The 139,487-nt window shown below is 43.3% G+C and overlaps 7 protein-coding genes and 3 pseudogenes across 7 annotated transcripts; 5 read left to right on the top strand and 5 right to left on the bottom strand.

Moving 5' to 3' along the window:
* Positions 1-3,511: 3,511 nt before the first annotated feature.
* On the bottom strand, positions 3,512-11,407 carry LOC137091154 (alpha-2-macroglobulin-P-like). Its single transcript, XM_067455341.1, has 35 exons — positions 11,237-11,407; positions 10,882-11,065; positions 10,634-10,790; positions 10,468-10,520; positions 10,349-10,369; positions 10,061-10,226; positions 9,891-9,975; positions 9,707-9,821; positions 9,512-9,632; positions 9,324-9,433; positions 9,084-9,254; positions 8,777-9,004; positions 8,112-8,324; positions 7,883-8,032; positions 7,592-7,661; positions 7,499-7,554; positions 7,335-7,410; positions 7,064-7,181; positions 6,756-6,981; positions 6,546-6,669; positions 6,354-6,475; positions 6,221-6,272; positions 6,055-6,138; positions 5,788-5,964; positions 5,589-5,664; positions 5,339-5,495; positions 5,197-5,271; positions 4,964-5,126; positions 4,704-4,888; positions 4,415-4,636; positions 4,228-4,349; positions 4,034-4,115; positions 3,865-3,948; positions 3,687-3,792; positions 3,512-3,606 (listed from the first exon to the last, which is right to left on the bottom strand). The coding sequence occupies exons 1-35, from the start codon at positions 11,314-11,316 to the stop codon at positions 3,524-3,526; spliced, it is 4,314 nt and encodes a 1,437-aa protein (XP_067311442.1). The 5' UTR covers positions 11,317-11,407; the 3' UTR covers positions 3,512-3,523.
* Positions 11,408-13,596: 2,189 nt separating this feature from the next.
* LOC137090923 (alpha-2-macroglobulin-like protein 1) lies at positions 13,597-21,745 on the top strand. The gene is made up of 34 exons (XM_067454927.1): positions 13,597-13,787; positions 13,878-14,061; positions 14,131-14,287; positions 14,410-14,462; positions 14,616-14,636; positions 14,744-14,909; positions 14,991-15,075; positions 15,148-15,274; positions 15,351-15,471; positions 15,546-15,655; positions 15,725-15,895; positions 15,979-16,203; positions 16,275-16,487; positions 16,568-16,717; positions 17,118-17,243; positions 17,316-17,409; positions 17,493-17,631; positions 17,728-17,953; positions 18,036-18,159; positions 18,228-18,349; positions 18,437-18,488; positions 18,588-18,671; positions 18,763-18,939; positions 19,138-19,213; positions 19,287-19,443; positions 19,516-19,590; positions 19,664-19,826; positions 20,392-20,576; positions 20,644-20,865; positions 20,940-21,061; positions 21,150-21,231; positions 21,316-21,399; positions 21,477-21,582; positions 21,663-21,745. The coding sequence occupies exons 1-34, from the start codon at positions 13,705-13,707 to the stop codon at positions 21,701-21,703; spliced, it is 4,323 nt and encodes a 1,440-aa protein (XP_067311028.1). The 5' UTR covers positions 13,597-13,704; the 3' UTR covers positions 21,704-21,745.
* Positions 21,746-25,703: 3,958 nt separating this feature from the next.
* LOC137048403 (alpha-2-macroglobulin-P-like) lies at positions 25,704-33,585 on the bottom strand. Its single transcript, XM_067426554.1, has 34 exons — positions 33,417-33,585; positions 33,062-33,245; positions 32,812-32,968; positions 32,646-32,698; positions 32,527-32,547; positions 32,239-32,404; positions 32,069-32,153; positions 31,885-31,999; positions 31,690-31,810; positions 31,502-31,611; positions 31,262-31,432; positions 30,956-31,183; positions 30,291-30,503; positions 30,062-30,211; positions 29,679-29,840; positions 29,515-29,590; positions 29,244-29,361; positions 28,936-29,161; positions 28,726-28,849; positions 28,534-28,655; positions 28,401-28,452; positions 28,235-28,318; positions 27,968-28,144; positions 27,769-27,844; positions 27,519-27,675; positions 27,377-27,451; positions 27,144-27,306; positions 26,884-27,068; positions 26,595-26,816; positions 26,408-26,529; positions 26,214-26,295; positions 26,045-26,128; positions 25,867-25,972; positions 25,704-25,786 (listed from the first exon to the last, which is right to left on the bottom strand). The coding sequence occupies exons 1-34, from the start codon at positions 33,494-33,496 to the stop codon at positions 25,704-25,706; spliced, it is 4,350 nt and encodes a 1,449-aa protein (XP_067282655.1). The 5' UTR covers positions 33,497-33,585.
* A 3,022-nt stretch (positions 33,586-36,607) lies between these two features.
* On the top strand, positions 36,608-44,747 carry LOC137090905 (alpha-2-macroglobulin-like protein 1). Its single transcript, XM_067454907.1, has 34 exons — positions 36,608-36,796; positions 36,887-37,070; positions 37,140-37,296; positions 37,419-37,471; positions 37,625-37,645; positions 37,753-37,918; positions 38,000-38,084; positions 38,157-38,283; positions 38,360-38,480; positions 38,555-38,664; positions 38,734-38,904; positions 38,988-39,212; positions 39,284-39,496; positions 39,577-39,726; positions 40,120-40,245; positions 40,318-40,411; positions 40,495-40,633; positions 40,730-40,955; positions 41,038-41,161; positions 41,230-41,351; positions 41,439-41,490; positions 41,590-41,673; positions 41,765-41,941; positions 42,140-42,215; positions 42,289-42,445; positions 42,518-42,592; positions 42,666-42,828; positions 43,394-43,578; positions 43,646-43,867; positions 43,942-44,063; positions 44,152-44,233; positions 44,318-44,401; positions 44,479-44,584; positions 44,665-44,747. The coding sequence occupies exons 1-34, from the start codon at positions 36,714-36,716 to the stop codon at positions 44,703-44,705; spliced, it is 4,323 nt and encodes a 1,440-aa protein (XP_067311008.1). The 5' UTR covers positions 36,608-36,713; the 3' UTR covers positions 44,706-44,747.
* A 3,907-nt stretch (positions 44,748-48,654) lies between these two features.
* On the bottom strand, positions 48,655-56,546 carry LOC137090889 (alpha-2-macroglobulin-P-like; annotated as a pseudogene).
* A 2,996-nt stretch (positions 56,547-59,542) lies between these two features.
* On the top strand, positions 59,543-67,695 carry LOC137090932 (alpha-2-macroglobulin-like protein 1). Its single transcript, XM_067454937.1, has 34 exons — positions 59,543-59,746; positions 59,837-60,020; positions 60,090-60,246; positions 60,369-60,421; positions 60,575-60,595; positions 60,703-60,868; positions 60,950-61,034; positions 61,107-61,233; positions 61,310-61,430; positions 61,505-61,614; positions 61,684-61,854; positions 61,938-62,162; positions 62,234-62,446; positions 62,527-62,676; positions 63,070-63,195; positions 63,268-63,361; positions 63,445-63,583; positions 63,680-63,905; positions 63,988-64,111; positions 64,180-64,301; positions 64,389-64,440; positions 64,540-64,623; positions 64,715-64,891; positions 65,090-65,165; positions 65,239-65,395; positions 65,466-65,540; positions 65,614-65,776; positions 66,342-66,526; positions 66,594-66,815; positions 66,890-67,011; positions 67,100-67,181; positions 67,266-67,349; positions 67,427-67,532; positions 67,613-67,695. The coding sequence occupies exons 1-34, from the start codon at positions 59,664-59,666 to the stop codon at positions 67,651-67,653; spliced, it is 4,323 nt and encodes a 1,440-aa protein (XP_067311038.1). The 5' UTR covers positions 59,543-59,663; the 3' UTR covers positions 67,654-67,695.
* Positions 67,696-71,656: 3,961 nt separating this feature from the next.
* Positions 71,657-101,596, bottom strand: LOC137048399 (uncharacterized). Its single transcript, XM_067426539.1, is given in 73 exon segments — positions 71,657-71,751; positions 71,832-71,937; positions 72,010-72,093; positions 72,179-72,260; positions 72,373-72,494; positions 72,560-72,781; positions 72,849-73,033; positions 73,109-73,271; positions 73,342-73,416; positions 73,484-73,640; positions 73,734-73,809; positions 73,941-74,117; positions 74,208-74,291; positions 74,374-74,425; positions 74,507-74,628; positions 74,699-74,822; positions 74,909-75,134; positions 75,217-75,334; positions 75,525-75,600; positions 75,689-75,850; positions 76,060-76,209; positions 76,289-76,501; positions 76,955-77,182; positions 77,262-77,432; positions 77,502-77,611; positions 77,694-77,814; positions 77,889-78,003; positions 78,073-78,157; positions 78,243-78,408; positions 78,537-78,557; positions 78,656-78,708; positions 78,822-78,978; positions 79,071-79,254; positions 79,426-79,514; positions 84,738-84,938; positions 85,446-85,539; positions 86,073-86,306; positions 86,610-86,747; positions 93,554-93,593; positions 93,674-93,779; positions 93,857-93,940; positions 94,025-94,106; positions 94,195-94,316; positions 94,391-94,612; positions 94,680-94,864; positions 95,430-95,592; positions 95,666-95,740; positions 95,813-95,969; positions 96,043-96,118; positions 96,317-96,493; positions 96,585-96,668; positions 96,768-96,819; positions 96,907-97,028; positions 97,097-97,220; positions 97,303-97,354; positions 97,356-97,454; positions 97,551-97,689; positions 97,773-97,866; positions 97,939-98,064; positions 98,460-98,609; positions 98,690-98,902; positions 98,974-99,198; positions 99,282-99,452; positions 99,522-99,631; positions 99,706-99,826; positions 99,903-100,029; positions 100,102-100,186; positions 100,268-100,433; positions 100,541-100,561; positions 100,715-100,767; positions 100,890-101,046; positions 101,116-101,299; positions 101,390-101,596. Coding segments are annotated over 73 exon segments (9,273 nt in total). The 5' UTR covers positions 101,473-101,596; the 3' UTR covers positions 71,657-71,668.
* LOC137090882 (alpha-2-macroglobulin-P-like) lies at positions 81,751-89,590 on the top strand (annotated as a pseudogene).
* Positions 101,597-104,586: 2,990 nt separating the features above from the next.
* Positions 104,587-112,484, top strand: LOC137090869 (alpha-2-macroglobulin-P-like). Its single transcript, XM_067454848.1, has 34 exons — positions 104,587-104,759; positions 104,931-105,114; positions 105,207-105,363; positions 105,477-105,529; positions 105,628-105,648; positions 105,771-105,936; positions 106,022-106,106; positions 106,176-106,290; positions 106,365-106,485; positions 106,564-106,673; positions 106,743-106,913; positions 106,993-107,220; positions 107,673-107,885; positions 107,965-108,114; positions 108,336-108,497; positions 108,586-108,661; positions 108,815-108,932; positions 109,015-109,240; positions 109,327-109,450; positions 109,521-109,642; positions 109,724-109,775; positions 109,858-109,941; positions 110,032-110,208; positions 110,332-110,407; positions 110,501-110,657; positions 110,725-110,799; positions 110,870-111,032; positions 111,108-111,292; positions 111,360-111,581; positions 111,647-111,768; positions 111,881-111,962; positions 112,048-112,131; positions 112,204-112,309; positions 112,390-112,484. Exons 1-34 carry the CDS (start codon positions 104,680-104,682, stop codon positions 112,470-112,472), a joined length of 4,350 nt encoding a protein of 1,449 aa, XP_067310949.1. The 5' UTR covers positions 104,587-104,679; the 3' UTR covers positions 112,473-112,484.
* A 3,961-nt stretch (positions 112,485-116,445) lies between these two features.
* Positions 116,446-124,739, bottom strand: LOC137090895 (alpha-2-macroglobulin-like protein 1; annotated as a pseudogene).
* Positions 124,740-139,487: the final 14,748 nt, after the last annotated feature.

The following is a 139,487-nucleotide window of genomic DNA, read 5'->3' as shown; positions in this document are numbered from 1 at the left end:
CTTGTGCAAAAGTTCACTTAATTCAGTCATTTAAAAACAAATATATTGAATCAACTCATTACATGCAAAGTGAGAGATTTCAAGCCTTTTTGTTACCGCTTACAAAAAGCCCAAATTCAAACTCTCAGAATATTGAGACAAGGTTCTGTATCGTAGGCTCACCTGCAAAGGGTTCCTGAGCCTTTGAATGGTCTCTCAGTCTGGTTCAGTACGATCCACAATCATGGGGTAGACTGCTGACCTGACAGTTGTGCATAAAACCATTATTCACACCCACCACAAGGCAGGAAAGACTCAAAAGGGAATGGCAACTGAAGTTGGATGTTCTCAAAGTGCTGTATCAAAGCACATTAATAATAGAAAGTTAAGTGGAAGAAAAAGGTGCTCAAGCAGCAGGGATGACCAAAGTCTGGAGAGGATTGTCAGGAAAAGGCCATTCAAATGTGTGGGGCAGCCATCTACCAGGACATTTTAGAGTGCTTCCACACTGCCTAAAGTACCAAAACCTGGTTCAATGATCTACTGTGCTTGATTGGCCAGCAGGAGAAAGATGAGAGCCAGGAGACCGAACAGTGCAGGCGAGCTGAAGGCTGCTATTGAAGCATCCTGGTCTTCATAACTGAATTTTATTCTGAGATTTTTAATTAGGAGTTTCCATAAGCTATAAGCCATGCTCATCTAAATGACAGCAAATAAAAGGCTTGAAATGTTTCACTTTGCTGGTAATGAGTCTATATAATATACACGTTTCACCTTTTATAATTAAAACGGTTGTAAAAAAGGTGATAAATAGATCCCAATCTGCCTCATTTTAAATTCGGGTACCCCGGTCTGAGATGGAGCAGGTTCGCAATGTCTCCTGGACCTTACAAGTGAGCTCCTCTAGGGGACGTTACATTTGCCCTGCAGGGCCTCCCCTTTCCCGAGTCCGCTTCTTTACACTGTCTGCTACCACAAGCAGAATGAAGCAAAGCACACTGCTCTCCTTTTTCAATCTCTTCTAGTCAGACAGCCCTAACCAAAAATAATAATCAACAGATGTATAGAAAATTTAAGTATACAGAAAATAACATGATGATATATAGATAAAATAACCAAAGATAAGAACAAAGGTGAACTAAAACAGTTATAAAAAGAATACACAATATGATGCAGAGATAAAATAAGGTGCAATCAGTCAGACGTACAGTGGCACAGCGCTCACTCAGTGTTTTGAGTCTGGATTTCAATGGGGCTACTGTTGGAAGCTGGTTTCCAACTGCGGCTCCCATAATAGCTAAAAGTAGACTCCGCTTACTTTGAGTGAACTCTTGGTATTTCTAACTGACTTGATCCCGATGGACGAGTGATCTGTTGGGTTTGTATTTAATCAGCATATCTGCAATGTATTGAGGTCCTAGGTCATGGGGTGATTTAGAAACAAGTAATAGCACTTTAAAATCAGTCCTAGATGTAACTGGAAGCCAGTGTAAAGACCTGAGGACTGGTGTGATATGGTCATATTTTCTGGTTCTGCTCAGAATCCTGGCAGCAGCGTTCTTTATGAGCTGCAGCTATCTAATGGTCTTTTTGGGAAGGCCGGTGAGAAGGCCATTACAATAGTCCACCCTGCTGGTGATGAAAGCATGAACCAGTTTCTCTAAGTCTTGCCTGGAAACAAAGCATCCAATTCTTGCAATATTTTTCAGATGATACTATGCTGATTTACTTATTGCTTTGACATAACTACTGAAACTCATGACTACTGGGTGTCGTCAGCATAGCTTTGGTATGCAATTTTGTTTATTTTGTATTATTTGGCTCAGTGGCAGCATATGCAGGTTGAATAGGAGTGGTGCAGGAATTGACCCTTGTGGGACTCCGCATGTCATTGATGTCCACTCAGACTTATGGTCGCCTATACTCACATAATAACCTCTCCCTTCTAAGTATGACCTGAACCATTTGAGGACCATCCCCGGAAGCCCGACCCAGTTTTCCAGGCTGTCAAGAAGTATGTTGTGGTCAACAGTGTCGAATGCAGCACGGAGGTCGAGTAGTACCAGAATTGATGTTTTGCCTGTATCAGTATTTAACCGAATATCATTTATAATCTTTATGAGCACTGTCTCTGTGCTGTGATGCGGATAAAACCAGATTGAAAATTGTCGAGCTTAAGGATTTGTTCAGCTGACTGAAAACAATGAGAAAACTCTAGCATTTCATTTAACCCTTTCCTCTCTGGTGTATTTATTGCAAAAAACGAGTTGAGAAAATGAATCTTGTTTTAGCTTTCAAGTGATGCATAGTTTGTGATAGCTGATTGAATAGTTTGTATAAAAAGTAGAGACACGCCCACTTGCGTCAACCTCCCCGCCCACGATCCGGTTGAGGTTAACTGGTTAAAGAACTCAAATAAACCACATATTGTCACAGACAGTCGTGGTTTTCTAGCTTCATATTAGAGATTCCCTGAACATGTCATCATATTACTTCTGAGGCATGTGAGACACTTCCAATCAAGGATGAAGGAAACGAGTGTTTAGTGTCCAACATTTTAAACTTAGCCCATCTTCCCGGTTTTTAATTGTTTTAAATTTCCTATTAAATTGATCCTAAAGCCAAACATATGCCGTTGCTACAACAGACAAGAATGAAAAAGACATGCCCTAGAATGAAAAAGACACTCAGCATCTTGAAGGGCCGATTCCAACCATATTCCTGCAAGTAGTGATTTTATCCACTTCTTGACTGTCAAACCCATTTCTGATTAAATTGAAAGTTTCTTACCAAGACAACATTCCAATGATATCCCGTGTTGTCTAGATCGAACGCAAGATGCTAGTATTGGAAACTTGCACAACAGTTTGTCAAATGAGAACGGTTAATATTTCCCGCCAGTGTTGTCATAAAATACAACAGTAGAGACCCATGTCGATCCCTTTTGATGGATCGAAATCCAAATTAGCCTACATGTCATGCTTAGAGCGCTCACTCAATCCTTGTCGCTAACGACACCTTCTCCACCATTGAGAACTGAAGCATGTTTATTTGCAGCAGGTGAGTAGTAAACATGACACTGACTATTTTGAGTGGCTTCTACATCACTTTGTTTGGCTAAATAAAGCAACTTTTAAATCAGTACTCTACTGTCAAACTGTAACGTTACTGTACAAACAACATATTTACACACTACCCAGTTCAGTTTGCGATTCAAAGTCAAGCTATCATTGCCATGACAGATGGTATAGATGTGTTAGCTGTGCAGTGAAACCACCAATCAGAGCAGAACTCTGCATTAATAGTCACGGCCCTTCCAAATAAGGCAAAAACAGAGCATTACATCCTAGCGTTGTAGATGGACCTGCAACACCGTATCTGGACAATTTGACCTTAAATTAGCCACATACCCTCTATTTAGATATCAGAACAATTTGAAGTATTGTTTCAAATCATTCTAGGGCACCTTTAAAACCATGTAACCATGCATAAATCTTTAGACAATTTGACTGCACATGAGGCAACAAAGACGGATTGTATAAAATCATTTATTTGAGTCATGTCTTGCAGCCAGTACAGAGTCAAATCGCGGACAGGGTGACGTGTAGGTGGTCTCAAACGCATCACCTGAAAGAGGAACATGAAGTGAGCTTGATCAATTTCAGACAATTCAGCCAGAGCAAAGCACGATTAGGATGAAAGCGTACTTGGCTGATAGTAGTCATAAATGTTGATGACTGCTGGCTTGAGATTTTTCACTGCAAGAACCTGTTTCAGCCGAAGAGTGTAGCTCATGGGGACTCCTTTGGGAACCTACGAGACAGAAAGGATGAACAGTATTCGAAGATGGCAGCTAGTGAATATACCCAGTGTACAAGGTCTCACCTCTTTCAGATACACTAGGACATGATCATCATCAGCATCAACCCGCTCCACTAGCGGCGCAAACGACTGGGGTGGAGATCCAAGCTGAGGGCAAATCCATAGTTTACAGACAGACAATTATTTGAAGGAGCTTCTAGCATCTTGGGACTAAATCATCTTGAACACAAACCGGTGACGTATCTGCAGTGAAGCCTGACAGGAGCTTAATGTCCACGATAACCATGTTAGTGCTTGCTTTTACGCCGTTGTATCTGAATGTGTAATGGGGGAAATAAGTGGTTTAGTCAACAGATCAACACAGCTACCTTTTGCAGGAGTCAAACAAGAGCTGGTTTCAGGAAACCAAGCCAAAGATATCCTTACGTCACTGTGAAGTTCAACTTGAGATTGGCTCCAAGCCGTTGGCAGTCTCCCTTAACCGCCGCTTCAACACTCAGTGTCCTGGTGACTTTAACGGGTGTTGGGATGTTGTAGAAACATGCAATCTATAGTACGGAGAGCTTTTTAAGAAATCGGATTTGCACAAGACACAGGAGGTGAAGATACAGACCTGCACAGACACACAGTTGGATCCTGAGGCTTTAACACTATATTTGCCAGGAACGTTCTTCAGCGGTTTCTCCTGATACAGCAGCCTGTTGTCCCGATTCACGGTGAAACTATAAGAGTCTCCTCCTACCACTGACGACTGTACAGTAACGGTGCTGGAGCCGTCCAAACTAAACACTTGAGCAGCGTACACAGACAGGGCATGAAGAGCCACCACAGTGTCCTGAAAACAAGCACCAGATTAAAAACCCCACTCAATGAGCGTGCTCATGTTTGGTAGTCAGAGGCACCTGGGTCGAGGAGAAGCCTCCATAGGGATTCTGCTGGGTCACCAGCCAGTTGACAATGCGGTTAGCATAGCCCAGATTAGCCGTCGTGAGAGGCTGAACAGCGAGAACCGCTAGCAGCACGTAAGCGCTGATCTCAACCGCCAGAGTATCACCAGATGTCGTCTGGGACCAATGGAGCTTAGTGCCTTAGGAGGAGATGGAGGGGAGAAAGTTGATGGCAAAGGCGATAACCAATATCAAGAGGCTGGTGTAAATGTCACCTTCAGAAATGGCAAGGTTGTCCAAGGTAGTTAAAAGCTGAGATCGAGTGGTGGTCTCTCCAGCTAGACTGAAGGTGTAGGCCAGCAGAGCCGTGGCATAAGTGTTTCCCAGGTTCCCAATGACAGGCCTCAAGCAGGACAGAGCGTTGATAATGACGGGATCCTGAAATCAAAGCAAGCGTCAGACAGCAAGGTCACCTGCAAGGAACACATACAACTACGAGATGTTTTACCGTGGCAGGGACGCCTAATTCAAGCAATGATGCCACAACGTAGCCAGTCATGGTCACGTGGTCACCAACTCCCCCCTAAAAAACAAAAGATTTAGAACATACCAAGTCTATTGGTTAGAGCATTAAGAAACGTATAAGGCACCTTCATGTCACTGTGGTACAGAGTTCCCTGTTGCATGAAACAGCCATCTGAACGCTGCTTGCTGATCAACCAATCCTTTGCACTCTGCAGGACATTTGGATCAATGAAGACGAATTGCCTCGCTAGACCAAAAGACCTCAGGACAAAGGCAGTCAACCTGGCCGTGAAGAAGGTTGTGACAACCTGAACTTAAACCGAAAGTGCCATAACAGCTTATACACTCACAACAGTAGAACAGGAAGCAGCTCACCATGTATTGGATTCATCATAACCAAAGGTGCTGTATGAACCATCCTCGTGTCTGTAGTTCAGTTGTCCTTGATATCCTGATTAGGTCAAAAGCCACATGCAAATTGGTCAGGCAGTCTGATAGTCTAAGGGGAAGAGCAGGACTAAACCTTCTTGACATTTAGGCTCATACACATTTAAAGTGGATTGGTCGTCCATACCGATTTGAAGGTAGCCTGTGGCAGTCTCTCGAATGGCTGCGGTGAGTTGCCCAGTGACCTTCAGGTACAGCAGGACGTAAATATTGGGAGCAAGAATGATCATATTCTGTTCTCCACAGCCAGAAGGCATCTGTAACAACCCATCTAGATTCTTCAGTGCACGACCCATTATATCCCCTACAAGAGGAGAAGCATAAAGCCCACATCAGAATTAGCATTATTCAGCCAAACATAATGCATCACTTTCTACTCCATGAAATGCTTTACCAAGGACTGAAACGGAGCATCTGGCTGATCCCTCAATTACATTGCTCGGAAAAGTCACAGTCACGTCTTCAGAAAGAACGTTTCCTGTAGACCGAACAAAGGATCAGCGTTGAACACTAGGCAAATGTTTGGCTGTACAGGGAGAAATCATTGAGTGCAAACAAACCCTTTGGACACAGTAACCAACTCTGGGTGTTTGTCCTTTCAACTCCTCCAGGCTATAAAAAGCAATAAAACACCACGTCAGTAAAGCAGAATGAGTTCCATGATCAAATGCCTGAAGGCCGTTTTACACTTACCAGGACAAGTAGACTTCGAGTGACAACGTCAATGCGTCCTCTTGACGGCACGGTCACGGCCTCAGTGCCACATCGAGTCCGGGATGGCTCAGCTGAAGCATTGACCGTCACATTGACCGTTCCTGTGGTCACAGACAGGAAGTGAGCAACACAGTTCACTTCAAATTTAGAAACAGACGGTACAAAACTGACCGAGAACAGAAGCTGAGAGAACCCATTTGAAGGTCTTTCTCCCATTGGCACAAAGACAGGATGAGTACGGATCAGGATATTCTGTAAGAGTGAAGTTTGTGGATGAAGCTGGAGTCACTTTAACCTGCCAATGAAACGGAGCACATGAAGCAAAGATGGGACCTTCTCTATACATATCCATTATATAAAGGTAAATAAACCATGACAGACCATGATACACTTGGACAGATAGCTGAAGACCGTGGCCTTCAGATCAAAAGACTCCCCACGGACTATGGAGTACGGCAGGGAGAGCTCCAGGAAGAAGGGCTGGAAGACCGTCAGCAAAGCAGGAGGAGCCAGACCGAAACCTATTGAGGACAGGCAGAATGCCTCAGTCTCCCATGTGGTGATGGTGTCAGGAACAGTGAGAGCAACTTGTGTGGATCCAGTGGCTCTGAAGGACAGCCGAAGAGAAATAATGGGAATTAGGGAGTTTACTAATACGTACTCTAGAAGGAACGAGATCCTCCACTAACCCCACTTGAGCAAGCTGCCAGAACCACGTTTCTGGAAAGTAAGTCCTGATGGTCACATCAGAAGAGGAAGCGTCGCCTCCAGCACTTTCTGCTTCCAGAGGACCACGAAGATTCACCACTGAAAGGGACAAGCAATTTTACACCCATTTACTCCACGCACGCTTAGTACATTAGAATAGTTAGTCTGCAGACTATGCCAATATATAGAATAACTGCATTTATGGTTAAACACCCCACACAATTGGCTGTGATTCTCACTCAAATAACCTACTGTCTGGAAAGCGGGACAACAGCCGGCACGGAGGGGCTCGTACAGCAAGATTTGTTGCGATCTTCATTCCCAGGCTCTGTAATAGTAACAGTAGATTCAAAACAATTCAGAGTCATTGACTTCAAGTCTTATTCAGTGACTACGTGGTCATGAATGTTTTCTACCTTGAATGCTGTGTAGGCTTGATTTGTAGGAACAGTGTAGGGAGGATAAATCCGCCCTACAGCAACCTCAACAGCTCGACGGGGGTCGAAAACCAAAACATGGTTCATCCTCAACGCTGTACGGGTAACCTGATAGTGAGCGCACTGGGAGCAAGTCAAACACCTGGGACCATGAAACAATTGCTTTCTGTTATTGCACTAAAGGCATTTTTGGCAGGTTATGTTCAGAGTTTATAATGTAAGGCGTTAAAGGTACAACACTGCTATAATCATAACAGCCCTATAACAGCATGGGTTTGTCTAATTGACTCGTCAGCATTACGCAAATTGTAAAGCTGAACCGTCAATCAAGCTCAAGGATTAAGAGCAACTGCACATGGATACCATTTCAGCACTCAGGCGTCTTCCTGGCTCCAAGATCCGGACGCTCTGATCTACAGCACTAAGGCCACACAGAGATCCTGCTTGAGCAGAGACCGTCAAAACATTTCCCTCAGCAGGAACGGCTGTAGCAGGAGAGAACTGTAGAGACACCTGAAACAAGTACAAACACGCTGTAGGGTACATCACCATTCCCCACATAAAGCCAAAAGGATGCTAGTGCACATCATACCTGGTTTTGGAAACACCTTTCTGTCTCAAGAGACACAGTAGCTGCAACTACATTCTCACTGGGAAGAACGCAGTAGACCAGAATCTGCACTGCTGGAGCCATAGCGACACTGACAGACAGTTGGAACGACACAGAGCCACTCGTGACGGTATCAGAAGCGCTCACTTTGACTGTCTGAAATCCATGGAGGACAATCACTCCTCTGGACAGGACCTGACAAGAGACAAACAGGTACATGACCCCTTACACAGCACCACCTCAAAAAAAACAACAATTACTATTTTGAAATTAAACAGCTTTAAGTCCAAGTATTACATATTGGGTGAATACAGAGATCGGAATAGCTGTTTGAAACATTTAAACACGGTTCAATAGTTCCAGTTTGCTTCGCTTGAGGGTCACCAGGGATAAGAGTGACCCTGGGAATTGCAATGCGCTGCTCGTGCATGTTAGGTTTGTTTACAGCAGGGTGCGTTCCTTTGACGCAGCAAACAGCGGTATTGCGCACGTTAAATTGTTGAGGGGTAAAGTACCGTTTCAGCCGAAGAGTTCTAAAAATCAGAAGTCATAAGTCACAGGACTTTGAAGTGCCCACAATAACAATATCATGCCGGTTAGTTATCGTATTATAACGGCAAAGCTAACCACAACTGATGTGCACTCACCATATAGACGATATCAGCGCTGTAGTCACCAGTCTCTCCAACAAAAGAATACTTCACCGTCACTGGAAACACAGCACCACATTTGAGCGGCTGCTCGAGCTTCACTATAGCCAGTTCACTAAATGATGGGCTCTCAGGAGAAGCGGTTCGGAGAAGTCGAACAACCCTTGTATCTGTAGTGAAGTATGGGGATTTGTAACCATAACCAACCACTGGAGTCACACTCACCTGGGGAAACAGTGAATGGAATTGGTTTCTTGCAAGAGTGAGTGGTCTACAGTCACAAAATATAAAGAGCAAATTGTACCACCAGATTGAGATCAGCTTTAGGAAGATTGGCAGTGTTGAGGGAGATCGTGGCCAGTCCGTTCTGGTTTGTGGTCAGATTCAGCAGCAGTTTGTTTGGCCAGCTGGTAGCATCCAGGAGATACACAGCTTTACTTGCAATTGGGGTCCCATCGAAACGAGACACGGATATCTGGTAGAAATGACCAAGGTTAGGAAGGGGAACCAATTTAAAGGCTTCTGCAACCAGGGAGACATTTACCTTTCCATTAATTGTTAATCCAGGTTCAAAATAATCTGGGAGGTCCACAAAGGCGACCTTGCCAACTTCAAATGTAATGGACACCATTGCAGATTTTGACACCACTACATCTGGAAAGCGAGAAAACAAATAAATAAAGTCAACTCCCTCCATACACAGCCATTGGTTCAGATCAGCCAATAGCTCACCTGTTCCCTCCTCAGTGACGGTCACATTTACAAGTAGTGTGTCTTGCATATAATTTTCAAGCGCATTGCCAAAAAACACTGATGTGTCGACAACAAGGACAGCACAGCCTGTAGCATTCATCTGGTAGCAGAACAAAGGAGGTCAAATTAAAGACAAGCAGAAGAAAACCCTCCATTGTAAGGCAGGAGTCAAACCTGTGCAGTTTTATTCAGGCAACGGCGGGTAACGCCAGGCACCGCAACATATGAAAATGGCTCACGGCACACTTCCACCAGCACTTGACCAGGTACAGGTTGGCCATACGTGTATCTGGGAAACGTCACAAGTAACATCAAGAATTGACCATCCGCAAGATAAGAAAATACAAGCCTTACTCACTTGGCACAAGCCTCAACTTTCAGTCCCACAGCGGCAACGCTGTACGTCTGTGGGGTGTTTACGGTAACGTCAAACTTGGGCAAAACTAAAGCAGGAAACAAACTTGCCCAGATTAGGAGCCCAGATCTGTCGTTGAACTGCTGTTGTACATTATAGGAACAAGGACTTACCGTATTTTTTCACCTCAAAAACATGGGAGATCATTCGGTCACCAATAAAAGCCGTTATTGTATACATCCCTATCTGAGCCTCTGGGTTTAACTTGTGAGAAAGCTGCAAGATCCACCCCGTTGAGGAAACGTTTGTCCACTGGCCAATCCGGTTATTACGATTGTCCTATTAAAACAACTAACAGATCAGAGGAAAAAAAAAAACTACAAAAAAAAGAAAAGAAAAAGACACCCATTCAAGAAAAACATCAGCTCCGTTCAAAGACTTGCACTGGAGCAAATTCTTACCTCCACTGCCACCAGATTGTACTGAAAGACACAAATACAGGAATATTAGGCATTCAAGAGAATGACGCAGTAGTCAAACGGTGCACATAATTTGCCGTTTGATTTTGGTCAGGCCTTACCATCTGATCAAGAGGCACAAGTTTGGCATCCATGGTGACAACTCTGAAATTCACTGCAAAAACAGCAATGAACGCTCACATAAGTAGCATAATACCGATGATCAGAACTTGTGTAACTGGATTCTCTACAGCTCTAATATTCAACCATGGGTCATGCACTGCTCACCCGTTTGTCCTGGATTGTAGATGGGTTTGTCTGTTTGGATGAAGGTCAAAGGCATGTAACGTCTGAACATGACTTTCCTCTCTTCGGTCGCTCTGAAGACACTCCCTTGAACTTCCACCTTCAGCTTCTGCACAGATTCTCCAACTACTCGAGGAGCCTGCAGAGAAACTCAGTTAACACACAACAAACCAGACAAGGGAGAGAAAAAAAAAAAAAAAAAAAAAAAAAGACGTCGCATGACAACAGACCTGGAAACTAAAGCAGCGATGAAATGGCTTAGAAGAAACCTGCTGCACAAGTTGAGTCGTGCCGTTTTTGTCATCGAGCAGAGAAACGGTCATCGTGAGACTCTCTTGTGGTTTCAGAAGACTTGCACACAATTTGGCATCAGATCCAGACTCAGTCACTGCAGGGAACATCACCATAAATAATCTGTGAAAACATGAGGAAAAAGAAAAAAGGAAAGGGAATCAGTTGTCGGATTTGGTTGGGGACTTGTGGAAAAACCACAGACATTGCAACACTGGTCTGCCATCAGAAAGCCTTGGTTTCCCATCATAACATTAGGCCACTTCCATTCACTTCAAAGCCCATGGTACTTACGGCCTTTTCTGACCATGAACAGCAAAGAGGAAAAGGGCTAAGATAAGCCCTTTCCAAACACAAATCTCCCTCACAGCCATGAAGAGGTATCATCCAAGACCACACAGAAGTCTTTCAAAAACCTGCACCACTATTCTACAGCTTAACTCTGAATCATCTGCACTCATGGCAGCATTATTGAAAGGCTCTTAATAATTGGGATCAGGTCTATTTAGCACTCACAGGCAATCAGGCCCTATTTAGGGCGGAGCCCCGGTAATTAGTCACACCAGGGTTGCCAAAGTGACATGTAACCTACAGGTATATGTAAACTAACGGATAATGTTTTGAATCGTACTATGATCAAATTATTAATATCTAAACACCCAAAAGGGAATACCTATTCCATGTATTTGTACAATATAGATAGATAGATAGATAGATAGATAGATAGATAGATAGATAGATAGATAGATAGATAGATAGATAGATAGATAGATAGATAGATAGATAGATAGATAGATAGATAGATAGATAGATAGATAGATAGATAGATAACGGATTGTAAGTACAACCTTCTTATCAATTCTCAAAAAAAGTTTATTCTTTCTATCAAATCTTCAGAAAGATTATTTCTCTGGCCACGGAGAATATCTTCCTGTTCTATTAGAGTATTTATTAACCCAGTCAACACGTGAGATCATGCTATGATCACAGTGCCATCACACCATTGTCATACGGTGACACTCACAGTGAGAGTAACATGTGAATTCAAAATGTTGAGCAGGTTGAGAGGAGGCGACTCAAATATCAATCTCCGGGGGGCATTCTACTTCCTGTTCCTCAACACTATCACTGTAATATCACAATGGTCTACAGAAGCTCTTATTAAGAATTAACAGAGGATTAGATGTTGATGTTGTAGTAGTTTGTTATCATTATGGAGATCAGTGTTTGCTTTAGTTGGCCCCTTGACCTTTTAACATTATATTATCTCTGGCTGCTGTGTGACACTTTTGTTATGGCAAGGAAAGCCAAAAGGGAAAGCATCCAGGTGATGTTGGTTTGTTATTGATGATATCAACATAATCATCATCTGGATTCAGTATGCAGTCTTTGTGAGGGGTTATTCATTTTAACAGATTGAATAATATTTGCGCTGTGATCGTGGCATGAGCTTCAGCAGTTTCATAATCATTTATGAAGGATTTTAAATGCATAAGATAAAACCTGTGAGCTACTTTTGAGCTACTTTGTCATTCAGACACAAATAGACATCAAGAATCAACGTATGAATCTCAACATTGGTGACAATCAAAAGCTTCATGCGGCAATGCATGCTGGGTATTTTGAGCAGTGAGTTCACTTTGACCTCACATTGAGACCATAGTATGAACACACAGTGAGAGGGCTGTGAGGATACACTTTTAGATCACTGAGGCCCTGTCCCAAAATTAAAAAAAAATCATCTGCTGGAACAGTAGCAGAAGGTTGGTGGTAGTAGTAGAAGTCACCCAATGGGCAATGAACAAGTTGAAAGGTTCAACAGGATGCTCTTGTCCAAGAAAGTCCATGGTGTTGAGCTTAGGTTCCTGATTTATAAAGGGATGTTTGCGCAGGTTCTGGCGTACGCATGGTTTTATAAATCTTTTAGGATGAAATCTACGCAAAGTTTTATAAATGAGACCCCTGAACTTGATGCGAGCAGCGAGTGGTAGCCAATGCAGAGGCGAGTCGGCAATATGAAATGAGGATCATGCCATTTTGGCAATATGGAGGTGTTCAATATTTTAAAGACTATTTGATTGGTCTGAACAGTTTCTGCTCGGGCAAAATTACTCCTCAACGGATCGAGTCCAGACCGAATTGCCCTACCTCAAATGTTGTGGCTGCAGCTGGCATCCAGTCTAGTTCAACCCACTAATGAGATGTATATCTACTACCTCTCACAGTCTCGCTTTAATTTTTTCTGTTAAAAATCAAAGCTGGCGCTACTGGGAATAAGGGCTATACTAACCAACCGCAGAAACATACGTCACAGCAGTCTCAGGACAGCGGCTCCAATAAATATTGGGAAAATCCCTTAAAAGTGGCTTCAAACCACACTGATTGACTTTTATTACACTGCAGTTTGAAGAAGAAAATACCAAATTTGCACATTGTTGATCTTGAAGCGCACGATAGACATACATAACATTAGAAACTTGATTTTCACCCCAGGGGGTCTTTAAACACTCGAGGAATGAATCTCGTTGACTTAACTGATTAACCACCACCTGCAATTCACTTTCGCCTCCCTCAATATGTTTCTATTGCCTGATGATAAAGTGTGCTGATGATTAAAAGTGTTTAAATATCACTGCCATTGTCAGCGGCGATGATTGAGAGAAGCTACTGAGCAGTAAACAGCAGTAGAGCTTAACAGAAGTTCTGCAAAGGTTTCTGAAAGAGCCGATTGATAGTCGTTTGGTGTTGGATGATTGCTCTTAATGGCTGTGAGGGAGAGTTGTGTTTGGAGAGGGCTCATTTTAGCTCTCTTCATTTTTGCTGTTGCTGGACAGACATCTGGACCGTGAGTATCATTTAAATGTTTGAAGTGAAGGGGTTTGTAAAAAAACAAAAACCTTGTACAAATGCTTAATTGTATCTTATTTTTCCACAGGTTCTTCATGGTCACGTTTCCTGCAGTGATTGAGTCAGGCTCTGATGCCAAATTATGTGTAACACTTCTGAAAGCCCAAGAGAGTCTCACGATGACGGTTTCTCTGCTTGATGACAAGAACAGGACGACTCAACTTGTGCAGCAGGTTTCTTCTTTGCCGTTTCACCGCTGCTTTAATTTCCAGGTCTGTTATCATGAGACATGTGGCTTTTTCTAGTGTGGCTTGTTGTATATCAACTGAGTTTCTCTACAGGCTCCTCGAGTAGATGGAGAATCTGTGCAGAAGCTGAAGGTGGATGTTCAAGGGAGGGCCTTCAGAGCGACCGAAGAGAGGAAGGTCATGTTCAGACGCTACCTGAATTTGACCTTCATCCAAACAGACAAACCCATCTACAATCCAGGACAAACGGGTGAGCAGTTCGTGACCCTTGGTTAAATTATAAGGGCTGTAGACAGTCCCTTACGGTACAAGTTCTGATCCTCTTCAAATGCATGCTGCAAATCATTTGAGTGTTTATTGCTGTTTTTGCAGTGAATTTCAGAGTTGTCACCATGGATCCCAAATTTGTACCTTTTGATCAGATGGTAAGGCCTTACCATGAACAAACTGTAAATTTAATGTAGGTTATTTTTCCGTGCCCTGACTTCGGTTTCAGTTGTGCATGTTTCACTAATGACTTTGCTGCCTCAATGCTTGTGCTTTTAAATGCCTGATATTCCTGTCTTTGTGTCTTGCAGTACAATCTGGTGGTGGTGGAGGTGAGGATATGCTCCAGTGCAAGTCTTTGAATGGAGCTGAAGCGTTGTTGGTTTTTTTGGTTACCTGTTTGTAGTGTTTCCCTCTGAGCTGTTAATTGTTTTAATAGGACAATAATAATAACCGGATTGCTCAGTGGACAAATGTTTCCTCAACGGGGTCGATCTTGCAACTCTCTCATGAGTTAAACCCAGAGGCTCAGACAGGGATGTATACACTAAAGGCTTTTATTGGTGACCGACTGAGCTCCCAAGCTTTTGAGGTGAAAAAATATGGTAAGTCGTTGTTCCTATAATGTACAGCAGTTCAATGATATATCTGAGGTCGTGATCTAAAGCATCTCTTTTCTGATTTAGTTTTGCCCAAATTTGATGTGACCCTAAACGTACCACAGATGTACAGTGTTGGAGATGTGGGACTGACCGTTCAGGCTTGTGCCAAGTGAGTGAGGCTTATGTTCTCTTGTTTTGTGGTTGGTCAGTTCTTGATCCTGCTCCTTGTGCGGTTTCCCAGATACACATATGGCCAACCTGTTCCTGGTCAAGCATTGCTGGAAGTGTGCCGTGATCCCTTTCCATATGCTGTTCTGAATGATGTGGCTCCTGATGTGACACGTCGGTGTCTGAATAAAACCGCAAAGGTGTGACTGCTGCCTTAGTGCTGAGGGTTTGTCTGCTTGTGCTTGCCTTTAATATGAATTTCTCTCCTGCTACCAGATGAATGCTACGGGCTGTGCCTCTCTTACTGTCGACACATCAGTGTTTTTCAACACCAAGTTTGAAAATGAGATGCAAGATCTCTTTCTTGTAAATGTGACCGTCACTGAGGAGGGAACAGGTGAGCTATTGGCTGAGCTGAACCAACAGCACATGCTTGAATTGGATGGCTTGATTTATTTGTTCCCTGTCCAGATGTTGTGATGTCAAAGTCTGCAACCGTGTCCATTACATTTGAAGTCGGCAAGGTCACGTTTGTGGACCTCCCGGATTATTTTGAACCCGGATCAGTGATTAATGGAAAGGCAAGTAAAAGTTTATCCCTGGTCACAGAAGCCTTTAAATTGGTTCCTAACCTTGATCGTTCCCAACAGATATCGGCGTCTCGTTTCAATGGGACTCCAATTGCGAACAAAGCAGTGTATCTCCTGGATGGTAACAGCTGGCCAAACAAACGGCTGCTGAATCTGACCACAAACCAGAATGGGCTGGTCATGTTCTCCCTCAAGACTGCTGATCTTCCAAAAGCTGATCTCAATCTGGTGGTACGATTTGCTCTTTATATTTTGTGACATGAAGATATCTCTCTCTCTCTTGCAAGAAACTGATTCCGTTCATTGTTCCCCAGGCAAGTGCGACTCCAGAGGTTGTTTATAATTACAAATCACCATACTTCACTACAGATTCGAGGGTTGTTCAACTTTCCGGACCTACTTCTGACAGCCCATCACTTAGTGAACTGACTATAGTGAAACTCGAGCAGCCGCTCAAATGTGGGGCTGTGTTTCCAGTGACCGTGAAGTATTCTTTTGTTGGAGAGACTGGCGACTACAGCGCTGACATAATCTATATGGTGAGTGGACATTTAATTTGTGCTGGTCTGTTTGCTCAGCACCTTGTATCCATCTGTGTGTCTTCTGTCAGGTCTTGTCCAGGGGAGTGATCGTCCTCCATGGATTTCAGACGGTCAAAGCGAGGGCTTCTGATACAGTCACGAGCGGCTCGGTGTCGTTCCAACTGTCTGTCAGTGTCGCTATGGCTCCAGCAGTGCAGATTCTGGTCTACTGCGTTCTGCCCAGTGGTGATGTAGCTGCAGCTAGTGTGTTGTTTGATACTGAAATGTGTTTCCAAAACCAGGTATGATGTGCACTAGCATCTGTTTGGCTTATGCGGGGGATGGTGACATGCCCTACATGACATGTTGGTCCTTTTTTCAGGTGTCTCTACAGTTTTCTCCGGCTACGGCTGTTCCTGCTGAGGGAAATGTTCTGACTGTCTCTGCTCAAGCAGGATCTCTGTGTGGCCTTAGTGCTGTAGATCAGAGCGTCCGGATCTTGGAGCCAGGAAGACGTCTGAGTGCTGAAATGGTATCATTTTTAACAAACTTAAAGGATCCTTTTTTTCTTTTAGGCTGTAATAATTTATCAGTTCATTAAAGTTGTGTTTAGTGCAACAAGTCACTGGTTCAAAGCATCTGCCGAATTAATGAATGTAGAGCTATCAAATGTGACTGAAGGTGGTCTGCTGGAAGCTCTGCTCTACTTTTTAAAGTTAAATGGATTTCTTACAAAAACCTTTAATTTGCTTCAGATGGACTTCATTAACCCCCTGGAGCCATGAGGTTTACTTTTCTAATGGCAGGATGCTTAACTTTACTCATAGACATGCTGTCATTTAACTCTGCTCAACTAATGTTTACTAGATTAATGTGGTTAAATGATCCATGTGCTTTATTCCCCCCCCCCCCCCCCCACCCCCTGTTCTCAGGTGTTCAACTTGCTCCCAGTGCGACTGCAATCAGATTATCCATATGAAGTTGAGGATGAACAGGAGTGTCTGAATGTTCGAGCCCGTCGAGCTGTTCCTACAGAACAAGCCTACGAAACCTTCAGGGTAGAAAGTTTATCATTTACTAAATCCTCCTTAATTTTTCAAACATCTTATGTTTGTTTCTTCATTTGGAAGAATGCGGGGATGAAGGTTGCAACAAATTTGCCTATCAGAGCACCTCAGTGTCTGACGTACAGAGGCCTGGACTATTATCGCAACTTCCCTAAGGGTATGTCTGTTACTTTGACTCTTGCTCTGGAAATTGCTACATGACTTGCAGATTCAGTTGCTATAAACCCAATTGTCCTGCAGTGTGGTTTCACGGGTTCCCTGAACCCATAATGGCTGCTGCTCTTCCATTAGAAGAAAGTGAGGGCGACACATCCTCTTTTGATGTGACCGTTAGAACTTACTTTCCAGAAACGTGGATCTGGCAGCTTGCTCAAGTGGGGTTGGTGTGGCTTCTTTTGTTCCATCTCTAAAGCTCGCTGCCCACAATATTTACTTCTCATTCCCATTATTTCACTCTTTTTCTGCTATCCTTCAGAGCCACTGGATCCACACAAATTCCCATCACTGTTCCTGACACCATCACCACATGGGAGACTGAGGCGTTCTGCCTGTCCTCCAAAGGTTTCGGTCTGGCTCCTCCTGCTCTGCTGACGGTCTTCCAGCCCTTCTTCCTGGAGCTCTCCCTGCCGTACTCCATCGTCCGTGGGGAGTCTTTTGATCTGAAGGCCACTGTCTTCAGCTATCTGTCCAAGTGCATCATGGTCTGTCATGCTTTATTTTCCTTTATATAATGGCTCTGTATAGAAGGTCCCGTCTTTGCTCCATGTGCCGTTTCATTGGCAGGTTAAAGTGACTCCAGCTTACTCCACAAACTTTACTCTTAAAGAATATCCTGAGCCGTACACATCCTGTCTTTGTGGCAATGGGAGAAAGACCTTCAAATGGGCTCTCTCAGCTTCTGTTCTCGGTCAGTTTTGGACTGTTTCTGAATTTGAAGTGAATGTGGCGTTGCTCACTTCCTGTCTGTCACCACAGGAACTGTCAACGTGACGGTCAATGCTTCAGCTGAGCCATCCCGGACTCGATGTGGCACTGAGGCCGTGACCGTGCCGACGAGAGGCCGCATTGATGTAGTTACTCGAAGTCTACTTGTCCTGGTAAGTGTTAACCAGCCTTCTGGAGTTTGCTCATGGAGCTCATTCTGCTTTACTGACGTGCTTTTATTGCCTTTTTTTTTTTTAAAGCCTGAAGGCGTTGAAAGGACAAACACCCAGAGTTGGTTACTGTGTCCAAAGGGTTTGTTTGCACTCCATTAATGGCCCAATACATTTCTCCCTGCACAGCCAAAAACATTAGCCTTGTGCTTAATGCCGATCCATTTTGTTTGGTCTGCAGGAAACGTTCTTTCTGAAGATGTGACTCTGACTCTTCCAACAAACGTGATTCCGGGATCAGCCAGATGCTCAGTTTCAGTCCTTGGTAAAGCATTTCTAGTAGTAGAAACTGGCAGGTGGTGATTTGCAGAATCAGTTAGATTTTGATGTGGGTTTTATGTCTCCCCTTTTTGTAGGGGATATAATGGGTCGTGCGCTGAATAATCTAGATGGGTTAATACAGATGCCATCTGGCTGTGGAGAACAGAATATGATCATTCTTGCTCCCAATATTTACATCCTGCTGTACCTGAAGGTCACGGGGCAACTCACCGCAGCCATTCGAGAGACCGCCACGGGCTACCTTCAAATCGGTATGGCTGAACGGATCCATTAAAGAGAACTCAAATTCATAATGGAAAACTTTTTGCAGGGCTCCCATTTCCCTGACATAAAGGCTTTCCAAAACGTATGATAGTTTGAGGTGATGGATAGGTAGCCCCCACCCTGGTTGTCAATCATTGCTTGAGACCCTTCCTGACTAATTTCCATGTGGTTTTTGACCTGAACAGGATACCAAGGACAACTGAACTACAGGCACAGTGATGGCTCGTACAGCACTTTTGGCTATGATGCATCCAATACATGGTGAGTTTCATGCTATTGTGGTTTTTATGTAACTTGCGTCACCAGCAGTTTAACAGGCTTCCTCCATGGCCAGGTTGACCGCCTTTGTCATGAGGTGTTTTGGTTTGGCAACGCAATTTGTTTTCATCGATCCGAATGTCCTTCAGAGTGCAAAGGGCTGGCTAATAAGCCAGCAGGGTTCTAATGGCTGTTTCGTGCAACAGGGAACTTTGTACCACAATGACATGAAGGTACATCAATGGTTATCAAATGGACCGTAAACCATAAGCTCTGTCTGAGGCTTTTTTTTTGGTGTCTTTTAGGGTGGAGTTGGTGATAACGTCACCATGACCGCCTACATCGTCGCATCTCTTCTTGAACTAGGCGTCCCTGTCACAGTAAAAACCCTTTCAGTAGTTGTATGAGCTCCTTGCTGTTCTGGCTGATGTCTGAGATCTGCTTCGCTTTCAGGATCCCATCATTACCAACGCTCTGTCCTGCTTGAGGCCTGTTGTTGGGAACCTGGGAAACACTTATGCCACGGCTCTGCTGGCCTACACCTTCAGTCTAGCTGGAGAGACCACCACTCGATCACAGCTTTTAACTGCCTTGAACAACCTTGCCATTTCTGAAGGTGAAATTCACCAGCATCTTGAGTGGTGTGTATAGTCTTAAGCATTGCCTCGAATGTCAACTTTCTTAGTAGAAAGGACTTTGGTAAAGGTAGGAGTTTTGTATAAACACAGAGCAATAGGTTGACATGCGCAAAGCCTTTATGAAGGTTAAGTGTATTCTGTACTTTGGTTGCACAAGGTTTAAGCTGCAAACGACACTTTCAATGTGAACATTTCACACACAATTTGCTATACAAATATATCATTGCTCAGTGCAGTTTGCATTTAATACTTGTACATTGGCTATGGCAGTTTCCACACTTCATTAAGTAGCAAATCAGTATCATAAAATTTATGAAGGATCATGACACTGAAGAATGGAGCAAGCTCCCTTTTCGTTGGCCATTTGATGACAAACCCCATTTGAACACTCAAAAAATGGAATAAAATCTTGCACTATTGTTCAAACGGTTGACCCCAATATAAGAACTGTTTCACCTTATAACTGACACTGTCGTTTTTCTCCTTGAATGGGTTTATGTTTGCGGTTCTTTGCCGTTGACTTTCTCCCCGCCATCTCTTCAGGTGCTAAGCTCCACTGGTCTCAGACGACATCTGGTGATACTCTGGCGGTGGAGATCAGCGCGTATGTGCTGCTAGCGGTTCTCGCTGTTCAGCCTCTCACGACGGCTAATCTGGGCTATGCTAACCGCATTGTCAACTGGCTGGTGACCCAGCAGAATCCCTATGGAGGCTTCTCCTCCACCCAGGTGCCTCTGACTAGCAAATATGAGCACAATCATTGAGTGGAGTTTTTAATCTGGTGCTCGTTTTCAGGACACGGTGGTGGCTCTTCATGCTCTGTCTGTGTACGCTGCTCAAGTCTTCAGCTTGGACGGCTCAAGCACCGTTGCCGTACAGTCCTCAGTGGTAGGAGGAGACTCTTATAGCTTCACTGTGAATCGGGACAACAGGCTACTGTATCAGGAGAAGCTGCTGAAGAACGTTCCTGGCAAATATACTGTTAAAGCTTCAGGATCCACTTGTGTGTCTGTGCAGGTCTGTATCTTCAGCTCCTTTTACACTTTCTGTTGCACGCATCAAAAGCCTACCGTGCTTTCTTTGTATTCTAGGTTGCATGTTTCTACAACATCCCAACACCCATTAAAGATACCAAAACACTGAGCGTTGACGCAAAGGTGACCGGAGACTGCCGACCGCTTGGCGCCAATCTCCTGTTGAACTTCACGGTGAAGTAAGAAAGGCTTTGACTTCATCCTGAAACCAGTTTATGTCTCTGACAAGAGGAACCGCTTGATCCTGTTGACTAAATTCGTTTTCAGATACAATGGAGCAAAATCATCTACTAACATGGTTCTAGTGGACATTAAACTCCTGTCGGGCTTCACGGCTGATGCATCACTGGTACGCAAGACTTTGCAAATCCTGAGATGCTTGAGGCTCTTTCAGATGTAATTGTGTCTGTAAACATTGGTCTCTTCCCCTCAGCTTGGATCTCCACCGGAGTCGTTTGCTCCGCTAGTGGTGCGGGTTGATTCTGAAGAGGATCATGTCCTAATTTATCTGAAAGAGGTGAGACTGGGTATAATCACTAGCTGCCACATTGTCCAATGCTGTTTGTGCTGCTGTTCATCCTTTCTGTCTCGCAGGTTCCCAAAGGTGTCCCCAAGACTTACACTCTTCAGCTGAAACAGGTTCTTGCAGTGAAAAATCTCAAGCCAGCGGTCATCAACATTTATGACTACTATCAGACAAGTATGCTTTCATCCTAATCAAGCTCTGCTCTGGCTGAATTCACTGAACTTGATCCAGCTCACTTCATGTTCCTCTTTCAGGTGATTCGTTTGAGACCACCTACACATCTCCTTGTCCATGACACTGCTATAGGACGTGACTCAAAATAAATGATTTTATGCAATCACTTGTTTGCCTTTTGTTTAACATGACGAGTGTTGCAGGTCACTGTTGTTATAGAAGTGGTTTCCTAAACTGAACATCTAACTTTGGTTAAGACTAGTAACGATATGCTTGAAGCAAACTCTTCAGGGGTGAGAAATGCCAGAACAACTCCTAATGTCTTCACGGTCCTTGAGATGAGGGTGTTTCAGAAGGAAGACTGGCCTTCCCACCTGATTATAACCTCACTGGCTTTTCCCTGCCCAAACTGTATCCTGAACCCATGTCACCATTCAATCCGACACCCCCTAATCTGTCAAAGTATGACAGGAAGGTGCAAGTCACCTTGATTTATAGTGCTCTTTACAATATACAGGTGAAATTTGACTCTTGTGCAAAAGTTCACTTAATTCAGTCATTTAAAAACAAATATATTGAATCAACTCATTACATGCAAAGTGAGAGATTTCAAGCCTTTTTGTTACCGCTTACAAAAAGCCCAAATTCAAACTCTCAGAATATTGAGACAAGGTTCTGTATCGTAGGCTCACCTGCAAAGGGTTCCTGAGCCTTTGAATGGTCTCTCAGTCTGGTTCAGTACGATCCACAATCATGGGGTAGACTGCTGACCTGACAGTTGTGCATAAAACCATTATTCACACCCACCACAAGGCAGGAAAGACTCAAAAGGGAATGGCAACTGAAGTTGGATGTTCTCAAAGTGCTGTATCAAAGCACATTAATAATAGAAAGTTAAGTGGAAGAAAAAGGTGCTCAAGCAGCAGGGATGACCAAAGTCTGGAGAGGATTGTCAGGAAAAGGCCATTCAAATGTGTGGGGCAGCCATCTACCAGGACATTTTAGAGTGCTTCCACACTGCCTAAAGTACCAAAACCTGGTTCAATGGTCTACGGTGCTTGATTGGCCAGCAGGAGAAAGATGAGAGCCATGAGACCGAACAGTGCAGGCGAGCTGAAGGCTGCTATTGAAGCATCCTGGTCTTCATAACTGAATTTTATTCTGAGATTTTTAATTAGGAGTTTCCATAAGCTATAAGCCATGCTCATCTAAATGACAGCAAATAAAAGGCTTGAAATGTTTCACTTTGCTGGTAATGAGTCTATATAATATACACGTTTCACCTTTTATAATTAAAACAGTTGTAAAAAAGGTGATGAATAGATCCCAATCTGCCTCATTTTAAATTCGGGTACCCCGGTCTGAGATGGAGCAGGTTCGCAATGTCTCCTCGCAATGGAGCAGGTTCGCAATGTCTCCTGGACCTTACAAGTGAGCTCCTGTAGGGGACGTTACATTTGCCCTGCAGGGCCTCCCCTTTCCTGAGTCCGCTTCTTTACACTGTCTGCTACCACAAGCAGAATGAAGCAAAGCACACTGCTCTCCTTTTTCAATCTCTTCTAGTCAGACAGCCCTAACCAAAAATAATAATCAACAGATGTATAGAAAATTTAAGTATACAGAAAATAACATGATGATATATAGATAAAATAACCAAAGATAAGAACAAAGGTGAACTAAAACAGTTATAAAAAGAATACACAATATGATGCAGAGATAAAATAAGGTGCAATCAGTCAGACGTACAGTGGCACAGCGCTCACTCAGTGTTTTGAGTCTGGATTTCAATGGGGCTACTGTTGGAAGCTGGTTTCCAACTGCGGCTCCCATAATAGCTAAAAGTAGACTCCGCTTACTTTGAGTGAACTCTTGGTATTTCTAACTGACTTGATCCCGATGGACGAGTGATCTGTTGGGTTTGTATTTAATCAGCATATCTGCAATGTATTGAGGTCCTAGGTCATGGGGTGATTTAGAAACAAGTAATAGCACTTTAAAATCAGTCCTAGATGTAACTGGAAGCCAGTGTAAAGACCTGAGGACTGGTGTGATATGGTCATATTTTCTGGTTCTGCTCAGAATCCTGGCAGCAGCGTTCTTTATGAGCTGCAGCTATCTAATGGTCTTTTTGGGAAGGCCGGTGAGAAGGCCATTACAATAGTCCACCCTGCTGGTGATGAAAGCATGAACCAGTTTCTCTAAGTCTTGCCTGGAAACAAAGCATCCAATTCTTGCAATATTTTTCAGATGATACTATGCTGATTTACTTATTGCTTTGACATAACTACTGAAACTCATGACTACTGGGTGTCGTCAGCATAGCTTTGGTATGCAATTTTGTTTATTTTGTATTATTTGGCTCAGTGGCAGCATATGCAGGTTGAATAGGAGTGGTGCAGGAATTGACCCTTGTGGGACTCCGCATGTCATTGATGTCCACTCAGACTTATGGTCGCCTATACTCACATAATAACCTCTCCCTTCTAAGTATGACCTGAACAATTTGAGGACCATCCCCGGAAGCCCGACCCAGTTTTCCAGGCTGTCAAGAAGTATGTTGTGGTCAACAGTGTCGAATGCAGCACGGAGGTCGAGTAGTACCAGAATTGATGTTTTGCCTGTATCAGTATTTAACCGAATATCATTTATAATCTTTATGAGCACTGTCTCTGTGCTGTGATGCGGATAAAACCAGATTGAAAATTGTCGAGCTTAAGGATTTGTTCAGCTGACTGAAAACAATGAGAAAACTCTAGCATTTCATTTAACCCTTTCCTCTCTGGTGTATTTATTGCAAAAAACGAGTTGAGAAAATGAATCTTGTTTTAGCTTTCAAGTGATGCATAGTTTGTGATAGCTGATTGAATAGTTTGTATAAAAAGTAGAGACACGCCCACTTGCGTCAACCTCCCCGCCCACGATCCGGTTGAGGTTAACTGGTTAAAGAACTCAAATAAACCACATATTGTCACAGACAGTCGTGGTTTTCTAGCTTCATATTAGAGATTCCCTGAACATGTCATCATATTACTTCTGAGGCATGTGAGACACTTCCAATCAAGGATGAAGGAAACGAGTGTTTAGTGTCCAACATTTTAAACTTAGCCCATCTTCCCGGTTTTTAATTGTTTTAAATTTCCTATTAAATTGATCCTAAAGCCAAACATATGCCGTTGCTACAACAGACAAGAATGAAAAAGACATGCCCTAGAATGAAAAAGACACTCAGCATCTTGAAGGGCCGATTCCAACCATATTCCTGCAAGTAGTGATTTTATCCACTTCTTGACTGTCAAACCCATTTCTGATTAAATTGAAAGTTTCTTACCAAGACAACATTCCAATGATATCCCGTGTTGTCTAGATCGAACGCAAGATGCTAGTATTGGAAACTTGCACAACAGTTTGTCAAATGAGAACGGTTAATATTTCCCGCCAGTGTTGTCATAAAATACAACAGTAGAGACCCATGTCGATCCCTTTTGATGGATCGAAATTCAAATTAGCCTACATGTCATCATTAACACAATTTAGAAGCCAACTACTACTGTTTAGTTGCTTAGAGCGCTCACTCAATCCTTGTCGCTAACGACACCTTCTCCACCATTGAGAACTGAAGCATGTTTATTTGCAGCAGGTGAGTAGTAAACATGACACTGACTATTTTGAGTGGCTTCTACATCACTTTGTTTGGCTAAATAAAGCAACTTTTAAATCAGTACTCTACTGTCAAACTGTAACGTTACTGTACAAACAACATATTTACACACTACCCAGTTCAGTTTGCGATTCAAAGTCAAGCTATCATTGCCATGACAGATGGTATAGATGTGTTAGCTGTGCAGTGAAACCACCAATCAGAGCAGAACTCTGCATTAATAGTCACGGCCCTTCCAAATAAGGCAAAAACAGAGCATTACATCCTAGGGTTGTAGATGGACCTGCAACACCGTATCTGGACAATTTGACCTTAAATTAGCCACATACCCTCTATTTAGATATCAGAACAATTTGAAGTATTGTTTCAAATCATTCTAGGGCACCTTTAAAACCATGTAACCATGCATAAATCTTTAGACAATTTGACTGCACATGAGGCAACAAAGACAGATTGTATAAAATCATTTATTTAAGTCATGTCTTGCAGCCAGTACAGAGTCAAATCGCGGACAGGGTGACGTGTAGGTGGTCTCAAACGCATCACCTGAAAGAGGAACATGAAGTGAGCTTGATCAATTTCAGACAATTCAGCCAGAGCAAAGCACGATTAGGATGAAAGCGTACTTGGCTGATAGTAGTCATAAATGTTGATGACTGCTGGCTTGAGATTTTTCACTGCAAGAACCTGTTTCAGCCGAAGAGTGTAGCTCATGGGGACTCCTTTGGGAACCTACGAGACAGAAAGGATGAACAGTATTCGAAGATGGCAGCTAGTGAATATACCCAGTGTACAAGGTCTCACCTCTTTCAGATACACTAGGACATGATCATCATCAGCATCAACCCGCTCCACTAGCGGCGCAAACGACTGGGGTGGAGATCCAAGCTGAGGGCAAATCCATAGTTTACAGACAGACAATTATTTGAAGGAGCTTCTAGCATCTTGGGACTAAATCATCTTGAACACAAACCGGTGACGTATCTGCAGTGAAGCCTGACAGGAGCTTAATGTCCACGATAACCATGTTAGTGCTTGCTTTTACGCCGTTGTATCTGAATGTGTAATGGGGGAAATAAGTGGTTTAGTCAACAGATCAACACAGCTACCTTTTGCAGGAGTCAAACAAGAGCTGGTTTCAGGAAACCAAGCCAAAGATATCCTTACGTCACTGTGAAGTTCAACTTGAGATTGGCTCCAAGCCGTTGGCAGTCTCCCTTAACCGCCGCTTCAACACTCAGTGTCCTGGTGACTTTAACGGGTGTTGGGATGTTGTAGAAACATGCAATCTATAGTACGGAGAGCTTTTTAAGAAATCGGATTTGCACAAGACACAGGAGGTGAAGATACAGACCTGCACAGACACACAGTTGGATCCTGAGGCTTTAACACTATATTTGCCAGGAACGTTCTTCAGCGGTTTCTCCTGATACAGCAGCCTGTTGTCCCGATTCACGGTGAAACTATAAGAGTCTCCTCCTACCACTGACGACTGTACAGTAACGGTGCTGGAGCCGTCCAAACTAAACACTTGAGCAGCGTACACAGACAGGGCATGAAGAGCCACCACAGTGTCCTGAAAACAAGCACCAGATTAAAAACCCCACTCAATGAGCGTGCTCATGTTTGGTAGTCAGAGGCACCTGGGTCGAGGAGAAGCCTCCATAGGGATTCTGCTGGGTCACCAGCCAGTTGACAATGCGGTTAGCATAGCCCAGATTAGCCGTCGTGAGAGGCTGAACAGCGAGAACCGCTAGCAGCACGTAAGCGCTGATCTCAACCGCCAGAGTATCACCAGATGTCGTCTGGGACCAATGGAGCTTAGTGCCTTAGGAGGAGATGGAGGGGAGAAAGTTGATGGCAAAGGCGATAACCAATATCAAGAGGCTGGTGTAAATGTCACCTTCAGAAATGGCAAGGTTGTCCAAGGTAGTTAAAAGCTGAGATCGAGTGGTGGTCTCTCCAGCTAGACTGAAGGTGTAGGCCAGCAGAGCCGTGGCATAAGTGTTTCCCAGGTTCCCAATGACAGGCCTCAAGCAGGACAGAGCGTTGATAATGACGGGATCCTGAAATCAAAGCAAGCGTCAGACAGCAAGGTCACCTGCAAGGAACACATACAACTACGAGATGTTTTACCGTGGCAGGGACGCCTAATTCAAGCAATGATGCCACAACGTAGCCAGTCATGGTCACGTGGTCACCAACTCCCCCCTAAAAAACAAAAGATTTAGAACATACCAAGTCTATTGGTTAGAGCATTAAGAAACGTATAAGGCACCTTCATGTCACTGTGGTACAGAGTTCCCTGTTGCATGAAACAGCCATCTGAACGCTGCTTGCTGATCAACCAATCCTTTGCACTCTGCAGGACATTTGGATCAATGAAGACGAATTGCCTCGCTAGACCAAAAGACCTCAGGACAAAGGCAGTCAACCTGGCCGTGAAGAAGGTTGTGACAACCTGAACTTAAACCGAAAGTGCCATAACAGCTTATACACTCACAACAGTAGAACAGGAAGCAGCTCACCATGTATTGGATTCATCATAACCAAAGGTGCTGTATGAACCATCCTCGTGTCTGTAGTTCAGTTGTCCTTGATATCCTGATTAGGTCAAAAGCCACATGCAAATTGGTCAGGCAGTCTGATAGTCTAAGGGGAAGAGCAGGACTAAACCTTCTTGACATTTAGGCTCATACACATTTAAAGTGGATTGGTCGTCCATACCGATTTGAAGGTAGCCTGTGGCAGTCTCTCGAATGGCTGCGGTGAGTTGCCCAGTGACCTTCAGGTACAGCAGGACGTAAATATTGGGAGCAAGAATGATCATATTCTGTTCTCCACAGCCAGAAGGCATCTGTAACAACCCATCTAGATTCTTCAGTGCACGACCCATTATATCCCCTACAAGAGGAGAAGCATAAAGCCCACATCAGAATTAGCATTATTCAGCCAAACATAATGCATCACTTTCTACTCCATGAAATGCTTTACCAAGGACTGAAACGGAGCATCTGGCTGATCCCTCAATTACATTGCTCGGAAAAGTCACAGTCACGTCTTCAGAAAGAACGTTTCCTGTAGACCGAACAAAGGATCAGCGTTGAACACTAGGCAAATGTTTGGCTGTACAGGGAGAAATCATTGAGTGCAAACAAACCCTTTGGACACAGTAACCAACTCTGGGTGTTTGTCCTTTCAACTCCTCCAGGCTATAAAAAGCAATAAAACACCACGTCAGTAAAGCAGAATGAGTTCCATGATCAAATGCCTGAAGGCCGTTTTACACTTACCAGGACAAGTAGACTTCGAGTGACAACGTCAATGCGTCCTCTTGACGGCACGGTCACGGCCTCAGTGCCACATCGAGTCCGGGATGGCTCAGCTGAAGCATTGACCGTCACATTGACCGTTCCTGTGGTCACAGACAGGAAGTGAGCAACACAGTTCACTTCAAATTTAGAAACAGACGGTACAAAACTGACCGAGAACAGAAGCTGAGAGAACCCATTTGAAGGTCTTTCTCCCATTGGCACAAAGACAGGATGAGTACGGATCAGGATATTCTGTAAGAGTGAAGTTTGTGGATGAAGCTGGAGTCACTTTAACCTGCCAATGAAACGGAGCACATGAAGCAAAGATGGGACCTTCTCTATACATATCCATTATATAAAGGTAAATAAACCATGACAGACCATGATACACTTGGACAGATAGCTGAAGACCGTGGCCTTCAGATCAAAAGTCTCCCCACGGACTATGGAGTACGGCAGGGAGAGCTCCAGGAAGAAGGGCTGGAAGACCGTCAGCAAAGCAGGAGGAGCCAGACCGAAACCTATTGAGGACAGGCAGAATGCCTCAGTCTCCCATGTGGTGATGGTGTCAGGAACAGTGAGAGCAACTTGTGTGGATCCAGTGGCTCTGAAGGACAGCCGAAGAGAAATAATGGGAATTAGGGAGTTTACTAATACGTACTCTAGAAGGAACGAGATCCTCCACTAACCCCACTTGAGCAAGCTGCCAGAACCACGTTTCTGGAAAGTAAGTCCTGATGGTCACATCAGAAGAGGAAGCGTCGCCTCCAGCACTTTCTGCTTCCAGAGGACCACGAAGATTCACCACTGAAAGGGACAAGCAATTTTACACCCATTTACTCCACGCACGCTTAGTACATTAGAATAGTTAGTCTGCAGACTATGCCAATATATAGAATAACTGCATTTATGGTTAAACACCCCACACAATTGGCTGTGATTCTCACTCAAATAACCTACTGTCTGGAAAGCGGGACAACAGCCGGCACGGAGGGGCTCGTACAGCAAGATTTGTTGCGATCTTCATTCCCAGGCTCTGTAATAGTAACAGTAGATTCAAAACAATTCAGAGTCATTGACTTCAAGTCTTATTCAGTGACTACGTGGTCATGAATGTTTTCTACCTTGAATGCTGTGTAGGCTTGATTTGTAGGAACAGTGTAGGGAGGATAAATCCTCCCTACAGCAACCTCAACAGCTCGACGGGGTCGAAAACCAAAACATGGTTCATCCTCAACGCTGTACGGGTAACCTGATAGTGAGCGCACTGGGAGCAAGTCAAACACCTGGGACCATGAAACAATTGCTTTCTGTTATTGCACTAAAGGCATTTTTGGCAGGTTATGTTCAGAGTTTATAATGTAAGGCGTTAAAGGTACAACACTGCTATAATCATAACAGCCCTATAACAGCATGGGTTTGTCTAATTGACTCGTCAGCATTACGCAAATTGTAAAGCTGAACCGTCAATCAAGCTCAAGGATTAAGAGCAACTGCACATGGATACCATTTCAGCACTCAGGCGTCTTCCTGGCTCCAAGATCCGGACGCTCTGATCTACAGCACTAAGGCCACACAGAGATCCTGCTTGAGCAGAGACCGTCAAAACATTTCCCTCAGCAGGAACGGCTGTAGCAGGAGAGAACTGTAGAGACACCTGAAACAAGTACAAACACGCTGTAGGGTACATCACCATTCCCCACATAAAGCCAAAAGGATGCTAGTGCACATCATACCTGGTTTTGGAAACACCTTTCTGTCTCAAGAGACACAGTAGCTGCAACTACATTCTCACTGGGAAGAACGCAGTAGACCAGAATCTGCACTGCTGGAGCCATAGCGACACTGACAGACAGTTGGAACGACACAGAGCCACTCGTGACGGTATCAGAAGCGCTCACTTTGACTGTCTGAAATCCATGGAGGACAATCACTCCTCTGGACAGGACCTGACAAGAGACAAACAGGTACATGACCCCTTACACAGCACCACCTCAAAAAAAACAACAATTACTATTTTGAAATTAAACAGCTTTAAGTCCAAGTATTACATATTGGGTGAATACAGAGATCGGAATAGCTGTTTGAAACATTTAAACACGGTTCAATAGTTCCAGTTTGCTTCACTTGAGGGTCACCAGGGATAAGAGTGACCCTGGGAATTGCAATGCGCTGCTCGTGCATGTTAGGTTTGTTTACAGCAGGGTGCGTTCCTTTGACGCAGCAAACAGCGGTATTGCGCACGTTAAATTGTTGAGGGGTAAAGTACCGTTTCAGCCGAAGAGTTCTAAAAATCAGAAGTCATAAGTCACAGGACTTTGAAGTGCCCACAATAACAATATCATGCCGGTTAGTTATCGTATTATAACGGCAAAGCTAACCACAACTGATGTGCACTCACCATATAGACGATATCAGCGCTGTAGTCACCAGTCTCTCCAACAAAAGAATACTTCACCGTCACTGGAAACACAGCACCACATTTGAGCGGCTGCTCGAGCTTCACTATAGCCAGTTCACTAAATGATGGGCTCTCAGGAGAAGCGGTTCGGAGAAGTCGAACAACCCTTGTATCTGTAGTGAAGTATGGGGATTTGTAACCATAACCAACCACTGGAGTCACACTCACCTGGGGAACAGTGAATGGAATTGGTTTCTTGCAAGAGTGAGTGGTCTACAGTCACAAAATATAAAGAGCAAATCGTACCACCAGATTGAGATCAGCTTTAGGAAGATTGGCAGTGTTGAGGGAGATCGTGGCCAGTCCGTTCTGGTTTGTGGTCAGATTCAGCAGCAGTTTGTTTGGCCAGCTGGTAGCATCCAGGAGATACACAGCTTTACTTGCAATTGGGGTCCCATCGAAACGAGACACGGATATCTGGTAGAAATGACCAAGGTTAGGAAGGGGAACCAATTTAAAGGCTTCTGCAACCAGGGAGACATTTACCTTTCCATTAATTGTTAATCCAGGTTCAAAATAATCTGGGAGGTCCACAAAGGCGACCTTGCCAACTTCAAATGTAATGGACACCATTGCAGATTTTGACACCACTACATCTGGAAAGCGAGAAAACAAATAAATAAAGTCAACTCCCTCCATACACAGCCATTGGTTCAGATCAGCCAATAGCTCACCTGTTCCCTCCTCAGTGACGGTCACATTTACAAGTAGTGTGTCTTGCATATAATTTTCAAGCGCATTGCCAAAAAACACTGATGTGTCGACAACAAGGACAGCACAGCCTGTAGCATTCATCTGGTAGCAGAACAAAGGAGGTCAAATTAAAGACAAGCAGAAGAAAACCCTCCATTGTAAGGCAGGAGTCAAACCTGTGCAGTTTTATTCAGGCAACGGCGGGTAACGCCAGGCACCGCAACATATGAAAATGGCTCACGGCACACTTCCACCAGCACTTGACCAGGTACAGGTTGGCCATACGTGTATCTGGGAAACGTCACAAGTAACATCAAGAATTGACCATCCGCAAGATAAGAAAATACAAGCCTTACTCACTTGGCACAAGCCTCAACTTTCAGTCCCACAGCGGCAACGCTGTACGTCTGTGGGGTGTTTACGGTAACGTCAAACTTGGGCAAAACTAAAGCAGGAAACAAACTTGCCCAGATTAGGAGCCCAGATCTGTCGTTGAACTGCTGTTGTACATTATAGGAACAAGGACTTACCGTATTTTTTCACCTCAAAAACATGGGAGATCATTCGGTCACCAATAAAAGCCGTTATTGTATACATCCCTATCTGAGCCTCTGGGTTTAACTTGTGAGAAAGCTGCAAGATCCACCCCGTTGAGGAAACGTTTGTCCACTGGCCAATCCGGTTATTACGATTGTCCTATTAAAACAACTAACAGATCAGAGGAAAAAAAAAAACTACAAAAAAAAGAAAAGAAAAAGACACCCATTCAAGAAAAACATCAGCTCCGTTCAAAGACTTGCACTGGAGCAAATTCTTACCTCCACTGCCACCAGATTGTACTGAAAGACACAAATACAGGAATATTAGGCATTCAAGAGAATGACGCAGTAGTCAAACGGTGCACATAATTTGCCGTTTGATTTTGGTCAGGCCTTACCATCTGATCAAGAGGCACAAGTTTGGCATCCATGGTGACAACTCTGAAATTCACTGCAAAAACAGCAATGAACGCTCACATAAGTAGCATAATACCGATGATCAGAACTTGTGTAACTGGATTCTCTACAGCTCTAATATTCAACCATGGGTCATGCACTGCTCACCCGTTTGTCCTGGATTGTAGATGGGTTTGTCTGTTTGGATGAAGGTCAAAGGCATGTAACGTCTGAACATGACTTTCCTCTCTTCGGTCGCTCTGAAGACACTCCCTTGAACTTCCACCTTCAGCTTCTGCACAGATTCTCCAACTACTCGAGGAGCCTGCAGAGAAACTCAGTTAACACACAACAAACCAGACAAGGGAGAGAAAAAAAAAAAAAAAAAAAAAAAAACAGACGTCGCATGACAACAGACCTGGAAACTAAAGCAGCGATGAAATGGCTTAGAAGAAACCTGCTGCACAAGTTGAGTCGTGCCGTTTTTGTCATCGAGCAGAGAAACGGTCATCGTGAGACTCTCTTGTGGTTTCAGAAGACTTGCACACAATTTGGCATCAGATCCAGACTCAGTCACTGCAGGGAACATCACCATAAATAATCTGTGAAAACATGAGGAAAAAGAAAAAAGGAAAGGGAATCAGTTGTCGGATTTGGTTGGGGACTTGTGGAAAAACCACAGACATTGCAACACTGGTCTGCCATCAGAAAGCCTTGGTTTCCCATCATAACATTAGGCCACTTCCATTCACTTCAAAGCCCATGGTACTTACGGCCTTTTCTGGCCATGAACAGCAAAGAGGAAAAGGGCTAAGATAAGCCCTTTCCAAACACAAATCTCCCTCACAGCCATGAAGAGGTATCATCCAAGACCACACAAAAGTCTTTCAAAAACCTGCACCACTACTCTACAGCTTAACTCTGAATCATCTGCACTCATGGCAGCATTATTGAAAGGCTCTTAATAATTGGGATCAGGTCTATTTAGCACTCACAGGCAATCAGGCCCTATTTAGGGCGGAGCCCCGGTAATTAGTCATTGTCATACGGTAACACTCACAGTGGCCCTCATTTATCAAAAGTGCGTACACCAAATTTCCAGCGTACACCTTGCGTACACCCAAACCCAAGTTGACTTTGAGATTTATCAATATGGACGTTGGCGTACGGCACGCTCAAATCCTACGCCAGCTCAGGAGGTGGTGTACGCACGTTTGAGTTAGTGGGAAAATGCGCAGAAAAGCAATTCCTAACACCACAAAACGCACTGACAAGATATGCTATATGACCCACTGTTAAAAACCACAACAACAACATTCAGTGTTTATTTTTGTGCAACATGAACGTCAATGTTTAATTTGTGTGACTTTACCAAAGCGTTTGATTTGTAGGCATATGTATTCCTCCAGTCGCGAGACTGTGCGCTTTATCTGACGTTTCAGGCCCGCCTGGCCCGGCAGCTGCGCACAGACTGGGACTAAAATAATTCAGACTGACAAAATAATAAAAATGACCTTCTTCTTTTAATTAATAATAAAATCAATAAAAACGACACTCTTCTTCTGAATAACAAGCGTCATTAAGAATAATAATCATAATAATAATAAGAATCTTACAAATCGTCATGTAATTATTAATGTGAATGAATCTTACTCCACATCACATCATCATCACTATTGTACACCCCAATACATGTGCCGTGATACGAAATTAAATGAAAATTTTTTCAAAACGTGTTGTAAAATAATGCAGTGATGGTAATTTATCATCCAAACAGCTATTTAAACTGCTGGAGTGCGCTTCTCAACCTCCACACTATAACAGTACTCGTTATTTGTGTCCATATTTTGTTTTTGTAGGTGCCAATTCCACTCTTTAAACTCCCAAATAAAACAATTTCGGGGTTTTTTTCCACTTCCCTGGTGATGGTCTCGATGGACGCGTCTCAATCATCTCACTAGTTCAGTAGTCAGGGCACTGATCAGGGAGTCAGCCCATTAACTTATGTTCTAATCAGTGCCCTGACTAGTGGACTAGTGAGATGATTGAGCGCGCCCGATCTCCACGTCGGAGAAGTTTCGCTTCTTTGCCGTCTTCTGTTTGTCCATGGCGTAAAATGAGGGCGTGGGGGAGGCGGAGACTTGAATATATAGGGGCGTGTTATTCTAATGACGATCGTTTTCAGCCGCGGCATTTATGAAGGGCAGGTATTGCGTACACCTGGATTGCAGAGGTGCGCACAGCTTCATAAATCAGGCGATGAGAGGAGTGTAAGCATAATCTTACGCCAACATATACACCCGTTTCTATGCAAGATTGATAAATGAGGGCCAGTGAGAGTAACATGTGAATTCAAAATGTTGAGCAGGTTGAGAGGAGGCGACTCAAATATCAATCTCCGGGGGGCATTCTACTTCCTGTTCCTCAACACTATCACTGTAATATCACAATGGTCTACAGAAGCTCTTATTAAGAATTTACAGAGGATTAGATGTTGATGTTGTAGTAGTTTGTTATCATTATGGAGATCAGTGTTTGCTTTAGTTGGCCCCTTGACCTTTTAACATTATATTATCTCTGGCTGCTGTGTGACACTTTTGTTATGGCAAGGAAAGCCAAAAGGGAAAGCATCCAGGTGATGTTGGTTTGTTATTGATGATATCAACATAATCATCATCTGGATTCAGTATGCAGTCTTTGTGAGGGGTTATTCATTTTAACAGATTGAATAATATTTGCGCTGTGATCGTGGCATGAGCTTCAGCAGTTTCATAATCATTTATGAAGGATTTTAAATGCATAAGATAAAACCTGTGAGCTACTTTTGAGCTACTTTGTCATTCAGACACAAATAGACATCAAGAATCAACGTATGAATCTCAACATTGGTGACAATCAAAAGCTTCATGCGGCAATGCATGCTGGGTATTTTGAGCAGTGAGTTCACTTTGACCTCACATTGAGACCATAGTATGAACACACAGTGAGAGGGCTGTGAGGATACACTTTTAGATCACTGAGGCCCTGTCCCAAAATTAAAAAAAAATCATCTGCTGGAACAGTAGCAGAAGGTTGGTGGTAGTAGTAGAAGTCACCCAATGGGCAATGAACAAGTTGAAAGGTTCAACAGGATGCTCTTGTCCAAGAAAGTCCATGGTGTTGAGCTTAGGTTCCTGATTTATAAAGGGATGTTTGCGCAGGTTCTGGCGTACGCATGGTTTTATAAATCTTTTAGGATGAAATCTACGCAAAGTTTTAAAAATGAGACCCCTGAACTTGATGCGAGCAGCGAGTGGTAGCCAATGCAGAGGCGAGTCGGCAATATGAAATGAGGATCATGCCATTTTGGCAATATGGAGGTGTTCAATATTTTAAAGACTATTTGATTGGTCTGAACAGTTTCTGCTCGGGCAAAATTACTCCTCAACGGATCGAGTCCAGACCGAATTGCCCTACCTCAAATGTTGTGGCTGCAGCTGGCATCCAGTCTAGTTCAACCCACTAATGAGATGTATATCTACTACCTCTCACAGTCTCGCTTTAATTTTTTCTGTTAAAAATCAAAGCTGGCGCTACTGGGAATAAGGGCTATACTAACCAACCGCAGAAACATACGTCACAGCAGTCTCAGGACAGCGGCTCCAATAAATATTGGGAAAATCCCTTAAAAGTGGCTTCAAACCACACTGATTGACTTTTATTACACTGCAGTTTGAAGAAGAAAATACCAAATTTGCACATTGTTGATCTTGAAGCGCACGATAGACATACATAACATTAGAAACTTGATTTTCACCCCAGGGGGTCTTTAAACACTCGAGGAATGAATCTCGTTGACTTAACTGATTAACCACCACCTGCAATTCACTTTCGCCTCCCTCAATATGTTTCTATTGCCTGATGATAAAGTGTGCTGATGATTAAAAGTGTTTAAATATCACTGCCATTGTCAGCGGCGATGATTGAGAGAAGCTACTGAGCAGTAAACAGCAGTAGAGCTTAACAGAAGTTCTGCAAAGGTTTCTGAAAGAGCCGATTGATAGTCGTTTGGTGTTGGATGATTGCTCTTAATGGCTGTGAGGGAGAGTTGTGTTTGGAGAGGGCTCATTTTAGCTCTCTTCATTTTTGCTGTTGCTGGACAGACATCTGGACCGTGAGTATCATTTAAATGTTTGAAGTGAAGGGGTTTGTAAAAAAACAAAAACCTTGTACAAATGCTTAATTGTATCTTATTTTTCCACAGGTTCTTCATGGTCACGTTTCCTGCAGTGATTGAGTCAGGCTCTGATGCCAAATTATGTGTAACACTTCTGAAAGCCCAAGAGAGTCTCACGATGACGGTTTCTCTGCTTGATGACAAGAACAGGACGACTCAACTTGTGCAGCAGGTTTCTTCTTTGCCGTTTCACCGCTGCTTTAATTTCCAGGTCTGTTATCATGAGACATGTGGCTTTTTCTAGTGTGGCTTGTTGTATATCAACTGAGTTTCTCTACAGGCTCCTCGAGTAGATGGAGAATCTGTGCAGAAGCTGAAGGTGGATGTTCAAGGGAGGGCCTTCAGAGCGACCGAAGAGAGGAAGGTCATGTTCAGACGCTACCTGAATTTGACCTTCATCCAAACAGACAAACCCATCTACAATCCAGGACAAACGGGTGAGCAGTTCGTGACCCTTGGTTAAATTATAAGGGCTGTAGACAGTCCCTTACGGTACAAGTTCTGATCCTCTTCAAATGCATGCTGCAAATCATTTGAGTGTTTATTGCTGTTTTTGCAGTGAATTTCAGAGTTGTCACCATGGATCCCAAATTTGTACCTTTTGATCAGATGGTAAGGCCTTACCATGAACAAACTGTAAATTTAATGTAGGTTATTTTTCCGTGCCCTGACTTCGGTTTCAGTTGTGCATGTTTCACTAATGACTTTGCTGCCTCAATGCTTGTGCTTTTAAATGCCTGATATTCCTGTCTTTGTGTCTTGCAGTACAATCTGGTGGTGGTGGAGGTGAGGATATGCTCCAGTGCAAGTCTTTGAATGGAGCTGAAGCGTTGTTGGTTTTTTTGGTTACCTGTTTGTAGTGTTTCCCTCTGAGCTGTTAATTGTTTTAATAGGACAATAATAATAACCGGATTGCTCAGTGGACAAATGTTTCCTCAACGGGGTCGATCTTGCAACTCTCTCATGAGTTAAACCCAGAGGCTCAGACAGGGATGTATACACTAAAGGCTTTTATTGGTGACCGACTGAGCTCCCAAGCTTTTGAGGTGAAAAAATATGGTAAGTCGTTGTTCCTATAATGTACAGCAGTTCAATGATATATCTGAGGTCGTGATCTAAAGCATCTCTTTTCTGATTTAGTTTTGCCCAAATTTGATGTGACCCTAAACGTACCACAGATGTACAGTGTTGGAGATGTGGGACTGACCGTTCAGGCTTGTGCCAAGTGAGTGAGGCTTATGTTCTCTTGTTTTGTGGTTGGTCAGTTCTTGATCCTGCTCCTTGTGCGGTTTCCCAGATACACATATGGCCAACCTGTTCCTGGTCAAGCATTGCTGGAAGTGTGCCGTGATCCCTTTCCATATGCTGTTCTGAATGATGTGGCTCCTGATGTGACACGTCGGTGTCTGAATAAAACCGCAAAGGTGTGACTGCTGCCTTAGTGCTGAGGGTTTGTCTGCTTGTGCTTGCCTTTAATATGAATTTCTCTCCTGCTACCAGATGAATGCTACGGGCTGTGCCTCTCTTACTGTCGACACATCAGTGTTTTTCAACACCAAGTTTGAAAATGAGATGCAAGATCTCTTTCTTGTAAATGTGACCGTCACTGAGGAGGGAACAGGTGAGCTATTGGCTGAGCTGAACCAACAGCACATGCTTGAATTGGATGGCTTGATTTATTTGTTCCCTGTCCAGATGTTGTGATGTCAAAGTCTGCAACCGTGTCCATTACATTTGAAGTCGGCAAGGTCACGTTTGTGGACCTCCCGGATTATTTTGAACCCGGATCAGTGATTAATGGAAAGGCAAGTAAAAGTTTATCCCTGGTCACAGAAGCCTTTAAATTGGTTCCTAACCTTGATCGTTCCCAACAGATATCGGCGTCTCGTTTCAATGGGACTCCAATTGCGAACAAAGCAGTGTATCTCCTGGATGGTAACAGCTGGCCAAACAAACGGCTGCTGAATCTGACCACAAACCAGAATGGGCTGGTCATGTTCTCCCTCAAGACTGCTGATCTTCCAAAAGCTGATCTCAATCTGGTGGTACGATTTGCTCTTTATATTTTGTGACATGAAGATATCTCTCTCTCTCTTGCAAGAAACTGATTCCGTTCATTGTTCCCCAGGCAAGTGCGACTCCAGAGGTTGTTTATAATTACAAATCACCATACTTCACTACAGATTCGAGGGTTGTTCAACTTTCCGGACCTACTTCTGACAGCCCATCACTTAGTGAACTGACTATAGTGAAACTCGAGCAGCCGCTCAAATGTGGGGCTGTGTTTCCAGTGACCGTGAAGTATTCTTTTGTTGGAGAGACTGGCGACTACAGCGCTGACATAATCTATATGGTGAGTGGACATTTAATTTGTGCTGGTCTGTTTGCTCAGCACCTTGTATCCATCTGTGTGTCTTCTGTCAGGTCTTGTCCAGGGGAGTGATCGTCCTCCATGGATTTCAGACGGTCAAAGCGAGGGCTTCTGATACAGTCACGAGCGGCTCGGTGTCGTTCCAACTGTCTGTCAGTGTCGCTATGGCTCCAGCAGTGCAGATTCTGGTCTACTGCGTTCTGCCCAGTGGTGATGTAGCTGCAGCTAGTGTGTTGTTTGATACTGAAATGTGTTTCCAAAACCAGGTATGATGTGCACTAGCATCTGTTTGGCTTATGCGGGGGATGGTGACATGCCCTACATGACATGTTGGTCCTTTTTTCAGGTGTCTCTACAGTTTTCTCCGGCTACGGCTGTTCCTGCTGAGGGAAATGTTCTGACTGTCTCTGCTCAAGCAGGATCTCTGTGTGGCCTTAGTGCTGTAGATCAGAGCGTCCGGATCTTGGAGCCAGGAAGACGTCTGAGTGCTGAAATGGTATCATTTTTAACAAACTTAAAGGATCCTTTTTTTCTTTTAGGCTGTAATAATTTATCAGTTCATTAAAGTTGTGTTTAGTGCAACAAGTCACTGGTTCAAAGCATCTGCCGAATTAATGAATGTAGAGCTATCAAATGTGACTGAAGGTGGTCTGCTGGAAGCTCTGCTCTACTTTTTAAAGTTAAATGGATTTCTTACAAAAACCTTTAATTTGCTTCAGATGGACTTCATTAACCCCCTGGAGCCATGAGGTTTACTTTTCTAATGGCAGGATGCTTAACTTTACTCATAGACATGCTGTCATTTAACTCTGCTCAACTAATGTTTACTAGATTAATGTGGTTAAATGATCCATGTGCTTTATTCCCCCCCCCCACCCCCTGTTCTCAGGTGTTCAACTTGCTCCCAGTGCGACTGCAATCAGATTATCCATATGAAGTTGAGGATGAACAGGAGTGTCTGAATGTTCGAGCCCGTCGAGCTGTTCCTACAGAACAAGCCTACGAAACCTTCAGGGTAGAAAGTTTATCATTTACTAAATCCTCCTTAATTTTTCAAACATCTTATGTTTGTTTCTTCATTTGGAAGAATGCGGGGATGAAGGTTGCAACAAATTTGCCTATCAGAGCACCTCAGTGTCTGACGTACAGAGGCCTGGACTATTATCGCAACTTCCCTAAGGGTATGTCTGTTACTTTGACTCTTGCTCTGGAAATTGCTACATGACTTGCAGATTCAGTTGCTATAAACCCAATTGTCCTGCAGTGTGGTTTCACGGGTTCCCTGAACCCATAATGGCTGCTGCTCTTCCATTAGAAGAAAGTGAGGGCGACACATCCTCTTTTGATGTGACCGTTAGAACTTACTTTCCAGAAACGTGGATCTGGCAGCTTGCTCAAGTGGGGTTGGTGTGGCTTCTTTTGTTCCATCTCTAAAGCTCGCTGCCCACAATATTTACTTCTCATTCCCATTATTTCACTCTTTTTCTGCTATCCTTCAGAGCCACTGGATCCACACAAATTCCCATCACTGTTCCTGACACCATCACCACATGGGAGACTGAGGCGTTCTGCCTGTCCTCCAAAGGTTTCGGTCTGGCTCCTCCTGCTCTGCTGACGGTCTTCCAGCCCTTCTTCCTGGAGCTCTCCCTGCCGTACTCCATCGTCCGTGGGGAGTCTTTTGATCTGAAGGCCACTGTCTTCAGCTATCTGTCCAAGTGCATCATGGTCTGTCATGCTTTATTTTCCTTTATATAATGGCTCTGTATAGAAGGTCCCGTCTTTGCTCCATGTGCCGTTTCATTGGCAGGTTAAAGTGACTCCAGCTTACTCCACAAACTTTACTCTTAAAGAATATCCTGAGCCGTACACATCCTGTCTTTGTGGCAATGGGAGAAAGACCTTCAAATGGGCTCTCTCAGCTTCTGTTCTCGGTCAGTTTTGGACTGTTTCTGAATTTGAAGTGAATGTGGCGTTGCTCACTTCCTGTCTGTCACCACAGGAACTGTCAACGTGACGGTCAATGCTTCAGCTGAGCCATCCCGGACTCGATGTGGCACTGAGGCCGTGACCGTGCCGACGAGAGGCCGCATTGATGTAGTTACTCGAAGTCTACTTGTCCTGGTAAGTGTTAACCAGCCTTCTGGAGTTTGCTCATGGAGCTCATTCTGCTTTACTGACGTGCTTTTATTGCCTTTTTTTTTTTTAAAGCCTGAAGGCGTTGAAAGGACAAACACCCAGAGTTGGTTACTGTGTCCAAAGGGTTTGTTTGCACTCCATTAATGGCCCAATACATTTCTCCCTGCACAGCCAAAAACATTAGCCTTGTGCTTAATGCCGATCCATTTTGTTTGGTCTGCAGGAAACGTTCTTTCTGAAGATGTGACTCTGACTCTTCCAACAAACGTGATTCCGGGATCAGCCAGATGCTCAGTTTCAGTCCTTGGTAAAGCATTTCTAGTAGTAGAAACTGGCAGGTGGTGATTTGCAGAATCAGTTAGATTTTGATGTGGGTTTTATGTCTCCCCTTTTTGTAGGGGATATAATGGGTCGTGCGCTGAAGAATCTAGATGGGTTAATACAGATGCCATCTGGCTGTGGAGAACAGAATATGATCATTCTTGCTCCCAATATTTACATCCTGCTGTACCTGAAGGTCACGGGGCAACTCACCGCAGCCATTCGAGAGACCGCCACGGGCTACCTTCAAATCGGTATGGCTGAACGGATCCATTAAAGAGAACTCAAATTCATAATGGAAAACTTTTTGCAGGGCTCCCATTTCCCTGACATAAAGGCTTTCCAAAACGTATGATAGTTTGAGGTGATGGATAGGTAGCCCCCACCCTGGTTGTCAATCATTGCTTGAGACCCTTCCTGACTAATTTCCATGTGGTTTTTGACCTGAACAGGATACCAAGGACAACTGAACTACAGGCACAGTGATGGCTCGTACAGCACTTTTGGCTATGATGCATCCAATACATGGTGAGTTTCATGCTATTGTGGTTTTTATGTAACTTGCGTCACCAGCAGTTTAACAGGCTTCCTCCATGGCCAGGTTGACCGCCTTTGTCATGAGGTGTTTTGGTTTGGCAACGCAATTTGTTTTCATCGATCCGAATGTCCTTCAGAGTGCAAAGGGCTGGCTAATAAGCCAGCAGGGTTCTAATGGCTGTTTCGTGCAACAGGGAACTTTGTACCACAATGACATGAAGGTACATCAATGGTTATCAAATGGACCGTAAACCATAAGCTCTGTCTGAGGCTTTTTTTTTGGTGTCTTTTAGGGTGGAGTTGGTGATAACGTCACCATGACCGCCTACATCGTCGCATCTCTTCTTGAACTAGGCGTCCCTGTCACAGTAAAAACCCTTTCAGTAGTTGTATGAGCTCCTTGCTGTTCTGGCTGATGTCTGAGATCTGCTTCGCTTTCAGGATCCCATCATTACCAACGCTCTGTCCTGCTTGAGGCCTGTTGTTGGGAACCTGGGAAACACTTATGCCACGGCTCTGCTGGCCTACACCTTCAGTCTAGCTGGAGAGACCACCACTCGATCACAGCTTTTAACTGCCTTGAACAACCTTGCCATTTCTGAAGGTGAAATTCACCAGCATCTTGAGTGGTGTGTATAGTCTTAAGCATTGCCTCGAATGTCAACTTTCTTAGTAGAAAGGACTTTGGTAAAGGTAGGAGTTTTGTATAAACACAGAGCAATAGGTTGACATGCGCAAAGCCTTTATGAAGGTTAAGTGTATTCTGTACTTTGGTTGCACAAGGTTTAAGCTGCAAACGACACTTTCAATGTGAACATTTCACACACAATTTGCTATACAAATATATCATTGCTCAGTGCAGTTTGCATTTAATACTTGTACATTGGCTATGGCAGTTTCCACACTTCATTAAGTAGCAAATCAGTATCATAAAATTTATGAAGGATCATGACACTGAAGAATGGAGCAAGCTCCCTTTTCGTTGGCCATTTGATGACAAACCCCATTTGAACACTCAAAAAATGGAATAAAATCTTGCACTATTGTTCAAACGGTTGACCCCAATATCAGAACTGTTTCACCTTATAACTGACACTGTCGTTTTTCTCCTTGAATGGGTTTATGTTTGCGGTTCTTTGCCGTTGACTTTCTCCCCGCCATCTCTTCAGGTGCTAAGCTCCACTGGTCTCAGACGACATCTGGTGATACTCTGGCGGTGGAGATCAGCGCGTATGTGCTGCTAGCGGTTCTCGCTGTTCAGCCTCTCACGACGGCTAATCTGGGCTATGCTAACCGCATTGTCAACTGGCTGGTGACCCAGCAGAATCCCTATGGAGGCTTCTCCTCCACCCAGGTGCCTCTGACTAGCAAATATGAGCACAATCATTGAGTGGAGTTTTTAATCTGGTGCTCGTTTTCAGGACACGGTGGTGGCTCTTCATGCTCTGTCTGTGTACGCTGCTCAAGTCTTCAGCTTGGACGGCTCAAGCACCGTTGCCGTACAGTCCTCAGTGGTAGGAGGAGACTCTTATAGCTTCACTGTGAATCGGGACAACAGGCTACTGTATCAGGAGAAGCTGCTGAAGAACGTTCCTGGCAAATATACTGTTAAAGCTTCAGGATCCACTTGTGTGTCTGTGCAGGTCTGTATCTTCAGCTCCTTTTACACTTTCTGTTGCACGCATCAAAAGCCTACCGTGCTTTCTTTGTATTCTAGGTTGCATGTTTCTACAACATCCCAACACCCATTAAAGATACCAAAACACTGAGCGTTGACGCAAAGGTGACCGGAGACTGCCGACCGCTTGGCGCCAATCTCCTGTTGAACTTCACGGTGAAGTAAGAAAGGCTTTGACTTCATCCTGAAACCAGTTTATGTCTCTGACAAGAGGAACCGCTTGATCCTGTTGACTAAATTCGTTTTCAGATACAATGGAGCAAAATCATCTACTAACATGGTTCTAGTGGACATTAAACTCCTGTCGGGCTTCACGGCTGATGCATCACTGGTACGCAAGACTTTGCAAATCCTGAGATGCTTGAGGCTCTTTCAGATGTAATTGTGTCTGTAAACATTGGTCTCTTCCCCTCAGCTTGGATCTCCACCGGAGTCGTTTGCTCCGCTAGTGGTGCGGGTTGATTCTGAAGAGGATCATGTCCTAATTTATCTGAAAGAGGTGAGACTGGGTATAATCACTAGCTGCCACATTGTCCAATGCTGTTTGTGCTGCTGTTCATCCTTTCTGTCTCGCAGGTTCCCAAAGGTGTCCCCAAGACTTACACTCTTCAGCTGAAACAGGTTCTTGCAGTGAAAAATCTCAAGCCAGCGGTCATCAACATTTATGACTACTATCAGACAAGTATGCTTTCATCCTAATCAAGCTCTGCTCTGGCTGAATTCACTGAACTTGATCCAGCTCACTTCATGTTCCTCTTTCAGGTGATTCGTTTGAGACCACCTACACATCTCCTTGTCCATGACACTGCTATAGGACGTGACTCAAAATAAATGATTTTATGCAATCACTTGTTTGCCTTTTGTTTAACATGACGAGTGTTGCAGGTCACTGTTGTTATAGAAGTGGTTTCCTAAACTGAACATCTAACTTTGGTTAAGACTAGTAACGATATGCTTGAAGCAAACTCTTCAGGGGTGAGAAATGCCAGAACAACTCCTAATGTCTTCACGGTCCTTGAGATGAGGGTGTTTCAGAAGGAAGACTGGCCTTCCCACCTGATTATAACCTCACTGGCTTTTCCCTGCCCAAACTGTATCCTGAACCCATGTCACCATTCAATCCGACACCCCCTAATCTGTCAAAGTATGACAGGAAGGTGCAAGTCACCTTGATTTATAGTGCTCTTTACAATATACAGGTGAAATTTGACTCTTGTGCAAAAGTTCACTTAATTCAGTCATTTAAAAACAAATATATTGAATCAACTCATTACATGCAAAGTGAGAGATTTCAAGCCTTTTTGTTACCGCTTACAAAAAGCCCAAATTCAAACTCTCAGAATATTGAGACAAGGTTCTGTATCGTAGGCTCACCTGCAAAGGGTTCCTGAGCCTTTGAATGGTCTCTCAGTCTGGTTCAGTACGATCCACAATCATGGGGTAGACTGCTGACCTGACAGTTGTGCATAAAACCATTATTCACACCCACCACAAGGCAGGAAAGACTCAAAAGGGAATGGCAACTGAAGTTGGATGTTCTCAAAGTGCTGTATCAAAGCACATTAATAATAGAAAGTTAAGTGGAAGAAAAAGGTGCTCAAGCAGCAGGGATGACCAAAGTCTGGAGAGGATTGTCAGGAAAAGGCCATTCAAATGTGTGGGGCAGCCATCTACCAGGACATTTTAGAGTGCTTCCACACTGCCTAAAGTACCAAAACCTGGTTCAATGGTCTACGGTGCTTGATTGGCCAGCAGGAGAAAGATGAGAGCCATGAGACCGAACAGTGCAGGCGAGCTGAAGGCTGCTATTGAAGCATCCTGGTCTTCATAACTGAATTTTATTCTGAGATTTTTAATTAGGAGTTTCCATAAGCTATAAGCCATGCTCATCTAAATGACAGCAAATAAAAGGCTTGAAATGTTTCACTTTGCTGGTAATGAGTCTATATAATATACACGTTTCACCTTTTATAATTAAAACAGTTGTAAAAAAGGTGATGAATAGATCCCAATCTGCCTCATTTTAAATTCGGGTACCCCGGTCTGAGATGGAGCAGGTTCGCAATGTCTCCTCGCAATGGAGCAGGTTCGCAATGTCTCCTGGACCTTACAAGTGAGCTCCTGTAGGGGACGTTACATTTGCCCTGCAGGGCCTCCCCTTTCCTGAGTCCGCTTCTTTACACTGTCTGCTACCACAAGCAGAATGAAGCAAAGCACACTGCTCTCCTTTTTCAATCTCTTCTAGTCAGACAGCCCTAACCAAAAATAATAATCAACAGATGTATAGAAAATTTAAGTATACAGAAAATAACATGATGATATATAGATAAAATAACCAAAGATAAGAACAAAGGCGAACTAAAACAGTTATAAAAAGAATACACAATATGATGCAGAGATAAAATAAGGTGCAATCAGTCAGACGTACAGTGGCACAGCGCTCACTCAGTGTTTTGAGTCTGGATTTCAATGTGGCTACTGTTGGAAGCTGGTTTCCAACTGCGGCTCCCATAATAGCTAAAAGTAGACTCTGCTTACTTTGAGTGAACTCTTGGTATTTCTAACTGACTTGATCCCGATGGACGAGTGATCTGTTGGGTTTGTATTTAATCAGCATATCTGCAATGTATTGAGGTCCTAGGTCATGGGGTGATTTAGAAACAAGTAATAGCACTTTAAAATCAGTCCTAGATGTAACTGGAAGCCAGTGTAAAGACCTGAGGACTGGTGTGATATGGTCATATTTTCTGGTTCTGCTCAGAATCCTGGCAGCAGCGTTCTTTATGAGCTGCAGCTATCTAACGGTCTTTTTGGGAAGGCCGGTGAGAAGGCCATTACAATAGTGCACCCTGCTGGTGATGAAAGCATGAACCAGTTTCTCTAAATCTTGCCTGGAAACAAAGCATCCAATTCTTGCAATATTTTTCAGATGATACTATGCTGATTTACTTATTGCTTTGACATAACTACTGAAACTCATGACTACTGGGTGTCGTCAGCATAGCTTTGGTATGCAATTTTGTTTATTTTGTATTATTTGGCTCAGTGGCAGCATATGCAGGTTGAATAGGAGTGGTGCAGGAATTGACCCTTGTGGGACTCCGCATGTCATTGATGTCCACTCAGACTTATGGTCGCCTATACTCACATAATAACCTCTCCCTTCTAAGTATGACCTGAACCATTTGAGGACCATCCCCGGAAGCCCGACCCAGTTTTCCAGGCTGTCAAGAAGTATGTTGTGGTCAACAGTGTCGAATGCAGCACGGAGGTCGAGTAGTACCAGAATTGATGTTTTGCCTGTATCAGTATTTAACCGAATATCATTTATAATCTTTATGAGCACTGTCTCTGTGCTGTGATGCGGATAAAACCAGATTGAAAATTGTCGAGCTTAAGGATTTGTTCAGCTGACTGAAAACAATGAGAAAACTCTAGCATTTCATTTAACCCTTTCCTCTCTGGTGTATTTATTGCAAAAAACGAGTTGAGAAAATGAATCTTGTTTTAGCTTTCAAGTGATGCATAGTTTGTGATAGCTGATTGAATAGTTTGTATAAAAAGTAGAGACACGCCCACTTGCGTCAACCTCCCCGCCCACGATCCGGTTGAGGTTAACTGGTTAAAGAACTCAAATAAACCACATATTGTCACAGACAGTCGTGGTTTTCTAGCTTCATATTAGAGATTCCCTGAACATGTCATCATATTACTTCTGAGGCATGTGAGACACTTCCAATCAAGGATGAAGGAAACGAGTGTTTAGTGTCCAACATTTTAAACTTAGCCCATCTTCCCGGTTTTTAATTGTTTTAAATTTCCTATTAAATTGATCCTAAAGCCAAACATATGCCGTTGCTACAACAGACAAGAATGAAAAAGACATGCCCTAGAATGAAAAAGACACTCAGCATCTTGAAGGGCCGATTCCAACCATATTCCTGCAAGTAGTGATTTTATCCACTTCTTGACTGTCAAACCCATTTCTGATTAAATTGAAAGTTTCTTACCAAGACAACATTCCAATGATATCCCGTGTTGTCTAGATCGAACGCAAGATGCTAGTATTGGAAACTTGCACAACAGTTTGTCAAATGAGAACGGTTAATATTTCCCGCCAGTGTTGTCATAAAATACAACAGTAGAGACCCATGTCGATCCCTTTTGATGGATCGAAATCCAAATTAGCCTACATGTCATGCTTAGAGCGCTCACTCAATCCTTGTCGCTAACGACACCTTCTCCACCATTGAGAACTGAAGCATGTTTATTTGCAGCAGGTGAGTAGTAAACATGACACTGACTATTTTGAGTGGCTTCTACATCACTTTGTTTGGCTAAATAAAGCAACTTTTAAATCAGTACTCTACTGTCAAACTGTAATGTTACTGTACAAACAACATATTTACACACTACCCAGTTCAGTTTGCGATTCAAAGTCAAGCTATCATTGCCATGACAGATGGTATAGATGTGTTAGCTGTGCAGTGAAACCACCAATCAGAGCAGAACTCTGCATTAATAGTCACGGCCCTTCCAAATAAGGCAAAAACAGAGCATTACATCCTAGGGTTGTAGATGGACCTGCAACACCGTATCTGGACAATTTGACCTTAAATTAGCCACATACCCTCTATTTAGATATCAGAACAATTTGAAGTATTGTTTCAAATCATTCTAGGGCACCTTTAAAACCATGTAACCATGCATAAATCTTTAGACAATTTGACTGCACATGAGGCAACAAAGACGGATTGTATAAAATCATTTATTTGAGTCATGTCTTGCAGCCAGTACAGAGTCAAATCGCGGACAGGGTGACGTGTAGGTGGTCTCAAACGCATCACCTGAAAGAGGAACATGAAGTGAGCTTGATCAATTTCAGACAATTCAGCCAGAGCAAAGCACGATTAGGATGAAAGCGTACTTGGCTGATAGTAGTCATAAATGTTGATGACTGCTGGCTTGAGATTTTTCACTGCAAGAACCTGTTTCAGCCGAAGAGTGTAGCTCATGGGGACTCCTTTGGGAACCTACGAGACAGAAAGGATGAACAGTATTCGAAGATGGCAGCTAGTGAATATACCCAGTGTACAAGGTCTCACCTCTTTCAGATACACTAGGACATGATCATCATCAGCATCAACCCGCTCCACTAGCGGCGCAAACGACTGGGGTGGAGATCCAAGCTGAGGGCAAATCCATAGTTTACAGACAGACAATTATTTGAAGGAGCTTCTAGCATCTTGGGACTAAATCATCTTGAACACAAACCGGTGACGTATCTGCAGTGAAGCCTGACAGGAGCTTAATGTCCACGATAACCATGTTAGTGCTTGCTTTTACGCCGTTGTATCTGAATGTGTAATGGGGGAAATAAGTGGTTTAGTCAACAGATCAACACAGCTACCTTTTGCAGGAGTCAAACAAGAGCTGGTTTCAGGAAACCAAGCCAAAGATATCCTTACGTCACTGTGAAGTTCAACTTGAGATTGGCTCCAAGCCGTTGGCAGTCTCCCTTAACCGCCGCTTCAACACTCAGTGTCCTGGTGACTTTAACGGGTGTTGGGATGTTGTAGAAACATGCAATCTATAGTACGGAGAGCTTTTTAAGAAATCGGATTTGCACAAGACACAGGAGGTGAAGATACAGACCTGCACAGACACACAGTTGGATCCTGAGGCTTTAACACTATATTTGCCAGGAACGTTCTTCAGCGGTTTCTCCTGATACAGCAGCCTGTTGTCCCGATTCACGGTGAAACTATAAGAGTCTCCTCCTACCACTGACGACTGTACAGTAACGGTGCTGGAGCCGTCCAAACTAAACACTTGAGCAGCGTACACAGACAGGGCATGAAGAGCCACCACAGTGTCCTGAAAACAAGCACCAGATTAAAAACCCCACTCAATGAGCGTGCTCATGTTTGGTAGTCAGAGGCACCTGGGTCGAGGAGAAGCCTCCATAGGGATTCTGCTGGGTCACCAGCCAGTTGACAATGCGGTTAGCATAGCCCAGATTAGCCGTCGTGAGAGGCTGAACAGCGAGAACCGCTAGCAGCACGTAAGCGCTGATCTCAACCGCCAGAGTATCACCAGATGTCGTCTGGGACCAATGGAGCTTAGTGCCTTAGGAGGAGATGGAGGGGAGAAAGTTGATGGCAAAGGCGATAACCAATATCAAGAGGCTGGTGTAAATGTCACCTTCAGAAATGGCAAGGTTGTCCAAGGTAGTTAAAAGCTGAGATCGAGTGGTGGTCTCTCCAGCTAGACTGAAGGTGTAGGCCAGCAGAGCCGTGGCATAAGTGTTTCCCAGGTTCCCAATGACAGGCCTCAAGCAGGACAGAGCGTTGATAATGACGGGATCCTGAAATCAAAGCAAGCGTCAGACAGCAAGGTCACCTGCAAGGAACACATACAACTACGAGATGTTTTACCGTGGCAGGGACGCCTAATTCAAGCAATGATGCCACAACGTAGCCAGTCATGGTCACGTGGTCACCAACTCCCCCCTAAAAAACAAAAGATTTAGAACATACCAAGTCTATTGGTTAGAGCATTAAGAAACGTATAAGGCACCTTCATGTCACTGTGGTACAGAGTTCCCTGTTGCATGAAACAGCCATCTGAACGCTGCTTGCTGATCAACCAATCCTTTGCACTCTGCAGGACATTTGGATCAATGAAGATGAATTGCCTCGCTAGACCAAAAGACCTCAGGACAAAGGCAGTCAACCTGGCCGTGAAGAAGGTTGTGACAACCTGAACTTAAACCGAAAGTGCCATAACAGCTTATACACTCACAACAGTAGAACAGGAAGCAGCTCACCATGTATTGGATTCATCATAACCAAAGGTGCTGTATGAACCATCCTCGTGTCTGTAGTTCAGTTGTCCTTGATATCCTGATTAGGTCAAAAGCCACATGCAAATTGGTCAGGCAGTCTGATAGTCTAAGGGGAAGAGCAGGACTAAACCTTCTTGACATTTAGGCTCATACACATTTAAAGTGGATTGGTCGTCCATACCGATTTGAAGGTAGCCTGTGGCAGTCTCTCGAATGGCTGCGGTGAGTTGCCCAGTGACCTTCAGGTACAGCAGGACGTAAATATTGGGAGCAAGAATGATCATATTCTGTTCTCCACAGCCAGAAGGCATCTGTAACAACCCATCTAGATTCTTCAGTGCACGACCCATTATATCCCCTACAAGAGGAGAAGCATAAAGCCCACATCAGAATTAGCATTATTCAGCCAAACATAATGCATCACTTTCTACTCCATGAAATGCTTTACCAAGGACTGAAACGGAGCATCTGGCTGATCCCTCAATTACATTGCTCGGAAAAGTCAGTCACGTCTTCAGAAAGAACGTTTCCTGTAGACCGAACAAAGGATCAGCGTTGAACACTAGGCAAATGTTTGGCTGTACAGGGAGAAATCATTGAGTGCAAACAAACCCTTTGGACACAGTAACCAACTCTGGGTGTTTGTCCTTTCAACTCCTCCAGGCTATAAAAAGCAATAAAACACCACGTCAGTAAAGCAGAATGAGTTCCATGATCAAATGCCTGAAGGCCGTTTTACACTTACCAGGACAAGTAGACTTCGAGTGACAACGTCAATGCGTCCTCTTGACGGCACGGTCACGGCCTCAGTGCCACATCGAGTCCGGGATGGCTCAGCTGAAGCATTGACCGTCACATTGACCGTTCCTGTGGTCACAGACAGGAAGTGAGCAACACAGTTCACTTCAAATTTAGAAACAGACGGTACAAAACTGACCGAGAACAGAAGCTGAGAGAACCCATTTGAAGGTCTTTCTCCCATTGGCACAAAGACAGGATGAGTACGGATCAGGATATTCTGTAAGAGTGAAGTTTGTGGATGAAGCTGGAGTCACTTTAACCTGCCAATGAAACGGAGCACATGAAGCAAAGATGGGACCTTCTCTATACATATCCATTATATAAAGGTAAATAAACCATGACAGACCATGATACACTTGGACAGATAGCTGAAGACCGTGGCCTTCAGATCAAAAGTCTCCCCACGGACTATGGAGTACGGCAGGGAGAGCTCCAGGAAGAAGGGCTGGAAGACCGTCAGCAAAGCAGGAGGAGCCAGACCGAAACCTATTGAGGACAGGCAGAATGCCTCAGTCTCCCATGTGGTGATGGTGTCAGGAACAGTGAGAGCAACTTGTGTGGATCCAGTGGCTCTGAAGGACAGCCGAAGAGAAATAATGGGAATTAGGGAGTTTACTAATACGTACTCTAGAAGGAACGAGATCCTCCACTAACCCCACTTGAGCAAGCTGCCAGAACCACGTTTCTGGAAAGTAAGTCCTGATGGTCACATCAGAAGAGGAAGCGTCGCCTCCAGCACTTTCTGCTTCCAGAGGACCACGAAGATTCACCACTGAAAGGGACAAGCAATTTTACACCCATTTACTCCACGCACGCTTAGTACATTAGAATAGTTAGTCTGCAGACTATGCCAATATATAGAATAACTGCATTTATGGTTAAACACCCCACACAATTGGCTGTGATTCTCACTCAAATAACCTACTGTCTGGAAAGCGGGACAACAGCCGGCACGGAGGGGCTCGTACAGCAAGATTTGTTGCGATCTTCATTCCCAGGCTCTGTAATAGTAACAGTAGATTCAAAACAATTCAGAGTCATTGACTTCAAGTCTTATTCAGTGACTACGTGGTCATGAATGTTTTCTACCTTGAATGCTGTGTAGGCTTGATTTGTAGGAACAGTGTAGGGAGGATAAATCCTCCCTACAGCAACCTCAACAGCTCGGGGTCGAAAACCAAAACATGGTTCATCCTCAACGCTGTACGGGTAACCTGATAGTGAGCGCACTGGGAGCAAGTCAAACACCTGGGACCATGAAACAATTGCTTTCTGTTATTGCACTAAAGGCATTTTTGGCAGGTTATGTTCAGAGTTTATAATGTAAGGCGTTAAAGGTACAACACTGCTATAATCATAACAGCCCTATAACAGCATGGGTTTGTCTAATTGACTCGTCAGCATTACGCAAATTGTAAAGCTGAACCGTCAATCAAGCTCAAGGATTAAGAGCAACTGCACATGGATACCATTTCAGCACTCAGGCGTCTTCCTGGCTCCAAGATCCGGACGCTCTGATCTACAGCACTAAGGCCACACAGAGATCCTGCTTGAGCAGAGACCGTCAAAACATTTCCCTCAGCAGGAACGGCTGTAGCAGGAGAGAACTGTAGAGACACCTGAAACAAGTACAAACACGCTGTAGGGTACATCACCATTCCCCACATAAAGCCAAAAGGATGCTAGTGCACATCATACCTGGTTTTGGAAACACCTTTCTGTCTCAAGAGACACAGTAGCTGCAACTACATTCTCACTGGGAAGAACGCAGTAGACCAGAATCTGCACTGCTGGAGCCATAGCGACACTGACAGACAGTTGGAACGACACAGAGCCACTCGTGACGGTATCAGAAGCGCTCACTTTGACTGTCTGAAATCCATGGAGGACAATCACTCCTCTGGACAGGACCTGACAAGAGACAAACAGGTACATGACCCCTTACACAGCACCACCTCAAAAAAAACAACAATTACTATTTTGAAATTAAACAGCTTTAAGTCCAAGTATTACATATTGGGTGAATACAGAGATCGGAATAGCTGTTTGAAACATTTAAACACGGTTCAATAGTTCCAGTTTGCTTCACTTGAGGGTCACCAGGGATAAGAGTGACCCTGGGAATTGCAATGCGCTGCTCGTGCATGTTAGGTTTGTTTACAGCAGGGTGCGTTCCTTTGACGCAGCAAACAGCGGTATTGCGCACGTTAAATTGTTGAGGGGTAAAGTACCGTTTCAGCCGAAGAGTTCTAAAAATCAGAAGTCATAAGTCACAGGACTTTGAAGTGCCCACAATAACAATATCATGCCGGTTAGTTATCGTATTATAACGGCAAAGCTAACCACAACTGATGTGCACTCACCATATAGACGATATCAGCGCTGTAGTCACCAGTCTCTCCAACAAAAGAATACTTCACCGTCACTGGAAACACAGCACCACATTTGAGCGGCTGCTCGAGCTTCACTATAGCCAGTTCACTAAATGATGGGCTCTCAGGAGAAGCGGTTCGGAGAAGTCGAACAACCCTTGTATCTGTAGTGAAGTATGGGGATTTGTAACCATAACCAACCACTGGAGTCACACTCACCTGGGGAAACAGTGAATGGAATTGGTTTCTTGCAAGAGTGAGTGGTCTACAGTCACAAAATATAAAGAGCAAATCGTACCACCAGATTGAGATCAGCTTTAGGAAGATTGGCAGTGTTGAGGGAGATCGTGGCCAGTCCGTTCTGGTTTGTGGTCAGATTCAGCAGCAGTTTGTTTGGCCAGCTGGTAGCATCCAGGAGATACACAGCTTTACTTGCAATTGGGGTCCCATCGAAACGAGACACGGATATCTGGTAGAAATGACCAAGGTTAGGAAGGGGAACCAATTTAAAGGCTTCTGCAACCAGGGAGACATTTACCTTTCCATTAATTGTTAATCCAGGTTCAAAATAATCTGGGAGGTCCACAAAGGCGACCTTGCCAACTTCAAATGTAATGGACACCATTGCAGATTTTGACACCACTACATCTGGAAAGCGAGAAAACAAATAAATAAAGTCAACTCCCTCCATACACAGCCATTGGTTCAGATCAGCCAATAGCTCACCTGTTCCCTCCTCAGTGACGGTCACATTTACAAGTAGTGTGTCTTGCATATAATTTTCAAGCGCATTGCCAAAAAACACTGATGTGTCGACAACAAGGACAGCACAGCCTGTAGCATTCATCTGGTAGCAGAACAAAGGAGGTCAAATTAAAGACAAGCAGAAGAAAACCCTCCATTGTAAGGCAGGAGTCAAACCTGTGCAGTTTTATTCAGGCAACGGCGGGTAACGCCAGGCACCGCAACATATGAAAATGGCTCACGGCACACTTCCACCAGCACTTGACCAGGTACAGGTTGGCCATACGTGTATCTGGGAAACGTCACAAGTAACATCAAGAATTGACCATCCGCAAGATAAGAAAATACAAGCCTTACTCACTTGGCACAAGCCTCAACTTTCAGTCCCACAGCGGCAACGCTGTACGTCTGTGGGGTGTTTACGGTAACGTCAAACTTGGGCAAAACTAAAGCAGGAAACAAACTTGCCCAGATTAGGAGCCCAGATCTGTCGTTGAACTGCTGTTGTACATTATAGGAACAAGGACTTACCGTATTTTTTCACCTCAAAAACATGGGAGATCATTCGGTCACCAATAAAAGCCGTTATTGTATACATCCCTATCTGAGCCTCTGGGTTTAACTTGTGAGAAAGCTGCAAGATCCACCCCGTTGAGGAAACGTTTGTCCACTGGCCAATCCGGTTATTACGATTGTCCTATTAAAACAACTAACAGATCAGAGGAAAAAAAAAAACTACAAAAAAAAGAAAAGAAAAAGACACCCATTCAAGAAAAACATCAGCTCCGTTCAAAGACTTGCACTGGAGCAAATTCTTACCTCCACTGCCACCAGATTGTACTGAAAGACACAAATACAGGAATATTAGGCATTCAAGAGAATGACGCAGTAGTCAAACGGTGCACATAATTTGCCGTTTGATTTTGGTCAGGCCTTACCATCTGATCAAGAGGCACAAGTTTGGCATCCATGGTGACAACTCTGAAATTCACTGCAAAAACAGCAATGAACGCTCACATAAGTAGCATAATACCGATGATCAGAACTTGTGTAACTGGATTCTCTACAGCTCTAATATTCAACCATGGGTCATGCACTGCTCACCCGTTTGTCCTGGATTGTAGATGGGTTTGTCTGTTTGGATGAAGGTCAAAGGCATGTAACGTCTGAACATGACTTTCCTCTCTTCGGTCGCTCTGAAGACACTCCCTTGAACTTCCACCTTCAGCTTCTGCACAGATTCTCCAACTACTCGAGGAGCCTGCAGAGAAACTCAGTTAACACACAACAAACCAGACAAGGGAGAGAAAAAAAAAAAAAAAAAAAAAAAAAACAGACGTCGCATGACAACAGACCTGGAAACTAAAGCAGCGATGAAATGGCTTAGAAGAAACCTGCTGCACAAGTTGAGTCGTGCCGTTTTTGTCATCGAGCAGAGAAACGGTCATCGTGAGACTCTCTTGTGGTTTCAGAAGACTTGCACACAATTTGGCATCAGATCCAGACTCAGTCACTGCAGGGAACATCACCATAAATAATCTGTGAAAACATGAGGAAAAAGAAAAAAGGAAAGGGAATCAGTTGTCGGATTTGGTTGGGGACTTGTGGAAAAACCACAGACATTGCAACACTGGTCTGCCATCAGAAAGCCTTGGTTTCCCATCATAACATTAGGCCACTTCCATTCACTTCAAAGCCCATGGTACTTACGGCCTTTTCTGGCCATGAACAGCAAAGAGGAAAAGGGCTAAGATAAGCCCTTTCCAAACACAAATCTCCCTCACAGCCATGAAGAGGTATCATCCAAGACCACACAAAAGTCTTTCAAAAACCTGCACCACTACTCTACAGCTTAACTCTGAATCATCTGCACTCATGGCAGCATTATTGAAAGGCTCTTAATAATTGGGATCAGGTCTATTTAGCACTCACAGGCAATCAGGCCCTATTTAGGGCGGAGCCCCGGTAATTAGTCATTGTCATACGGTAACACTCACAGTGGCCCTCATTTATCAAAAGTGCGTACACCAAATTTCCAGCGTACACCTTGCGTACACCCAAACCCAAGTTGACTTTGAGATTTATCAATATGGACGTTGGCGTACGGCACGCTCAAATCCTACGCCAGCTCAGGAGGTGGTGTACGCACGTTTGAGTTAGTGGGAAAATGCGCAGAAAAGCAATTCCTAACACCACAAAACGCACTGACAAGATATGCTATATGACCCACTGTTAAAAACCACAACAACAACATTCAGTGTTTATTTTTGTGCAACATGAACGTCAATGTTTAATTTGTGTGACTTTACCAAAGCGTTTGATTTGTAGGCATATGTATTCCTCCAGTCGCGAGACTGTGCGCTTTATCTGACGTTTCAGGCCCGCCTGGCCCGGCAGCTGCGCACAGACTGGGACTAAAATAATTCAGACTGACAAAATAATAAAAATGACCTTCTTCTTTTAATTAATAATAAAATCAATAAAAACGACACTCTTCTTCTGAATAACAAGCGTCATTAAGAATAATAATCATAATAATAATAAGAATCTTACAAATCGTCATGTAATTATTAATGTGAATGAATCTTACTCCACATCACATCATCATCACTATTGTACACCCCAATACATGTGCCGTGATACGAAATTAAATGAAAATTTTTTCAAAACGTGTTGTAAAATAATGCAGTGATGGTAATTTATCATCCAAACAGCTATTTAAACTGCTGGAGTGCGCTTCTCAACCTCCACACTATAACAGTACTCGTTATTTGTGTCCATATTTTGTTTTTGTAGGTGCCAATTCCACTCTTTAAACTCCCAAATAAAACAATTTCGGGGTTTTTTTCCACTTCCCTGGTGATGGTCTCGATGGACGCGTCTCAATCATCTCACTAGTTCAGTAGTCAGGGCACTGATCAGGGAGTCAGCCCATTAACTTATGTTCTAATCAGTGCCCTGACTAGTGGACTAGTGAGATGATTGAGCGCGCCCGATCTCCACGTCGGAGAAGTTTCGCTTCTTTGCCGTCTTCTGTTTGTCCATGGCGTAAAATGAGGGCGTGGGGGAGGCGGAGACTTGAATATATAGGGGCGTGTTATTCTAATGACGATCGTTTTCAGCCGCGGCATTTATGAAGGGCAGGTATTGCGTACACCTGGATTGCAGAGGTGCGCACAGCTTCATAAATCAGGCGATGAGAGGAGTGTAAGCATAATCTTACGCCAACATATACACCCGTTTCTATGCAAGATTGATAAATGAGGGCCAGTGAGAGTAACATGTGAATTCAAAATGTTGAGCAGGTTGAGAGGAGGCGACTCAAATATCAATCTCCGGGGGGCATTCTACTTCCTGTTCCTCAACACTATCACTGTAATATCACAATGGTCTACAGAAGCTCTTATTAAGAATTTACAGAGGATTAGATGTTGATGTTGTAGTAGTTTGTTATCATTATGGAGATCAGTGTTTGCTTTAGTTGGCCCCTTGACCTTTTAACATTATATTATCTCTGGCTGCTGTGTGACACTTTTGTTATGGCAAGGAAAGCCAAAAGGGAAAGCATCCAGGTGATGTTGGTTTGTTATTGATGATATCAACATAATCATCATCTGGATTCAGTATGCAGTCTTTGTGAGGGGTTATTCATTTTAACAGATTGAATAATATTTGCGCTGTGATCGTGGCATGAGCTTCAGCAGTTTCATAATCATTTATGAAGGATTTTAAATGCATAAGATAAAACCTGTGAGCTACTTTTGAGCTACTTTGTCATTCAGACACAAATAGACATCAAGAATCAACGTATGAATCTCAACATTGGTGACAATCAAAAGCTTCATGCGGCAATGCATGCTGGGTATTTTGAGCAGTGAGTTCACTTTGACCTCACATTGAGACCATAGTATGAACACACAGTGAGAGGGCTGTGAGGATACACTTTTAGATCACTGAGGCCCTGTCCCAAAATTAAAAAAAAATCATCTGCTGGAACAGTAGCAGAAGGTTGGTGGTAGTAGTAGAAGTCACCCAATGGGCAATGAACAAGTTGAAAGGTTCAACAGGATGCTCTTGTCCAAGAAAGTCCATGGTGTTGAGCTTAGGTTCCTGATTTATAAAGGGATGTTTGCGCAGGTTCTGGCGTACGCATGGTTTTATAAATCTTTTAGGATGAAATCTACGCAAAGTTTTATAAATGAGACCCCTGAACTTGATGCGAGCAGCGAGTGGTAGCCAATGCAGAGGCGAGTCGGCAATATGAAATGAGGATCATGCCATTTTGGCAATATGGAGGTGTTCAATATTTTAAAGACTATTTGATTGGTCTGAACAGTTTCTGCTCGGGCAAAATTACTCCTCAACGGATCGAGTCCAGACCGAATTGCCCTACCTCAAATGTTGTGGCTGCAGCTGGCATCCAGTCTAGTTCAACCCACTAATGAGATGTATATCTACTACCTCTCACAGTCTCGCTTTAATTTTTTCTGTTAAAAATCAAAGCTGGCGCTACTGGGAATAAGGGCTATACTAACCAACCGCAGAAACATACGTCACAGCAGTCTCAGGACAGCGGCTCCAATAAATATTGGGAAAATCCCTTAAAAGTGGCTTCAAACCACTTTTATTACACTGCAGTTTGAAGAAGAAAATACCAAATTTGCACATTGTTGATCTTGAAGCGCACGATAGACATACATAACATTAGAAACTTGATTTTCACCCCAGGGGGTCTTTAAACACTCGAGGAATGAATCTCGTTGACTTAACTGATTAACCACCACCTGCAATTCACTTTCGCCTCCCTCAATATGTTTCTATTGCCTGATGATAAAGTGTGCTGATGATTAAAAGTGTTTAAATATCACTGCCATTGTCAGCGGCGATGATTGAGAGAAGCTACTGAGCAGTAAACAGCAGTAGAGCTTAACAGAAGTTCTGCAAAGGTTTCTGAAAGAGCCGATTGATAGTCGTTTGGTGTTGGATGATTGCTCTTAATGGCTGTGAGGGAGAGTTGTGTTTGGAGAGGGCTCATTTTAGCTCTCTTCATTTTTGCTGTTGCTGGACAGACATCTGGACCGTGAGTATCATTTAAATGTTTGAAGTGAAGGGGTTTGTAAAAAAACAAAAACCTTGTACAAATGCTTAATTGTATCTTATTTTTCCACAGGTTCTTCATGGTCATGTTTCCTGCAGTGATTGAGTCAGGCTCTGATGCCAAATTATGTGTAACACTTCTGAAAGCCCAAGAGAGTCTCACGATGACGGTTTCTCTGCTTGATGACAAGAACAGGACGACTCAACTTGTGCAGCAGGTTTCTTCTTTGCCGTTTCACCGCTGCTTTAATTTCCAGGTCTGTTATCATGAGACATGTGGCTTTTTCTAGTGTGGCTTGTTGTATATCAACTGAGTTTCTCTACAGGCTCCTCGAGTAGATGGAGAATCTGTGCAGAAGCTGAAGGTGGATGTTCAAGGGAGGGCCTTCAGAGCGACCGAAGAGAGGAAGGTCATGTTCAGACGCTACCTGAATTTGACCTTCATCCAAACAGACAAACCCATCTACAATCCAGGACAAACGGGTGAGCAGTTCGTGACCCTTGGTTAAATTATAAGGGCTGTAGACAGTCCCTTACGGTACAAGTTCTGATCCTCTTCAAATGCATGCTGCAAATCATTTGAGTGTTTATTGCTGTTTTTGCAGTGAATTTCAGAGTTGTCACCATGGATCCCAAATTTGTACCTTTTGATCAGATGGTAAGGCCTTACCATGAACAAACTGTAAATTTAATGTAGGTTATTTTTCCGTGCCCTGACTTCGGTTTCAGTTGTGCATGTTTCACTAATGACTTTGCTGCCTCAATGCTTGTGCTTTTAAATGCCTGATATTCCTGTCTTTGTGTCTTGCAGTACAATCTGGTGGTGGTGGAGGTGAGGATATGCTCCAGTGCAAGTCTTTGAATGGAGCTGAAGCGTTGTTGGTTTTTTTGGTTACCTGTTTGTAGTGTTTCCCTCTGAGCTGTTAATTGTTTTAATAGGACAATAATAATAACCGGATTGCTCAGTGGACAAATGTTTCCTCAACGGGGTCGATCTTGCAACTCTCTCATGAGTTAAACCCAGAGGCTCAGACAGGGATGTATACACTAAAGGCTTTTATTGGTGACCGACTGAGCTCCCAAGCTTTTGAGGTGAAAAAATATGGTAAGTCGTTGTTCCTATAATGTACAGCAGTTCAATGATATATCTGAGGTCGTGATCTAAAGCATCTCTTTTCTGATTTAGTTTTGCCCAAATTTGATGTGACCCTAAACGTACCACAGATGTACAGTGTTGGAGATGTGGGACTGACCGTTCAGGCTTGTGCCAAGTGAGTGAGGCTTATGTTCTCTTGTTTTGTGGTTGGTCAGTTCTTGATCCTGCTCCTTGTGCGGTTTCCCAGATACACATATGGCCAACCTGTTCCTGGTCAAGCATTGCTGGAAGTGTGCCGTGATCCCTTTCCATATGCTGTTCTGAATGATGTGGCTCCTGATGTGACACGTCGGTGTCTGAATAAAACCGCAAAGGTGTGACTGCTGCCTTAGTGCTGAGGGTTTGTCTGCTTGTGCTTGCCTTTAATATGAATTTCTCTCCTGCTACCAGATGAATGCTACGGGCTGTGCCTCTCTTACTGTCGACACATCAGTGTTTTTCAACACCAAGTTTGAAAATGAGATGCAAGATCTCTTTCTTGTAAATGTGACCGTCACTGAGGAGGGAACAGGTGAGCTATTGGCTGAGCTGAACCAACAGCACATGCTTGAATTGGATGGCTTGATTTATTTGTTCCCTGTCCAGATGTTGTGATGTCAAAGTCTGCAACCGTGTCCATTACATTTGAAGTCGGCAAGGTCACGTTTGTGGACCTCCCGGATTATTTTGAACCCGGATCAGTGATTAATGGAAAGGCAAGTAAAAGTTTATCCCTGGTCACAGAAGCCTTTAAATTGGTTCCTAACCTTGATCGTTCCCAACAGATATCGGCGTCTCGTTTCAATGGGACTCCAATTGCGAACAAAGCAGTGTATCTCCTGGATGGTAACAGCTGGCCAAACAAACGGCTGCTGAATCTGACCACAAACCAGAATGGGCTGGTCATGTTCTCCCTCAAGACTGCTGATCTTCCAAAAGCTGATCTCAATCTGGTGGTACGATTTGCTCTTTATATTTTGTGACATGAAGATATCTCTCTCTCTCTTGCAAGAAACTGATTCCGTTCATTGTTCCCCAGGCAAGTGCGACTCCAGAGGTTGTTTATAATTACAAATCACCATACTTCACTACAGATTCGAGGGTTGTTCAACTTTCCGGACCTACTTCTGACAGCCCATCACTTAGTGAACTGACTATAGTGAAACTCGAGCAGCCGCTCAAATGTGGGGCTGTGTTTCCAGTGACCGTGAAGTATTCTTTTGTTGGAGAGACTGGCGACTACAGCGCTGACATAATCTATATGGTGAGTGGACATTTAATTTGTGCTGGTCTGTTTGCTCAGCACCTTGTATCCATCTGTGTGTCTTCTGTCAGGTCTTGTCCAGGGGAGTGATCGTCCTCCATGGATTTCAGACGGTCAAAGCGAGGGCTTCTGATACAGTCACGAGCGGCTCGGTGTCGTTCCAACTGTCTGTCAGTGTCGCTATGGCTCCAGCAGTGCAGATTCTGGTCTACTGCGTTCTGCCCAGTGGTGATGTAGCTGCAGCTAGTGTGTTGTTTGATACTGAAATGTGTTTCCAAAACCAGGTATGATGTGCACTAGCATCTGTTTGGCTTATGCGGGGGATGGTGACATGCCCTACATGACATGTTGGTCCTTTTTTCAGGTGTCTCTACAGTTTTCTCCGGCTACGGCTGTTCCTGCTGAGGGAAATGTTCTGACTGTCTCTGCTCAAGCAGGATCTCTGTGTGGCCTTAGTGCTGTAGATCAGAGCGTCCGGATCTTGGAGCCAGGAAGACGTCTGAGTGCTGAAATGGTATCATTTTTAACAAACTTAAAGGATCCTTTTTTTCTTTTAGGCTGTAATAATTTATCAGTTCATTAAAGTTGTGTTTAGTGCAACAAGTCACTGGTTCAAAGCATCTGCCGAATTAATGAATGTAGAGCTATCAAATGTGACTGAAGGTGGTCTGCTGGAAGCTCTGCTCTACTTTTTAAAGTTAAATGGATTTCTTACAAAAACCTTTAATTTGCTTCAGATGGACTTCATTAACCCCCTGGAGCCATGAGGTTTACTTTTCTAATGGCAGGATGCTTAACTTTACTCATAGACATGCTGTCATTTAACTCTGCTCAACTAATGTTTACTAGATTAATGTGGTTAAATGATCCATGTGCTTTATTCCCCCCCCCCACCCCCTGTTCTCAGGTGTTCAACTTGCTCCCAGTGCGACTGCAATCAGATTATCCATATGAAGTTGAGGATGAACAGGAGTGTCTGAATGTTCGAGCCCGTCGAGCTGTTCCTACAGAACAAGCCTACGAAACCTTCAGGGTAGAAAGTTTATCATTTACTAAATCCTCCTTAATTTTTCAAACATCTTATGTTTGTTTCTTCATTTGGAAGAATGCGGGGATGAAGGTTGCAACAAATTTGCCTATCAGAGCACCTCAGTGTCTGACGTACAGAGGCCTGGACTATTATCGCAACTTCCCTAAGGGTATGTCTGTTACTTTGACTCTTGCTCTGGAAATTGCTACATGACTTGCAGATTCAGTTGCTATAAACCCAATTGTCCTGCAGTGTGGTTTCACGGGTTCCCTGAACCCATAATGGCTGCTGCTCTTCCATTAGAAGAAAGTGAGGGCGACACATCCTCTTTTGATGTGACCGTTAGAACTTACTTTCCAGAAACGTGGATCTGGCAGCTTGCTCAAGTGGGGTTGGTGTGGCTTCTTTTGTTCCATCTCTAAAGCTCGCTGCCCACAATATTTACTTCTCATTCCCATTATTTCACTCTTTTTCTGCTATCCTTCAGAGCCACTGGATCCACACAAATTCCCATCACTGTTCCTGACACCATCACCACATGGGAGACTGAGGCGTTCTGCCTGTCCTCCAAAGGTTTCGGTCTGGCTCCTCCTGCTCTGCTGACGGTCTTCCAGCCCTTCTTCCTGGAGCTCTCCCTGCCGTACTCCATCGTCCGTGGGGAGTCTTTTGATCTGAAGGCCACTGTCTTCAGCTATCTGTCCAAGTGCATCATGGTCTGTCATGCTTTATTTTCCTTTATATAATGGCTCTGTATAGAAGGTCCCGTCTTTGCTCCATGTGCCGTTTCATTGGCAGGTTAAAGTGACTCCAGCTTACTCCACAAACTTTACTCTTAAAGAATATCCTGAGCCGTACACATCCTGTCTTTGTGGCAATGGGAGAAAGACCTTCAAATGGGCTCTCTCAGCTTCTGTTCTCGGTCAGTTTTGGACTGTTTCTGAATTTGAAGTGAATGTGGAGTTGCTCACTTCCTGTCTGTCACCACAGGAACTGTCAACGTGACGGTCAATGCTTCAGCTGAGCCATCCCGGACTCGATGTGGCACTGAGGCCGTGACCGTGCCGACGAGAGGCCGCATTGATGTAGTTACTCGAAGTCTACTTGTCCTGGTAAGTGTTAACCAGCCTTCTGGAGTTTGCTCATGGAGCTCATTCTGCTTTACTGACGTGCTTTTATTGCCTTTTTTTTTTTTAAAGCCTGAAGGCGTTGAAAGGACAAACACCCAGAGTTGGTTACTGTGTCCAAAGGGTTTGTTTGCACTCCATTAATGGCCCAATACATTTCTCCCTGCACAGCCAAAAACATTAGCCTTGTGCTTAATGCCGATCCATTTTGTTTGGTCTGCAGGAAACGTTCTTTCTGAAGATGTGACTCTGACTCTTCCAACAAACGTGATTCCGGGATCAGCCAGATGCTCAGTTTCAGTCCTTGGTAAAGCATTTCTAGTAGTAGAAACTGGCAGGTGGTGATTTGCAGAATCAGTTAGATTTTGATGTGGGTTTTATGTCTCCCCTTTTTGTAGGGGATATAATGGGTCGTGCGCTGAAGAATCTAGATGGGTTAATACAGATGCCATCTGGCTGTGGAGAACAGAATATGATCATTCTTGCTCCCAATATTTACATCCTGCTGTACCTGAAGGTCACGGGGCAACTCACCGCAGCCATTCGAGAGACCGCCACGGGCTACCTTCAAATCGGTATGGCTGAACGGATCCATTAAAGAGAACTCAAATTCATAATGGAAAACTTTTTGCAGGGCTCCCATTTCCCTGACATAAAGGCTTTCCAAAACGTATGATAGTTTGAGGTGATGGATAGGTAGCCCCCACCCTGGTTGTCAATCATTGCTTGAGACCCTTCCTGACTAATTTCCATGTGGTTTTTGACCTGAACAGGATACCAAGGACAACTGAACTACAGGCACAGTGATGGCTCGTACAGCACTTTTGGCTATGATGCATCCAATACATGGTGAGTTTCATGCTATTGTGGTTTTTATGTAACTTGCGTCACCAGCAGTTTAACAGGCTTCCTCCATGGCCAGGTTGACCGCCTTTGTCATGAGGTGTTTTGGTTTGGCAACGCAATTTGTTTTCATCGATCCGAATGTCCTTCAGAGTGCAAAGGGCTGGCTAATAAGCCAGCAGGGTTCTAATGGCTGTTTCGTGCAACAGGGAACTTTGTACCACAATGACATGAAGGTACATCAATGGTTATCAAATGGACCGTAAACCATAAGCTCTGTCTGAGGCTTTTTTTTGTGTCTTTTAGGGTGGAGTTGGTGATAACGTCACCATGACCGCCTACATCGTCGCATCTCTTCTTGAACTAGGCGTCCCTGTCACAGTAAAAACCCTTTCAGTAGTTGTATGAGCTCCTTGCTGTTCTGGCTGATGTCTGAGATCTGCTTCGCTTTCAGGATCCCATCATTACCAACGCTCTGTCCTGCTTGAGGCCTGTTGTTGGGAACCTGGGAAACACTTATGCCACGGCTCTGCTGGCCTACACCTTCAGTCTAGCTGGAGAGACCACCACTCGATCACAGCTTTTAACTGCCTTGAACAACCTTGCCATTTCTGAAGGTGAAATTCACCAGCATCTTGAGTGGTGTGTATAGTCTTAAGCATTGCCTCGAATGTCAACTTTCTTAGTAGAAAGGACTTTGGTAAAGGTAGGAGTTTTGTATAAACACAGAGCAATAGGTTGACATGCGCAAAGCCTTTATGAAGGTTAAGTGTATTCTGTACTTTGGTTGCACAAGGTTTAAGCTGCAAACGACACTTTCAATGTGAACATTTCACACACAATTTGCTATACAAATATATCATTGCTCAGTGCAGTTTGCATTTAATACTTGTACATTGGCTATGGCAGTTTCCACACTTCATTAAGTAGCAAATCAGTATCATAAAATTTATGAAGGATCATGACACTGAAGAATGGAGCAAGCTCCCTTTTCGTTGGCCATTTGATGACAAACCCCATTTGAACACTCAAAAAATGGAATAAAATCTTGCACTATTGTTCAAACGGTTGACCCCAATATCAGAACTGTTTCACCTTATAACTGACACTGTCGTTTTTCTCCTTGAATGGGTTTATGTTTGCGGTTCTTTGCCGTTGACTTTCTCCCCGCCATCTCTTCAGGTGCTAAGCTCCACTGGTCTCAGACGACATCTGGTGATACTCTGGCGGTGGAGATCAGCGCGTATGTGCTGCTAGCGGTTCTCGCTGTTCAGCCTCTCACGATGGCTAATCTGGGCTATGCTAACCGCATTGTCAACTGGCTGGTGACCCAGCAGAATCCCTATGGAGGCTTCTCCTCCACCCAGGTGCCTCTGACTAGCAAATATGAGCACAATCATTGAGTGGAGTTTTTAATCTGGTGCTCGTTTTCAGGACACGGTGGTGGCTCTTCATGCTCTGTCTGTGTACGCTGCTCAAGTCTTCAGCTTGGACGGCTCAAGCACCGTTGCCGTACAGTCCTCAGTGGTAGGAGGAGACTCTTATAGCTTCACTGTGAATCGGGACAACAGGCTACTGTATCAGGAGAAGCTGCTGAAGAACGTTCCTGGCAAATATACTGTTAAAGCTTCAGGATCCACTTGTGTGTCTGTGCAGGTCTGTATCTTCAGCTCCTTTTACACTTTCTGTTGCACGCATCAAAAGCCTACCGTGCTTTCTTTGTATTCTAGGTTGCATGTTTCTACAACATCCCAACACCCATTAAAGATACCAAAACACTGAGCGTTGACGCAAAGGTGACCGGAGACTGCCGACCGCTTGGCGCCAATCTCCTGTTGAACTTCACGGTGAAGTAAGAAAGGCTTTGACTTCATCCTGAAACCAGTTTATGTCTCTGACAAGAGGAACCGCTTGATCCTGTTGACTAAATTCGTTTTCAGATACAATGGAGCAAAATCATCTACTAACATGGTTCTAGTGGACATTAAACTCCTGTCGGGCTTCACGGCTGATGCATCACTGGTACGCAAGACTTTGCAAATCCTGAGATGCTTGAGGCTCTTTCAGATGTAATTGTGTCTGTAAACATTGGTCTCTTCCCCTCAGCTTGGATCTCCACCGGAGTCGTTTGCTCCGCTAGTGGTGCGGGTTGATTCTGAAGAGGATTATGTCCTAATTTATCTGAAAGAGGTGAGACTGGGTATAATCACTAGCTGCCACATTGTCCAATGCTGTTTGTGCTGCTGTTCATCCTTTCTGTCTCGCAGGTTCCCAAAGGTGTCCCCAAGACTTACACTCTTCAGCTGAAACAGGTTCTTGCAGTGAAAAATCTCAAGCCAGCGGTCATCAACATTTATGACTACTATCAGACAAGTATGCTTTCATCCTAATCAAGCTCTGCTCTGGCTGAATTCACTGAACTTGATCCAGCTCACTTCATGTTCCTCTTTCAGGTGATTCGTTTGAGACCACCTACACATCTCCTTGTCCATGACACTGCTATAGGACGTGACTCAAAATAAATGATTTTATGCAATCACTTGTTTGCCTTTTGTTTAACATGACGAGTGTTGCAGGTCACTGTTGTTATAGAAGTGGTTTCCTAAACTGAACATCTAACTTTGGTTAAGACTAGTAACGATATGCTTGAAGCAAACTCTTCAGGGGTGAGAAATGCCAGAACAACTCCTAATGTCTTCACGGTCCTTGAGATGAGGGTGTTTCAGAAGGAAGACTGGCCTTCCCACCTGATTATAACCTCACTGGCTTTTCCCTGCCCAAACTGTATCCTGAACCCATGTCACCATTCAATCCGACACCCCCTAATCTGTCAAAGTATGACAGGAAGGTGCAAGTCACCTTGATTTATAGTGCTCTTTACAATATACAGGTGAAATTTGACTCTTGTGCAAAAGTTCACTTAATTCAGTCATTTAAAAACAAATATATTGAATCAACTCATTACATGCAAAGTGAGAGATTTCAAGCCTTTTTGTTACCGCTTACAAAAAGCCCAAATTCAAACTCTCAGAATATTGAGACAAGGTTCTGTATCGTAGGCTCACCTGCAAAGGGTTCCTGAGCCTTTGAATGGTCTCTCAGTCTGGTTCAGTACGATCCACAATCATGGGGTAGACTGCTGACCTGACAGTTGTGCATAAAACCATTATTCACACCCACCACAAGGCAGGAAAGACTCAAAAGGGAATGGCAACTGAAGTTGGATGTTCTCAAAGTGCTGTATCAAAGCACATTAATAATAGAAAGTTAAGTGGAAGAAAAAGGTGCTCAAGCAGCAGGGATGACCAAAGTCTGGAGAGGATTGTCAGGAAAAGGCCATTCAAATGTGTGGGGCAGCCATCTACCAGGACATTTTAGAGTGCTTCCACACTGCCTAAAGTACCAAAACCTGGTTCAATGGTCTACGGTGCTTGATTGGCCAGCAGGAGAAAGATGAGAGCCATGAGACCGAACAGTGCAGGCGAGCTGAAGGCTGCTATTGAAGCATCCTGGTCTTCATAACTGAATTTTATTCTGAGATTTTTAATTAGGAGTTTCCATAAGCTATAAGCCATGCTCATCTAAATGACAGCAAATAAAAGGCTTGAAATGTTTCACTTTGCTGGTAATGAGTCTATATAATATACACGTTTCACCTTTTATAATTAAAACAGTTGTAAAAAAGGTGATGAATAGATCCCAATCTGCCTCATTTTAAATTCGGGTACCCCGGTCTGAGATGGAGCAGGTTCGCAATGTCTCCTCGCAATGGAGCAGGTTCGCAATGTCTCCTGGACCTTACAAGTGAGCTCCTGTAGGGGACGTTACATTTGCCCTGCAGGGCCTCCCCTTTCCTGAGTCCGCTTCTTTACACTGTCTGCTACCACAAGCAGAATGAAGCAAAGCACACTGCTCTCCTTTTTCAATCTCTTCTAGTCAGACAGCCCTAACCAAAAATAATAATCAACAGATGTATAGAAAATTTAAGTATACAGAAAATAACATGATGATATATAGATAAAATAACCAAAGATAAGAACAAAGGCGAACTAAAACAGTTATAAAAAGAATACACAATATGATGCAGAGATAAAATAAGGTGCAATCAGTCAGACGTACAGTGGCACAGCGCTCACTCAGTGTTTTGAGTCTGGATTTCAATGTGGCTACTGTTGGAAGCTGGTTTCCAACTGCGGCTCCCATAATAGCTAAAAGTAGACTCTGCTTACTTTGAGTGAACTCTTGGTATTTCTAACTGACTTGATCCCGATGGACGAGTGATCTGTTGGGTTTGTATTTAATCAGCATATCTGCAATGTATTGAGGTCCTAGGTCATGGGGTGATTTAGAAACAAGTAATAGCACTTTAAAATCAGTCCTAGATGTAACTGGAAGCCAGTGTAAAGACCTGAGGACTGGTGTGATATGGTCATATTTTCTGGTTCTGCTCAGAATCCTGGCAGCAGCGTTCTTTATGAGCTGCAGCTATCTAACGGTCTTTTTGGGAAGGCCGGTGAGAAGGCCATTACAATAGTGCACCCTGCTGGTGATGAAAGCATGAACCAGTTTCTCTAAATCTTGCCTGGAAACAAAGCATCCAATTCTTGCAATATTTTTCAGATGATACTATGCTGATTTACTTATTGCTTTGACATAACTACTGAAACTCATGACTACTGGGTGTCGTCAGCATAGCTTTGGTATGCAATTTTGTTTATTTTGTATTATTTGGCTCAGTGGCAGCATATGCAGGTTGAATAGGAGTGGTGCAGGAATTGACCCTTGTGGGACTCCGCATGTCATTGATGTCCACTCAGACTTATGGTCGCCTATACTCACATAATAACCTCTCCCTTCTAAGTATGACCTGAACCATTTGAGGACCATCCCCGGAAGCCCGACCCAGTTTTCCAGGCTGTCAAGAAGTATGTTGTGGTCAACAGTGTCGAATGCAGCACGGAGGTCGAGTAGTACCAGAATTGATGTTTTGCCTGTATCAGTATTTAACCGAATATCATTTATAATCTTTATGAGCACTGTCTCTGTGCTGTGATGCGGATAAAACCAGATTGAAAATTGTCGAGCTTAAGGATTTGTTCAGCTGACTGAAAACAATGAGAAAACTCTAGCATTTCATTTAACCCTTTCCTCTCTGGTGTATTTATTGCAAAAAACGAGTTGAGAAAATGAATCTTGTTTTAGCTTTCAAGTGATGCATAGTTTGTGATAGCTGATTGAATAGTTTGTATAAATAAAAGTAGAGACACGCCCACTTGCGTCAACCTCCCCGCCCACGATCCGGTTGAGGTTAACTGGTTAAAGAACTCAAATAAACCACATATTGTCACAGACAGTCGTGGGTTTCTAGCTTCATATTAGAGATTCCCTGAACATGTCATCATATTACTTCTGAGGCATGTGAGACACGTCCAATCAAGGATGAAGGAAACGAGTGTTTAGTGTCCAACATTTTAAACTTAGCCCATCTTCCCGGTTTTTAATTGTTTTAAATTTCCTATTAAATTGATCCTAAAGCCAAACATATGCCGTTGCTACAACAGACAAGAATGAAAAAGACATGCCCTAGAATGAAAAAGTCACTCAGCATCTTGAAGGGCCGATTCCAACCATATTCCTGCAAGTAGTGATTTCATCCACTTCTTGACTGTCAAACCCATTTCTGATTAAATTGAAAGTTTCTTACCAAGACAACAATTCCAATGATATCCCGTGTTGTCTAGATCGAACGCAAGATGCTAGTATTGGAAACTTGCACACAACAGTTTGTCAAATGAGAACGGTTAATATTTCCCGCCAGTGTTGTCATAAAATACAACAGTAGAGACCCATGTCGATCCCTTTTGACGGATCGAAATCCAAATTAGCCTACATGTCATCATTAACACAATTTAGAAGCCAACTACGTTTACTACTACTGTTTAGTTGCTTAGAGCGCTCACTCAATCCTTGTCGCTAACGTCACCTTCTCCACCATTGAGAACTGAAGCATGTTTATTTGCAGCAGGTGAGTAGTAAACATGACACTGACTATTTTGAGTGGCTTCTACATCACTTTGTTTGGCTAAATAAAGCAACTTTTAAATCAGTACTCTACTGTCAAACTGTAACGTTACTGTACAAACAACATATTTACACACTACCCAGTTCAGTTTGCGATTCAAAGTCAAGCTATCATTGCCATGACAGATGGTATAGATGTGTTAGCTGTGCAGTGAAACCACCAATCAGAGCAGAACTCTGCATTAATAGTCACGGCCCTTCCAAATAAGGCAAAAACAGAGCATTACATCCTAGGGTTGTAGATGGACCTGCAACACCGTATCTGGACAATTTGACCTTAAATTAGCCACATACCCTCTATTTAGATATCAGAACAATTTGAAGTATTGTTTCAAATCATTCTAGGGCACCTTTAAAACCATGTAACCATGCATAAATCTTTAGACAATTTGACTGCACATGAGGCAACAAAGACAGATTGTATAAAATCATTTATTTGAGTCATGTCTTGCAGCCAGTACAGAGTCAAATCGCGGACAGGGTGACGTGTAGGTGGTCTCAAACGCATCACCTGAAAGAGGAACATGAAGTGAGCTTGATCAATTTCAGACAATTCAGCCAGAGCAAAGCACGATTAGGATGAAAGCGTACTTGGCTGATAGTAGTCATAAATGTTGATGACTGCTGGCTTGAGATTTTTCACTGCAAGAACCTGTTTCAGCCGAAGAGTGTAGCTCATGGGGACTCCTTTGGGAACCTACGAGACAGAAAGGATGAACAGTATTCGAAGATGGCAGCTAGTGAATATACCCAGTGTACAAGGTCTCACCTCTTTCAGATACACTAGGACATGATCATCATCAGCATCAACCCGCTCCACTAGCGGCGCAAACGACTGGGGTGGAGATCCAAGCTGAGGGCAAATCCATAGTTTACAGACAGACAATTATTTGAAGGAGCTTCTAGCATCTTGGGACTAAATCATCTTGAACACAAACCGGTGACGTATCTGCAGTGAAGCCTGACAGGAGCTTAATGTCCACGATAACCATGTTAGTGCTTGCTTTTACGCCGTTGTATCTGAATGTGTAATGGGGGAAATAAGTGGTTTAGTCAACAGATCAACACAGCTACCTTTTGCAGGAGTCAAACAAGAGCTGGTTTCAGGAAACCAAGCCAAAGATATCCTTACGTCACTGTGAAGTTCAACTTGAGATTGGCTCCAAGCCGTTGGCAGTCTCCCTTAACCGCCGCTTCAACACTCAGTGTCCTGGTGACTTTAACGGGTGTTGGGATGTTGTAGAAACATGCAATCTATAGTACGGAGAGCTTTTTAAGAAATCGGATTTGCACAAGACACAGGAGGTGAAGATACAGACCTGCACAGACACACAGTTGGATCCTGAGGCTTTAACACTATATTTGCCAGGAACGTTCTTCAGCGGTTTCTCCTGATACAGCAGCCTGTTGTCCCGATTCACGGTGAAACTATAAGAGTCTCCTCCTACCACTGACGACTGTACAGTAACGGTGCTGGAGCCGTCCAAACTAAACACTTGAGCAGCGTACACAGACAGGGCATGAAGAGCCACCACAGTGTCCTGAAAACAAGCACCAGATTAAAAACCCCACTCAATGAGCGTGCTCATGTTTGGTAGTCAGAGGCACCTGGGTCGAGGAGAAGCCTCCATAGGGATTCTGCTGGGTCACCAGCCAGTTGACAATGCGGTTAGCATAGCCCAGATTAGCCGTCGTGAGAGGCTGAACAGCGAGAACCGCTAGCAGCACGTAAGCGCTGATCTCAACCGCCAGAGTATCACCAGATGTCGTCTGGGACCAATGGAGCTTAGTGCCTTAGGAGGAGATGGAGGGGAGAAAGTTGATGGCAAAGGCGATAACCAATATCAAGAGGCTGGTGTAAATGTCACCTTCAGAAATGGCAAGGTTGTCCAAGGTAGTTAAAAGCTGAGATCGAGTGGTGGTCTCTCCAGCTAGACTGAAGGTGTAGGCCAGCAGAGCCGTGGCATAAGTGTTTCCCAGGTTCCCAATGACAGGCCTCAAGCAGGACAGAGCGTTGATAATGACGGGATCCTGAAATCAAAGCAAGCGTCAGACAGCAAGGTCACCTGCAAGGAACACATACAACTACGAGATGTTTTACCGTGGCAGGGACGCCTAATTCAAGCAATGATGCCACAACGTAGCCAGTCATGGTCACGTGGTCACCAACTCCCCCCTAAAAAACAAAAGATTTAGAACATACCAAGTCTATTGGTTAGAGCATTAAGAAACGTATAAGGCACCTTCATGTCACTGTGGTACAGAGTTCCCTGTTGCATGAAACAGCCATCTGAACGCTGCTTGCTGATCAACCAATCCTTTGCACTCTGCAGGACATTTGGATCAATGAAGATGAATTGCCTCGCTAGACCAAAAGACCTCAGGACAAAGGCAGTCAACCTGGCCGTGAAGAAGGTTGTGACAACCTGAACTTAAACCGAAAGTGCCATAACAGCTTATACACTCACAACAGTAGAACAGGAAGCAGCTCACCATGTATTGGATTCATCATAACCAAAGGTGCTGTATGAACCATCCTCGTGTCTGTAGTTCAGTTGTCCTTGATATCCTGATTAGGTCAAAAGCCACATGCAAATTGGTCAGGCAGTTAGACAGTCTGATAGTCTAAGGGGAAGAGCAGGACTAAACCTTCTTGACATTTAGGCTCATACACATTTAAAGTGGATTGGTCGTCCATACCGATTTGAAGGTAGCCTATGGCAGTCTCTCGAATGGCTGCGGTGAGTTGCCCAGTGACCTTCAGGTACAGCAGGACGTAAATATTGGGAGCAAGAATGATCATATTCTGTTCTCCACAGCCAGAAGGCATCTGTAACAACCCATCTAGATTCTTCAGTGCACGACCCATTATATCCCCTACAAGAGGAGAAGCATAAAGCCCACATCAGAATTAGCATTATTCAGCCAAACATAATGCATCACTTTCTACTCCATGAAATGCTTTACCAAGGACTGAAACGGAGCATCTGGCTGATCCCTCAATTACATTGCTCGGAAAAGTCACAGTCACGTCTTCAGAAAGAACGTTTCCTGTAGACCGAACAAAGGATCAGCGTTGAACACTAGGCAAATGTTTGGCTGTACAGGGAGAAATCATTGAGTGCAAACAAACCCTTTGGACACAGTAACCAACTCTGGGTGTTTGTCCTTTCAACTCCTTCAGGCTATAAAAAGCAATAAAACACCACGTCAGTAAAGCAGAATGAGTTCCATGATCAAATGCCTGAAGGCCGTTTTACACTTACCAGGACAAGTAGACTTCGAGTGACAACGTCAATGCGTCCTCTTGACGGCACGGTCACGGCCTCAGTGCCACATCGAGTCCGGGATGGCTCAGCTGAAGCATTGACCGTCACATTGACCATTCCTGTGGTCACAGACAGGAAGTGAGCAACACAGTTCACTTCAAATTTAGAAACAGACGGTACAAAACTGACCGAGAACAGAAGCTGAGAGAACCCATTTGAAGGTCTTTCTCCCATTGGCACAAAGACAGGATGAGTACGGATCAGGATATTCTGTAAGAGTGAAGTTTGTGGATGAAGCTGGAGTCACTTTAACCTGCCAATGAAACGGAGCACATGAAGCAAAGATGGGACCTTCTCTATACATATCCATTATATAAAGGTAAATAAACCATGACAGACCATGATACACTTGGACAGATAGCTGAAGACCGTGGCCTTCAGATCAAAAGACTCCCCACGGACTATGGAGTACGGCAGGGAGAGCTCCAGGAAGAAGGGCTGGAAGACCGTCAGCAAAGCAGGAGGAGCCAGACCGAAACCTATTGAGGACAGGCAGAATGCCTCAGTCTCCCATGTGGTGATGGTGTCAGGAACAGTGAGAGCAACTTGTGTGGATCCAGTGGCTCTGAAGGACAGCCGAAGAGAAATAATGGGAATTAGGGAGTTTACTAATACGTACTCTAGAAGGAACGAGATCCTCCACTAACCCCACTTGAGCAAGCTGCCAGAACCAGGTTTCTGGAAAGTAAGTCCTGATGGTCACATCAGAAGAGGAAGCGTCGCCTCCAGCACTTTCTGCTTCCAGAGGACCACGAAGATTCACCACTGAAAGGGACAAGCAATTTTACACCCATTTACTCCACGCACGCTTAGTACATTAGAATATTTAGTCTGCAGACTATGCCAATATATAGAACAACTGCATTTATGGTTAAACACCCCACACAATTGGCTGGTTCACAAAGGAACGAGGAATAACCTCCAGGTCATTAAGATTCTCACTCAAATAACCTACTGTCTGGAAAGCGGGACAACAGCCGGCACGGAGGGGCTCGTACAGCAAGATTTGTTGCGATCTTCATTCCCAGGCTCTGTAATAGTAACAGTAGATTCAAAACAATTCAGTCTCATTGACTTCAAGTCTTATTCAGTGACTACGTGGTCATGAATGTTTTCTACCTTGAATGCTGTGTAGGCTTGATTTGTAGGAACAGTGTAGGGAGGATAAATCCTCCCTACAGCAACCTCAACAGCTCGACGGGGTCGAAAACCAAAACATGGTTCATCCTCAACGCTGTACGGGTAACCTGATAGTGAGCGCACTGGGAGCAAGTCAAACACCTGGGACCATGAAACAATTGCTTTCTGTTATTGCACTAAAGGCATTTTGGCAGGTTATGTTCAGAGTTTATAATGTAAGGCGTTAAAGGTACAACACTGCTATAATCATAACAGCATGGGTTTGTCTAATTGACTCGTCAGCATTACGCAAATTGTAAAGCTGAACCGTCAATCAAGCTCAAGGATTAAGAGCAACTGCACATGGATACCATTTCAGCACTCAGGCGTCTTCCTGGCTCCAAGATCCGGACGCTCTGATCTACAGCACTAAGGCCACACAGAGATCCTGCTTGAGCAGAGACCGTCAAAACATTTCCCTCAGCAGGAACGGCTGTAGCAGGAGAGAACTGTAGAGACACCTGAAACAAGTACAAACACGCTGTAGGGTACATCACCATTCCCCACATAAAGCCAAAAGGATGCTAGTGCACATCAAACCTGGTTTTGGAAACACCTTTCTGTCTCAAGAGACACAGTAGCTGCAACTACATTCTCACTGGGAAGAACGCAGTAGACCAGAATCTGCACTGCTGGAGCCATAGCGACACTGACAGACAGTTGGAACGACACAGAGCCACTCGTGACGGTATCAGAAGCGCTCACTTTGACTGTCTGAAATCCATGGAGGACAATCACTCCTCTGGACAGGACCTGACAAGAGACAAACAGGTACATGACTCCTTACACAGCACCACCTCAAAAAAAAACAACAATTACTATTTTGAAATTAAACAGCTTTAAGTCCAAGTATTACATATTGGGTGAATACAGAGATCGGAATAGCTGTTTGAAACATTTAAACACGGTTCAATAATTCCAGTTTGCTTCGCTTGAGGGTCACCAGGGATATGAGTGACCCTGGGAAGCGCAATGCGCTGCTCGTGCATGTTAGGTTTGTTTACAGCAGGGTGCGTTCCTTTGACGCAGCAAACAGCGGTATTGCGCACGTTAAATTGTTGAGGGGTAAAGTACTGTTTCAGCCGAAGAGTTCTAAAAATCAGAAGTCATAAGTCACAGGACTTTGAAGTGCCCACAATAACAATATCACGCCGGTTAGTTATCGTATTATAACGGCAAAGCTAACCACAACTGATGTGCACTCACCATATAGACGATATCAGCGCTGTAGTCACCAGTCTCTCCAACAAAAGAATACTTCACCGTCACTGGAAACACAGCACCACATTTGAGCGGCTGCTCGAGCTTCACTATAGCCAGTTCACTAAATGATGGGCTCTCAGGAGAAGCGGTTCGGAGAAGTCGAACAACCCTTGTATCTGTAGTGAAGTATGGGGATTTGTAACCATAACCAACCACTGGAGTCACACTCACCTGGGGAAACAGTGAATGGAATTGGTTTCTTGCAAGAGTGAGCTGTCTACAGTCACAAAATATAAAGAGCAAATCGTACCACCAGATTGAGATCAGCTTTAGGAAGATTGGCAGTGTTGAGCGAGATCGTGGCCAGTCCGTTCTGGTTTGTGGTCAGATTCAGCAGCAGTTTGTTTGGCCAGCTGGTAGCATCCAGGAGATACACAGCTTTACTTGCAATTGGGGTCCCATCGAAACGAGACACGGATATCTGGTAGAAATGACCAAGGTTAGGAAGGGGAACCAATTTAAAGGCTTCTGCAACCAGGGAGACATTTACCTTTCCATTAATTGTTAATCCAGGTTCAAAATAATCTGGGAGGTCCACAAAGGCGACCTTGCCAACTTCAAATGTAATGGACACCATTGCAGATTTTGACACCACTACATCTGGAAAGCGAGAAAACAAATAAATAAATAAAGTCAACTCCCTCCATACACAGCCATTGGTTCAGATCAGCCAATAGCTCACCTGTTCCCTCCTCAGTGACGGTCACATTTACAAGTAGTGTGTCTTGCATATAATTTTCAAGCGCATTGCCAAAAAACACTGATGTGTCGACAACAAGGACAGCACAACCTGTAGCATTCATCTGGTAGCAGAACAAAGGAGGTCAAATTTAAGACAAGCAGAAGAAAACCCTCCATTGTAAGGCAGGAGTCAAACCTGTGCAGTTTTATTCAGGCAACGGCGGGTAACGCCAGGCACCGCAACATATGAAAATGGCTCACGGCACACTTCCACCAGCACTTGACCAGGTACAGGTTGGCCATACGTGTATCTGGGAAACGTCACAAGTAACATCAAGAATTGACCATCCGCAAGATAAGAAAATACAAGCCTTACTCACTTGGCACAAGCCTCAACTTTCAGTCCCACAGCGGCAACGCTGTACGTCTGTGGGGTGTTTACGGTAACGTCAAACTTGGGCAAAACTAAAGCAGGAAACAAACTTGCCAAGATTAGGAGCCCAGATCTGTCGTTGAACTGCTGTTGTACAGTATAGGGACAAGGACTTACCGTATTTTTTCACCTCAAAAACATGGGAGATCATTCGGTCACCAATAAAAGCCTTTATTGTATACATCCCTATCTGAGCCTCTGGGTTTAACTTGTGAGAAAGCTGCAAGATCCACCCCGTTGAGGAAACGTTTGTCCACTGGCCAATCCGGTTATTACGATTGTCCTATGAAAACAACTAACAGATCAGAGGGAAAAAACTACAAAAAAAAAGAAAAGAAAAAAAAAAGACACCCATTCAAGAAAAACATCAGCTCCGTTCAAAGACTTGCACTGGAGGGAGCAAATTCTTACCTCCACTGCCACCAGATTGTACTGAAAGACACAAATACAGGAATATTAGGCATTCAAGAGAATGACGCGGTAGTCAAACGGTGCACATCATTTGCCGTTTGATTTTGGTCAGGCCTTACCATCTGATCAAGAGGCACAAGTTTGGCATCCATGGTGACAACTCTGAAATTCACTGCAAAAACAGCAATGAACGCTCACATAAGTAGCATAATACCGATGATCAGAACTTGTGTAACTGGATTCTCTACAGCTCTAATATTCAACCATGGGTCATGCACTGCTCACCCGTTTGTCCTGGATTGTAGATGGGTTTGTCTGTTTGGATGAAGGTCAAAGGCATGTAACGTCTGAACATGACTTTCCTCTCTTCGGTCGCTCTGAAGACACTCCCTTGAACTTCCACCTTCAGCTTCTGCACAGATTCTCCAACTACTCGAGGAGCCTGCAGAGAAACTCAGTTAACACACAACAAACCAGACAAGGGAGAGAAAAAAAAAAAAAAAAAAAAAAAACAGACGTCGCATGACAACAGACCTGGAAACTAAAGCAGCGATGAAATGGCTTAGAAGAAACCTGCTGCACAAGTTGAGTCGTGCCGTTTTTGTCATCGAGCAGAGAAACGGTCATCGTGAGACTCTCTTGTGGTTTCAGAAGACTTGCACACAATTTGGCATCAGATCCAGACTCAGTCACTGCAGGGAACATCACCATAAATAATCTGTGAAAACATGAGGAAAAAGAAAAAAGGAAAGGGAATCAGTTGTAGGATTTGGTTGGGGACTTGTGGAAAAAACACAGACATTGCAACACTGGTCTGCCATCAGAAAGCCTTGGTTTCCCATCATAACATTAGGCCACTTCCATTCACTTCAAAGCCCATGGTACTTACGGCCTTTTCTGGCCATGAACAGCAAAGAGGAAAAGGGCTAAGATAAGCCCTTTCCAAACACAAATCTCCCTCACAGCCATGAAGAGGTATCATCCAAGACCACACAAAAGTCTTTCAAAAACCTGCACCACTACTCTACAGCTTAACTCTGAATCATCTGCACTCATGGCAGCATTATTGAAAGGCTCTTAATAATTGGGATCAGGTCTATTTAGCACTCACAGGCAATCAGGCCCTATTTAGGGCGGAGCCCCGGTAATTAGTCACACCAGGGTTGCCAAAGTGACATGTAACCTACAGGTATATGTAAACTAACGGATAATGTTTTGAATCGTACTATGATCAAATTATTAATATCTAAACACCCAAAAGGGAATACCTATTCCATGTATTTGTACTAGATAGATAGATAGATAGATAGATAGATAGATAGATAGATAGATAGATAGATAGATAGATAGATAGATAGATAGATAGATAGATAGATAGATAGATAGATAGATAGATAGATAACGGATTGTAAGTACAATCTTCTTATCAATTCTCAAAAAAAGTTTATTCTTTCTATCAAATCTTCAGAAAGATTATTTCTCTGGCCACGGAGAATATCTTCCTGTTCTATTAGAGTATTTATTAACCCAGTCAACACGTGAGATCATGCTATGATCATAGTGCCATCACACCATTGTCATACGGTGACACTCACAGTGAGAGTAACATGTGAATTCAAAATGTTGAGCAGGTTGAGAGGAGGCGACTCAAATATCAATCTCCGGGGGGCATTCTACTTCCTGTTCCTCAACACTATCACTGTAATATCACAATGGTCTACAGAAGCTCTTATTAAGAATTAACAGAGGATTAGATGTTGATGTTGTAGTAGTTTGTTATCATTATGGAGATCAGTGTTTGCTTTAGTTGGCCTCTTGACCTTTTAACATTATATTATCTCTGGCTGCTGTATGACACTTTTGTTATGGCAAGGAAAGCCAAACGGGAAAGCATCCAGGTGGTGTTGGTTTGTTATTGATGATATCAACATAATCATCATCTGGATTCAGTATGCAGTCTTTGTGAGGTGTTATTCATTTTAACAGATTGAATAATATTTGCGCTGTGATTGTGGCATGAGCTTCGGCAGTTTCATAATAATTTATGAAGGATTTTAAATGCATAAGATACAACCTGTGAGCTACTTTTGAGCTACTTTGTCATTCAGACACAAATAGACATCAAGAATCAACGTATGAATCTCAACATTGGTGACAATCAAAAGCTTCATGCGGCAATGCATGCTGGGTATTTTGAGCAGTGAGTTCACTTTGACCTCACATTGAGACCATAGTATGAACACACAGTGAGAGGGCTGTGAGGATACACTTTTAGATCACTGAGGCCCTGTCCCAAAATTTAAAAAATCATCTGATGGAACAGTAGCAGAAGCTTGGTAGTAGTAGAAGTCACCCAATGGGCAATGAAAAAGTTGAAAGGTTCAACAGGATGCTCTTGTCCAAGAAAGTCCATGGTGTTGAGCTTAGGTTCCTGATTTATAAAGGGATTTTTGCGCAGGTTCTGGCGTACGCATGGTTTTATAAATCTTTTAGGATGAAATATACGCAAAGTTTTATAAATGAGAGCCCTGAACTTGATGCGAGCAGCGAGCGGTAGCCAATGCAGAGTCGAGTCGGTAATATGAAATGAGGATCATGCCATTTTGGCAATATAGAGGTGTTCAATATTTTAAAGACTATTTGATTGGTCTGAACAGTTTCTGCTCGGGCAAAATTACTCCTCAATGGATCGAGTCCAGACCGAATTGCCCTACCTCAAATGTTGTGGCTGGAGCTGGCATCCAGTCTAGTTCAACCCACTAATGAAATGTATATCTACTACCTCTCACAGTCTCGCTTTAATTTCTGGTAAAAAATCAAAGCTGGCGCTACTGTGAATAAGGTCTATGCTAACCAACCGCAGAAACATACGTCACAGCAGTCTCAGGACAGCAGCTCCAATAAATATTGGGAAAATCCCTTAAAAGTGGCTTCAAACCACACTGATTGACTTTTATTACACTGCATTTTGAAGAAGAAAATACCAAATTTGCACATGGTTGATCTTGAAGCGCACGATAGACATACATAACATTAGAAACTTGATTTTCACCCCAGGGGGTCTTTAAACACTCGAGGAATGAATCTCGTTGACTTAACTGATTAACCACCACCTGCAAATCATTTTCACCTCCCTCAATATGTTTCTATTGCCTGATGATAAAGTGTGCTGATGATTAAAAGTGTTTAAATATCACTGCCATTGTCAGCGGCGATGATTGAGAGAAGCTACTGAGCAGTGAACAGCAGTAGAGCTTAACAGAAGTTCTGCGAGGTTTCTGAAAGAGCCGATTGATAGTCATTTGGTGTTGGATGATTGCTCTTAATGGCTGTGAGGGAGAGTTGTGTTTGGAGAGGGCTCATTTTAGCTCTCTTCATTTTTGCTGTTGCTGGACAGACATCTGGACCGTAAGTATCATTTAAATGTTTGAAGTGAAGAGGTTTGTAAAAAAAAAAAAAAACCTTGTACAAATGCTTAATTGTAACTTTTTTTTCCACAGGCTCTTCATGGTCACGTTTCCTGCAGTGATTGAGTCAGGCTCTGATGCCAAATTATGTGTAACACTTCTGAAAGCCCAAGAGAGTCTCAAGATGACGGTTTCTCTGCTTGATGACAAGAACAGGACGACTCAACTTGTGCAGCAGGTTTCTTCTTTGCCGTTTCACCGCTGCTTTAATTTCCAGGTCTGTTATCATGAGACATGTGGCTTTTTCTAGTGTGGTTTGTTGTATATCAACTGAGTTTCTCTACAGGCTCCTCGAGTAGATGGAGAATCTGTGCAGAAGCTGAAGGTGGATGTTCAAGGGAGTGTCTTCAGAGCGACCGAAGAGAGGAAAGTCATGTTCAGACGTAACATGCCTTTGACCTTCATCCAAACAGACAAACCCATCTACAATCCAGGACAAACGGGTGAGCAGTGCATGACCATGGTTGAATATTAGAGCTGTAGAGAATCCAGTTACACAAGTTCTGATCATCGGTATTATGCTACTTATGTGAGCGTTCATTGCTGTTTTTGCAGTGAATTTCAGAGTTGTCACCATGGATGCCAAACTTGTGCCTCTTGATCAGATGGTAAGGCCTGACCAAAATCAAACGGCAAATGATGTGCACCGTTTGACTACCGCGTCATTCTCTTGAATGCCTAATATTCCTGTATTTGTGTCTTTCAGTACAATCTGGTGGCAGTGGAGGTAAGAATTTGCTCCAGTGCAAGTCTTTGAACGGAGCTGATGTTTTTCTTGAATGGGTGTCTTTTTTTTTCTTCTTTTTTTTTGTAGTTTTTTCCCTCTGATCTGTTAGTTGTTTTCATAGGACAATCGTAATAACCGGATTGGCCAGTGGACAAACGTTTCCTCAACGGGGTGGATCTTGCAGCTTTCTCACAAGTTAAACCCAGAGGCTCAGATAGGGATGTATACAATAAAGGCTTTTATTGGTGACCGAATGATCTCCCATGTTTTTGAGGTGAAAAAATACGGTAAGTCCTTGTCCCTATAATGTACAACAGCAGTTCAACGACAGATCTGGGCTCCTAATCTTGGCAAGTTTGTTTCCTGCTTTAGTTTTGCCCAAGTTTGACGTTACCGTAAACACCCCACAGACGTACAGCGTTGCTGCTGTGGGACTGAAAGTTGAGGCTTGTGCCAAGTGAGTAAGGCTTGTATTTTCTTATCTTGCGGATGGTCAATTCTTGATGTTACTTGTGACGTTTCCCAGATACACGTATGGCCAACCTGTACCTGGTCAAGTGCTGGTGGAAGTGTGCCGTGAGCCATTTTCATATGTTGCGGTGCCTGGCGTTACCCGCCGTTGCCTGAATAAAACTGCACAGGTTTGACTCCTGCCTTACAATGGAGGGTTTTCTTCTGCTTGTCTTAAATTTGACCTCCTTTGTTCTGCTACCAGATGAATGCTACAGGTTGTGCTGTCCTTGTTGTCGACACATCAGTGTTTTTTGGCAATGCGCTTGAAAATTATATGCAAGACACACTACTTGTAAATGTGACCGTCACTGAGGAGGGAACAGGTGAGCTATTGGCTGATCTGAACCAATGGCTGTGTATGGAGGGAGTTGACTTTATTTATTTATTTGTTTTCTCGCTTTCCAGATGTAGTGGTGTCAAAATCTGCAATGGTGTCCATTACATTTGAAGTTGGCAAGGTCGCCTTTGTGGACCTCCCAGATTATTTTGAACCTGGATTAACAATTAATGGAAAGGTAAATGTCTCCCTGGTTGCAGAAGCCTTTAAATTGGTTCCCCTTCCTAACCTTGGTCATTTCTACCAGATATCCGTGTCTCGTTTCGATGGGACCCCAATTGCAAGTAAAGCTGTGTATCTCCTGGATGCTACCAGCTGGCCAAACAAACTGCTGCTGAATCTGACCACAAACCAGAACGGACTGGCCACGATCTCCCTCAACACTGCCAATCTTCCTAAAGCTGATCTCAATCTGGTGGTACAATTTGCTCTTTATATTTTGTGACTGTAGACCACTCACTCTTGCAAGAAACCAATTCCATTCACTGTTTCCCCAGGTGAGTGTGACTCATGTGGTTGGTTATGGTTACAAATCCCCATACTTCACTACAGATACAAGGGTTGTTCGACTTCTCCGAACCGCTTCTCCTGAGAGCCCATTTAGTGAACTGGCTATAGTGAAGCTCGAGCAGCCGCTCAAATGTGGTGCTGTGTTTCCAGTGACGGTGAAGTATTCTTTTGTTGGAGAGACTGGTGACTACAGCGCTGATATCGTCTATATGGTGAGTGCACATCAGTTGTGGTTAGCTTTGCCGTTATAATACGATAACTAACCGGCGTGATATTGTTATTGTGGGCACTTCAAAGTCCTGTGACTTATGACTTCTGATTTTTAGAACTCTTCGGCTGAAACAGTACTTTACCCCTCAACAATTTAACGTGCGCAATACCGCTGTTTGCTGCGTCAAAGGAACGCACCCTGCTGTAAACAAACCTAACATGCACGAGCAGCGCATTGCGATTCCCAGGGTCACTCATATCCCTGGTGACCCTCAAGCGAAGCAAACTGGAATTATTGAACCGTGTTTAAATGTTTCAAACAGCTATTCCGATCTCTGTATTCACCCAATATGTAATACTTGGACTTAAAGCTGTTTAATTTCAAAATAGTAATTGTTGTTTTTTTTTGAGGTGGTGCTGTGTAAGGAGTCATGTACCTGTTTGTCTCTTGTCAGGTCCTGTCCAGAGGAGTGATTGTCCTCCATGGATTTCAGACAGTCAAAGTGAGCGCTTCTGATACCGTCACGAGTGGCTCTGTGTCGTTCCAACTGTCTGTCAGTGTCGCTATGGCTCCAGCAGTGCAGATTCTGGTCTACTGCGTTCTTCCCAGTGAGAATGTAGTTGCAGCTACTGTGTCTCTTGAGACAGAAAGGTGTTTCCAAAACCAGGTTTGATGTGCACTAGCATCCTTTTGGCTTTATGTGGGGAATGGTGATGTACCCTACAGCGTGTTTGTACTTGTTTCAGGTGTCTCTACAGTTCTCTCCTGCTACAGCCGTTCCTGCTGAGGGAAATGTTTTGACGGTCTCTGCTCAAGCAGGATCTCTGTGTGGCCTTAGTGCTGTAGATCAGAGCGTCTGGATCTTGGAGCCAGGAAGACGCCTGAGTGCTGAAATGGTATCCATGTGCAGTTGCTCTTAATCCTTGAGCTTGATTGACGGTTCAGCTTTACAATTTGCGTAATGCTGACGAGTCAATTAGACAAACCCATGCTGTTATGATTATAGCAGTGTTGTACCTTTAACGCCTTACATTATAAACTCTGAACATAACCTGCCAAAATGCCTTTAGTGCAATAACAGAAAGCAATTGTTTCATGGTCCCAGGTGTTTGACTTGCTCCCAGTGCGCTCACTATCAGGTTACCCGTACAGCGTTGAGGATGAACCATGTTTTGGTTTTCGACCCCGTCGAGCTGTTGAGGTTGCTGTAGGGAGGATTTATCCTCCCTACACTGTTCCTACAAATCAAGCCTACACAGCATTCAAGGTAGAAAACATTCATGACCACGTAGTCACTGAATAAGACTTGAAGTCAATGACTCTGAATTGTTTTGAATCTACTGTTACTATTACAGAGCCTGGGAATGAAGATCGCAACAAATCTTGCTGTACGAGCCCCTCCGTGCCGGCTGTTGTCCCGCTTTCCAGACAGTAGGTTATTTGAGTGAGAATCTTAATGACCTGGAGGTTATTCCTCGTTCCTTTGTGAACCAGCCAATTGTGTGGGGTGTTTAACCATAAATGCAGTTGTTCTATATATTGGCATAGTCTGCAGACTAAATATTCTAATGTACTAAGCGTGCGTGGAGTAAATGGGTGTAAAATTGCTTGTCCCTTTCAGTGGTGAATCTTCGTGGTCCTCTGGAAGCAGAAAGTGCTGGAGGCGACGCTTCCTCTTCTGATGTGACCATCAGGACTTACTTTCCAGAAACCTGGTTCTGGCAGCTTGCTCAAGTGGGGTTAGTGGAGGATCTCGTTCCTTCTAGAGTACGTATTAGTAAACTCCCTAATTCCCATTATTTCTCTTCGGCTGTCCTTCAGAGCCACTGGATCCACACAAGTTGCTCTCACTGTTCCTGACACCATCACCACATGGGAGACTGAGGCATTCTGCCTGTCCTCAATAGGTTTCGGTCTGGCTCCTCCTGCTTTGCTGACGGTCTTCCAGCCCTTCTTCCTGGAGCTCTCCCTGCCGTACTCCATAGTCCGTGGGGAGTCTTTTGATCTGAAGGCCACGGTCTTCAGCTATCTGTCCAAGTGTATCATGGTCTGTCATGGTTTATTTACCTTTATATAATGGATATGTATAGAGAAGGTCCCATCTTTGCTTCATGTGCTCCGTTTCATTGGCAGGTTAAAGTGACTCCAGCTTCATCCACAAACTTCACTCTTACAGAATATCCTGATCCGTACTCATCCTGTCTTTGTGCCAATGGGAGAAAGACCTTCAAATGGGTTCTCTCAGCTTCTGTTCTCGGTCAGTTTTGTACCGTCTGTTTCTAAATTTGAAGTGAACTGTGTTGCTCACTTCCTGTCTGTGACCACAGGAACGGTCAATGTGACGGTCAATGCTTCAGCTGAGCCATCCCGGACTCGATGTGGCACTGAGGCCGTGACCGTGCCGTCAAGAGGACGCATTGACGTTGTCACTCGAAGTCTACTTGTCCTGGTAAGTGTAAAACGGCCTTCAGGCATTTGATCATGGAACTCATTCTGCTTTACTGACGTGGTGTTTTATTGCTTTTTATAGCCTGGAGGAGTTGAAAGGACAAACACCCAGAGTTGGTTACTGTGTCCAAAGGGTTTGTTTGCACTCAATGATTTCTCCCTGTACAGCCAAACATTTGCCTAGTGTTCAACGCTGATCCTTTGTTCGGTCTACAGGAAACGTTCTTTCTGAAGACGTGACTGACTTTTCCGAGCAATGTAATTGAGGGATCAGCCAGATGCTCCGTTTCAGTCCTTGGTAAAGCATTTCATGGAGTAGAAAGTGATGCATTATGTTTGGCTGAATAATGCTAATTCTGATGTGGGCTTTATGCTTCTCCTCTTGTAGGGGATATAATGGGTCGTGCACTGAAGAATCTAGATGGGTTGTTACAGATGCCTTCTGGCTGTGGAGAACAGAATATGATCATTCTTGCTCCCAATATTTACGTCCTGCTGTACCTGAAGGTCACTGGGCAACTCACCGCAGCCATTCGAGAGACTGCCACAGGCTACCTTCAAATCGGTATGGACGACCAATCCACTTTAAATGTGTATGAGCCTAAATGTCAAGAAGGTTTAGTCCTGCTCTTCCCCTTAGACTATCAGACTGCCTGACCAATTTGCATGTGGCTTTTGACCTAATCAGGATATCAAGGACAACTGAACTACAGACACGAGGATGGTTCATACAGCACCTTTGGTTATGATGAATCCAATACATGGTGAGCTGCTTCCTGTTCTACTGTTGTGAGTGTATAAGCTGTTATGGCACTTTCGGTTTAAGTTCAGGTTGTCACAACCTTCTTCACGGCCAGGTTGACTGCCTTTGTCCTGAGGTCTTTTGGTCTAGCGAGGCAATTCATCTTCATTGATCCAAATGTCCTGCAGAGTGCAAAGGATTGGTTGATCAGCAAGCAGCGTTCAGATGGCTGTTTCATGCAACAGGGAACTCTGTACCACAGTGACATGAAGGTGCCTTATACGTTTCTTAATGCTCTAACCAATAGACTTGGTATGTTCTAAATCTTTTGTTTTTTAGGGGGGAGTTGGTGACCACGTGACCATGACTGGCTACGTTGTGGCATCATTGCTTGAATTAGGCGTCCCTGCCACGGTAAAACATCTCGTAGTTGTATGTGTTCCTTGCAGGTGACCTTGCTGTCTGACGCTTGCTTTGATTTCAGGATCCCGTCATTATCAACGCTCTGTCCTGCTTGAGGCCTGTCATTGGGAACCTGGGAAACACTTATGCCACGGCTCTGCTGGCCTACACCTTCAGTCTAGCTGGAGAGACCACCACTCGATCTCAGCTTTTAACTACCTTGGACAACCTTGCCATTTCTGAAGGTGACATTTACACCAGCCTCTTGATATTGGTTATCGCCTTTGCCATCAACTTTCTCCCCTCCATCTCCTCCTAAGGCACTAAGCTCCATTGGTCCCAGACGACATCTGGTGATACTCTGGCGGTTGAGATCAGCGCTTACGTGCTGCTAGCGGTTCTCGCTGTTCAGCCTCTCACGACGGCTAATCTGGGCTATGCTAACCGCATTGTCAACTGGCTGGTGACCCAGCAGAATCCCTATGGAGGCTTCTCCTCGACCCAGGTGCCTCTGACTACCAAACATGAGCACGCTCATTGAGTGGGGTTTTTAATCTGGTGCTTGTTTTCAGGACACTGTGGTGGCTCTTCATGCCCTGTCTGTGTACGCTGCTCAAGTGTTTAGTTTGGACGGCTCCAGCACCGTTACTGTACAGTCGTCAGTGGTAGGAGGAGACTCTTATAGTTTCACCGTGAATCGGGACAACAGGCTGCTGTATCAGGAGAAACCGCTGAAGAACGTTCCTGGCAAATATAGTGTTAAAGCCTCAGGATCCAACTGTGTGTCTGTGCAGGTCTGTATCTTCACCTCCTGTGTCTTGTGCAAATCCGATTTCTTAAAAAGCTCTCCGTACTATAGATTGCATGTTTCTACAACATCCCAACACCCGTTAAAGTCACCAGGACACTGAGTGTTGAAGCGGCGGTTAAGGGAGACTGCCAACGGCTTGGAGCCAATCTCAAGTTGAACTTCACAGTGACGTAAGGATATCTTTGGCTTGGTTTCCTGAAACCAGCTCTTGTTTGACTCCTGCAAAAGGTAGCTGTGTTGATCTGTTGACTAAACCACTTATTTCCCCCATTACACATTCAGATACAACGGCGTAAAAGCAAGCACTAACATGGTTATCGTGGACATTAAGCTCCTGTCAGGCTTCACTGCAGATACGTCACCGGTTTGTGTTCAAGATGATTTAGTCCCAAGATGCTAGAAGCTCCTTCAAATAATTGTCTGTCTGTAAACTATGGATTTGCCCTCAGCTTGGATCTCCACCCCAGTCGTTTGCGCCGCTAGTGGAGCGGGTTGATGCTGATGATGATCATGTCCTAGTGTATCTGAAAGAGGTGATACCTTGTACACTGGGTATATTCACTAGCTGCCATCTTCGAATACTGTTCATCCTTTCTGTCTCGTAGGTTCCCAAAGGAGTCCCCATGAGCTACACTCTTCGGCTGAAACAGGTTCTTGCAGTGAAAAATCTCAAGCCAGCAGTCATCAACATTTATGACTACTATCAGCCAAGTACGCTTTCATCCTAATCGTGCTTTGCTCTGGCTGAATTGTCTGAAATTGATCAAGCTCACTTCATGTTCCTCTTTCAGGTGATGCGTTTGAGACCACCTACACGTCACCCTGTCCGCGATTTGACTCTGTACTGGCTGCAAGACATGACTCAAATAAATGATTTTATACAATCTGTCTTTGTTGCCTCATGTGCAGTCAAATTGTCTAAAGATTTATGCATGGTTACATGGTTTTAAAGGTGCCCTAGAATGATTTGAAACAATACTTCAAATTGTTCTGATATCTAAATAGAGGGTATGTGGCTAATTTAAGGTCAAATTGTCCAGATACGGTGTTGCAGGTCCATCTACAACCCTAGGATGTAATGCTCTGTTTTTGCCTTATTTGGAAGGGCCGTGACTATTAATGCAGAGTTCTGCTCTGATTGGTGGTTTCACTGCACAGCTAACACATCTATACCATCTGTCATGGCAATGATAGCTTGACTTTGAATCGCAAACTGAACTGGGTAGTGTGTAAATATGTTGTTTGTACAGTAACGTTACAGTTTGACAGTAGAGTACTGATTTAAAAGTTGCTTTATTTAGCCAAACAAAGTGATGTAGAAGCCACTCAAAATAGTCAGTGTCATGTTTACTACTCACCTGCTGCAAATAAACATGCTTCAGTTCTCAATGGTGGAGAAGGTGTCGTTAGCGACAAGGATTGAGTGAGCGCTCTAAGCAACTAAACAGTAGTAGTTGGCTTCTAAATTGTGTTAATGATGACATGTAGGCTAATTTGAATTTCGATCCATCAAAAGGGATCGACATGGGTCTCTACTGTTGTATTTTATGACAACACTGGCGGGAAATATTAACCGTTCTCATTTGACAAACTGTTGTGCAAGTTTCCAATACTAGCATCTTGCGTTCGATCTAGACAACACGGGATATCATTGGAATGTTGTCTTGGTAAGAAACTTTCAATTTAATCAGAAATGGGTTTGACAGTCAAGAAGTGGATAAAATCACTACTTGCAGGAATATGGTTGGAATCGGCCCTTCAAGATGCTGAGTGTCTTTTTCATTCTAGGGCATGTCTTTTTCATTCTTGTCTGTTGTAGCAACGGCATATGTTTGGCTTTAGGATCAATTTAATAGGAAATTTAAAACAATTAAAAACCGGGAAGATGGGCTAAGTTTAAAATGTTGGACACTAAACACTCGTTTCCTTCATCCTTGATTGGAAGTGTCTCACATGCCTCAGAAGTAATATGATGACATGTTCAGGGAATCTCTAATATGAAGCTAGAAAACCACGACTGTCTGTGACAATATGTGGTTTATTTGAGTTCTTTAACCAGTTAACCTCAACCGGATCGTGGGCGGGGAGGTTGACGCAAGTGGGCGTGTCTCTACTTTTATTTATACAAACTATTCAATCAGCTATCACAAACTATGCATCACTTGAAAGCTAAAACAAGATTCATTTTCTCAACTCGTTTTTTGCAATAAATACACCAGAGAGGAAAGGGTTAAATGAAATGCTAGAGTTTTCTCATTGTTTTCAGTCAGCTGAACAAATCCTTAAGCTCGACAATTTTCAATCTGGTTTTATCCGCATCACAGCACAGAGACAGTGCTCATAAAGATTATAAATGATATTCGGTTAAATACTGATACAGGCAAAACATCAATTCTGGTACTACTCGACCTCCGTGCTGCATTCGACACTGTTGACCACAACATACTTCTTGACAGCCTGGAAAACTGGGTCGGGCTTCCGGGGATGGTCCTCAAATGGTTCAGGTCATACTTAGAAGGGAGAGGTTATTATGTGAGTATAGGCGACCATAAGTCTGAGTGGACATCAATGACATGCGGAGTCCCACAAGGGTCAATTCCTGCACCACTCCTATTCAACCTGCATATGCTGCCACTGAGCCAAATAATACAAAATAAACAAAATTGCATACCAAAGCTATGCTGACGACACCCAGTAGTCATGAGTTTCAGTAGTTATGTCAAAGCAATAAGTAAATCAGCATAGTATCATCTGAAAAATATTGCAAGAATTGGATGCTTTGTTTCCAGGCAAGACTTAGAGAAACTGGTTCATGCTTTCATCACCAGCAGGGTGGACTATTGTAATGGCCTTCTCACTGGCCTTCCCAAAAAGACCATTAGATAGCTGCAGCTCATAAAGAACGCTGCTGCCAGGATTCTGAGCAGAACCAGAAAATATGACCATATCACACCAGTCCTCAGGTCTTTACACTGGCTTCCAGTTACATCTAGGACTGATTTTAAAGTGCTATTACTTGTTTCTAAATCACCCCATGACCTAGGACCTCAATACATTGCAGATATGCTGATTAAATACAAACCCAACAGATCACTCGTCCATCGGGATCAAGTCAGTTAGAAATACCAAGAGTTCACTCAAAGTAAGCGGAGTCTACTTTTAGCTATTATGGGAGCCGCAGTTGGAAACCAGCTTCCAACAGTAGCCCCATTGAAATCCAGACTCAAAACACTGAGTGAGCGCTGTGCCACTGTACGTCTGACTGATTGCACCTTATTTTATCTCTGCATCATATTGTGTATTCTTTTTATAACTGTTTTAGTTCACCTTTGTTCTTATCTTTGGTTATTTTATCTATATATCATCATGTTATTTTCTGTATACTTAAATTTTCTATACATCTGTTGATTATTATTTTTGGTTAGGGCTGTCTGACTAGAAGAGATTGAAAAAGGAGAGCAGTGTGCTTTGCTTCATTCTGCTTGTGGTAGCAGACAGTGTAAAGAAGCGGACTCGGGAAAGGGGAGGCCCTGCAGGGCAAATGTAACGTCCCCTAGAGGAGCTCACTTGTAAGGTCCAGGAGACATTGCGAACCTGCTCCATCTCAGACCGGGGTACCCGAATTTAAAATGAGGCAGATTGGGATCTATTTATCACCTTTTTTACAACCGTTTTAATTATAAAAGGTGAAACGTGTATATTATATAGACTCATTACCAGCAAAGTGAAACATTTCAAGCCTTTTATTTGCTGTCATTTAGATGAGCATGGCTTATAGCTTATGGAAACTCCTAATTAAAAATCTCAGAATAAAATTCAGTTATGAAGACCAGGATGCTTCAATAGCAGCCTTCAGCTCGCCTGCACTGTTCGGTCTCCTGGCTCTCATCTTTCTCCTGCTGGCCAATCAAGCACAGTAGATCATTGAACCAGGTTTTGGTACTTTAGGCAGTGTGGAAGCACTCTAAAATGTCCTGGTAGATGGCTGCCCCACACATTTGAATGGCCTTTTCCTGACAATCCTCTCCAGACTTTGGTCATCCCTGCTGCTTGAGCACCTTTTTCTTCCACTTAACTTTCTATTATTAATGTGCTTTGATACAGCACTTTGAGAACATCCAACTTCAGTTGCCATTCCCTTTTGAGTCTTTCCTGCCTTGTGGTGGGTGTGAATAATGGTTTTATGCACAACTGTCAGGTCAGCAGTCTACCCCATGATTGTGGATCGTACTGAACCAGACTGAGAGACCATTCAAAGGCTCAGGAACCCTTTGCAGGTGAGCCTACGATACAGAACCTTGTCTCAATATTCTGAGAGTTTGAATTTGGGCTTTTTGTAAGCGGTAACAAAAAGGCTTGAAATCTCTCACTTTGCATGTAATGAGTTGATTCAATATATTTGTTTTTAAATGACTGAATTAAGTGAACTTTTGCACAAGAGTCAAATTTCACCTGTATATTGTAAAGAGCACTATAAATCAAGGTGACTTGCACCTTCCTGTCATACTTTGACAGATTAGGGGGTGTCGGATTGAATGGTGACATGGGTTCAGGATACAGTTTGGGCAGGGAAAAGCCAGTGAGGTTATAATCAGGTGGGAAGGCCAGTCTTCCTTCTGAAACACCCTCATCTCAAGGACCGTGAAGACATTAGGAGTTGTTCTGGCATTTCTCACCCCTGAAGAGTTTGCTTCAAGCATATCGTTACTAGTCTTAACCAAAGTTAGATGTTCAGTTTAGGAAACCACTTCTATAACAACAGTGACCTGCAACACTCGTCATGTTAAACAAAAGGCAAACAAGTGATTGCATAAAATCATTTATTTTGAGTCACGTCCTATAGCAGTGTCATGGACAAGGAGATGTGTAGGTGGTCTCAAACGAATCACCTGAAAGAGGAACATGAAGTGAGCTGGATCAAGTTCAGTGAATTCAGCCAGAGCAGAGCTTGATTAGGATGAAAGCATACTTGTCTGATAGTAGTCATAAATGTTGATGACCGCTGGCTTGAGATTTTTCACTGCAAGAACCTGTTTCAGCTGAAGAGTGTAAGTCTTGGGGACACCTTTGGGAACCTGCGAGACAGAAAGGATGAACAGCAGCACAAACAGCATTGGACAATGTGGCAGCTAGTGATTATACCCAGTCTCACCTCTTTCAGATAAATTAGGACATGATCCTCTTCAGAATCAACCCGCACCACTAGCGGAGCAAACGACTCCGGTGGAGATCCAAGCTGAGGGGAAGAGACCAATGTTTACAGACACAATTACATCTGAAAGAGCCTCAAGCATCTCAGGATTTGCAAAGTCTTGCGTACCAGTGATGCATCAGCCGTGAAGCCCGACAGGAGTTTAATGTCCACTAGAACCATGTTAGTAGATGATTTTGCTCCATTGTATCTGAAAACGAATTTAGTCAACAGGATCAAGCGGTTCCTCTTGTCAGAGACATAAACTGGTTTCAGGATGAAGTCAAAGCCTTTCTTACTTCACCGTGAAGTTCAACAGGAGATTGGCGCCAAGCGGTCGGCAGTCTCCGGTCACCTTTGCGTCAACGCTCAGTGTTTTGGTATCTTTAATGGGTGTTGGGATGTTGTAGAAACATGCAACCTAGAATACAAAGAAAGCACGGTAGGCTTTTGATGCGTGCAACAGAAAGTGTAAAAGGAGCTGAAGATACAGACCTGCACAGACACACAAGTGGATCCTGAAGCTTTAACAGTATATTTGCCAGGAACGTTCTTCAGCAGCTTCTCCTGATACAGTAGCCTGTTGTCCCGATTCACAGTGAAGCTATAAGAGTCTCCTCCTACCACTGAGGACTGTACGGCAACGGTGCTTGAGCCGTCCAAGCTGAAGACTTGAGCAGCGTACACAGACAGAGCATGAAGAGCCACCACCGTGTCCTGAAAACGAGCACCAGATTAAAAACTCCACTCAATGATTGTGCTCATATTTGCTAGTCAGAGGCACCTGGGTGGAGGAGAAGCCTCCATAGGGATTCTGCTGGGTCACCAGCCAGTTGACAATGCGGTTAGCATAGCCCAGATTAGCCGTCGTGAGAGGCTGAACAGCGAGAACCGCTAGCAGCACATACGCGCTGATCTCCACCGCCAGAGTATCACCAGATGTCGTCTGAGACCAGTGGAGCTTAGCACCTGAAGAGATGGCGGGGAGAAAGTCAACGGCAAAGAACCGCAAACATAAACCCATTCAAGGAGAAAAACGACAGTGTCAGTTATAAGGTGAAACAGTTCTGATATTGGGGTCAACCGTTTGAACAATAGTGCAAGATTTTATTCCATTTTTTGAGTGTTCAAATGGGGTTTGTCATCAAATGGCCAACGAAAAGGGAGCTTGCTCCATTCTTCAGTGTCATGATCCTTCATAAATTTTATGATACTGATTTGCTACTTAATGAAGTGTGGAAACTGCCATAGCCAATGTACAAGTATTAAATGCAAACTGCACTGAGCAATGATATATTTGTATAGCAAATTGTGTGTGAAATGTTCACATTGAAAGTGTCGTTTGCAGCTTAAACCTTGTGCAACCAAAGTACAGAATACACTTAACCTTCATAAAGGCTTTGCGCATGTCAACCTATTGCTCTGTGTTTATACAAAACTCCTACCTTTACCAAAGTCCTTTCTACTAAGAAAGTTGACATTCGAGGCAATGCTTAAGACTATACACACCACTCAAGATGCTGGTGAATTTCACCTTCAGAAATGGCAAGGTTGTTCAAGGCAGTTAAAAGCTGTGATCGAGTGGTGGTCTCTCCAGCTAGACTGAAGGTGTAGGCCAGCAGAGCCGTGGCATAAGTGTTTCCCAGGTTCCCAACAACAGGCCTCAAGCAGGACAGAGCGTTGGTAATGATGGGATCCTGAAAGCGAAGCAGATCTCAGACATCAGCCAGAACAGCAAGGAGCTCATACAACTACTGAAAGGGTTTTTACTGTGACAGGGACGCCTAGTTCAAGAAGAGATGCGACGATGTAGGCGGTCATGGTGACGTTATCACCAACTCCACCCTAAAAGACACCAAAAAAAAAGCCTCAGACAGAGCTTATGGTTTACGGTCCATTTGATAACCATTGATGTACCTTCATGTCATTGTGGTACAAAGTTCCCTGTTGCACGAAACAGCCATTAGAACCCTGCTGGCTTATTAGCCAGCCCTTTGCACTCTGAAGGACATTCGGATCGATGAAAACAAATTGCGTTGCCAAACCAAAACACCTCATGACAAAGGCGGTCAACCTGGCCATGGAGGAAGCCTGTTAAACTGCTGGTGACGCAAGTTACATAAAAACCACAATAGCATGAAACTCACCATGTATTGGATGCATCATAGCCAAAAGTGCTGTACGAGCCATCACTGTGCCTGTAGTTCAGTTGTCCTTGGTATCCTGTTCAGGTCAAAAACCACATGGAAATTAGTCAGGAAGGGTCTCAAGCAATGATTGACAACCAGGGTGGGGGCTACCTATCCATCACCTCAAACTATCATACGTTTTGGAAAGCCTTTATGTCAGGGAAATGGGAGCCCTGCAAAAAGTTTTCCATTATGAATTTGAGTTCTCTTTAATGGATCCGTTCAGCCATACCGATTTGAAGGTAGCCCGTGGCGGTCTCTCGAATGGCTGCGGTGAGTTGCCCCGTGACCTTCAGGTACAGCAGGATGTAAATATTGGGAGCAAGAATGATCATATTCTGTTCTCCACAGCCAGATGGCATCTGTATCAACCCATCTAGATTCTTCAGCGCACGACCCATTATATCCCCTACAAAAAGGGGAGACATAAAACCCACATCAAAATCTAACTGATTCTGCAAATCACCACCTGCCAGTTTCTACTACTAGAAATGCTTTACCAAGGACTGAAACTGAGCATCTGGCTGATCCCGGAATCACGTTTGTTGGAAGAGTCAGAGTCACATCTTCAGAAAGAACGTTTCCTGCAGACCAAACAAAATGGATCGGCATTAAGCACAAGGCTAATGTTTTTGGCTGTGCAGGGAGAAATGTATTGGGCCATTAATGGAGTGCAAACAAACCCTTTGGACACAGTAACCAACTCTGGGTGTTTGTCCTTTCAACGCCTTCAGGCTTTAAAAAAAAAAAAGGCAATAAAAGCACGTCAGTAAAGCAGAATGAGCTCCATGAGCAAACTCCAGAAGGCTGGTTAACACTTACCAGGACAAGTAGACTTCGAGTAACTACATCAATGCGGCCTCTCGTCGGCACGGTCACGGCCTCAGTGCCACATCGAGTCCGGGATGGCTCAGCTGAAGCATTGACCGTCACGTTGACAGTTCCTGTGGTGACAGACAGGAAGTGAGCAACGCCACATTCACTTCAAATTCAGAAACAGTCCAAAACTGACCGAGAACAGAAGCTGAGAGAGCCCATTTGAAGGTCTTTCTCCCATTGCCACAAAGACAGGATGTGTACGGCTCAGGATATTCTTTAAGAGTAAAGTTTGTGGAGTAAGCTGGAGTCACTTTAACCTGCCAATGAAACGGCACATGGAGCAAAGACGGGACCTTCTATACAGAGCCATTATATAAAGGAAAATAAAGCATGACAGACCATGATGCACTTGGACAGATAGCTGAAGACAGTGGCCTTCAGATCAAAAGACTGCCAGACCGAAACCTTTGGAGGACAGGCAGAACGCCTCAGTCTCCCATGTGGTGATGGTGTCAGGAACAGTGATGGGAATTTGTGTGGATCCAGTGGCTCTGAAGGATAGCAGAAAAAGAGTGAAATAATGGGAATGAGAAGTAAATATTGTGGGCAGCGAGCTTTAGAGATGGAACAAAAGAAGCCACACCAACCCCACTTGAGCAAGCTGCCAGATCCACGTTTCTGGAAAGTAAGTTCTAACGGTCACATCAAAAGAGGATGTGTCGCCCTCACTTTCTTCTAATGGAAGAGCAGCAGCCATTATGGGTTCAGGGAACCCGTGAAACCACACTGCAGGACAATTGGGTTTATAGCAACTGAATCTGCAAGTCATGTAGCAATTTCCAGAGCAAGAGTCAAAGTAACAGACATACCCTTAGGGAAGTTGCGATAATAGTCCAGGCCTCTGTACGTCAGACACTGAGGTGCTCTGATAGGCAAATTTGTTGCAACCTTCATCCCCGCATTCTTCCAAATGAAGAAACAAACATAAGATGTTTGAAAAATTAAGGAGGATTTAGTAAATGATAAACTTTCTACCCTGAAGGTTTCGTAGGCTTGTTCTGTAGGAACAGCTCGACGGGCTCGAACATTCAGACACTCCTGTTCATCCTCAACTTCATATGGATAATCTGATTGCAGTCGCACTGGGAGCAAGTTGAACACCTGAGAACAGGGGGTGGGGGGGGGGGGAATAAAGCACATGGATCATTTAACCACATTAATCTAGTAAACATTAGTTGAGCAGAGTTAAATGACAGCATGTCTATGAGTAAAGTTAAGCATCCTGCCATTAGAAAAGTAAACCTCATGGCTCCAGGGGGTTAATGAAGTCCATCTGAAGCAAATTAAAGGTTTTTGTAAGAAATCCATTTAACTTTAAAAAGTAGAGCAGAGCTTCCAGCAGACCACCTTCAGTCACATTTGATAGCTCTACATTCATTAATTCGGCAGATGCTTTGAACCAGTGACTTGTTGCACTAAACACAACTTTAATGAACTGATAAATTATTACAGCCTAAAAGAAAAAAAGGATCCTTTAAGTTTGTTAAAAATGATACCATTTCAGCACTCAGACGTCTTCCTGGCTCCAAGATCCGGACGCTCTGATCTACAGCACTAAGGCCACACAGAGATCCTGCTTGAGCAGAGACAGTCAGAACATTTCCCTCAGCAGGAACAGCCGTAGCCGGAGAAAACTGTAGAGACACCTGAAAAAAGGACCAACATGTCATGTAGGGCATGTCACCATCCCCCGCATAAGCCAAACAGATGCTAGTGCACATCATACCTGGTTTTGGAAACACATTTCAGTATCAAACAACACACTAGCTGCAGCTACATCACCACTGGGCAGAACGCAGTAGACCAGAATCTGCACTGCTGGAGCCATAGCGACACTGACAGACAGTTGGAACGACACCGAGCCGCTCGTGACTGTATCAGAAGCCCTCGCTTTGACCGTCTGAAATCCATGGAGGACGATCACTCCCCTGGACAAGACCTGACAGAAGACACACAGATGGATACAAGGTGCTGAGCAAACAGACCAGCACAAATTAAATGTCCACTCACCATATAGATTATGTCAGCGCTGTAGTCGCCAGTCTCTCCAACAAAAGAATACTTCACGGTCACTGGAAACACAGCCCCACATTTGAGCGGCTGCTCGAGTTTCACTATAGTCAGTTCACTAAGTGATGGGCTGTCAGAAGTAGGTCCGGAAAGTTGAACAACCCTCGAATCTGTAGTGAAGTATGGTGATTTGTAATTATAAACAACCTCTGGAGTCGCACTTGCCTGGGGAACAATGAACGGAATCAGTTTCTTGCAAGAGAGAGAGAGATATCTTCATGTCACAAAATATAAAGAGCAAATCGTACCACCAGATTGAGATCAGCTTTTGGAAGATCAGCAGTCTTGAGGGAGAACATGACCAGCCCATTCTGGTTTGTGGTCAGATTCAGCAGCCGTTTGTTTGGCCAGCTGTTACCATCCAGGAGATACACTGCTTTGTTCGCAATTGGAGTCCCATTGAAACGAGACGCCGATATCTGTTGGGAACGATCAAGGTTAGGAACCAATTTAAAGGCTTCTGTGACCAGGGATAAACTTTTACTTGCCTTTCCATTAATCACTGATCCGGGTTCAAAATAATCCGGGAGGTCCACAAACGTGACCTTGCCGACTTCAAATGTAATGGACACGGTTGCAGACTTTGACATCACAACATCTGGACAGGGAACAAATAAATCAAGCCATCCAATTCAAGCATGTGCTGTTGGTTCAGCTCAGCCAATAGCTCACCTGTTCCCTCCTCAGTGACGGTCACATTTACAAGAAAGAGATCTTGCATCTCATTTTCAAACTTGGTGTTGAAAAACACTGATGTGTCGACAGTAAGAGAGGCACAGCCCGTAGCATTCATCTGGTAGCAGGAGAGAAATTCATATTAAAGGCAAGCACAAGCAGACAAACCCTCAGCACTAAGGCAGCAGTCACACCTTTGCGGTTTTATTCAGACACCGACGTGTCACATCAGGAGCCACATCATTCAGAATAGCATATGGAAAGGGATCACGGCACACTTCCAGCAATGCTTGACCAGGAACAGGTTGGCCATATGTGTATCTGGGAAACCGCACAAGGAGCAGGATCAAGAACTGACCAACCACAAAACAAGAGAACATAAGCCTCACTCACTTGGCACAAGCCTGAACGGTCAGTCCCACATCTCCAACACTGTACATCTGTGGTACGTTTAGGGTCACATCAAATTTGGGCAAAACTAAATCAGAAAAGAGATGCTTTAGATCACGACCTCAGATATATCATTGAACTGCTGTACATTATAGGAACAACGACTTACCATATTTTTTCACCTCAAAAGCTTGGGAGCTCAGTCGGTCACCAATAAAAGCCTTTAGTGTATACATCCCTGTCTGAGCCTCTGGGTTTAACTCATGAGAGAGTTGCAAGATCGACCCCGTTGAGGAAACATTTGTCCACTGAGCAATCCGGTTATTATTATTGTCCTATTAAAACAATTAACAGCTCAGAGGGAAACACTACAAACAGGTAACCAAAAAAACCAACAACGCTTCAGCTCCATTCAAAGACTTGCACTGGAGCATATCCTCACCTCCACCACCACCAGATTGTACTGCAAGACACAAAGACAGGAATATCAGGCATTTAAAAGCACAAGCATTGAGGCAGCAAAGTCATTAGTGAAACATGCACAACTGAAACCGAAGTCAGGGCACGGAAAAATAACCTACATTAAATTTACAGTTTGTTCATGGTAAGGCCTTACCATCTGATCAAAAGGTACAAATTTGGGATCCATGGTGACAACTCTGAAATTCACTGCAAAAACAGCAATAAACACTCAAATGATTTGCAGCATGCATTTGAAGAGGATCAGAACTTGTACCGTAAGGGACTGTCTACAGCCCTTATAATTTAACCAAGGGTCACGAACTGCTCACCCGTTTGTCCTGGATTGTAGATGGGTTTGTCTGTTTGGATGAAGGTCAAATTCAGGTAGCGTCTGAACATGACCTTCCTCTCTTCGGTCGCTCTGAAGGCCCTCCCTTGAACATCCACCTTCAGCTTCTGCACAGATTCTCCATCTACTCGAGGAGCCTGTAGAGAAACTCAGTTGATATACAACAAGCCACACTAGAAAAAGCCACATGTCTCATGATAACAGACCTGGAAATTAAAGCAGCGGTGAAACGGCAAAGAAGAAACCTGCTGCACAAGTTGAGTCGTCCTGTTCTTGTCATCAAGCAGAGAAACCGTCATCGTGAGACTCTCTTGGGCTTTCAGAAGTGTTACACATAATTTGGCATCAGAGCCTGACTCAATCACTGCAGGAAACATGACCATGAAGAACCTGTGGAAAAATAAGATACAATTAAGCATTTGTACAAGGTTTTTGTTTTTTTACAAACCCCTTCACTTCAAACATTTAAATGATACTCACGGTCCAGATGTCTGTCCAGCAACAGCAAAAATGAAGAGAGCTAAAATGAGCCCTCTCCAAACACAACTCTCCCTCACAGCCATTAAGAGCAATCATCCAACACCAAACGACTATCAATCGGCTCTTTCAGAAACCTTTGCAGAACTTCTGTTAAGCTCTACTGCTGTTTACTGCTCAGTAGCTTCTCTCAATCATCGCCGCTGACAATGGCAGTGATATTTAAACACTTTTAATCATCAGCACACTTTATCATCAGGCAATAGAAACATATTGAGGGAGGCGAAAGTGAATTGCAGGTGGTGGTTAATCAGTTAAGTCAACGAGATTCATTCCTCGAGTGTTTAAAGACCCCCTGGGGTGAAAATCAAGTTTCTAATGTTATGTATGTCTATCGTGCGCTTCAAGATCAACAATGTGCAAATTTGGTATTTTCTTCTTCAAACTGCAGTGTAATAAAAGTGGTTTGAAGCCACTTTTAAGGGATTTTCCCAATATTTATTGGAGCCGCTGTCCTGAGACTGCTGTGACGTATGTTTCTGCGGTTGGTTAGTATAGCCCTTATTCCCAGTAGCGCCAGCTTTGATTTTTAACAGAAAAAATTAAAGCGAGACTGTGAGAGGTAGTAGATATACATCTCATTAGTGGGTTGAACTAGACTGGATGCCAGCTGCAGCCACAACATTTGAGGTAGGGCAATTCGGTCTGGACTCGATCCGTTGAGGAGTAATTTTGCCCGAGCAGAAACTGTTCAGACCAATCAAATAGTCTTTAAAATATTGAACACCTCCATATTGCCAAAATGGCATGATCCTCATTTCATATTGCCGACTCGCCTCTGCATTGGCTACCACTCGCTGCTCGCATCAAGTTCAGGGGTCTCATTTATAAAACTTTGCGTAGATTTCATCCTAAAAGATTTATAAAACCATGCGTACGCCAGAACCTGCGCAAACATCCCTTTATAAATCAGGAACCTAAGCTCAACACCATGGACTTTCTTGGACAAGAGCATCCTGTTGAACCTTTCAACTTGTTCATTGCCCATTGGGTGACTTCTACTACTACCACCAACCTTCTGCTACTGTTCCAGCAGATGATTTTTTTTTAATTTTGGGACAGGGCCTCAGTGATCTAAAAGTGTATCCTCACAGCCCTCTCACTGTGTGTTCATACTATGGTCTCAATGTGAGGTCAAAGTGAACTCACTGCTCAAAATACCCAGCATGCATTGCCGCATGAAGCTTTTGATTGTCACCAATGTTGAGATTCATACGTTGATTCTTGATGTCTATTTGTGTCTGAATGACAAAGTAGCTCAAAAGTAGCTCACAGGTTTTATCTTATGCATTTAAAATCCTTCATAAATGATTATGAAACTGCTGAAGCTCATGCCACGATCACAGCGCAAATATTATTCAATCTGTTAAAATGAATAACCCCTCACAAAGACTGCATACTGAATCCAGATGATGATTATGTTGATATCATCAATAACAAACCAACATCACCTGGATGCTTTCCCTTTTGGCTTTCCTTGCCATAACAAAAGTGTCACACAGCAGCCAGAGATAATATAATGTTAAAAGGTCAAGGGGCCAACTAAAGCAAACACTGATCTCCATAATGATAACAAACTACTACAACATCAACATCTAATCCTCTGTAAATTCTTAATAAGAGCTTCTGTAGACCATTGTGATATTACAGTGATAGTGTTGAGGAACAGGAAGTAGAATGCCCCCCGGAGATTGATATTTGAGTCGCCTCCTCTCAACCTGCTCAACATTTTGAATTCACATGTTACTCTCACTGGCCCTCATTTATCAATCTTGCATAGAAACGGGTGTATATGTTGGCGTAAGATTATGCTTACACTCCTCTCATCGCCTGATTTATGAAGCTGTGCGCACCTCTGCAATCCAGGTGTACGCAATACCTGCCCTTCATAAATGCCGCGGCTGAAAACGATCGTCATTAGAATAACACGCCCCTATATATTCAAGTCTCCGCCTCCCCCACGCCCTCATTTTACGCCATGGACAAACAGAAGACGGCAAAGAAGCGAAACTTCTCCGACGTGGAGATCGGGCGCGCTCAATCATCTCACTAGTCCACTAGTCAGGGCACTGATTAGAACATAAGTTAATGGGCTGACTCCCTGATCAGTGCCCTGACTACTGAACTAGTGAGATGATTGAGACGCGTCCATCGAGACCATCACCAGGGAAGTGGAAAAAAACCCCGAAATTGTTTTATTTGGGAGTTTAAAGAGTGGAATTGGCACCTACAAAAACAAAATATGGACACAAATAACGAGTACTGTTATAGTGTGGAGGTTGAGAAGCGCACTCCAGCAGTTTAAATAGCTGTTTGGATGATAAATTACCATCACTGCATTATTTTACAACACGTTTTGAAAAAATTTTCATTTAATTTCGTATCACGGCACATGTATTGGGGTGTACAATAGTGATGATGATGTGATGTGGAGTAAGATTCATTCACATTAATAATTACATGACGATTTGTAAGATTCTTATTATTATTATGATTATTATTCTTAATGACGCTTGTTATTCAGAAGAAGAGTGTCGTTTTTATTGATTTTATTATTAATTAAAAGAAGAAGGTCATTTTTATTATTTTGTCAGTCTGAATTATTTTAGTCCCAGTCTGTGCGCAGCTGCCGGGCCAGGCGGGCCTGAAACGTCAGATAAAGCGCACAGTCTCGCGACTGGAGGAATACATATGCCTACAAATCAAACGCTTTGGTAAAGTCACACAAATTAAACATTGACGTTCATGTTGCACAAAAATAAACACTGAATGTTGTTGTTGTGGTTTTTAACAGTGGGTCATATAGCATATCTTGTCAGTGCGTTTTGTGGTGTTAGGAATTGCTTTTCTGCGCATTTTCCCACTAACTCAAACGTGCGTACACCACCTCCTGAGCTGGCGTAGGATTTGAGCGTGCCGTACGCCAACGTCCATATTGATAAATCTCAAAGTCAACTTGGGTTTGGGTGTACGCAAGGTGTACGCTGGAAATTTGGTGTACGCACTTTTGATAAATGAGGGCCACTGTGAGTGTTACCGTATGACAATGACTAATTACCGGGGCTCCGCCCTAAATAGGGCCTGATTGCCTGTGAGTGCTAAATAGACCTGATCCCAATTATTAAGAGCCTTTCAATAATGCTGCCATGAGTGCAGATGATTCAGAGTTAAGCTGTAGAGTAGTGGTGCAGGTTTTTGAAAGACTTTTGTGTGGTCTTGGATGATACCTCTTCATGGCTGTGAGGGAGATTTGTGTTTGGAAAGGGCTTATCTTAGCCCTTTTCCTCTTTGCTGTTCATGGCCAGAAAAGGCCGTAAGTACCATGGGCTTTGAAGTGAATGGAAGTGGCCTAATGTTATGATGGGAAACCAAGGCTTTCTGATGGCAGACCAGTGTTGCAATGTCTGTGGTTTTTCCACAAGTCCCCAACCAAATCCGACAACTGATTCCCTTTCCTTTTTTCTTTTTCCTCATGTTTTCACAGATTATTTATGGTGATGTTCCCTGCAGTGACTGAGTCTGGATCTGATGCCAAATTGTGTGCAAGTCTTCTGAAACCACAAGAGAGTCTCACGATGACCGTTTCTCTGCTCGATGACAAAAACGGCACGACTCAACTTGTGCAGCAGGTTTCTTCTAAGCCATTTCATCGCTGCTTTAGTTTCCAGGTCTGTTGTCATGCGACGTCTGTTTTTTTTTTTTTTTTTTTTTTTTCTCTCCCTTGTCTGGTTTGTTGTGTGTTAACTGAGTTTCTCTGCAGGCTCCTCGAGTAGTTGGAGAATCTGTGCAGAAGCTGAAGGTGGAAGTTCAAGGGAGTGTCTTCAGAGCGACCGAAGAGAGGAAAGTCATGTTCAGACGTTACATGCCTTTGACCTTCATCCAAACAGACAAACCCATCTACAATCCAGGACAAACGGGTGAGCAGTGCATGACCCATGGTTGAATATTAGAGCTGTAGAGAATCCAGTTACACAAGTTCTGATCATCGGTATTATGCTACTTATGTGAGCGTTCATTGCTGTTTTTGCAGTGAATTTCAGAGTTGTCACCATGGATGCCAAACTTGTGCCTCTTGATCAGATGGTAAGGCCTGACCAAAATCAAACGGCAAATTATGTGCACCGTTTGACTACTGCGTCATTCTCTTGAATGCCTAATATTCCTGTATTTGTGTCTTTCAGTACAATCTGGTGGCAGTGGAGGTAAGAATTTGCTCCAGTGCAAGTCTTTGAACGGAGCTGATGTTTTTCTTGAATGGGTGTCTTTTTCTTTTCTTTTTTTTGTAGTTTTTTTTTTTCCTCTGATCTGTTAGTTGTTTTAATAGGACAATCGTAATAACCGGATTGGCCAGTGGACAAACGTTTCCTCAACGGGGTGGATCTTGCAGCTTTCTCACAAGTTAAACCCAGAGGCTCAGATAGGGATGTATACAATAACGGCTTTTATTGGTGACCGAATGATCTCCCATGTTTTTGAGGTGAAAAAATACGGTAAGTCCTTGTTCCTATAATGTACAACAGCAGTTCAACGACAGATCTGGGCTCCTAATCTGGGCAAGTTTGTTTCCTGCTTTAGTTTTGCCCAAGTTTGACGTTACCGTAAACACCCCACAGACGTACAGCGTTGCCGCTGTGGGACTGAAAGTTGAGGCTTGTGCCAAGTGAGTAAGGCTTGTATTTTCTTATCTTGCGGATGGTCAATTCTTGATGTTACTTGTGACGTTTCCCAGATACACGTATGGCCAACCTGTACCTGGTCAAGTGCTGGTGGAAGTGTGCCGTGAGCCATTTTCATATGTTGCGGTGCCTGGCGTTACCCGCCGTTGCCTGAATAAAACTGCACAGGTTTGACTCCTGCCTTACAATGGAGGGTTTTCTTCTGCTTGTCTTTAATTTGACCTCCTTTGTTCTGCTACCAGATGAATGCTACAGGCTGTGCTGTCCTTGTTGTCGACACATCAGTGTTTTTTGGCAATGCGCTTGAAAATTATATGCAAGACACACTACTTGTAAATGTGACTGTCACTGAGGAGGGAACAGGTGAGCTATTGGCTGATCTGAACCAATGGCTGTGTATGGAGGGAGTTGACTTTATTTATTTGTTTTCTCGCTTTCCAGATGTAGTGGTGTCAAAATCTGCAATGGTGTCCATTACATTTGAAGTTGGCAAGGTCGCCTTTGTGGACCTCCCAGATTATTTTGAACCTGGATTAACAATTAATGGAAAGGTAAATGTCTCCCTGGTTGCAGAAGCCTTTAAATTGGTTCCCCTTCCTAACCTTGGTCATTTCTACCAGATATCCGTGTCTCGTTTCGATGGGACCCCAATTGCAAGTAAAGCTGTGTATCTCCTGGATGCTACCAGCTGGCCAAACAAACTGCTGCTGAATCTGACCACAAACCAGAACGGACTGGCCACGATCTCCCTCAACACTGCCAATCTTCCTAAAGCTGATCTCAATCTGGTGGTACGATTTGCTCTTTATATTTTGTGACTGTAGACCACTCACTCTTGCAAGAAACCAATTCCATTCACTGTTTCCCCAGGTGAGTGTGACTCCAGTGGTTGGTTATGGTTACAAATCCCCATACTTCACTACAGATACAAGGGTTGTTCGACTTCTCCGAACCGCTTCTCCTGAGAGCCCATCATTTAGTGAACTGGCTATAGTGAAGCTCGAGCAGCCGCTCAAATGTGGTGCTGTGTTTCCAGTGACGGTGAAGTATTCTTTTGTTGGAGAGACTGGTGACTACAGCGCTGATATCGTCTATATGGTGAGTGCACATCAGTTGTGGTTAGCTTTGCCGTTATAATACGATAACTAACCGGCATGATATTGTTATTGTGGGCACTTCAAAGTCCTGTGACTTATGACTTCTGATTTTTAGAACTCTTCGGCTGAAACGGTACTTTACCCCTCAACAATTTAACGTGCGCAATACCGCTGTTTGCTGCGTCAAAGGAACGCACCCTGCTGTAAACAAACCTAACATGCACGAGCAGCGCATTGCAATTCCCAGGGTCACTCTTATCCCTGGTGACCCTCAAGCGAAGCAAACTGGAACTATTGAACCGTGTTTAAATGTTTCAAACAGCTATTCCGATCTCTGTATTCACCCAATATGTAATACTTGGACTTAAAGCTGTTTAATTTCAAAATAGTAATTGTTGTTTTTTTTGAGGTGGTGCTGTGTAAGGGGTCATGTACCTGTTTGTCTCTTGTCAGGTCCTGTCCAGAGGAGTGATTGTCCTCCATGGATTTCAGACAGTCAAAGTGAGCGCTTCTGATACCGTCACGAGTGGCTCTGTGTCGTTCCAACTGTCTGTCAGTGTCGCTATGGCTCCAGCAGTGCAGATTCTGGTCTACTGCGTTCTTCCCAGTGAGAATGTAGTTGCAGCTACTGTGTCTCTTGAGACAGAAAGGTGTTTCCAAAACCAGGTATGATGTGCACTAGCATCCTTTTGGCTTTATGTGGGGAATGGTGATGTACCCTACAGCGTGTTTGTACTTGTTTCAGGTGTCTCTACAGTTCTCTCCTGCTACAGCCGTTCCTGCTGAGGGAAATGTTTTGACGGTCTCTGCTCAAGCAGGATCTCTGTGTGGCCTTAGTGCTGTAGATCAGAGCGTCCGGATCTTGGAGCCAGGAAGACGCCTGAGTGCTGAAATGGTATCCATGTGCAGTTGCTCTTAATCCTTGAGCTTGATTGACGGTTCAGCTTTACAATTTGCGTAATGCTGACGAGTCAATTAGACAAACCCATGCTGTTATAGGGCTGTTATGATTATAGCAGTGTTGTACCTTTAACGCCTTACATTATAAACTCTGAACATAACCTGCCAAAAATGCCTTTAGTGCAATAACAGAAAGCAATTGTTTCATGGTCCCAGGTGTTTGACTTGCTCCCAGTGCGCTCACTATCAGGTTACCCGTACAGCGTTGAGGATGAACCATGTTTTGGTTTTCGACCCCGTCGAGCTGTTGAGGTTGCTGTAGGGAGGATTTATCCTCCCTACACTGTTCCTACAAATCAAGCCTACACAGCATTCAAGGTAGAAAACATTCATGACCACGTAGTCACTGAATAAGACTTGAAGTCAATGACTCTGAATTGTTTTGAATCTACTGTTACTATTACAGAGCCTGGGAATGAAGATCGCAACAAATCTTGCTGTACGAGCCCCTCCGTGCCGGCTGTTGTCCCGCTTTCCAGACAGTAGGTTATTTGAGTGAGAATCACAGCCAATTGTGTGGGGTGTTTAACCATAAATGCAGTTATTCTATATATTGGCATAGTCTGCAGACTAACTATTCTAATGTACTAAGCGTGCGTGGAGTAAATGGGTGTAAAATTGCTTGTCCCTTTCAGTGGTGAATCTTCGTGGTCCTCTGGAAGCAGAAAGTGCTGGAGGCGACGCTTCCTCTTCTGATGTGACCATCAGGACTTACTTTCCAGAAACGTGGTTCTGGCAGCTTGCTCAAGTGGGGTTAGTGGAGGATCTCGTTCCTTCTAGAGTACGTATTAGTAAACTCCCTAATTCCCATTATTTCTCTTCGGCTGTCCTTCAGAGCCACTGGATCCACACAAGTTGCTCTCACTGTTCCTGACACCATCACCACATGGGAGACTGAGGCATTCTGCCTGTCCTCAATAGGTTTCGGTCTGGCTCCTCCTGCTTTGCTGACGGTCTTCCAGCCCTTCTTCCTGGAGCTCTCCCTGCCGTACTCCATAGTCCGTGGGGAGTCTTTTGATCTGAAGGCCACGGTCTTCAGCTATCTGTCCAAGTGTATCATGGTCTGTCATGGTTTATTTACCTTTATATAATGGATATGTATAGAGAAGGTCCCATCTTTGCTTCATGTGCTCCGTTTCATTGGCAGGTTAAAGTGACTCCAGCTTCATCCACAAACTTCACTCTTACAGAATATCCTGATCCGTACTCATCCTGTCTTTGTGCCAATGGGAGAAAGACCTTCAAATGGGTTCTCTCAGCTTCTGTTCTCGGTCAGTTTTGTACCGTCTGTTTCTAAATTTGAAGTGAACTGTGTTGCTCACTTCCTGTCTGTGACCACAGGAACGGTCAATGTGACGGTCAATGCTTCAGCTGAGCCATCCCGGACTCGATGTGGCACTGAGGCCGTGACCGTGCCGTCAAGAGGACGCATTGACGTTGTCACTCGAAGTCTACTTGTCCTGGTAAGTGTAAAACGGCCTTCAGGCATTTGATCATGGAACTCATTCTGCTTTACTGACGTGGTGTTTTATTGCTTTTTATAGCCTGGAGGAGTTGAAAGGACAAACACCCAGAGTTGGTTACTGTGTCCAAAGGGTTTGTTTGCACTCAATGATTTCTCCCTGTACAGCCAAACATTTGCCTAGTGTTCAACGCTGATCCTTTGTTCGGTCTACAGGAAACGTTCTTTCTGAAGACGTGACTGTGACTTTTCCGAGCAATGTAATTGAGGGATCAGCCAGATGCTCCGTTTCAGTCCTTGGTAAAGCATTTCATGGAGTAGAAAGTGATGCATTATGTTTGGCTGAATAATGCTAATTCTGATGTGGGCTTTATGCTTCTCCTCTTGTAGGGGATATAATGGGTCGTGCACTGAAGAATCTAGATGGGTTGTTACAGATGCCTTCTGGCTGTGGAGAACAGAATATGATCATTCTTGCTCCCAATATTTACGTCCTGCTGTACCTGAAGGTCACTGGGCAACTCACCGCAGCCATTCGAGAGACTGCCACAGGCTACCTTCAAATCGGTATGGACGACCAATCCACTTTAAATGTGTATGAGCCTAAATGTCAAGAAGGTTTAGTCCTGCTCTTCCCCTTAGACTATCAGACTGCCTGACCAATTTGCATGTGGCTTTTGACCTAATCAGGATATCAAGGACAACTGAACTACAGACACGAGGATGGTTCATACAGCACCTTTGGTTATGATGAATCCAATACATGGTGAGCTGCTTCCTGTTCTACTGTTGTGAGTGTATAAGCTGTTATGGCACTTTCGGTTTAAGTTCAGGTTGTCACAACCTTCTTCACGGCCAGGTTGACTGCCTTTGTCCTGAGGTCTTTTGGTCTAGCGAGGCAATTCATCTTCATTGATCCAAATGTCCTGCAGAGTGCAAAGGATTGGTTGATCAGCAAGCAGCGTTCAGATGGCTGTTTCATGCAACAGGGAACTCTGTACCACAGTGACATGAAGGTGCCTTATACGTTTCTTAATGCTCTAACCAATAGACTTGGTATGTTCTAAATCTTTTGTTTTTTAGGGGGGAGTTGGTGACCACGTGACCATGACTGGCTACGTTGTGGCATCATTGCTTGAATTAGGCGTCCCTGCCACGGTAAAACATCTCGTAGTTGTATGTGTTCCTTGCAGGTGACCTTGCTGTCTGACGCTTGCTTTGATTTCAGGATCCCGTCATTATCAACGCTCTGTCCTGCTTGAGGCCTGTCATTGGGAACCTGGGAAACACTTATGCCACGGCTCTGCTGGCCTACACCTTCAGTCTAGCTGGAGAGACCACCACTCGATCTCAGCTTTTAACTACCTTGGACAACCTTGCCATTTCTGAAGGTGACATTTACACCAGCCTCTTGATATTGGTTATCGCCTTTGCCATCAACTTTCTCCCCTCCATCTCCTCCTAAGGCACTAAGCTCCATTGGTCCCAGACGACATCTGGTGATACTCTGGCGGTTGAGATCAGCGCTTACGTGCTGCTAGCGGTTCTCGCTGTTCAGCCTCTCACGACGGCTAATCTGGGCTATGCTAACCGCATTGTCAACTGGCTGGTGACCCAGCAGAATCCCTATGGAGGCTTCTCCTCGACCCAGGTGCCTCTGACTACCAAACATGAGCACGCTCATTGAGTGGGGTTTTTAATCTGGTGCTTGTTTTCAGGACACTGTGGTGGCTCTTCATGCCCTGTCTGTGTACGCTGCTCAAGTGTTTAGTTTGGACGGCTCCAGCACCGTTACTGTACAGTCGTCAGTGGTAGGAGGAGACTCTTATAGTTTCACCGTGAATCGGGACAACAGGCTGCTGTATCAGGAGAAACCGCTGAAGAACGTTCCTGGCAAATATAGTGTTAAAGCCTCAGGATCCAACTGTGTGTCTGTGCAGGTCTGTATCTTCACCTCCTGTGTCTTGTGCAAATCCGATTTCTTAAAAAGCTCTCCGTACTATAGATTGCATGTTTCTACAACATCCCAACACCCGTTAAAGTCACCAGGACACTGAGTGTTGAAGCGGCGGTTAAGGGAGACTGCCAACGGCTTGGAGCCAATCTCAAGTTGAACTTCACAGTGACGTAAGGATATCTTTGGCTTGGTTTCCTGAAACCAGCTCTTGTTTGACTCCTGCAAAAGGTAGCTGTGTTGATCTGTTGACTAAACCACTTATTTCCCCCATTACACATTCAGATACAACGGCGTAAAAGCAAGCACTAACATGGTTATCGTGGACATTAAGCTCCTGTCAGGCTTCACTGCAGATACGTCACCGGTTTGTGTTCAAGATGATTTAGTCCCAAGATGCTAGAAGCTCCTTCAAATAATTGTCTGTCTGTAAACTATGGATTTGCCCTCAGCTTGGATCTCCACCCCAGTCGTTTGCGCCGCTAGTGGAGCGGGTTGATGCTGATGATGATCATGTCCTAGTGTATCTGAAAGAGGTGAGACCTTGTACACTGGGTATATTCACTAGCTGCCATCTTCGAATACTGTTCATCCTTTCTGTCTCGTAGGTTCCCAAAGGAGTCCCCATGAGCTACACTCTTCGGCTGAAACAGGTTCTTGCAGTGAAAAATCTCAAGCCAGCAGTCATCAACATTTATGACTACTATCAGCCAAGTACGCTTTCATCCTAATCGTGCTTTGCTCTGGCTGAATTGTCTGAAATTGATCAAGCTCACTTCATGTTCCTCTTTCAGGTGATGCGTTTGAGACCACCTACACGTCACCCTGTCCGCGATTTGACTCTGTACTGGCTGCAAGACATGACTCAAATAAATGATTTTATACAATCTGTCTTTGTTGCCTCATGTGCAGTCAAATTGTCTAAAGATTTATGCATGGTTACATGGTTTTAAAGGTGCCCTAGAATGATTTGAAACAATACTTCAAATTGTTCTGATATCTAAATAGAGGGTATGTGGCTAATTTAAGGTCAAATTGTCCAGATACGGTGTTGCAGGTCCATCTACAACCCTAGGATGTAATGCTCTGTTTTTGCCTTATTTGGAAGGGCCGTGACTATTAATGCAGAGTTCTGCTCTGATTGGTGGTTTCACTGCACAGCTAACACATCTATACCATCTGTCATGGCAATGATAGCTTGACTTTGAATCGCAAACTGAACTGGGTAGTGTGTAAATATGTTGTTTGTACAGTAACGTTACAGTTTGACAGTAGAGTACTGATTTAAAAGTTGCTTTATTTAGCCAAACAAAGTGATGTAGAAGCCACTCAAAATAGTCAGTGTCATGTTTACTACTCACCTGCTGCAAATAAACATGCTTCAGTTCTCAATGGTGGAGAAGGTGACGTTAGCGACAAGGATTGAGTGAGCGCTCTAAGCAACTAAACAGTAGTAGTAAACGTAGTTGGCTTCTAAATTGTGTTAATGATGACATGTAGGCTAATTTGGATTTCGATCCGTCAAAAGGGATCGACATGGGTCTCTACTGTTGTATTTTATGACAACACTGGCGGGAAATATTAACCGTTCTCATTTGACAAACTGTTGTGTGCAAGTTTCCAATACTAGCATCTTGCGTTCGATCTAGACAACACGGGATATCATTGGAATTGTTGTCTTGGTAAGAAACTTTCAATTTAATCAGAAATGGGTTTGACAGTCAAGAAGTGGATGAAATCACTACTTGCAGGAATATGGTTGGAATCGGCCCTTCAAGATGCTGAGTGACTTTTTCATTCTAGGGCATGTCTTTTTCATTCTTGTCTGTTGTAGCAACGGCATATGTTTGGCTTTAGGATCAATTTAATAGGAAATTTAAAACAATTAAAAACCGGGAAGATGGGCTAAGTTTAAAATGTTGGACACTAAACACTCGTTTCCTTCATCCTTGATTGGACGTGTCTCACATGCCTCAGAAGTAATATGATGACATGTTCAGGGAATCTCTAATATGAAGCTAGAAACCCACGACTGTCTGTGACAATATGTGGTTTATTTGAGTTCTTTAACCAGTTAACCTCAACCGGATCGTGGGCGGGGAGGTTGACGCAAGTGGGCGTGTCTCTACTTTTATTTATACAAACTATTCAATCAGCTATCACAAACTATGCATCACTTGAAAGCTAAAACAAGATTCATTTTCTCAACTCGTTTTTTGCAATAAATACACCAGAGAGGAAAGGGTTAAATGAAATGCTAGAGTTTTCTCATTGTTTTCAGTCAGCTGAACAAATCCTTAAGCTCGACAATTTTCAATCTGGTTTTATCCGCATCACAGCACAGAGACAGTGCTCATAAAGATTATAAATGATATTCGGTTAAATACTGATACAGGCAAAACATCAATTCTGGTACTACTCGACCTCCGTGCTGCATTCGACACTGTTGACCACAACATACTTCTTGACAGCCTGGAAAACTGGGTCGGGCTTCCGGGGATGGTCCTCAAATGGTTCAGGTCATACTTAGAAGGGAGAGGTTATTATGTGAGTATAGGCGACCATAAGTCTGAGTGGACATCAATGACATGCGGAGTCCCACAAGGGTCAATTCCTGCACCACTCCTATTCAACCTGCATATGCTGCCACTGAGCCAAATAATACAAAATAAACAAAATTGCATACCAAAGCTATGCTGACGACACCCAGTAGTCATGAGTTTCAGTAGTTATGTCAAAGCAATAAGTAAATCAGCATAGTATCATCTGAAAAATATTGCAAGAATTGGATGCTTTGTTTCCAGGCAAGATTTAGAGAAACTGGTTCATGCTTTCATCACCAGCAGGGTGCACTATTGTAATGGCCTTCTCACCGGCCTTCCCAAAAAGACAGTTAGATAGCTGCAGCTCATAAAGAACGCTGCTGCCAGGATTCTGAGCAGAACCAGAAAATATGACCATATCACACCAGTCCTCAGGTCTTTACACTGGCTTCCAGTTACATCTAGGACTGATTTTAAAGTGCTATTACTTGTTTCTAAATCACCCCATGACCTAGGACCTCAATACATTGCAGATATGCTGATTAAATACAAACCCAACAGATCACTCGTCCATCGGGATCAAGTCAGTTAGAAATACCAAGAGTTCACTCAAAGTAAGCAGAGTCTACTTTTAGCTATTATGGGAGCCGCAGTTGGAAACCAGCTTCCAACAGTAGCCACATTGAAATCCAGACTCAAAACACTGAGTGAGCGCTGTGCCACTGTACGTCTGACTGATTGCACCTTATTTTATCTCTGCATCATATTGTGTATTCTTTTTATAACTGTTTTAGTTCGCCTTTGTTCTTATCTTTGGTTATTTTATCTATATATCATCATGTTATTTTCTGTATACTTAAATTTTCTATACATCTGTTGATTATTATTTTTGGTTAGGGCTGTCTGACTAGAAGAGATTGAAAAAGGAGAGCAGTGTGCTTTGCTTCATTCTGCTTGTGGTAGCAGACAGTGTAAAGAAGCGGACTCAGGAAAGGGGAGGCCCTGCAGGGCAAATGTAACGTCCCCTACAGGAGCTCACTTGTAAGGTCCAGGAGACATTGCGAACCTGCTCCATTGCGAGGAGACATTGCGAACCTGCTCCATCTCAGACCGGGGTACCCGAATTTAAAATGAGGCAGATTGGGATCTATTCATCACCTTTTTTACAACTGTTTTAATTATAAAAGGTGAAACGTGTATATTATATAGACTCATTACCAGCAAAGTGAAACATTTCAAGCCTTTTATTTGCTGTCATTTAGATGAGCATGGCTTATAGCTTATGGAAACTCCTAATTAAAAATCTCAGAATAAAATTCAGTTATGAAGACCAGGATGCTTCAATAGCAGCCTTCAGCTCGCCTGCACTGTTCGGTCTCATGGCTCTCATCTTTCTCCTGCTGGCCAATCAAGCACCGTAGACCATTGAACCAGGTTTTGGTACTTTAGGCAGTGTGGAAGCACTCTAAAATGTCCTGGTAGATGGCTGCCCCACACATTTGAATGGCCTTTTCCTGACAATCCTCTCCAGACTTTGGTCATCCCTGCTGCTTGAGCACCTTTTTCTTCCACTTAACTTTCTATTATTAATGTGCTTTGATACAGCACTTTGAGAACATCCAACTTCAGTTGCCATTCCCTTTTGAGTCTTTCCTGCCTTGTGGTGGGTGTGAATAATGGTTTTATGCACAACTGTCAGGTCAGCAGTCTACCCCATGATTGTGGATCGTACTGAACCAGACTGAGAGACCATTCAAAGGCTCAGGAACCCTTTGCAGGTGAGCCTACGATACAGAACCTTGTCTCAATATTCTGAGAGTTTGAATTTGGGCTTTTTGTAAGCGGTAACAAAAAGGCTTGAAATCTCTCACTTTGCATGTAATGAGTTGATTCAATATATTTGTTTTTAAATGACTGAATTAAGTGAACTTTTGCACAAGAGTCAAATTTCACCTGTATATTGTAAAGAGCACTATAAATCAAGGTGACTTGCACCTTCCTGTCATACTTTGACAGATTAGGGGGTGTCGGATTGAATGGTGACATGGGTTCAGGATACAGTTTGGGCAGGGAAAAGCCAGTGAGGTTATAATCAGGTGGGAAGGCCAGTCTTCCTTCTGAAACACCCTCATCTCAAGGACCGTGAAGACATTAGGAGTTGTTCTGGCATTTCTCACCCCTGAAGAGTTTGCTTCAAGCATATCGTTACTAGTCTTAACCAAAGTTAGATGTTCAGTTTAGGAAACCACTTCTATAACAACAGTGACCTGCAACACTCGTCATGTTAAACAAAAGGCAAACAAGTGATTGCATAAAATCATTTATTTTGAGTCACGTCCTATAGCAGTGTCATGGACAAGGAGATGTGTAGGTGGTCTCAAACGAATCACCTGAAAGAGGAACATGAAGTGAGCTGGATCAAGTTCAGTGAATTCAGCCAGAGCAGAGCTTGATTAGGATGAAAGCATACTTGTCTGATAGTAGTCATAAATGTTGATGACCGCTGGCTTGAGATTTTTCACTGCAAGAACCTGTTTCAGCTGAAGAGTGTAAGTCTTGGGGACACCTTTGGGAACCTGCGAGACAGAAAGGATGAACAGCAGCACAAACAGCATTGGACAATGTGGCAGCTAGTGATTATACCCAGTCTCACCTCTTTCAGATAAATTAGGACATGATCCTCTTCAGAATCAACCCGCACCACTAGCGGAGCAAACGACTCCGGTGGAGATCCAAGCTGAGGGGAAGAGACCAATGTTTACAGACACAATTACATCTGAAAGAGCCTCAAGCATCTCAGGATTTGCAAAGTCTTGCGTACCAGTGATGCATCAGCCGTGAAGCCCGACAGGAGTTTAATGTCCACTAGAACCATGTTAGTAGATGATTTTGCTCCATTGTATCTGAAAACGAATTTAGTCAACAGGATCAAGCGGTTCCTCTTGTCAGAGACATAAACTGGTTTCAGGATGAAGTCAAAGCCTTTCTTACTTCACCGTGAAGTTCAACAGGAGATTGGCGCCAAGCGGTCGGCAGTCTCCGGTCACCTTTGCGTCAACGCTCAGTGTTTTGGTATCTTTAATGGGTGTTGGGATGTTGTAGAAACATGCAACCTAGAATACAAAGAAAGCACGGTAGGCTTTTGATGCGTGCAACAGAAAGTGTAAAAGGAGCTGAAGATACAGACCTGCACAGACACACAAGTGGATCCTGAAGCTTTAACAGTATATTTGCCAGGAACGTTCTTCAGCAGCTTCTCCTGATACAGTAGCCTGTTGTCCCGATTCACAGTGAAGCTATAAGAGTCTCCTCCTACCACTGAGGACTGTACGGCAACGGTGCTTGAGCCGTCCAAGCTGAAGACTTGAGCAGCGTACACAGACAGAGCATGAAGAGCCACCACCGTGTCCTGAAAACGAGCACCAGATTAAAAACTCCACTCAATGATTGTGCTCATATTTGCTAGTCAGAGGCACCTGGGTGGAGGAGAAGCCTCCATAGGGATTCTGCTGGGTCACCAGCCAGTTGACAATGCGGTTAGCATAGCCCAGATTAGCCGTCGTGAGAGGCTGAACAGCGAGAACCGCTAGCAGCACATACGCGCTGATCTCCACCGCCAGAGTATCACCAGATGTCGTCTGAGACCAGTGGAGCTTAGCACCTGAAGAGATGGCGGGGAGAAAGTCAACGGCAAAGAACCGCAAACATAAACCCATTCAAGGAGAAAAACGACAGTGTCAGTTATAAGGTGAAACAGTTCTGATATTGGGGTCAACCGTTTGAACAATAGTGCAAGATTTTATTCCATTTTTTGAGTGTTCAAATGGGGTTTGTCATCAAATGGCCAACGAAAAGGGAGCTTGCTCCATTCTTCAGTGTCATGATCCTTCATAAATTTTATGATACTGATTTGCTACTTAATGAAGTGTGGAAACTGCCATAGCCAATGTACAAGTATTAAATGCAAACTGCACTGAGCAATGATATATTTGTATAGCAAATTGTGTGTGAAATGTTCACATTGAAAGTGTCGTTTGCAGCTTAAACCTTGTGCAACCAAAGTACAGAATACACTTAACCTTCATAAAGGCTTTGCGCATGTCAACCTATTGCTCTGTGTTTATACAAAACTCCTACCTTTACCAAAGTCCTTTCTACTAAGAAAGTTGACATTCGAGGCAATGCTTAAGACTATACACACCACTCAAGATGCTGGTGAATTTCACCTTCAGAAATGGCAAGGTTGTTCAAGGCAGTTAAAAGCTGTGATCGAGTGGTGGTCTCTCCAGCTAGACTGAAGGTGTAGGCCAGCAGAGCCGTGGCATAAGTGTTTCCCAGGTTCCCAACAACAGGCCTCAAGCAGGACAGAGCGTTGGTAATGATGGGATCCTGAAAGCGAAGCAGATCTCAGACATCAGCCAGAACAGCAAGGAGCTCATACAACTACTGAAAGGGTTTTTACTGTGACAGGGACGCCTAGTTCAAGAAGAGATGCGACGATGTAGGCGGTCATGGTGACGTTATCACCAACTCCACCCTAAAAGACACCAAAAAAAAAGCCTCAGACAGAGCTTATGGTTTACGGTCCATTTGATAACCATTGATGTACCTTCATGTCATTGTGGTACAAAGTTCCCTGTTGCACGAAACAGCCATTAGAACCCTGCTGGCTTATTAGCCAGCCCTTTGCACTCTGAAGGACATTCGGATCGATGAAAACAAATTGCGTTGCCAAACCAAAACACCTCATGACAAAGGCGGTCAACCTGGCCATGGAGGAAGCCTGTTAAACTGCTGGTGACGCAAGTTACATAAAAACCACAATAGCATGAAACTCACCATGTATTGGATGCATCATAGCCAAAAGTGCTGTACGAGCCATCACTGTGCCTGTAGTTCAGTTGTCCTTGGTATCCTGTTCAGGTCAAAAACCACATGGAAATTAGTCAGGAAGGGTCTCAAGCAATGATTGACAACCAGGGTTGCCAGGGAGCCAACCAGGGAGCCATCACTGTGCCTGTAGTTCAGTTGTCCTTGGTATCCTGTTCAGGTCAAAAACCACATGGAAATTAGTCAGGAAGGGTCTCAAGCAATGATTGACAACCAGGGTGGGGGCTACCTATCCATCACCTCAAACTATCATACGTTTTGGAAAGCCTTTATGTCAGGGAAATGGGAGCCCTGCAAAAAGTTTTCCATTATGAATTTGAGTTCTCTTTAATGGATCCGTTCAGCCATACCGATTTGAAGGTAGCCCGTGGCGGTCTCTCGAATGGCTGCGGTGAGTTGCCCCGTGACCTTCAGGTACAGCAGGATGTAAATATTGGGAGCAAGAATGATCATATTCTGTTCTCCACAGCCAGATGGCATCTGTATTAACCCATCTAGATTCTTCAGCGCACGACCCATTATATCCCCTACAAAAAGGGGAGACATAAAACCCACATCAAAATCTAACTGATTCTGCAAATCACCACCTGCCAGTTTCTACTACTAGAAATGCTTTACCAAGGACTGAAACTGAGCATCTGGCTGATCCCGGAATCACGTTTGTTGGAAGAGTCAGAGTCACATCTTCAGAAAGAACGTTTCCTGCAGACCAAACAAAATGGATCGGCATTAAGCACAAGGCTAATGTTTTTGGCTGTGCAGGGAGAAATGTATTGGGCCATTAATGGAGTGCAAACAAACCCTTTGGACACAGTAACCAACTCTGGGTGTTTGTCCTTTCAACGCCTTCAGGCTTTAAAAAAAAAAAAGGCAATAAAAGCACGTCAGTAAAGCAGAATGAGCTCCATGAGCAAACTCCAGAAGGCTGGTTAACACTTACCAGGACAAGTAGACTTCGAGTAACTACATCAATGCGGCCTCTCGTCGGCACGGTCACGGCCTCAGTGCCACATCGAGTCCGGGATGGCTCAGCTGAAGCATTGACCGTCACGTTGACAGTTCCTGTGGTGACAGACAGGAAGTGAGCAACGCCACATTCACTTCAAATTCAGAAACAGTCCAAAACTGACCGAGAACAGAAGCTGAGAGAGCCCATTTGAAGGTCTTTCTCCCATTGCCACAAAGACAGGATGTGTACGGCTCAGGATATTCTTTAAGAGTAAAGTTTGTGGAGTAAGCTGGAGTCACTTTAACCTGCCAATGAAACGGCACATGGAGCAAAGACGGGACCTTCTATACAGAGCCATTATATAAAGGAAAATAAAGCATGACAGACCATGATGCACTTGGACAGATAGCTGAAGACAGTGGCCTTCAGATCAAAAGACTCCCCACGGACGATGGAGTACGGCAGGGAGAGCTCCAGGAAGAAGGGCTGGAAGACCGTCAGCAGAGCAGGAGGAGCCAGACCGAAACCTTTGGAGGACAGGCAGAACGCCTCAGTCTCCCATGTGGTGATGGTGTCAGGAACAGTGATGGGAATTTGTGTGGATCCAGTGGCTCTGAAGGATAGCAGAAAAAGAGTGAAATAATGGGAATGAGAAGTAAATATTGTGGGCAGCGAGCTTTAGAGATGGAACAAAAGAAGCCACACCAACCCCACTTGAGCAAGCTGCCAGATCCACGTTTCTGGAAAGTAAGTTCTAACGGTCACATCAAAAGAGGATGTGTCGCCCTCACTTTCTTCTAATGGAAGAGCAGCAGCCATTATGGGTTCAGGGAACCCGTGAAACCACACTGCAGGACAATTGGGTTTATAGCAACTGAATCTGCAAGTCATGTAGCAATTTCCAGAGCAAGAGTCAAAGTAACAGACATACCCTTAGGGAAGTTGCGATAATAGTCCAGGCCTCTGTACGTCAGACACTGAGGTGCTCTGATAGGCAAATTTGTTGCAACCTTCATCCCCGCATTCTTCCAAATGAAGAAACAAACATAAGATGTTTGAAAAATTAAGGAGGATTTAGTAAATGATAAACTTTCTACCCTGAAGGTTTCGTAGGCTTGTTCTGTAGGAACAGCTCGACGGGCTCGAACATTCAGACACTCCTGTTCATCCTCAACTTCATATGGATAATCTGATTGCAGTCGCACTGGGAGCAAGTTGAACACCTGAGAACAGGGGGTGGGGGGGGGGGAATAAAGCACATGGATCATTTAACCACATTAATCTAGTAAACATTAGTTGAGCAGAGTTAAATGACAGCATGTCTATGAGTAAAGTTAAGCATCCTGCCATTAGAAAAGTAAACCTCATGGCTCCAGGGGGTTAATGAAGTCCATCTGAAGCAAATTAAAGGTTTTTGTAAGAAATCCATTTAACTTTAAAAAGTAGAGCAGAGCTTCCAGCAGACCACCTTCAGTCACATTTGATAGCTCTACATTCATTAATTCGGCAGATGCTTTGAACCAGTGACTTGTTGCACTAAACACAACTTTAATGAACTGATAAATTATTACAGCCTAAAAGAAAAAAAGGATCCTTTAAGTTTGTTAAAAATGATACCATTTCAGCACTCAGACGTCTTCCTGGCTCCAAGATCCGGACGCTCTGATCTACAGCACTAAGGCCACACAGAGATCCTGCTTGAGCAGAGACAGTCAGAACATTTCCCTCAGCAGGAACAGCCGTAGCCGGAGAAAACTGTAGAGACACCTGAAAAAAGGACCAACATGTCATGTAGGGCATGTCACCATCCCCCGCATAAGCCAAACAGATGCTAGTGCACATCATACCTGGTTTTGGAAACACATTTCAGTATCAAACAACACACGCTGCAGCTACATCACCACTGGGCAGAACGCAGTAGACCAGAATCTGCACTGCTGGAGCCATAGCGACACTGACAGACAGTTGGAACGACACCGAGCCGCTCGTGACTGTATCAGAAGCCCTCGCTTTGACCGTCTGAAATCCATGGAGGACGATCACTCCCCTGGACAAGACCTGACAGAAGACACACAGATGGATACAAGGTGCTGAGCAAACAGACCAGCACAAATTAAATGTCCACTCACCATATAGATTATGTCAGCGCTGTAGTCGCCAGTCTCTCCAACAAAAGAATACTTCACGGTCACTGGAAACACAGCCCCACATTTGAGCGGCTGCTCGAGTTTCACTATAGTCAGTTCACTAAGTGATGGGCTGTCAGAAGTAGGTCCGGAAAGTTGAACAACCCTCGAATCTGTAGTGAAGTATGGTGATTTGTAATTATAAACAACCTCTGGAGTCGCACTTGCCTGGGGAACAATGAACGGAATCAGTTTCTTGCAAGAGAGAGAGAGATATCTTCATGTCACAAAATATAAAGAGCAAATCGTACCACCAGATTGAGATCAGCTTTTGGAAGATCAGCAGTCTTGAGGGAGAACATGACCAGCCCATTCTGGTTTGTGGTCAGATTCAGCAGCCGTTTGTTTGGCCAGCTGTTACCATCCAGGAGATACACTGCTTTGTTCGCAATTGGAGTCCCATTGAAACGAGACGCCGATATCTGTTGGGAACTATCAAGGTTAGGAACCAATTTAAAGGCTTCTGTGACCAGGGATAAACTTTTACTTGCCTTTCCATTAATCACTGATCCGGGTTCAAAATAATCCGGGAGGTCCACAAACGTGACCTTGCCGACTTCAAATGTAATGGACACGGTTGCAGACTTTGACATCACAACATCTGGACAGGGAACAAATAAATCAAGCCATCCAATTCAAGCATGTGCTGTTGGTTCAGCTCAGCCAATAGCTCACCTGTTCCCTCCTCAGTGACGTTCACATTTACAAGAAAGAGATCTTGCATATAAGTTTCAAACTTGGTGTTGAAAAATACTGATGTGTCGACAGTAAGAGAGGCACAGCCCGTAGCATTCATCTGGTAGCAGGAGAGAGATTCATATTAAAGGCAAGCACAAGCAGACAAACCCTCAGCACTAAGGCAGCAGTCACACCTTTGCGGTTTTATTCAGACACCGACGGGTCAAATCTGGAGCCACATCACTTGGAACAGCATATGGAAAGGGATCACGGCACACTTCCAGCAGTGCTTGACCAGGAACAGGTTGGCCATATGTGTATCTGGGAAACCGCACAAGGAGCAGGATCAAGAACTGACCAACCACAAAACAAGAGAACATAAGCCTCACTCACTTGGCACAAGCCTGAACGGTCAGTCCCACATCTCCAACACTGTACATCTGTGGTACATTTAGGGTCACATCAAATTTGGGCAAAACTAAACCAGAAAAGAGATGCTTTAGATCTCAACCTCAGATATATCATTGAACTGCTGTACATTATAGCAACAACAACTTACCATATTTTTTCACCTCAAAAGCTTGGGAGCTCAGTCGGTCACCAATAAAAGCCTTTAGTGTATACATCCCTGTCTGAGCCTCTGGGTTTAACTCATGAGAGAGTTGCAAGATCGACCCCGCTGAGGAAACATTTGTCCACTGAGCAATCCGGTTATTATTATTGTCCTATTAAAACAATTAACAGCTCAGAGGGAAAAACTACAAACAGATAACCAAAAAAACCAACAACGCTTCAGCTCCATTCAAAGACTTGCACTGGAGCAAATCCTCACCTCCACCACCACCAGATTGTACTGCAAGACACAAAGACAGGAATATTAGGCATTTAAAAGCACAAGCATTGAGGCAGCAAAGTCATTAGTGAAACATGCACAACTGAAACCGAAGTCAGGGCACGGAAAAATAACCTACATTAAGTTTACAGTTTGTTCATGGTCAGGCCTTACCATCTGATCAAAAGGTACAAATTTGGGATCCATGGTGACAACTCTGAAATTCACTGCAAAAAAAAAAACAGCAATAAAACCTCAAATGATTTGCAGCATGCATTTGAAGATGATCAGAACTTGTACCGTAAGGGACTGTCTACAGCCCTTATAATTTAACCAAGGGTCACGAACTGCTCACCCGTTTGTCCTGGATTGTAGATGGGTTTGTCTGTTTGGATGAAGGTCAAATTCAGGTAGCATCTGAACATGACCTTCCTCTCTTCGGTCGCTCTGAAGGCCCTCCCTTGAACATCCACCTTCAGCTTCTGCACAGATTCTCCATCTACTCGAGGAGCCTGTAGAGAAACTCAGTTGATATACAACAAACCACACTAGAAAAAGCCACATGTCTCATGATAACAGACCTGGAAATTAAAGCAGCGGTGAAACGGCAAAGAAGAAACCTGCTGCACAAGTTGAGTCGTCCTGTTCTTGTCATCAAGCAGAGAAACCGTCATCTTGAGACTCTCTTGGGCTTTCAGAAGTGTTACACATAATATGGCATCAGAGCCTGACTCAATCACTGCAGGAAACGTGACCATGAAGAGCCTGTGGAAAAATAAGTTACAATTAAGCATTTGTACAAGGTTTTTTTTTTTTTTACAAACCTCTTCACTTCAAACATTTAAATGATACTTACGGTCCAGATGTCTGTCCAGCAACAGCAAAAATGAAGAGAGCTAAAATGAGCCCTTTCCAAACACAACTCTCCCTCACAGCCATTAAGAGCAATCATCCAGCACCAAATGACTATCAATCGGCTCTTTCAGAAACCTCGCAGAACTTCTGTTAAGCTCTACTGCTGTTCACTGCTCAGTAGCTTCTCTCAATCATCGCCGCTGACAATGGCAGTGATATTTAAACACTTTTAATCATCAGCACACTTTATCATCAGGCAATAGAAACATATTGAGGGAGGCGAAAATGATTTGCAGGTGGTGGTTAATCAGTTAAGTCAACGAGATTCATTCCTCGAGTGTTTAAAGACCCCCTGGGGTGAAAATCAAGTTTCTAATGTTATGTATGTTTATCGTGCGCTTCAAGATCAACCATGTGCAAATTTGGTATTTTCTTCTTCAAACTGCAGTGTAATAAAAGTCAATCAGTGTGGTTTGAAGCCACTTTTAAGGGATTTTCCCAATATTTATTGGAGCTGCTGTCCTGAGACTGCTGTGACGTATGTTTCTGCGGTTGGTTAGCATAGACCTTATTCACAGTAGCGCCAGCTTTGATTTTTTACCAGAAATTAAAGCGAGACTGTGAGAGGTAGTAGATATACATCTCATTAGTGGGTTGAACTAGACTGGATGCCAGCTCCAGCCACAACATTTGAGGTAGGGCAATTCGGTCTGGACTCGATCCATTGAGGAGTAATTTTGCCCGAGCAGAAACTGTTCAGACCAATCAAATAGTCTTTAAAATATTGAACACCTCTATATTGCCAAAATGGCATGATCCTCATTTCATATTACCGACTCGACTCTGCATTGGCTACCGCTCGCTGCTCGCATCAAGTTCAGGGCTCTCATTTATAAAACTTTGCGTATATTTCATCCTAAAAGATTTATAAAACCATGCGTACGCCAGAACCTGCGCAAAAATCCCTTTATAAATCAGGAACCTAAGCTCAACACCATGGACTTTCTTGGACAAGAGCATCCTGTTGAACCTTTCAACTTTTTCATTGCCCATTGGGTGACTTCTACTACTACCAAGCTTCTGCTACTGTTCCATCAGATGATTTTTTAAATTTTGGGACAGGGCCTCAGTGATCTAAAAGTGTATCCTCACAGCCCTCTCACTGTGTGTTCATACTATGGTCTCAATGTGAGGTCAAAGTGAACTCACTGCTCAAAATACCCAGCATGCATTGCCGCATGAAGCTTTTGATTGTCACCAATGTTGAGATTCATACGTTGATTCTTGATGTCTATTTGTGTCTGAATGACAAAGTAGCTCAAAAGTAGCTCACAGGTTGTATCTTATGCATTTAAAATCCTGCTGAAGCTCATGCCACAATCACAGGGCAAATATTATTCAATCTGTTAAAATAAATAACACCTCACAAAGACTGCATACTGAATCCAACAAACCAACACCACTAGATCTATCTATCTATCTATCTATCTATCTATCTATCTATCTATCTATCTATCTATCTATCTATCTATCTATCTATCTATCTATCTATCTATCTATCTATCTATCTATCTATCTATCTATCTATCTATCTATCTATCTAAAAACGCTCCATGTCCACACTATCATTTTCAATCGTTTTCCAAAAAAAAGTTCATCTACACTGAAACATCTGAAAACGCCTACATCCTCTTACTGCGCATGAGCAAATCCAAGACGCTTCGACTTGCGTCATTTCTGCTACTCGTTTATTTACTCTTTGAAATTTTGTGGCAATGTCGAGAAAAGGCACTGAGTTTTTTAACAGTATGTACAAACTGACATTAATATTTAACAAGGCTGTCCAAACAGAAAGCATACAAAACAACTGCTGTACAATGTCCTACACCATCTTGGCTGAATTGGTCATGTGACTGCATCACATGGCTAAAAATGCGTCATCGTATTAAAAAGCCTCCGTTTTCACAGTCCACACTACGACGCAAAGACGGCGTTTTCAAATGTATCCACTTTGGAGAGCATTTTCAAAACGATACGTTTTCATTGACTTAAAACGCTGTCTCAGTGTGGACTGAAGGCCAAAACGGAGAGAAAAATATACGTTTTCAAATGAAAACGTATTAGTGTGGACATGGCCGTAGACAACAGATTTATTGATGAGTTCCAAGTATCGTACATGGAGACTGTGATGTTTGGGTCCATCAGTCTTTCATTTAGATCTGCTTCAAGAGCTTCCCTAACATCTTTACGCTTTAGTTTGAGGACGTCCAGCTTTTTTATTGGCTGTTTTTCTTTATATATCTTCCTTCTTATTTTTAGATGAGATGTCGACATTATCAATATGTGGTCTGTGGTGCAGTTTGCCCAACTCATGGCTCTGGTATCCAGGAAGTCCTCCAAGTCACGCTGGCGAGTGACAATGAAGTCAATCAGGTGCCAGTGGTGTGAGCACGGGTGCATCCATGAGTTCTTATGCGTAGCTTTGTGTTTGAAGAATGTAATGGTAATGGCAAGTTTGCAGTGGTGTAAAGTAACGAATTACAAATACTCTCGTAACTGTAATTGAGTAGTTTTTCTCAGGAATTGTACTTTTTTACTACTATTGTACTATTCTCTGACAAATCGGTAGCCAATGAAGTGATCTAAGAATAGGAGTGACATGTTCATATTTACGACGCTTTAAAAGAAATCTGGCAGCAGCATTTTGGACAAGCTGAAGTCGTGCAATTTGAGATTTAGATATACCGCAATATAAAGAATTGCAGTAATCTAGACGCGATGTAACAAACGCATGAACAGCCATTTCTAGAGTTTTCGGGGAGAGAAAGTTTTTAATTTTAGACAGAAGACAAAGCTGATAAAAATTAGATCCAATGACAGAGGAGATATGTCTGTCAAATTTTAAATGCTGGTCAAAAATAATACCTAAGTTCTGGACCCTTGTCGATCTAAAAGCGGATAAACTTTCTAGCTCAGGGCTTATATGCTGAGTGTTGTCATTGGGACTGAATACAATGACCTCAGTTTTGTCCTCGTTTAAGAAGAGGAAGTTTTGGGCTAGCCATAATTTGACCTCCTCTAAACAATGGAGAAGAGAGGTGATCGCAGTGGAATTATTTTTCTTGACAGGAAGATAGATTTGAGTGTCATCTGCGTAGAAATGAAATGACACACCATGCTTTCTTAGAATATAGCCCAGAGGCAGCATGTACAGAGAAAATAAAGAGGGTGCTAAAATAGAGCCTTGAGGGAGGCCACAGGTCAGAGGGGTGGGGGAGGAGGAAAAATTGCCCAGTTTCACTGAAAATTTTCTGTCAGATAGGTAAGAATGAAACCATTTCAGAGCATTTGCTTTTAGGCCTACCCAGGACTCTAGTCTAGATAATAGTAAGGAGTGGTCTATGGTATCAAAAGCAGCCGACAGATCTAAGAGAATAAGAACCACAGAGTCCCCAGAGTCAGTGGAGATGTAGATGTCATTAACAACTCTCAGAAGGGCAGACTCAGTGCTGTGAGCGGATTTGAAACCAGACTGAAAAACCTCATAGATAGAATTGCTAGACATAAAGTATTGAAGTTGATTCAGCACAATTTTCTCTAAAACTTTTGAAATAAAAGGCAGAACAGAAATGGGACGAAAATTTTTTAGGACAGTGGGGTCCAGAGAAGACTTCTTGAGCAGAGGAGTGACTGTAGCGACTTTAAGGTCAGCAGGAACAGAACCCGTTAGGAGACACTTATTAACAAGAGATAGCAGACCAGACCCAATCGAATCAATAATCAATTTTAAAAATTTGGGGTGAATAATATCGCCAGGACAAAAGGAAGGTTTAATTTTGTCAATAACTTCCTTCAACTCCTGGAGATTGATGGGTTCAAAAGTGTCCAGAAATACATAGGCGGGTGACATGATTGGAGAATTAGCTAACGTTAAGGTGGGACGGACGTCAAGTCTTAAGTTTGTAATTTTGTCACTGAAGTATCTCAAGAAGTTTTCACAGAGAGCATCAGAAGCCACCGGTGGGGTGTTCACGGAAGGATTGGTAACAGATTGAATAATAGAAAACAGAACCTTAGGTTTAGAGTGATTAGTTTCAATTAATTTGGAGAAGTATGCAGCTTTAGCAGACTTGGCTGCAGCCTGGTAAGATATAAGCGAGTCTCTGAACATTTGAAGAGAGATATGCAGCCTGTCTTGTTTCCATTTACGTTCTGCCTTCCTGCAGTTTTGTCTCAAAAGGCGGGTAGCAGAGTTTTGCCACAGTATAGTTTTAGATTTCAGTTTGTGAGGCTTAAGTGGTGCAATTGGATTTGCTACCTTAAGCCAGACAGAGTTCAGGAGGCTCAGATGTTGATCAGCATCCAAGTCAAGAAATGGTTGATCCAAGTTTAATTGTGAGGAACAATACTCTTCAAAGCACAAGTTGAAATTTGTGCTAAACTGAGGAGAATAGAAACGAGAAAGACTAACAGTTGTACTAGAAGAAAGTGACAGCTGTGGAAGGGATAGTGTGAATAATATAGGCTTATGATCAGAAATCATAAAAATATGTGTAGAGTCACTGATCCACTGGGAGAGATTAAAATCAATAATAATGTTAAGAAACTCGTGTGATAAGGGGTTAGAAGGACAGCAGACATGAACATTAAAGTCTCCCACCAATAGGAAGCGGTCATAATTTATGGCAATATTGCCAATCAGTTCAGTGAAATGCTGTATAAAGTCTTTAGAGGAGTGCGGAGGACGATAAATCACTACTAAACATACAGGACCGTTCCAGTCCAAGTGAAGAAACTGAGCTTCGAAGCTGGAGAAGGCCGTTCCAGGGACCAATCGACAGCGTGCAGAGAGCGAGTTCTGTAAAATAGTTACTATGCCACCCACGCATCCACTCGGACGAGGAGAGTTAAAAAATGTACAGTCAGTCGGGATCAGTTCAGAAAACGGAGTTAGATCACCAACCTTTATCCATGATTCCGTGATAAACATAAAATCCAAGTTGTGTGCTGAATAAAAGTCATTTAGTAGGAAGGTCTTGTTCACCAGAGAACGGGCATTTAATAATGCCATCTTCGGTGGAGGGATAATAGCGGGAGATGAGGACGCTCTTTCCAGCGTGCGCAGATTACTGTGAGTCACTCCCCGTCCCCGACATCCGGAGCCGAGGCCGATGCGGTAGACACCGGAACGAAAAACCGGGCTCGGGTGCACAGGGAGCACATGACGAAGCCACCGGTGTGCCACGTCCCGTGGGCGCCAGGTAGAACCGCCGTGAAGTGATGCGGGTGAAGGATCCGAGAGAAAACCAGCCCGCAGGTGAGCTTTTAGCTTCACGATGTAACCTCCGCGGTTTCCTCGTTTCCTCCTTCGTTTTTTCTGCGGGATGCTGAGGGGCCATCGGCGAATATGCCATGGGACAGCCGATGTGGACGACTCATCAGTCTTGTTAAAAGAGCAGTCCACATCTAGAGTGTAAACGGTTGAAAGTGAGGTCGCAACCGAGTTGCGAATATACAAAAGTGCTTGACGGTCGTAGGTTAAAAGCGTGTAACAGTTTAAAAATAGAGCAGACAACCAGACGAGCAACCACAAGAGCGGCAGACGGCAAGCGCAACACACAGACGCCATCTCAATAAATATTATTAGTTATGCATTAAGTAAGAAACTGTATTCTAAAGTGTTACCTTAACACATTATCAACTATTCGTCCAGCGCTACGTCGAAATTAGAGTACATTGTCAATCTTGAATCGGGATATTACCTGTTACAACGGCAATAATATCAATTTTATCTTCACTGTTTGTGCGCTTAGGTAACACATTCGATCAGTTTGAGGCAGTAACTTACATAGCCAAAGACACATGTATATATGAAAAAGGTAAACAAAAGTTTATTGAACTATTCTAAACACACACAAACGAACAACAGTCGCGATTACCTCAGCTCTCATCACGAGAGCTCATCAGCTCATTTATCTGACTCCTGCAGTTAGTGCTCAGTGCTGTGATACTCGCGCGGTGACTCACTCATTATATTGAACAGACACGTTTAGTTTTTATTTGTAGTGTCTTCTCTAACTCAGTCACTGTAATCCAGTAGGTGGCTTTGGGAATGGCCTCACAAGGCAGCAAAGCATTCTGGGAATTGTAGTCTTTCATCCCCATGAGACAAAAATACATTTTTTGTCTTTTCTCAGTCTAGAAGGCACCAAATTCAAAAATAATTTCACATTTCTACTACATTGAGGACCCAGTTTAAATACAGATTCATCTTCCCAGCGCTGAAGTACCCCTTTAATGGAAAGGAATGAAGTCCCAATGATTTCTTAGCCACAACCTGAGAATCAATATACTAGCAGGTCAACCTTAGTTTGTTCGCTTAGATTTTTACCAGTTCAGCCAGAATGAAGAGTCATGTACTTGCGTATGAATGCTCCTACGAGCATGGGTTCCTCTAAGCACGGCGTTGCTCGGCTGGTGGTCAGTTGTTGTGTTCAGGGGGACGAATAGTTGGTTTTGCGGGGTTGAAAAGCCGGGATGGCGGATGGCGTTAGCTGGTTGCAACGCGACGGGCATCTCTTTGGTGCGCGACTGCGCTGACTCCAGGAAGTTTTCTACGGCGAGGTTCAGACGGAGTTTTGGAGTGTGGTGATGAAGAGCTCTGGGTAGCTCTGAGGACGCTGCGTGCAGACAGGAAAGGCCCGCACGATAGAAGCAGAAGTCACCGCAAAACCATGGCAGTTAGTAAAGCACGAAGCAAAACAAAATATATATATATATATATATATATATATATATATATATATAATATATATATTATATATTAGGGCCGGGACTCGATTAAAAAAAAATAATCTAATTAATTAGAGGCTTTGTAATTAATTAATCGAAATTAATCGCATTTTAATTGCATATAAATATTTGACCTGAGAACAATGAGAAGTAATTTTTCACATGTATTTTTAGTATACCATTGAATAATGACTGAATACATAAGCTTAATCAACAAAATATTGTTTATTTATTTCAGTCCAGCAGACCAGCGCAATGTTTGCCATTAAGTTTAGCAAAAGCATATTTGTGATATCTGAGGCTCGATGTGCTGCGGTGATACGCTAATTCCTTGTTATATAGCTTGGACACAACCATGCTCTTGACGACGCTTCCATTCTTTCGTTTTTTAAAACAAAATTTCCCATCCACGGGGCCAAGCAAAGCGGTCTCATCAGCTTCTTCGTTCATGTCCACTCATGGTTTGTTGTTGTCGTGACTCCGGAGCGCTAGTTGGTGTTCCAGTATAATATGTCCGTCGAAACTCGTTCGTTGAAAAACGTTCCGCGGTGCAAAAATAAGTGTGGTTAAATTTATTTTATTTTTTTATTTTTTTTGCGTAATTAATTAAAGCGTTAAAGTCACGTAATTAATTAATCTTAATTAACACGTTAAAGTCCCGGCACTAATATATATATATATATATATATATATATATATATATATATATATATATATATATATATATATATATATATATCTTGTTGCTCGGGAGTTTTAAATGGGCCCCAAGGTCCCTCCTTGGGGGCGTCTCCAGCCAATGAGATATTGTTGTGGGAGGGTGTCCTGCCCACTTCTCCTGTTCATGCATATCATTAGTGTAATGTCTGATTAAACACTTTTAAGAAACCAACTTTCCTAGTGTGATCACTACATTTTACACAAATGTACCTTGCATCAAAATGATGAGAATCATTTATCCATCACATAGACATCAAACACCTAGAGATAGTAAAGATTCATATGTAACACATGTCTCGCATACAGAGAAACTTTACAAGTTACATAAACACATACCAAGGTATTATGTATATTTTCAAGTCGCCGTTGGGCGGATTAATTCATGTTATTGAATCTATGGTTTGAGTCAACTCCTCATGTCTGCATTGGTGTGAGGTCTTTGTGTGATGTTCAAAGAGCCTTTGGAATGCATGGGTCGAGAAAGGCGGTGCACGACGAGGTGTCCTGTATAGTGTCTAGGTTGATTCTGGGCCTTTGAAAAGCTCTTAGCGACTCTGTGTCCCGATAACGAACTTGAATTTATGCCTGTCGGTAATAAATGCTCCCCTTCTTCGTGAGGTTCTACCCGCTGTTACGCTTGTAGAACAAAGAGGAAACATGCCATGTGACTCATCTTGTCCTTGTGCTGGTTGAGATAACGCAGGTACAGGGGGAGAGATGTTGTCTTTGGTCCAGTTGGGCCAGCCTTAATTTGTTTTATGATCGGTTCAGGTTTCGGAGAGGGGGTCTCTAGAATGCTTTGTTGTGTCGACTCACTGCTGGAATCAGGGCCAGCATTTGCTATAGGCGAGCTAGGCGGTTCCCTAGGGCGACAATTGTGTTAGGGGCGCGAGGGCGCTCTAGTGCCACCCATTACTTCCCATTAAGCATAGAATCAGAACAAGCGAAATACAACATAATGCTTATTAAACATGATCGTCATAGGGCGCCCCCTCAGCCGCACGCTTAATTACTTATTGTAATACAGTTTGTAGATTGGAAGGAAGGAGGCGGGAACAGGCGAACGTTCAAAACTCTTTTAATGCAAAAATAAATAAACAAAACGAAAGTAAAACCGCGGGCAGCCCCTCACAGACGACTGCCCGCAAATACCCACTAAATTAAACGTGGGCAGCCCCTCACGGACGACTGCCCACATAAACATAATAAAACATAAACAAAACTCAACATAAAGTCCAGGCCTGGTCCTCTCTCATCTTCCACAGCCCTTGCTCCTCCTTTTATGCTCCCGACACATGGCCGCGAGACGAGACCGGTGTGTCATGCAGCTGGCACTCATTAACACTCATCACCGGCCCACTCTCGCGGTCCCTCGGCACGCTGCTTGCCACACCACACTTATCAACCTGATTATTAGATTGAATTGATGGTGATTATTGGTTCAGGCGTTATGTCAGGCAAGTGCTCATCTTGCACGTTTATCAAAAATGAGGCGTCTAAACCCGCGGATGCACAGGGACAGAAAAAGAGAAAGGAAGAAAATCGAAAGAAAGCCCAGTATAGAGGTTAGTCTTCTTATCTCAGCCAATAAGTTGTCAAAGTAAAACAAAAAAAATACTTCGTATTATCAATATTATCAACTAATATTAATTTTATTAATATTGTCACTAAGCTCTCACTTGCTAGTTTTCTACATATTACTACGTGTTGCAAACATAACTTCACTGACAATAATCTACAATAACCTACATGGATGTCATTTAAATATCAAAAGTCCAGTTCTTTATAAATATGGATAACGTATGCATGCTACATGGGTGTTGGAAGCAAATAAAGCGTTTTTTTTTTTTTTTTTTTTTTTTTTTTACGGAAGTAACGATAGATGCCATATTATTTACATTGAAAACAAATATGCTGTTTTTTACTTAAAGATTGATGGGGCCAGACAAAATTATAGGAATCACCAAATTCTCTACAGAGGCTGTAGTGTAGGGGTAAGACACATGTCTGGAATATAGAGATCGCTAATGTGTCGTCACAATGACGTATTCACCGTAAACTAACAGTCTGTGCAATATTGGATCCTGTCTCTTCCTTACAACACCAATAAAACAATTGATTTTATTTTTTTAACCTAAGTGTAACTTAAAAATAAACAGATCAGATTGTTTGAGGACAAGAAAAGAAGACCAACGCAATATGATGAATGTCCAAAAGATGGCATTGACAACATTGTACATTAAATGGGGTTGGATACATTTTATTGATATAGATCTCGTTTAATTCGTGCATCACGAAAATAAAGGCATAGAGTCGCAAACTTTGCTTATCCTAATGGTCCTTTGTTAAGCTTGTTCCCAGCTAACAATTTTAGGTTATAAGAACGTTTCCCTAACGTTCCCATTAAGTTCTAAAAACGTTTTTGAACGTTCTAGGAACGTTGAAATGTCCAGTTTGTGGAACGTTGTATTAACGTTCTCATTAGGTTCTAAGAACGTTAAATAACGTTCTTATAAGGGTGTGGAGTATGATCAAATAAAATATTCCTGTTTTCTGCTTTACTGTACTTGCTTTTGTTTATTGACATCTTATTCTTTCTTAAAAAAAGCTAAAACCACTTTTATAATTGACTTTTATATTTATATTACATTTATATTTAGTACATAATTAGTTTACTAGATTTTTCTTCTGATTGTAAAAAAATTAATATATACACGAAAATAGCATTTAAGTGTCATTAAGTTGTCTCTGGATATACAAATTATGTATCTGAAGTTTGAGAAAAAAGCTGTATGACTAATTTGTAATGACTAATACTTTTGTTAATGTAGTAACGTTTTTAAAACGTTCCACTAACAATGTAAGAATAACGTTTTATAGCTAACGTTTTTAGAACGTTTCTCTATAGCAAATAACGTTGGCACAACGTTCTATTAACGTTACTGCGAGAACGTTTTTTGATAACGTTGAGAGAACTTTCAGAGAACGTTAGCCAACGTTCTGAGAACGTTCCCTGTTAGCTGGGTTAATATGCCCTCGTGGTTTTTTTTTCTCATAAAAACCGAATATCATCACGTTGTACATCGAGCAGGGACAATTTTTTGTGAATTATGTTTCCTGATTTCACCAGAACAAATAGAAAATCTCCGCAACGGCGTTAAGCGATAGATTGAAGCGCTCGTCTGTGAAGACTGCAGGAATGTTATGCACGAGAAATCCGCATCACTGATTACAGCGGCAGCAAGCGCTAGATCGCCTCTTATTTAACAAACGAATGAAATTATGCTATTCTAGTTGACCAGAGATGTTTTGTTTGTATTAGTTGCTGCATTTTGTATGATTATATTAAGTTTTTCTCTCTAATTTTTTTATTATTTTAATGCCAGAACACTAGCCTGCTATGTCAGGCAATGTAAACTGGCCAAACATACCCATAATTCTTTACGTTCTGATGATGTAGCGGCTCAGTTGGTCACATGTCTTGGCAATCTCTATACATATTCCTATAATATTTATCCTATAATAAAGGCGTATACTTCAGCACTGGGAAGATGAATCTGTATTTAAACTGGGTCATCAATGTAGTAGAAATGTGAAATTATTTTTGAATTTGGTGCCTTCTAGACTGAGAAAAGACAAAAAATGTATTTTTGTCTCATGGGGATGAAAGACTATAATTCCCAGAATACTTTGCTGCCTTGTGAGGCCATTCCCAAAAGCCACCAACTTGATTACAGTGCCTGAGTTAGAGAAGATACTACAATTAAAAACTGAACGTGTGTGTTCAATATAATGAGTGATTCACCACACGAGTCTCACAGCACTGAGCACTAACTGCAGGAGTCAGATAAATGAGCTGATGAGATCTCGTGAAGAGAGCTGAGGTAATCGCGACTACACTCGTGTCATACATTCACAACGCGAGTTCAGTCTGGCACGCGTATCAGTTCATGGCTTTGCAAGCTTAACTTTCATAGAAATTAATTTGAGAAGTTAAAAGACTTACATTGCTCACCATAGCTCCGTTTAAATGAGTGCCTGTAGCTGAGCTGAGCTGTGAGTGTGATCTCCGTCCCCCATGCGCGGGTTCAAAACATGCGGAAATGGCTCCCTCTGCTGGCTGTAGTCTTTAGCCTTTGGCCAAACATTCCTCCTATGATGCAAATATCGTCAATTTGCATCATAGGAGGAATTTTTCCAGAAATAAAATGCATAAATCTCTTGGGATATGAGGGGGTAAGCACAATCATTTGAATATACTCCAGGGTTTCTACTGATACAAAGCCATATGCTAATCACTGAAGTAACCCTTTAATGTAATGTGTTCTCACATGGCGTACAGGCTGATAGTTTGGACATATTACTATTTGTAATGTTTTTGAAAGACGTTTCTTCTGCTCATCAAGCCTGCATTTATTTGATCAAAAATACAGATTTTTTTTAAATTTTTTATATTGTGATATATTATTACAGTTTAAAATATTTGGTTTTCAATTTATTATACTTTAAATGATCATTTATTTCTGCGATTCAATAAAGCTGAATTTTCAGGATGTCTCATGATCCTTCAGAAATCATTCTAATATTCTGATTTATTATGAATGTGTGCTGGAAACTGTTCTGCTGACTAATATATTTGATGAATAAAAGGTTCAAAAGAACTGCATTTATTCAAAATAAAAATATATTTTCAAATAATATAAATCTCTTTTACTATCAGTTTTTATCAATTTAACACATCCTTGCTGTATAAAATTATTTATTTATTTCAAAAAAGAAAGAAAAACAATGACTGAACCCAAATTACTGACCAGTAGTGTATATTGTGGTTACAAAATATTTCTATTTTTAAAACAATTACTTATTTTTTACTTTTTCTTTTTTTACTTTTTATTCATCAGAGTATTCCTCATATATTATGATAAAGTATCACAGGTTATAAAAAAAATATTAAGCAGCAGAACTGTTTCCAACTTTGAAAATGAATCATCATATTAGAATGATTTCTGAAGGATCATGATCACTGAAGACTGCTTTGCATCACAGAAATAAATGATCATTTAAAGTATAATACATTTAAAACCAATTATTTAAATTGTAATAATATATCATAATATTACTTTTTTTGTGTATTTTTGATTAAATAAATGCAGGCTTGATGAGCAGAAGAAACTTCTGTCAAAAACATTACAAATAATAATGTGTCCAAACTTTTGGCCTGTACTGTATACAGCAAATAACTTTCATAAAATCAGATTTATATTTAAATCAGGTTTATTTTTTAATTGCAAACAAAAATAATCAGTGGTGAAAACCATTTACTCGCTGTTACTCGTGTTACTTAATTCAGATTTATATTCTTTTTACAGATAAAACATCCATTTAAATTAAAGCACGAATGCGTCTTGAAAAGAAAGAACTTTTCTTTGAAAATAAAATTTTTTTAATAAAAAACTTTTTTACGTAAAATTGTTAATGTACAACGCTTTGCAACCTTTTTTAATTACCCGCAAGACAAACTCTACAGAATGGTTGTCATAAATGTTACCATATTATTGGTTGGACAGGTACTTTTACTCTACTTAAATTACATTTTTGGACAAGTAACAGTACTTCTACTTGACTATGCTTTTTCAGTACTCTTTCCACTACTGCAAGTTTGAACTCTGTGCATAGCGAGAGAAAAAGCTCACTGTGGCAGGGGAGGCGTGGTTTTGCGGGATCGGCAGAGGGAGAGAGGAGGCGGAGCCGAGCGGGGAGTAAGTGGGTCAAGTGCAAATGAATAACACCTGTCTCTGATTGCAGTAGTTGGCGTGGAGAGACGGCTTAAAAGCCACGGCAGAGAGAGACGAGGGAGAGAGAGTTTGGACTTGGACTCGGAGTGCAGCCTGCCTGGAAAGAGATTGCCGTACAGAGTATTGAGAACGAAGTGTGAAAGTTTAATGAGTTGATGTGCCCTCGAGCACGTGTGTTGTTTGAATTTAAAAGAACAATAAAAGCTACGAGTCCCAGTAACGCCGACCCCGCCTTCTTCCTTACATCCAAGATCCGAACTACACTCACCATTAGAGTTCCCCTTAAGCCGGGTGCACACTGTGTGATTTTAGCCACGATTTGGCCGTCTGAGACAAATTTAGGAAATCCTAAAAGATTCCTCAGATCCTAGGCTAAAATCTGACGTCTTTGGTCGTTAGTTTGACATGTTCACCGGCAGCCGATTAATGAGCTCTGCGATCAAATTTTACCTCAGACGAAATTCTGGCAGTGTCAGAAGATTTGGCACAGAATCCTGCAGTGTGACTTCTTCTACGACGACCGTCAAATATTTCTGTTTTTCAAGACAAACTATGACCAAAACGAGTGCTAGAGATTTCTTTGTAGCCAGCGTTTCAGTCCCGTGTGTAATGCAGCTCACTGAACGCGTCATTCATTGATGATGTAAAACTCCGGAAACTCACTGTATGTGATGTCCGTGCTTTACCCCCTGAGAACTTTGTAAGAGTACAAACAGTTTAATAAGAAGATACTTTATAAAGACAGCGCATTACGTGTTCACGGACAGGCACCATCTTGGAAAACAGTCTCGACTCATCGAGCGACGAGAGCTCTGCTAAGTGATGAACTGTGACTTGGAATCTCATATGGTCCCTTGTTTCCGGAAGAAAACACTGAACGCAACAGAGAAAATAAATAAATCAAAATAAAAATGTCCATGTTATTACATTTAACAAACTTAATTCCTATCGACCAGCTCACTAAGAACAGCGCTTGTGGATCGACTCGTCAAGACTGTTTTCCAAGATGGCGCCTGTCCGTGAACGCATAATGCGCTGTCTTTATAAAGTATCTTCTTATTAAACTGTTTGTACTCTTACAAAGTTCTCAATGCTTCGGTTTGCATGTAGGGACCCTCATTATGCGGCCGTGTTAGTGTGAGGCTATTTTGAGCCTTGTTAGTGGTATTAACTAGCGGTTTAATTTTTACCACCCTGTGTCTACTCTGTGCCCCATAGACTAGCGTTATAAGCTAATCTGTTTTTAAAGATCAAATTCTTTACATTCGATTTTCATGAAAACGCATCCCAGAGAACGATCTACTCTGTAACCATCTGATAATTACCCCTAGGTTCATTTCTCACCGAAGTTGTCCTTTAAGAATAGTTTGCAGTTTCATCAGCAGAAGCCAGCAAGGAGTTCAAGTCTCACAAGGAGTTTGTAGGCCGCGCTCCCTCTCTCACCGTCTCGTTGCCTCGCTGTTTTAGACGGCTAGCTGTGTCTCGCGCTGAAGTCCAGTGGGAACGAAGCGGTAGCCAGAAAAAAGGCAGTCCAGTAGGGAAGAGCGTCATGTGTTTGTAAAGCACAATTATTTTATTAGGTTACTGTACATCTTTCCTCAAGCCGTGTGTGCCCAAATGGAAGTATAAATAAAGTTTACATTACCTCCACA

This window comes from Pseudorasbora parva, chromosome 2, assembly GCF_024679245.1.
Source record: "Pseudorasbora parva isolate DD20220531a chromosome 2, ASM2467924v1, whole genome shotgun sequence".
Taxonomy (NCBI): Eukaryota; Metazoa; Chordata; class Actinopteri; order Cypriniformes; family Gobionidae; genus Pseudorasbora; species Pseudorasbora parva.
This window is presented reverse-complemented; position numbering and strand designations above follow the sequence as displayed.

Coding starts and splice junctions, on each gene's coding strand:
- LOC137090869 (XM_067454848.1), top strand. CDS start 104,680: ATGGCTGTGAGGGAGATTTGTGTTTGGAAAGGGCTTATCTTAGCCCTT. Junction 105,937..106,021: donor TTTTGAGGTGAAAAAATACG/GTAAGTCCTTGT, acceptor TTCCTGCTTTAG/TTTTGCCCAAGTTTGACGTT. Junction 111,769..111,880: donor AAGTTGAACTTCACAGTGAC/GTAAGGATATCT, acceptor TTACACATTCAG/ATACAACGGCGTAAAAGCAA.
- LOC137090923 (XM_067454927.1), top strand. CDS start 13,705: ATGGCTGTGAGGGAGAGTTGTGTTTGGAGAGGGCTCATTTTAGCTCTC. Junction 14,288..14,409: donor CTACAATCCAGGACAAACGG/GTGAGCAGTTCG, acceptor CTGTTTTTGCAG/TGAATTTCAGAGTTGTCACC. Junction 14,637..14,743: donor ACAATCTGGTGGTGGTGGAG/GTGAGGATATGC, acceptor TTGTTTTAATAG/GACAATAATAATAACCGGAT.
- LOC137091154 (XM_067455341.1), bottom strand. CDS start 11,316: ATGGCTGTGAGGGAGATTTGTGTTTGGAAAGGGCTTATCTTAGCCCTT. Junction 9,822..9,890: donor AAAGTTGAGGCTTGTGCCAA/GTGAGTAAGGCT, acceptor GACGTTTCCCAG/ATACACGTATGGCCAACCTG. Junction 6,273..6,353: donor CTCGAAGTCTACTTGTCCTG/GTAAGTGTAAAA, acceptor TGCTTTTTATAG/CCTGGAGGAGTTGAAAGGAC.
- LOC137090905 (XM_067454907.1), top strand. CDS start 36,714: ATGGCTGTGAGGGAGAGTTGTGTTTGGAGAGGGCTCATTTTAGCTCTC. Junction 39,497..39,576: donor AAATGTGTTTCCAAAACCAG/GTATGATGTGCA, acceptor TCCTTTTTTCAG/GTGTCTCTACAGTTTTCTCC. Junction 40,412..40,494: donor TTATCGCAACTTCCCTAAGG/GTATGTCTGTTA, acceptor ATTGTCCTGCAG/TGTGGTTTCACGGGTTCCCT.
- LOC137048403 (XM_067426554.1), bottom strand. CDS start 33,496: ATGGCTGTGAGGGAGATTTGTGTTTGGAAAGGGCTTATCTTAGCCCTT. Junction 32,699..32,811: donor CTACAATCCAGGACAAACGG/GTGAGCAGTGCA, acceptor CTGTTTTTGCAG/TGAATTTCAGAGTTGTCACC. Junction 25,787..25,866: donor TTATGACTACTATCAGCCAA/GTACGCTTTCAT, acceptor TTCCTCTTTCAG/GTGATGCGTTTGAGACCACC.
- LOC137090932 (XM_067454937.1), top strand. CDS start 59,664: ATGGCTGTGAGGGAGAGTTGTGTTTGGAGAGGGCTCATTTTAGCTCTC. Junction 62,677..63,069: donor GACGTCTGAGTGCTGAAATG/GTATCATTTTTA, acceptor CCCTGTTCTCAG/GTGTTCAACTTGCTCCCAGT. Junction 64,892..65,089: donor CACGGGCTACCTTCAAATCG/GTATGGCTGAAC, acceptor TGACCTGAACAG/GATACCAAGGACAACTGAAC.